Here is a 131,874-nt window from a genome sequence, read left to right as displayed (position 1 = left end):
CAGCCCGAGGCAGAAGCTATCCATGCTTGGGACGGCGACCTTACATACGCACAATTAGATGCCCTATCATCAACTCTAGCTCGCCGTCTTATCGAACTCGGAGTCGGCCCCAACATGATTGTGCCCCTCTGCTTCGAGAAGTCCATGTGGACTCCCGTGGCCGTGATGGGCGTCATGAAGGCCGGAGGATGTTCTGTCCTGCTGGACGGGGGACAACCAGAGCAGCGCTTGCAAACAATTGTGCAGCAGGTCGTACCTAGCGTCATGATTGCCTCGGCCCTGCGCAGGGACGAGCCATCAAGGCTCTGCACGTCCGACGGACTGAAGGTGATAGTCTTGGATCGACAGACTCTGGACGAGCTCGAGGCTGCTGACGTCGCAGTGCCTCTTCCCGTAGTGCCAACTTCTAGCTTGTTGTACCTTGTCTTTACTTCCGGCAGCACTGGACTGCCCAAGGGGGCCCAAGTCACTCACTCCAACTACGCGAGTGCGCTGCACTACCAGGGCAAATTCTTCGGCTACCAGGCCACATCTCGCGTGTACGACTTTGCGTCCTACTCCTTTGATGGCGCTTGGTTCAACATGCTTCATACTCTCGAAGCCGGTGGTTGCGTCTGCATCCCTTTGGACGAGGATCGGCGGAACGACCTGTCCGCCTCGATCAACCACATGGGAGCCAACATGCTCAACCTGAACGCCACGACCCACCGTCTCCTGAACCCGGCGTCACTCCCGGCCGTTAACAATCTCATTTCCTTGGGCGAGCCGATCCGCAAGGAAGATGTCGAGATCTGGACACCTGGAGTCATCAAGCAAGCCTATGGCCCCGCCGAGTGCACCCCCATCTCGACGGCTCTGCGCGGGGAGACCGGTGACCAACCAAATGTCGGCATAGGCAGCGGACTGGGCTCCCTCACTTGGGTTGTAGACCCGGACACCGGCCGATTGATGCCACCGGGAATCACGGGAGAGCTCTGGCTTGAGGGCCCCATCGTCGGCGCCGGGTACCTGAATGAAAAGGAAAAGACGTCAGCTGCTTTCGTCCACGACCCATCATGGCTTGTAAGGGGAGGGGGCGGTGTCCCGGGCCGTCAGGGACGTCTTTACAGAACTGGCGATCTTGTGCGGCAGCTCGATGACGGACCTCTAGTATTTGTCGGACGCAAAGACACACAGGTCAAGATCCGTGGCCAGAGAGTCGAGCTGGAAGACATTGAGCACCACCTCCACCGCGTCATGGCCAGACGGTGCGAGACCGTCACCTTGGTTGCCGAGGTCATCAAGCCGGAAGGCCAGGAGCCCATCCTCGTGGCCTACGTTGCCCTCTCATCCCCTGGCGAGACGTCTCTGGATGATACCCTCGCCTCTTTGGTGGTTGGGGAGCCTAGCAAGGACTTGGCCCGCGCGCTTCCCGCACACCTCGTGCCTACGGCTTACATTCCACTCAAGCAAATCCCGCTCACGATGACAGGCAAGACAGACCGCAAGCGCCTGCGCGAGATGGGAGCCGCGATGACGCGGGATCAGCTGGTCGCTCTACACGAGACTCACTCGGGCATCACCTCGAGGGAACCGTCCACTCCGGAGGAGATGCAACTCAGGGAACTCTGGGCGCGGGTACTCAACCAGACAGAGATATCAAAGATCAGCGCGGAGAGCAACTTCTTTGTCGTTGGCGGCGACTCCATTCAGGCCATGCGCATAGTAGCTCTAGCCCACGAGCACGACATGCGCCTGACTGTGGCCGACATCTTCCAGAGTCCGCGCCTCAGCGACATGGCGAAGCGGGTCGAGATGGTGCAGAAGAAACAGTCGGCGTGCTCGGAGCCACAGCCGTTCACCCTGCTCTCCCAGGATGACCTGGCAGGACAAGAACTCGGTGTTTTCATCAGAGAGACGATTGCGCCGGCCGTCGAGTTCCCGCTCAAGGAAATCCAGGATGTCATGCCGACGACAGCCACCCAGGCCATGTGCGCCGACGCGGCCATGTACGATCCGGCACAGGGGTGCTTCATGATCCACGTAGACGTCCCCGAGCGCGTCTCCCTCGACACGATAGAGGAGTGCTGCCAAAAGGTCTGGGACCACCTCAGCATCCTGGCCGCCGTGTTCGTGACGCCTGGCGAGAGGATGTTGCAGGTGATCCCACGAAAGTCGGCGGCGTCGGTCGAACGACACCAGATTGGTGACGACCAGGACATGGATGGCTTCGCCACGGAAGTCTTTCACGCCGCCCTCCAGCCTGCCATGGTTCCGGGGTCCCTCTACACGCGGTTCTACGTGCTGCACGGTGCGGGTCAGTCAACGCGCTGGGGCCTCCGGCTTTCTCACGCCCATTTCGACCGCACTAGCTTGACGCCCATCCTCGACTGCTTCGCGGCCAGCCTTCAGGGCAAGGCTTTGGCACCCATGGCGCGCTTCTCGGGCTTCATTGACTGCGTGCGCGAGGCAGAGGATAGGATGCTAGCTCACTGGCGCGAGGTGCTTTGTGGTTCGAGGCCTCTCGCGTTGACCCCTACGGGGCAGCCCGCTGAGATTGTGTGTATCAAGCGCGCCATCCAGGCGCCGCCTGCGTTCGATGGCTTCACAGCGGCGAATCTTTACGTCGCGGCATGTGTGCAGGCACTCGCTCAGCTGCGCGATACTGACGACGTGGTGACGACCATGACAGTGTCGGGCCGCTCCACACTTCCGCCCGCGCTGGCCAACGTCGTCGGCCCAACCGTTAACATGGTGCCTCTGCGCGTGCGACTCGATGCTCACAAGACATTTAAAGGCACGCTCGAGGCAACGCGGCAGGCGCAGCTCGACGTGCTCGGCTTCGAGACGAGCACGGTCGCGCCGCTGTTCGAGGCCTGCACGCCCGCAGCGTCGTGGCAGCCCGAGGAACGTCGGTCGACGTACATTCTACAATTTCAGAACCCGGAGCCTTTCACGGTGGATCTGATGGGCGACGGCGAGTGCTGTCAAGAGCTCGGCTGGTTCGGACCGGACAAGGTGTGGGATCACTCGGAGGAGGTGTGGCTCATCGCGCGGCCGGACCCAGAGACTGAGACATGGAACCTATGGTACAGCGCCAACACAGTCAACTTTAGCCTGGAAAGGCTGGAGGAACTTGTCCGGGAGCTGGAAGTGGTCGTTCAAAGGATAATAAAAGACGCGGCGAAATCAGAAGATGGTTCGGAGGGGTAATAAGTTTTGATTCTTTTCATGAAAAAAGTGGATAATATTTTTCGTCAACAGTTCGGGCATTTTATCATTCTCTCGTGGAGTCTTGCGCTAGAACTGGATGTTAACTGTCGTGTTATATAGATTGATGCGTGCTCTTTAATGCAACGAATTGGATTTTAGTACTTCAAGAAGAAAATTGAAAAGAAAAACAACGGAAGATGATTTGCGAACTTGAATCCAAATGTCACTTTGAATTCATGCACGTTTCCTGAGAAGCCGATGATATTATGCTACCGCCTTGAGCTAGCTTGGGAGATTTCTCCTACCAACCTTCTCATTGACGTTCTTCGATTTGCTTAGGGATGGGCCCTCCAATCTAGACATTACATCTCCATAGACAATTTTAACTAAAACAAGCTTATTTGGTTATTTTATGCTCTTGTCTATTCTACATGTCTAAGACGATAGTGTCCGGCATCTCACACCGGCCAGCGCCATCACCTTCTTTCGACAACGTTGCATGTAAGATAAGCTCCAATTACTGCTCCGCGAACTTCAGCATGAATTCCGCAATGTAGCCAAGAAATTGATCTGCAAGGGTCGCGTTCAAGCGGCCATCATTGAAGCAGATGGACAGCCCCGTGGCACCATTCCAGCTGTCCATCCTGACGAGCCTATGCAAGGGGTAGTGGTCAGCATGTCGCCGGCAACAAGCGCAACCCGAATGGTTGGGGCTTTCAAGGACTATGAGGAACACATGTACTCACACGTCGGAGAGATAAGTATCGAGGTGAAACAAGCAGCTTTCCACAACCAGGAGTTTCTCTTCGCCCGCGCCGAATACCTCTCTAGGGATGTACTTGTCCACGATGCCGTCGCTGGCAAAGACCTGTAAGAGAAGCGTGGTGTCAGTATACAAAGATCCGCCATGCTGACGAGAATGGGCTGGAGGACAAGGTACAGACCGGAAAGCTAGTAGGCGGAAACGACGGTGGTGCACTTAATTAGTTACCAGACGCATCAGCCGGTACACCCAGTTATCAAACATTGACATAAAAGGAAAATACGTACGACCCGAGCACGCTCGCGAGAAAATTGCTCTTGGCCTGGTCGACGGCGAGCTGAAACTCATTCCGCAGCCAGTACTCGTAGCCATCCTTGACGTGCATTGCCAGCGCCCCCAGCGTAGCCCGCACGGCGTCGGCATTGCTCTCATCTACGGCCCACTCGCGCAGCGGTGCGAATTCAACTGAGGCACCGGCCTGGCACGAGCCATAGCGCTGCGCCGCTTCGCCGCGGAGGTAACGTCTGCCGTTAACGGGCAGCGGCGAGGCGAGGGCGACGGTGTCCGGGGCGTCGGCGGGGAGAGGCCGGGCACGGAGCAGGGCAAGGACCATGGCGGCGTGGCCGAGGTGAGTGACAGTGTAATCTGGACCAAGATGCTTCTTGATGGCGGCCTTGATAGCAGCGCTCTGCTCGACGGTGAATGTGCGCCATATTGTGCGAGGTGCGCCGGTGTCAGCAGCAACAGGTAGGCCCCAGCTGGACTTTGAGGCATTAGCTGTGGTACTGCAGCGGAGAGAGATGGATGTTGTTTTGAAAGCAAGGGGTTTGAAGGAAGAGACTCACTCCGCTTTTGAGGAGGGCTGCGATGAACTCGTCCCGCGTCTTTTTGTAGTCCTCGCCTAGAGCGCCGACATCAACCTTGCACGCATCAAGAACGGGCACGTTCAGGTTCGCAATCTCGCTACCCCACGCGTACTGCGACGACGCCGTCTCTGCCTTACTGGCACCCAGCTGCTCTCCAAGGCGGCGCAGCAGGTCCCCCACGAAGACACGCGCGCTGATGCTGTCCCAGTGGATGTGATTGAAGACGCCAAGGACGTCCACGCGTGCACCGGCTGCCAGCAACGCCTCCTCGTTTTGCACGTCAGCCACGACCACGAGCGTCACGGGCGAGAGGGACTTGGCGGGATCGATCTGGCGCTGCTTGCCGATCTGGGCCGCGACTTGCAGCCCGGTCCGGGACGTGGACTTTGCGGTAACGGCGGCCCGCGCCCATCGCAAGGCTTCGGCGTCGCACGTCGGAGGGGTGTAGATGATGTGCGGGGGTCCGTACTCGGAGGCCCAGGCGGTGGTGCAAGCGACCTCGGGATGGTAAAACCGGAGATGAACCAGCGCATCCGCGAGATGCCGCGCAAGGCCGGCCAAGGAAAGACCGGCAGCTTCGATACGGAGAGTGGTATTGAGGTAGTTATCATATTGCCCGCGTGAGTTGGGGCCTCGCAAGCCAACCCAAGCTTCGGTGCCGAGTCCAAGGCGCCGTACGGCTCGGGGGTCATCAGGCGACGGGTGCCAGCGAAAGGTAGCAGGATCAAGCTGAGGAATAGGGGGAAGGGACATCGTTTGGAGTAATAAGTGAAGTCTTGGGAGAAAATGCGTTAGATAGAAAGAAAAAAGAAAATCACTTGGCTGATAAGTAAGATGGGCAATCTTGATGATGTTCAGTGAAGTAAGGTAAATCGAATGAATGAATGAGTCAACTTGCCTATTTAACTGCGGTCTGCCAATATCTATACTTGAAGTCATCGCTGGCCTATGGCTTACTGCTGATGTATTCTCATCAACTTCGCAGAAAACCAAATTGTGAGTGCTTTCAATTGCGTCCACGTTGACATGCCGGGGTCAAGTCTGGCTGTCCAACACAACTCTCACGCCCCTCCCCTCCTCTTTCCTAAGTAGGTAGGAATGTCCACTTTGCCTCCACCGCACTTCGGTAGGTCAGGCCAGGATATACTGCATGACTGCATGACTGCATCAGAACGGGGTCCTGATAGTACACGGTGCCGTTCACTGTGAGAATATTCATGGGAATACGCCCCAAGAGGGGTATTTCTAAACGGATCTTCGGACTGCAGAGATCCCTTGCTGTTGCCCATCTCGGAAGAGCGAGATGAATGAGATCCCTGTCACTCGCCGCTTGCATGTACTTGCCTACATAGATCGATCTCGACCACTGTCACCATGACCGTCAACTCCAAGTCGCCTGTTGTGAAGGATTCGCAAAGACAGTATCTGTTACGAATGACGCCAAGATACAGACGATGCCTCCTCGCCAAGCATCTAGGGATATTTTCGTTATTCACCTTGATCACTGCGGTTCCAAGTTCTTCACTTAAATTGTCCCGTTGTCTCTCCTCTCTCCTTAACCAATATTTAAGGTACGCAAACTCGCGGCTCACTTACACACTCTCTTCATCCTATTCCATCCCTCTCCCACCCATAAAATACACTTCATCATGCGGCTGCCCCGACCCCCTTTTGACCCGGAGCTCGCGCCCATTCAAGCTGCCTTTGAGCCGTTCGGCCCCATTACCCCAGAGTTCGTCATCAATCACCATGCGCGCACCGACCGTACCTTGGAAGCCCCACACATTGCCGCCGCGGAAGCCATAGGCGACCGGCCCCTTACGTACGCCGAGCACACGGCCCCCGGCCTCGGCCTGAATGACCCTCCCATCGCGCTCTCCATCTTCACGCCCAACACGGCCCCAGTGGATGATAAGAAGCGGTGGCCCTGCATCTTTTACGCGCACGGCGGTGGTCTTATTTTCCTCCACCGCCTCGTCGGACTCTCGCAGCCGCTGGACTGGGCTGTGGCCGCAGGCGCCGTGCTCATAAGCGTCGAGTACCGCCGCGCGCCGGAGCATCCGCAGCCGGCGGCGTCGGATGACTGCTTCGCGGCACTGAAATGGGTACAGGCATCAGCAGGCGTACTAGGCATTAATGCTGCACGTATCCTGGTGGCCGGGCAGTCGGCAGGCAGCGGGCTGGCGGCCGGGCTCGCGCTGCGGGCGCGCGACGCGGGGCTTAACCCTCCGGTGCACGCGCAGATGCTGCCTTGTCCAATGCTCGACGACCGCTGCAAGTCCATTAGCTGCGCGCAGTTCGATGACGGCGTAGAGCCGTGGGACCGGACTAAGAACGCGGCGGCGTGGGCCATCGCGCTGGGCGAGCGCGCCGGGGCCCGAGCCCGGGCCGGCGACACTGTGAGCTCATACTGGGCGCCTGCGCGGGCCGAGACACTGGTGGGGTTACCACCCGCGTACATTGAAGCGGGGTCCGCCGAGTTCTGCCGTGATGAGGCAGTGGAATTCGCGTCGCGGCTCTGGTCGGCCGGGGTCTCGGCAGACCTGCACGTGTGGGCGGGCGGTTTCCACGGTTTTGACGAGATGGCACCAGATTCGTGGTTGGGACGCCGGGCTATCGCGGCCAAACTGGAGTGGGTGCAGCGAGTGCTGACGGAGTGATATTGTTGAACGGCCGGGTAAACAAGATGTAGCTGCGTTACGTCAGTAGGCGCATTATCTGGTGAGCTGCCATACCCGTGGCCGGGTTGAGAGAAAGAATGTCGCCATGTGCGGTTGCAAGAGCGCATAGAAAAAGAGTAGGACTCGAGGCAGACGTCCTTGATCACAGTGAGACAAAGGGGGGCGTTTACATATTCGTTGCACATCTCCAACCAATTCCTCTAACATTGCACATCGCAAGCGGGCTAACGGTTTTACATTCTCCGCATTGAGAGACCTTGGAAGTTTAGGGGGCTAGAGATGCTTAGTATTTGCGTCTGACTTGTGCTTTGCCCGCAAATAGATAGATTCATACACAGAAGTCCACTCATTGGACACACACGAGTGACAGACCACAGATTATACCAAGCAAGAATCTTTCGATGGGCAATGAGCACAGGTGCTCGCGCAATCTGGCCATCTTCAATGTATGAATGAGCTCAATGAATCTAGCGACCTTCAGAAACAAACACTTTGTCGAATCAACCCTTCAAACAAGCAATGGATCACAATATCACAATGCTGAAGTTGCAAGGCATCGTTCCCGGTTCAAAGTTCTTATTGACATACGATGAGTGCTATTTCAAAGTCCGATGGACGTAGTACAAGCTGTGGTTCTTGCGTTACAGGCAGCTGATAACGGGCTTTGTTGGTAACACTAATCGCAGCGGATCTGTGCGAAGTTGGAGACATGAAATGACTCAGAACATGCATTTCCTTCCCTCTTCCATTCTTATGAACAGAGATATCTTCGTATTCGTGTGCCAGATGCTTGTTGATCCTCGTAGAAAGATCACAGAGGGCAAGTAGCCCAGATCTGTTTCTAGACTTGAGGTGACGACCAATTAGCACTGGTTACGAAATGACCAGATGTGATCATTAAGGAAGCCTGGAACAGTGGGTGCAGAACCGCGCTGCTGCCAGCTGGACCCCCTGCAGTCACGCTCTCTAATATAATGTCAGCAGGTAAGCCATCTAGGTGGAATGACGAAGAGAATTCTCACCGGAAGAAGGTAGTACATCCTCCGTCGCCTCCAACAGAACTTGCTCGATCGCCTTTGCCGTTGAGATTCCCTATGCTTTTCTTGAGCGTCGAGTTCACGGATCTGATAATGGACGCTACTTACAGCAGGCGCCATCGGTATTACGTATCTCCCTATGAGAAGCTCCATTGTAGTTGGCATCATCAAAGAGAACAAATTCTCGGGCGGATGCCAGCGAAGCAAGGAGAGTGACAGCGAATAGAGTGACCTTCATTGCGGGCAAAGAAGCAAGTATAATTCTTGTGAAAGTGACAAAGTTGTTGTTATGGAATAAGAGACTTATGAAGACGGATGAGATGGAGTTGTCAGTAGTGATAATACAGTATTCAGGATAGCCTTTATATACTCTTAAACTTGCATTATAATGAACCTTCTGAAGCTTCTCCGTGTCCTACGGAAAATTGAGTAACGTCCTACGGAGAGGTTCTTCTAAGCCAAGCTTTAGTTTCTTTTCAAAGCTTGGTGCAATGGTACTACGTGTAAGCGCTAGATGTAAGCAGGCCAGCAGGCCGCCAGCTGTGCCTCTGCTAGTAAGCGATCGGCATCTTATTAAACTGAGTAAGCGCGAAATAGAAAAAAGTATCTGTTCCATGCTTATAGCTCATGTCACAGAGACCAAAGATAGAGATGAAGGCGTGGCCGTTGTACCGTCATTTAGTACCCGATGAACACCACATATAGAGAAGTACTGTGGTATACTAAAATCAATGCCCAAAAGACTGGATTCATGGACGAAGGTTTTATAATCAAACTTAGAGCAAGAAGATACGGGCAGAATATGTCACACAAGTCTGGACCTGGATACCTAATGCTGTTTGCATCCGTGATTGAGAATGAATTGTTTGGGGAAAGTGGACTGAAAGCTTCCTTGGTTCTCCGGTGGGATTTAGGACACACCGCTCAAGCCGGCATCTTGATGGATTTAGTTCCTCGAAGCATGTACTAGATTCCTTCTAGCGAAGTACGGATCATCGGTCTTGAGAAACCTTCGACCTCCGAGTCCGTAGGCCGTACGTGGATGCTTCTCACCTCCGTTGGGCACCATCGCTCGTAACACACGTGTAAACTCAGTCTTACATGTTTGCCTTCTGGAAACGAAGCTTGTGAGACCTCTACAGTGAGGCTATGTCCTACTGATTGTATCATCGATTCTTTGTCGTGATTGGTATGCTCGGTTGTACCCTTGCATGTCCCACCTGCCAAGCTTGATCTTCTTCAGGACTAAGCCTGCCGGAACGATAGTAAGAGAGACGTAGGCAATTTCACGTAGCAATCGGCTCTCAGAAATTCTTTCTTCGAGCGTACTAAATCCTATTCGTCTACCTACGTTGCACGCCCTCAAATACGAGATGAGACCCCACAATGAGATGGCAACTCGCAGGCATCATGTGAGCCTCAACGGTCGACGCGGATAAGTTACCTGTTGGCTGCATGGTATCTTTGCCGCTCTGACACATTTTTCCACAGTTTATTAGAAAATGGGGTCTAGCGGAACGGCTGCTCCTTTTCCAGATGACTGTCTTTCTCCCGAATACGAGTACACATCTAGAAACGTCCGGATGGAGGCTCGCCGAACGAATTCTCTTTTCTCACGCTCGGGGATGTTGTTCATAGGAGCTCCGAAAGTCTGCGGATTACGTTATTGTAGAATTGAAGAGCACTGGCACAAAGGATTAAGGGCCCATATCACTCGTCACTTTTAAAGAAGTTACCTACAAATACCCGCCCCGACCACTATTATTGTGCATCAATCATGATGCACCCCGCGATGATAAGTAAAGGGAACATCTGTCCCGAACACTGCCATGATACACGTGATGCCTCGTTACCGTGGACTTAGGGATGCCTAAATTTCCTGGCCTCTTACATAAGGTAGACCGACTTATCATCTCTCCCCGCCCATTAACCAATCTATACTTATGCATAGTCCCCGCTCGCCTAGTACAAGTAAGCTTGGTAAATCTAAGTAGCCGCCTTCAGAAAAAGCACTCTTGCCAATCAACATTTCAAATCCCCAAAGAGTCACTGTGTGCCCCAGATATCTTTGCTTTATCAATAATCGCAGAGATCGAAGCGTCAACTAATCTGGACACGGCTTACGTATAACTTTACCACACTGGTGTAGGATTGGAGTCCAGCCTTATTTGGTTCAAGAGCCCCGTTTGATAACGTAAGATTATTGCTCGGAAAGGGGCGGCTGATCTAAGAAGTATGTGTTTTCTTTTATTTTGTGCATTCTACGGACTTGGGGTTAATCATCAACATCACTCATATTCGCCGAAGCTTAAAATGACGCAGGTACACATCATCTTTCTATCAGGCTACATAATATATTCATGCAAAGCGGAAATAAATCAACAATGGCAAGAGGACTTTGCTAAAATCAAGTCTTGGTACTATTTACTTTTATATACAAATGGCAAGTTTCCACACTTAGAAGTATACACATAAAAGAGCATATCCACATATCTAGAAGCTGTGGTGAGCGCGACGGAAACGCTGCAGACGTTCGAGGCGCTTGACAGAACGCTTGCAACCAGTCGAGCCAGAGCCAGAGCCAGAGCCGGAGCCAGAGCCGGAGCCGGAGCCGGAGCCGGAGCCGGAGCCGGAGCCAGAGCCGGACTCAGAGCCAGAGTTGGTAGCGCTTCCAGCTCCTCCAAGGATCTGGGCGGCAGCGTGCTCGGCAGCAACCATGACAATAGCCTGTGTGTTACCGGTGGGCAAGTCAGGGTGGATGGAGGCATCGACGACATAAAGGTTGTCAGTGCCCCAGACCTTGGTCTTGGTATCAACGACACTGTTTCCGTCGTTGGTGGAGCCCATGACAGCGCTGCCGACAAAGTGGCTACCGGTGGTGTGCTCGGAAATGAGGCTCTCGGCGGTGACGTTGCCGGACAGAGTCAGGGTGCTGTTGGACTTGGAGGCGTACTGGATAAGCTGGTTCATGAAGCTGGTGATAGCCTCCTTGTCCTCAGTAGCGGTAAGGTAGGGTTCGGTGGTGAGCTTGGTGGAGCCGTCGGCAGAAATGCCGAGAGCGCCGACGGAGGTGAGACCGTGGGTAAGGTAGACCTTGACGCGGATGGTGTCGTTGGCAGGAGAGTTGACAGTGCCCTGGACGTATCTCTTGCCACCGTCAGAGCCCTCGACACTGGTCCAGAAGTTCAGGCGCTGTCCAGCCTGGCTCAGAAGTCCGGATCCCTGAGCGAATTGGTCGACGTCGGTCTGGCTAGGGGCGGTGAAGGCAGTGCTGGCCAGGGAGTTGAGAGTGGACTTGGTCTTGAAGTTGACGGTGAAGATGGGGTGGTCCTTGAGGTTCTGGCCGACGGGAAGGTCGATCCATTGGGCCTCAGCGGGGAGGGTGACCTGAGCGGTTCCGTTCTGAACAGTCTGGATCTGCTCCTTGGGACCGATACCGCTGTTGAACAGGATACGAGGGGAAGAGAGAGCACCAGCAGCCAGGATGGCGGCGCCGCCGGACTTCAGGTTGATGATCTGGCGAACGTTGGTAGCAGTCTCAATCTCGACACCAGAGATGGTGGTACCGTTGCGGATGGCACGGATGACCTTGGCGTTAAGCTGCAGCTTGAAGTTGGGCAAAGCCTGGGCAAGGGGCAGGTAGTCACGGACGGGACCGCCGCGCATACCGTTCTCAATCAACCAGGGAGGGTGGGTGAAGACTGCCTGCTTCTTATCGGGCTCGGCAAGAGCATCGACCTCGCTGAAGCCGTTGCCGGCCAGCCACTGGGACATGACATCGTAGGCGCCCTGGTCGTACCGCTTTCCGTCCTTGCTGGCGAGAATAGTTCCCGGGGTTCTCTCGTAGAGCTTGTTGGCAGACTCCTCAACGCTGCTCCACTTCCAGCCCGTGGGCCACTTGTCGTCGAAGTCGTGCGCGGGAGGCTTAACCCACATCATGGCATTGACCATGGTAGAGCCGCCGAGAATGCAGCCAGCCTGGGAAGCGGTGTCCGTGCAGTACTCGTTGGTCTCCTTGGCGGTCGAGAGGTAGTAGCCCATGGCAGGGACATCGTACTGGGTGACAGTGCTGTTCCAGTCGACAGTAGCCTTGCCACCGCTGGACGCCAAAGAAGCTCCTCCGCGCTCAAGGAGAAGGACGCTCTTTCCGGACTCGGCCAGACGCTCGGCAACAATAAGACCAGCGGCACCGCCACCGGCGACGATGTAATCGTAGGTAGTGTTGGAAATCGTGGTGGTGATGTTAGCGGGGACGGACGGGGAAGTTCCGTTGCCAGTGCCGGGAGTGGAGACGGCATCAGAAGCCTTCGCGGCCCAAGTCGCGTAATCAGCGGACTTGGCAGAGGCGAGGTTTGCACCGAAAAGACCAAATCCAGCACCGTGGTAGTTGAGAGCGACGGAAGCGCTCGTGGTGTCGGAGAGGGCAGTGGTCGAGTAAGCCCAGCCAAAGGTGGTGGTATCAGAGGTGCCAGTGAAGGTGGTAGTGTCACCGGTAATGCATCCCTCGCACACAAAGGTGTAAGTGAAGGCAGTGGCGTTGACGGAGGTGCCAGACTCAATAGGCTTGAGAGTGATGCCGGAGTCGGTCACAACGTCGGGGTTCGAGTATCCTGACGCTTTGCGGATGGAAGTCTGGATAGAGTCTCCGTTGGGCCACGCAACAACAAGGAGCTTGTTAGTCATGGGACCGCCCAGAGAGACGGAGGCCCATCCTGCGGTGATGGGAGCAGAGATCTGGCCGATAAAGTCCTTGCCAACAGTCGAAGGCAGGGCGACACCGAACGAGAATCCAGAGGTTTCGGTGTATCTCTGGAAGGTGATGCCAGTTGCGGAGTCGACATATGAGGTTGTCTGCTGGGCTACGGCAGCCGCAGCGAAGAGCCCCGTAGTGAGAAGGGACTTGAACATGGTGGATGATTGCGAGGTTTGATGGCCTAGAAGTGAATGTGTGAACCTGTCGTCGGTATGCGGAAAATGCGTCTGGTGGGAAATGAATGGAACACGAGAGTGTCAAAGAGAGTGTACACCCGTCGCAGATGGGCAAAAGAAAGTGGAAGAGCAACCAGCGCAAATGGGAACAGAAATGAAGTTGTTGGAGAGAAGGGCCAAGAAGAGGAAGACAGTGTTAGAGGAGGTGTGCCAACCATTATATGTCTTGCCTTCAGCAACAACCCATGGCTATGCAAGACCCAAATCGGGACAGACGGCTTCGAGGTGCCATGGCTACCCCCAGTTTCCAGCCCCATTCGGAGGGGGGTCAGCAAAATGCATCTGATGTTGTACGGAGTAGATCCGCATTGCTCCGGCCAAGATTGTGGGAATTGTCGGGACCCGGCAGCGTGGATATAGTGATGTAGGTTAGTATCATCGCCTGACGATGGAGAGAAGAGCCACCGCCATTGACGCCCTTGAGCGAATAGGGGAATGTTCAATAGTAAAACGAGTCATTCGGATAGAAGAGCGAGCCCCGTCGGGTGACGTCCGCTCGGAGGGCCATCCCGGAGCACGATCCAGACCCGGCCGAGCTAGGCAAGCAGTGCCGGTGCTACGGCCCGGGATTAAGTGCCTTCTACGACATGACAGGCTGGGCGATGCGCTTGCAACACATGGCCCCCTGGGATGAACATGGGTCTGCGAGGCTGACCCTCACCCAGCTAGGGGCGTCTAGACTTTTCCCACTCTAATTTTTTTCTCGTCCTCTTCCATCCGTAAGGTCTTCGATGGTCCACGCGCTTGAGTGGATATCGCGGTTGGTTGCTGTACCCCAGATATATTAAAACGGCAGGGTTGTCTGGCTATGCGAAACAGAAAAAACGCGAACGCCGTCCGAAGTTAATAAACGCAACCAAACATCACTGGCGAACATCAGGGCCGCAAGTGGGGGTTCCATCGTCCGAGGTCCAAGAATGACCCAAAAGCAGTCCTCGACTCCTCTTATCCAATTGCACTGCGGTTGTTACAAAGAGATGATAGCAGAAAGGGGGATATGGGGGGGAAAACACTTACCCACCTCCGGCATCCCACTGCCCCAATCAGGGATTCTCTCTTAGTCTCACTTTTGCTCTTTTGGTATTGATCCTTTCTCACGGAGAGGCACCCACGCATTTCAAGGGAGAGGCCGGGAAAATGGTTGGAAATAGACTTGTGTGTTCGTGGGAGTGGGTGCCATGGGCCGCGCGCGCATGATTTGGTCAGCTCAGCCCAACAGTACGGGCTGCTCATTCGCAAAGTGGCTGTCAAGTTGTTCCAAGATTGTTCAACCTGTCAACCGCCAGGCACGCTGGGGCCACCGCCTTTGTGTCTCCTTAATTTCCGATGCTACGTGCTGCGTGCGTCGGCCCCTCACTGCTGACCCCTCCAGGCGGATATGCTGGGTGCCACGAACGGATACATCCAGAAACTGGGATTTCCATCTACCTGGCCAAATGACCCCATCTGGCCCCAGCAGATCTGAAGTCTTGGCTTCCATGCAAAGTCTTGAAGTTCCGCCGCTGTCCGCACGACCAACGAAAGAGGAACACAAGCAATCCAATACAACTGCACCTCCTCATTAAGCACCGCAAGAACACCACCAAATATCACCGACAGATTCAGTACCAAGTTAGAAGTCAGGACATTTTGAAGCCTCAATCAAAAATTCACGACTACTCCAAAGCCGCGCGGCATTTGTCTCGGCGTTGGGCAGTCGCTTTCCTCCCTTACCTAGTATCGCATGCGTACTCAGGGATACTTGTTCACGAATAAGACAACGACACTCTCTGCTACCTAAGATACGCCTAATTCCCATAATGCACCTGACAAGCTTGCCAAAAATATGTGTCTTACCGCCTGCTCACTGCGGCTGTACTGTTAAGGGATGATGTGCCCACTGGCGGTTCCATACTATTCTTGCGTGCTGGCGAAACAGAGAATGCCCCTAATACTGGTCTTCGCCAGTCCCCCTTCAATCCCCAGGGCGATGCAGGGGTGCCAGGTGGAGATGCCGATACTTGTGACGCTGGTCCACGGATACTTTCCGAGAAGGGTCGGCCTCAGCTGAAGCAGCCCGGTTTTTCACAGCAACGGGAACTTCATTCCATTCAACAAAAATTCAATGTTGCTGACTGATTCATGTGAAAAGAAACCTGATTGGAAAGTTCGATTCCGTTCTCCACGGTCGGCAAGCTATCCGTCGCCGAGTCGTATCATGGAACACAGATCTATAGTATCCGTAGAGTATCCGTAGACGACGCAACTCATTCGTCGTCCCACATAACCTTCATGGTAACTGGGAACGGCCAAATCTGGCCCCAATCCTCTTTCAAGTACACAAAGAAACCGCCAGGCCTTGGCACCTTCTTTAATAGTCCCTGGGGCCCCGGCACGCGCCTGACATTCGTCTTCCGGAAGAGCGCTCTGAACATCTCTGTAAGAGCAACCTGGCTTACATCGCGCCCCAGACAAGAGTGCGGGCCAAGGCCGTAATGGATGTATGAATCAATCGGCCTCCGCGGGTTAACCTCCTCTGGGTGAGGGAAGTGGTTCGCATCCTTGGCGGCGGACACCTGCAAGTCATGTCTGTCAGAGGAGAAGTCACACAAGTTGCGGTGGGCGGTACGAATACTCACAAAACTGACAAATATCTTGTCTCCCCTTCTCACAGGCACTTCTCGACCACCATCCTCCACGATGACATCGTCTTGGGCCGCCTCACGGTAAGAACCGAACGTGCCAGCAAGTCGAATGCCCTCCATGGCATAGCCAAGCAACAAAGCATCAGACTCCTTAGTAGTGGGTGCCTTAGCAACGGCATGGATTTGATCGAGGTGTTTCGATCCAGGAGGCGAGAGATAGTAATCAACCGCTTGAGCGAACTAGGGATGGATTAGCACAGTAGCATGAAGGGTTCACCGATGGACCACATACGACTTGAGCTTGATTTGGCACCATCGCTCCCGATGTAGGCAGAATCTGGCTCCAGGCGATATCGTAGGTGCTCAGACCGGCCTTATCGAGACCTTTGATCATGTTGGTTCCGTACAATGCGAGAGGGTCTTGCTTGTCCGCTGAGCCAGTGAAGATCCCACGAAGCCCAGTCTTCGTAGTGATCTTAACGTTCGTCTCAATAAGCTTCCCCAGCGACTGCGCTGCCTCCTTCGCGGCTTGGCGAAGGGGAAAAGACTTGGCTGGGTCGATGTCAAAGAAGATGCAGACAAAGATGACCGCCAAGATCTGATACATCTCCTGCTCAGTGAAGACGCCCTTGGGGTTCTTGTGTGTCTTCAGAGGGAGATTGAACACTCTGGCGGCGAAATGAACGTGGGCGATGTTGCCTACGTCCCGGATGATATCGACGTGTGTTTGACCCGCAAGCTTGTATGACTTCTCGCGAAGTAGTTGTTCCGAAATTTCAGCATAAAACTTCTTGGCATGAGAACTCCAGTCGTCTTGGTAGAGTTGAGCAGCCATGCACTTCTTCTGGCCTGTGTGGAAATCAGTGTCTCCGGAAAGCATGAAGCGACTTCCGCCTTTGCCCATCAAGAAGGACAACCCCTCGTCCCACGTCACCTTGAACCGACTTTGGCTGTCCAAGACGTACTTGGCACCGCCGAAAGACGTGATGTTGGTCCTTGTTGGAATGGGTTTGGGGCGTTCAAAATCAAACTGATCGACTCTTCCCAGGTCCGTGAGAATCTGTTGGTTTTCCGGCGGAATGACCATGGGATAATGGGCATACACAGAATTGCCCTTGAAATGGTTGGGGAAAGCTCTGAGGAACAGCTTATAGAAAACACAGCCATGGTTGACATTCAAGTCATATTCAACCTCCTTGTAACCCCATTGAGTCAGGTGTCGAGGGTTATAGTCAGTGGTGTAGTACCTGTCGCCACGAACCAGACAGACAGCGTCCGAGAGAACGACACGAGAGATGGTGTATGTGGGGGCAATGCCAACACCAGGTGTCAGGGGGGTCTTTGCCTCCTCGGCGACGAGACCAGGGTAGAGTTCAACGTAGTCTGGGTGTTGATAGAGGTTCCTCAGTTGATCCGCAACAGCGGGGTCCGAGTTGATGTCTTCGAAACGTTCATGGGGCTTGAGGCCAAAGTGCTTGCGGAACTCGTTCAGACCAGCGACGTTCCACTTGCGTCCTTGCAAGATGCCCATAATCTCGACAGGCCGCATAACCTGAGGCACATTTCGAGCGCCAAACGCTCCAGCACAGTCTTCAATCGCAGAGCTGATGCAGTCTACAAGGTCGTCATCGTCGAACTTTCCGTCCTCGCCCCTTTCATAATCCGCAAAAGTACGCATGCCAGGGTCATCTGGGATAGACTTCTCGAATTGCCCAAAAACGCAGGCCATTTCCTGAGGGGACATCTGGCCCTTATTGCCTAGGAGCTTGCCGTAGAACTTCTCGATCCACTTGTCGTCCTTATCTGAGATACACGAGTGCCATCGGTAACAAAGGTTGAACTCAGCGGAGTTGACGTTTCCAGTGCCTGCCTCCGCTCCATCGGGTGTCCCGGCATCGATACCAGCCTCCTGTCGGGGGTCGAGTGTCCAAGTCGTGTTGGTGCGGTTCAGATTGACGATGTTTCGTACATAGTCGACCAATGTGATGTTGATATAGAGGCCAGATGTCACAAGTCTCGCAGTTTGGAACAAGTCTTCGTCGTACTTCTTCATAGCCGCAGCTGTCTTCTCCTCGTTGAGATCTTTGCTTGGCGGTGTGAATCTTCCTCCCTCGTTGATAGCAGCCAAGTTCTCGGCCACATGGTTGTGGAATCGGTTGAACATGATCAAGAGGACACAGACTCCGGGTGGCATTCCGATCAGACGCTTATCAGCGAAGCTATCGGCTTTGAGCTTGCCATCTTTGAATGTTCTGATTGAATTTTGCATCTCCTGGTTGCTTCCATACAATGGCGAGAGATCAAGATACGCGGACGTTTTGGACTTCGTCATGTCTTTGAAGTCCGTCCAGAAGAGGTCTACTATTCGTCAGAACACTTACGTCCTCAGAGTCCCCACGAGGAAAGTCTACTAACCATGAATAATAATGGTTGCCCAATACCAAAGAATACTGGAAACGTTGTTGGGGTGTTTCTTGTAGCTCGTGCGCCTCATCACGGCATCGAAGACCAAGCCAGGATCCGGCATAGCGCCCAGGGTGACAATACGAGGCTTGACAGATCTGGCATATGGCCCTCCGGCAGCTCCTAGCCTTGGGAGCATTGGATTCTGTGATTTTTCCCATTAGATCGTGGACATAAGTGTTCAGTGCCAGTCAACTAACATTGTAAGATCCATCGGCTTGACGGTATTTGTATTCATCGCCCATGTAAAGCATCGGAGGATGGTCAAGTGACCCCCAAAGCTCCTCAATGAAAGTGTTTGTCAGTTGCTCTCGTAGGCGAGAGTTGTGTGGGAGCTTGGCGACAATCTGAATTGTCCGTTCCATGATCATGGTCTTGTCATCTTGGATCTTCTCCCTCTTAATCTTGGATTTGATGATCTGAACGAGTGTCTTGAGATCTTCTCTCGCCGTCAGTATCTGCTCATATTTTACGTCAATGGCAACGCTTTTCACGCACCTGCGGCCTGTAGGGCCTTCAGATTCTGAACCATGGTAGGCCGAGCAAGTTCTGAGGGGTAAGTCCCGTCGCCATTTTGCGTGGGCAATGGTCGCTTGGACGCCCGGCGTATATCCGAGAACCCCTTTTTCTTGACATCATGGGAACCATACCGTGGGTCTGCTCGACTTGGGCCAGGATGAGGATTATTCATGCTGGTACCAGTAGTGGTAGGCTTGTATGTATCAGCGCCGGCACTTGAATTGCTTCCGTTCCTGTAGGTCTTCATCTTGCGGTAGGTAATGAACAACAATCGCTGGGAAAGGATATCACAATCGGGAAAACCTTTCCGTAAGGGAACCAAGGAAAGCACACTCAATTATTATACCTTGCGTTTCTACCATGCAGTGTGTGACTGCTCATACTGCCATCTCATATCCATTGCTCGAGCCAATTGGCATTATTACTTTCTCAGCACCGTCGTGGTGGAGAATGAATTATGAGCACAAATACCAGGAGTGATAGGTACCCTGCGATTGTCTTGGACAGTCTCAGATAATGTCTAAGACTATGTTCCACTTGAGCGGCCCCGGGTTGGTAGCGTTATACCTGCGGTAGATCAGTGAAATAAGCAGCTGCAACCGTCCGCGAAAGCTCCGTTCGTGAGACTTTCATACTAGAATACTAGGGCACGATCAGCGTTAGAGAAAGTGATCGACCTGGCTGCCGCCCATTCCCTTACGGCATTTTCCGATGCGCTAGTTTAGCATCGTGAGACGTGCCTTCGGGAACCCTGTGCCGCTACGTGGGCAATCCTTCAACGAAAGCGAGCTGAAGAAACTACCGGGTGCGATGTTATACAACGTCCACGATGATCCGGGTTCGACCTCTCTTTCTCATTTCAGGAAGTTACTGGGGTTTGGGTGCTTTTTGACAGCTGCCTGGGCAACTGCAACTCGTATATCACCTGCGAACGTTTCACGTGTGCTCAACCAGACATGCATGGTGTTCGTATATGCTGTGCAACAGGCATTGTGGCTTCGAACTTTACTGGTATGCAAGCAATTGCAAGTAGTTGCTCATTCGAGGGAGCATCGTTGGACGGATTGGCATGTTAGTGGCGTGCTGACTATCTAGATATGTAATCTTGAGTTCCTTGGCGCAAAATAATGGTGGGAAAATGAACTTTAAAAGAGATTTACGAACGATCGGCTGTGTCTCAGAACTCATATACTTGCAGATCAGGCAATAGTTGTTATGCGTCATCAATATCGAGTCGATCCTATCCTTAGGTGCTTTACCTACTTACATGGACTGTCTTGACTGTCTTGCACGGGATGCCAGAGCAGTTTGTGAGACTTGGCGCACTCATGTCTCGCGCCTTATCGCATACCCACATGTTTTCTCAGGGATTTGGCGACACGTAGGCATGTGCAATTGGGCAATGGGGCGTCTAAGCAGGTCTCGGAACAACCGCGTCCGAAACAAGGGCGTAATTCGTGATTTCACTTTCCGTTTCTGGTGCCATATCTCGAGGACTGCCAAGGTCGAAACATATCTCCCTTTCTATCCACATATGGAAATCGGCTATGTCTCCCTCTACTCCAGGAATCCCCCCTTCGCGCGCCTCAAGTGCTTGTCCGAGCTTACCGTACTTCGTCGTTGTCTCTTCTCTTTTGAGCACGAATGTTAGACCTGTCTCAAGCTGGTCTCATGAGGCGGAAGCTGTGTGACCCTTGGAGACTGCGGCCATTGCCAGACATGGTCAGTTGCATTTTTTTGCTGATTCGCCGACTTGCGAGGTTGAGAGATTTTGACAAAAGTAGGGCTTCTGAATTGCCATACCAATCTACTAATTCGGCATGTTGTCTAGCCGCGTGAGTGAAACAGAGTTGCAAGTTCGGCTTGGTGACGCAGATCATGTCCGAATCATCTGCTTGCACCTCACGCTGGTCGTTAGTCAGAAACAGACAGATTTCCTGGGTGAACATTGCCGTTTAGTCAATACGTAACGGGCTGCAAAATGTCTCAATCTCAGTCGTCGTGCCAAGGTTTCTGTGACATAGATGATTGTATATGACATTTGATATTCGCCAACACTAAGGACAACCTTGATCCAACACCTACAAGGAGCAATAGTCTCTCGTTACGTTTCGGACATAGTCTTCCTTCATCTTGCGTTTTTTTTTTCCCTATTTCACAATGCAGACTTACTTACGCGATCCCTCAAGGAACAGTCGACATCAACCAAACATAGGTGGCCAATGTGCCAACGGAACTTGTAGAGGAGGCCCGCACGGCGGTGGCCGTAGAAAATTAATCCTATGCTTCGACGGTACCGGTAACAAGTTTCGTGGAGATGACAGCGACAGCAATATTCTCAAAATTTTCCGCATGCTCGACAGCAACGCGAATGATCAGTGTGAGATTTTAACATTATTCATACCATCGTCTTTGGGATGACGAGGCTGACAGAGGTTATAGATCACTACTATCAACGTGAGTGCTGCCACCTTTGCAATTGTACTTCATGTCACTAAGAACATGTATTCCTACAGCCGGCATAGGGACATATGTTGTTTCAGAAAATCTAACGCATAATGGTGTCAGAGCCAAATGCAAGTCCTGGTACCAGATGGCCAAGGACTCTGCAGTCGGCTCGTCATTCGACCAGCACGTTGTGGGCGGATACAGATTCTTGATGAGGTACTACTCGCCAGGAGACGATATTTACATGTTTGGCTTCTCTCGAGGTGCCTATGTTGCTAGATTCCTGGCTGAGATGTTGGACTTTGTCGGTCTACTTGCCCATGGCAACGAGGAAATGGTCGCTTTCGCGTGGAGCTCATTCTCCCAATGGCAGTGCAGAAGAACGAACTCAACACCGGAGGGCAAAGAAGACAGAGAGAAGATGTATCAGTTTCTCAAAGGCTTCAGGGAAACATTCTCGCGACCGATAAGACGAATCCGCTTTTTGGGATTGTTCGACACCGTGAACAGCGTGCCGCGCTTCGAAACGGCATGGATGCAGCGTAGCAAGTTCCCGTACACTGCGCGAAGCTCTGCGAAAGTCATCAGGCATGCTGTCAGTATTGATGAACGACGCGCCAAATTTCGCCAAGATCTCATTTATCAAGAGCCCAAGAAGTCTCGGAGGAAAACTGCAGCCAAGCGCCTGATGGAACACCACCACCCCCTGAACGAAAAAGTGCAGGAGTTCCAAGAAAAGTATCGTCCAGGTCGGCGATCAACACTTGCACCTGACGACGCCGTGGCGAAAGAAGACCGTGGTAGGCGCCGAGTGCATCCACAAGAGGAAGACGCAGACCATCCGGCTCCTTTCCGTAGTCGCTCCAGGTCCAGATCTCGGGCAACCGAACGAACAGGCAACGCGTATACGGATCACGATGCCTCTTCCATCAACTCCAAGCCACCCATAGAAGACCTCACCTACGACTCGGATGACGACGAGGCCGACCAGGATGTCGATGAGGTGTGGTTCTCCGGAGGGCACGGTGATATAGGCGGAGGATGGGACGCCGTTTCTGGCCAAAAGAATGCCAGTCACATACCCCTCGTGTGGATGGTGAGAGAAGCCATGCGAGCAGGCTTGACATTTGATCTCGACCAGCTCGAGTACCTCGGCTGTGTTGAATCAGTAGCCGGAGCAGACACGCGAACTGCAAGACAGTCGTCGGCTACCATGCCGAACGAAGCCATCGCAGTCCCGGAAATCCACGTCGATGCGCCTTCCCCCACGATCGACTTCCAGCCCGCATCGCCCACCGCTTCCGCGACAGAAAACGTGGTAAACTCGGACACATCAACGCACACCTGCACGGCCTTGCCATTCAACGTGATGATGCAGTCGGCGCACGAAGCCAAGATACACGACTCGCTTGACTTCACATGTGGCATGCATCGTGCCAGCGTCTTCATGTGGCGGGTGATGGAGTATCTACCCTTTAGAAGACTCGACCTTAGGCCAGACGGCAGTTGGAAACCAATCAGATGGCCACTGCCAAGGGGAGAAGTCCGGGACGTTCCGGACAAAGTCAGAATCCATGGAAGCGTGTTACGACGGATGGAACGCGACGAGAAGTACAGGCCTGGAAACTTGATTGTGGGTGGAGGTGGCAGAGGTTGTCGAGTAGCGCCGAAAGAGTACGGAATTGGGCACTGGAAGTGTGTCAAAGGCAGCGGTGATATCATTGACGAAATTTGGGAACGAGAGTGGGAGACTGAGCAAAAGCATCATTGAAAATTGTAATTGTGCAAAGGTCGAAGTTGGGATCTCCAGAAGAGAAGTAAAGAGGAAAAGAAATACACGCTGGATCAACACTTGTAGCGCCCAAGACTCCTGCTCGAAGTGCATTTGGGGGGACCTGTTTGACAGTCACGCCAGACATTTGGAAAAGTCATTCGGTCCAAGAGCGACCTTGTTGCAATGAGATCGACTGCTTGACCTCAGTCTGTTGAGCACATCGACGAAGTGCCTCAAGCCCAGGCGAGAAGGATACAGTAAGCAGTGACAGAAAGACAGAGAAGTGAACTACATGACTGGTCTGTTCTTCGCAAAACTTGTCGTTGCAGTCTGGCAGGGTTGCGGAGTGAACACAAAACACACACCTTTTGGTTTGTGTTCCTGGCTTCGTTTGGGCCGGGCCGGGCCGGACGTGGCGGGGTAGAGTTAGCCCGCTCGGAATGCTTGCGCGAGGCCTTTTCGATACTGATTAGCAAGCAAGACAAGTCGACTCGGTCGGGTTCGAAAACATGCTCAACGTTATTCTGCTTAGTGGCCGGTCGTCTTCCCTGCTGAACCTGGATCTGACTGCTGGTCTAAGATTGTCATGGTGCTGCCGGGAATAGGCTCCCTTTAGAGTTCCACATCCCGTTGATCCACCCTCACATAACACTCACACGCACACTATTTTTGTGGTGGCTTTACGAGACTTGAGTGCTTCTTTTGATAAGCACGCCATAGCATAGCTTTATGACGAATGTCGAATCCATCTCTTGCATTTGCAGAGTGCGAGGTGTCTTCGTCCATTTAAGCTTCTGGGGCCGCTGTCTGCATCCAAGTCCCGATTGGTTCTTGTCTCATTTAATATTAGATCTGCCATCTGAGGCTCGTGAAGTAATTGTATGTCCCATATTTTGAAGTGTATCTCTACATCGGTCTTTTCATTCCTTTACTGAACATGTCTAGTGGACTGGAATCCTTTCACCTTGATGGATTCTGTCCTACCAGACTGCAGCCGTTTGGATTTCTAAGCATCGACTCCCAGTGCCACTAGAACCAAGGATCTGCAACAGCTCGGATGCAACTAGCCCCGAGGCACATGCACAAGGACGGGAATGCCAGTGGCTCTCTTCTTCGGCCCCCGCAGCCCGCTGCCGCGACTCGGGCTGGGTGAGGCAAGCCTGACCAAGTGAGACGAGGAGGAGGCATTTGTCAGCGGGCGCTCCGTTTCTGGGCCCCGCCGCCCTTTCTGCGCTGTTCGCTATGGCATTTCTCTGGCCCGAGTTCCGAAGCAAGGTAGCACCTCTCGGCTTGGGTATCCGTATAGAGACCGGCCTTGTAAGTCGTTCACCACTCACGATGGGGGGCAGGCCATCAGCTAACTTTGCCTATCAAGCGGAAGACCGAGAGACAAGCCCCGGCATGGGCCGCGCGAGTGCCCACGCACAAACGCAAGGGGCCGCAAATGGGCCAGGGTTTCAATAGCATTATACGAGGGCTGCAGAGTGAGATCGGTATGTGAGTGAGCATGACGGTTGCTGTGTTGAGTTCCCCAGTACTACAACACTCCAAATCGCCCCGGCGCATTAGTCAAGCAGACCCGCTCGTCGAACTGGACAGAAACGCCCGATCACCAGCTACCTGCACCAGGCCAGGGGCTTTGGGATCAGCTCCAAACGCTTCATGCTTCCACCGCTCTTTCGTGGGACTGCTTTCTGCTGTCAAGCGGGTAGCTTGCTGAGGACATATAAAGCTTCTGGCCCCTCACAGACCTAGTGGCATTCTTGCACGTCTTGAAGAACCACAAACACAGCCCTTTTCCAACCGTCAACATTACCATTCATCCACCAACAACCGCAAACATGGCCTACACTCTGTACGACGCCTCCGTCCCCCTCCTCCTTGCGGGTCTCAACTCGCTCCTCAACATCATCACCAAGGCCGAGGAGTACGCCAAGGAAAAGTCCATTGACGCCAAGGAGATTCTCGACTGGAAGCTGGCGGACGACATGCTGCCCTTCAGCTTCCAGTTCTTCGTCGCGGCCGACTGCGCCATCAAGATCGTCGCCCGCGTCCAGGGCACCGAGCCCGAGGCCCTGGGCAGGGAGTTTGCCAGCCTTGACGACCTGCGCCAGCGCGTCGAGCACACCATCTCCATCGTCAAGGCCGCCGACCCCAAGACATTCGAGGCTCGCACCGATGCCCTCGTACCCCTTGGACTCGGCTTCGGCAAGGGCGAGGTGCAGATCAAGGCCCGCGATTACCTTGTCGCCTACGGAATGCCCAACTTCTTCTTCCACATCTCCACAGCCTACGGCATCCTCCGCGCCAAGGGCGTTCAGATCGGCAAGGGCGACTACCTTACCCCCTTTGCGGCTCCTATCACGCAGCAGCAGTAAGGCGCGATTATGCCCCATTGATGAGTTTGGAAGGCTGGATGACAGGAGGATCGGACAATGATGAGGCGAGAGAAACATGTTGAGTTGCCACGAGATGGCGTTCAAGGGACTCTGGAATCAGGCATATCATGGGTAAACAAAAGTTGATGAATTGAACGAGCTTGATGACTATTCTTGACACATTGATACGTTACATGTGTAATCATTGTCTGGTGAATTTGATGAGCTTAATGTCAATTCACCTTTGGTACAGTGACTTGAGTTTAATGAACCCCTCATTTCCATGGCGAAGGACATTTGTGCTCGTTAGGTAAGGTGGCCGTTCACCAATTAAAATCCCCAATTCGAGCTTGCCAGTACCCCGCCCCCACCATCGCTCGTCTCAGCGGGTCTGCAATCTTTTTCGACCCCTCCACGACGCGACCGGCTCTCATCTTCTCGCCCACTCATCTGGTGTCTTGTCTCACCTTACCCAGGCCTCACTTACACTACTAGTCTCTCTCACTCTCACTGACGCTGTCACTCTCTTTCAAACGCCCGCCATCTTACCTCATTCCGACACCTTGTATGTGTCTCCTTTGCCGCCGTCAACTCACACCATTGATTACTGTGATATAACCTCATCATCTTCCGGATGTCTGTACCACTTGGCACCGCAGGTATGGCAGAAGTCAGAGAAGCTGAGGCTCTGGCCACCCCCGAACTCTGGAATCAGCGTTATACCAAGTCGGATGGCTCACATCCGACCCACGAATGGCTTCGCACATTCGAAGCCCTCGAGCCGTTCTTTGAGAAGCATCTTTTTTCCCAGCGTCGCCCTGACACCTCCCCGCGTATCATGCACCTCGGATCTGGGGATAGCGTATGGATCTTGTGCCCCTCGCCTCCAAGTTCACTTTACTTTCTCGCACTTGTTGTCACTGCCTCACTCTCTCACCCCGGCGTTCGTATTTGTTTCGTCTTGATCAGTCATAACATACATTCGTCTTGCCTCTGGCTCAAAGTAATGACTCACCATTTCCACTATAGACCATCCCCGCCGACCTCTCGGCACGCGGTTATAAGAACCAGCTCTGCCTGGACTTCTCCACTGTCGTCATCGATCTCATGAGACAGCAACACGCCGAATTAGGCGGCATCGAGTGGAAATGGGCCGACATCCGCGACATGCCTGACGCCGCGCCGACTGCCTCTGTCGACGTCGCTTTTGACAAGAGCACCCTCGACGCCATGATCCACGGGAGTCCGTGGTCGCCTCCAGACGACGTTCGTGAGAATGCGGCCAAGTACCTCGGCGAGGTCCACCGCGCCCTCAAGGACGACGGGGTGTTTCTGTGCATCACCTACAGACAGCCTCATTTCATGCGGCCGCTGCTGAATGCCGACAATCTTTGGGACATGGACATGGATATCCTTTCTGGCGGGGAGAGTGTGTTCGACTACTATGGTTTCATACTTAAGAGAAGAAAAAATAGGAACGAGGCATAGGTAGGTCTAGAGGAAAGATATCGAACGTAAAAGTTTGTGTGTGATTCAAGTGATATATCGAAATGTTTGCTCACTTCTTGTCATCAGCGTAACTATTGAGCCAAGACTTGCACCAAATCAGGTACCCCTTTCCCTTAGGTTTTCAAAACCCCAGGACTTCGTTTGCTCTCTGAATCAGATCCCTCTCTCCATGACCATCTCCAGCGCCGATCAACTTTTCCAATCCCATCGCCCTCCTCGCTTCCACCCCCTGGATGGCGTCCTCTCCAGGCCTCCCCACGTGCTCGCTCTCTCCCTTTCCTCCGGGGAAATCGGGCCCTGGCAGCCCTTCAAGAAACGCCTCCCTCTGCCTCGCCAAGTACCCGACATTCAGATCCGTGGCCGGACACACAGGAATGTACATGACACTCGAGTCGCTCTGTCCCTGGTGAACCTTATCGACGGCGTGAATCTGGTCCGCGTGCCAAACGACAAAGTCCCCGGGCTTGATGCGCGGAATATGAACCATTGTTCCGTCAAGCTCCAAATGCGGGTGCAGAGCCTCACTAAGCTCCTGTCCGTGTCCCGGCGTCGCTCCCTGTAGCTCGCTACTCATCGCCTCGCCGCCCGTAAACGCCCAGTTCTCCTCTCGCAAGAACTCCTCCCCTCCTCCCGCGACGCTCCCGCTGCCACTCGCAGTGAGTTCTGTGCGGGGCTGGAAGAACGGCCGGAGGAGAAAGTAAGCGGTCGAGAGCTGCACCAGCGGATTCACCAACAGAGTCCCCTCCCTCGGCCCACAGGAGCTCAGGCTCAGCCAGCCCTGGAACATGCGGAACATGCTGCATGCGCCGGCACCGTTGTACAAGTCTTGTACGGCGTCGACGCGGGCGCTGACGTCCCACGGGTCGTACTTCTCCCACTCGCCTCGGAAGACGGCATCATAGGTCCCCGCCTTGCCGTATCCTTCGCGTTCCCATCTCTCTACAGACCCGCCGTCAATGTGTGGGCCGAGGGCGAACGTTGCGTCACCGGGCTGACGGATGCGAAGACGGTCGGCGTAGGTCAGAGGTTGCAGCGAGATGGCGGCCGAGGGTGACTTGTTCCAGAGGGAGCCCATGAGGGTCGACTGGACTTTGAGCATATTGGGATGCGAGCGGGCTTTGAGTTGCGGGTGAGACCAGTAGAGCTCGTAGACTTGAGGGTTATCCGCAGGGAAAGCTTTTGTGCGGAGTTGGTCAGTTATGTATTCATTTGCAGAAAAGTAGACATGGCCGTAGATAGCTTACCTTTTGTGGACGGGTTCTTCCTGACATACTCCTCAACCTCCTCTTTGTACCCTCTAGCCTCCTTCTCATCAACGACGCCACGAATTACAGCGGCGCCACGCTTGCGAATATCGCCCTTTAACCTCTCAATATCACCCTCCAAGTCCTTAAACTCAACGCTCGGGATGATGGCGGGTCCCTTTTCCCGGATCACTTGGTTCTCCTCCCGCAAAGCACGCAGAAGCCGGCCCCAGGACGCGACGACAGCGTCCTCGTGATCCGCGATGAGATCCCCCTTAAGCACACGGAAGCGATCCGGGAGTGCTTCACGGGCGGTGCCCGAAAGAGAGACGAAGACGGAAGAGATGTCGCCTTCCTTTTTTGGCGCTGCGGCGCCCATCATGACTGTTCGGCATTGTGATGATGGGAGTGATGGGAGGCGAAGAAGGGTGTGTGTCCGAACCCGAGAGAGGCTGTGGATGCGGAACATTTTGGTAGTTTGTTAATGATGTAGATGTAGAGGCTTTTTCTCAAGACGAGTCTTGAATTAGAGTCTTTTTGAATATGAAAGAACCAAGGAAGCGAATCTCATGTGGTGAAGTCGTCTAGGGCGAGAGAGGAAGTTAGAGTGTTGTAAATGAAATGCACTCTCACTTTACAACATTGACCAAGTGTGCTACTCGTCAAATGTTGACTCCGTCGACCTCGCCAATGATGATGCACTCGAGAATCATCAACAGAAGCAGGTCCGATTGACCTCTTATACCAGATGAGAAGGGCCCATTGCCAACGGCCTCTTCGTAGCATCGTACTCGACGTGGTCGGCCTTCCGAAATTGGTAATGCCGCAAGACCAAGTTCATAAATCAAGAGAAAGACCGTGTAATTAGCTTGCATTCCCATCCGTAAATCACACCCCGGATCCCCCGCGTTCGAGGCGGACATCCATAACGAGCAAGATCAATGCGGAGCCCCGCTCTGCCCCGCTCCAGTCAGTCTTGAGGTGCATAATGACATGCATCGTCCCGTTGTGCTCTCCGCGTGTGTCCGAGTTCGCAATCGCAGCCAGTAGGCATTCTTCAATTACGGGACGGACACCTGAAGGCTGAGCTAAGGTGGGTGGCTAGACTTGCAAGTGAAGGCGGAGGGAACCCCGCAAACAGTGCGGGACTGGGGCGGAGAGTCGGAGGAGCCCCACGGTAAATGGCAAGTCCGAAGCCGCAGGCCCGACATACACGAGAAGCCAAACATTGGCCTCTGTTGAACTCTTCTTCGGGATCTTTTTGCAGTTTGTTAGTCAGACCGTCAGCCACACAACACATTACAACTAGGCACGATACAATATAGATGACACAAGGGTGTTCTGTAAGGCAAGGCTGACAAACAACGCCAGACAGAGAGGCTTTGGTATTAGACTGTTGTACCCAAAAGGCGGCCTGTCCGCAAAACTCCTCCAGATCCCCAGCAAAGGCCGTTCGTCGCTGAAATTACAGATGCTGAGAAGAATGGAAATACAAAACAAAGGAAATGTTGGCCCACACATTCCGGCTCTGCTGTTGGTACAAGAGTTTGAGCGAATACAAATGAAACCTCCGCAACGCAATCCCAGCCAACTCTACTTTTTCAGCTGTCCCCCAACTGTCCGTTGGCTCTGCGTATGCGGTTCACCTCCGTCCTTAAATCACGGTTTTCCGTCTCGAGTCCACCCAGCCGCTGTCTTGCCGCATTACGATCCTGCGAGCGGCCTTCGCGCTCAGCCTTTAGCTTATTCTCGAGGTCGCGAAGCTTGAAGATCCAGCGATTGTCTGCTGGGTCTCTCTCCGCCAACGTGGCTTCAAATGGGTTGTGATTAGTTGACCCAGGCGTCGTCACCGTATGGCTGGAAACGCTGCGCGTCATCGTCGATGTTCTCTCGCCCTTGCGAGGCTTCCTCTCTCGCTCTCGAGGACCCGTGGGAATGGACGGCGACGGACTTCCACTGCCGGGCTCAGTGATAACCGCGCTGGGATCATTGGTTGCTGAATAGGCAGCCCGACTCCTGACGTCCTGAGCGGTTCGCAGTGTCGCATTCTCGACCTTGAGTTGGCGATAGGCGTCCTCGAGGCGCTCCATTCTAGCCTGCTCATAGGATCCGAGGGATCCCGATGCTATGCTGTTGCGTACAATCGTCTCCAGCCGCTCGAGTTTCTTAGTTCGGATCTCGAGGTTGTTCTCGAGGCTCTGATACTCGCGCCACAAGTCTCGTTCCACGCCTTTAACGCGGGACGAGAACCCACCCACCATGGTCTCGATCATTTTGATAGCGCCCAGCAAGTTTTTGCTGAAGCCGGGCAGCATAGTAGCCACAGCCTCCAGGGAAGGCAGCGCGCGCCCATTGATGAGACTATTATCGTGCGCCCAGTCAGTGCCACAAAGGGCCGAGAGTCGGGTCCACAGTACAAGCAGCAAGTTGTTGCGCTCAGTGAGCTGGTCTCGGAACGTCGCCTCGAGATGCGAAATCTTCTTCTTGTCTTGGGTCCGCGAAGATTCAAGCTCCGAGATGCGTAGGTCCTGTGTGCTGACAGTTCTCGACACGTGCAAGTGTGTCTTCTGAAACGTCTCGAACTGGTTCTTCGTCGTCCGATGCGCCTGCCTCTCTTTTTCGAGCTCTCCCCCAAGTTTGCGAGACTCCAAGCCGTGAGACTCAAGCAAGGCGTCGCGCTGCTTAATAATACGATCCTTCTCAACGAGCGAGGCTTTGGTGGTGTCCAGCTCGCGAACGGTGTTCTCCAACTCGCGCTGAAGCTTTGCAATCGACTATGCTTGTTAGTACCTGTGTCTCTGATGGCGTTTGCTGGCTAGCTTACCTTGAGAAGGCTGGATCGTGTCCCGTTAAGATCACCCAGTGCCTCTCTAAGATTATTCTCCAACTCCATGAGCCGCTCTTTCCATTCGGTTGCCTCAACTTCGCGTGAGGTGAGACTCTTACGCAACCTCCGGGCTTCGTCTTTGGCAGCCGACATCTCACGGTTGAGCTCGTTGACAAACTGCGTTACCTCTTCCTTCTCCTGATTGGAGACCATCTCGTGTTGGCGGCGCTCGGTAACAAGACGCTGCTCCAGCTCCTTGATCCTGTCGCGTTCGTCGCGCAAACTCTGCTCGGTATTAGCGAGAGCTGCCTCGAGGTCGCCGATGCGGATCTTGTCGCCTTCCTGCTCCTCGCGCAAGAAGGCAATCTCGCCCTGGCTGGATTCTTGTTGTACGCTGAGCCGCTGCGCCTTGTCGTTGGACTCGAGCAGCTTAGATTCGAGCTCCTCTGACTCCTTGTTGGCTTCTGCGAGTTCTTGCTCTAGTTGCTTGATTCTGCCAATCTTGGCTGCTTGTTCGTCCTCCAATCCCAGTAGCGCTTCGCTCATCTTGCGCATTTCCTCCTGCAAGGCATCGAAGTTTTCTGTGCGGTCATTGAGCTCAAACTGCAGCCTTTGTATCTCGTCGTTTCGCTGGTCGGCCTCGCCCTCCAATGCATCGATTTCCTCCTGGGCTTCTTTCCGCAGCGATTCAAATTCCGTCTCCATATCCGCCTGCTCCCTGAGTGCTTCGTCCCTCTCGGCCTGCAAAGCCACGAGATCGTTCATGGCATTGTCGAGATCTTCCTGGAGTGTGACGGCGATTTCCTCAGCTTGGCTCTTGCCTTCGACTGCTGTCTCAAAGTCTGCCATGCATCCTTCGAGCTCCCGTTGGAGCTCTTGGTTCTGTAACTTGATCTCGCTAATCTTGTCGCGCGTTTCGGCGAGTTTGTTCTCCAATTCCTCACGCTCCAGCTCATCAATCTCTGTCATTTGTGTCCTACTGGCGCTGACCCTTGACATCGACCGGTGGTGGGCGCCGGCGCGAGATGCCGAACGCTCAAGGAGGGAGTCCACCGTGGATGGTGCCGGTCCTCCTCGCCGCTGCGCCATTTTCAGATCCTCAATCTCCTGGTATAACCGCTCCTTTTCACGGTTCCTCGACGTGAGCATGGATGTCTGCGCTCCAACCTCGCGCCTCAACTCGGCGTTTTCGTGTCGTAGTTGCTCACTTTCTCTCCTGAGTTCATCCACCAACGTACTTGCCGCACTAAACCCACCATTCGTTTCAAGATCACCGGATAGACCGGACACAGGGCGACTTGGAGAGACTTGTCTGTGCTTCTTGGTGATGTTGTAGATGTTGGTGGTGTGGTGCATGCCACCGTGGCCGCCACTGGCTTCCTGTTTCATGCGGAAGATCTCGTCACGCAGCTTACGGTTATCCTCGTCAGACTGCTCGCGGCGAGCCGTCTCCTGCTCGAGAAGGTCCTTCCATACATCGGCCTCTTCCTGGCTGCCAAGATTGCCGCTCGTCCTCTCGCCTAGTGACCTGACCACCTCGCTGAGCTTGCGCTTTTCTGCCTCCTTTGACATATTATCGTTCCGAAGCCTCTCAATCTCAGTGATGTATTCTTCGACGCGCTCACGCAAGTATGTCAACTCCTCCTCGCGTTCCTGAGCATCCAAGTTGGAGGAGCTGTCGTTTGACGATCCGCCACTCTTTGCTGTTCCGGGGCGATCCTGATCGTCTTTCAACTGCTTCTCCAACTCCTTGACCCGCCTTCGCAAGGCCTTGTTATCACGCTGGATGACGGCAAGGCTCGTCTTGAGTTCCACGTTTTCCGAGATCATCTCCTTAACACCCTCTTCGGATAGCTTGTCAAGGCGATCGCTGAGGAACATGACCTTCAGCTTGAGGTCAAAGTTCTCTTTGGACAGACGCTCAATGGTGCTGCTCTGCTCCTTGAGTGTCAGATTCTTGCCCGACCTCGTGGAGGCGCCAAGCGGCATGTCTGAGGGCTTGCGGGGCGTCACAAAGCCGCTCTTGGTCCTGTACTCCATGGCCAACGACTCAGGGACCTGCACATTCCTAACATGCCGGGCGATGACAGTATCGGTGGGCGCAGTTAGATTCTCCTTGGAAGGTTTCGGGGTAGCTAGGAGATCTTCGTTTCGGGCTGATCGGCGCGGCGAGAACCGGTTGTCGTCCTCTTCAAGTGTCTCGAGTTGACTAGGTAGCGATTCGGGCTCGTCCAAGCCCGAGGCCATGCTGCCGATGCTCACGGAGCGCGACAGAATGCTGCTTAGACTGCGGGGTAAGCTCAGGGTCCCGGCTGCACCTCCAGATTGTAGGGCGAAATCGGCGCCAAGATTCGCAGTGCCTTCGCTCTCAAGTTCATCGTGGGTATCGGGGTTGGTGATGAAAGAGGAGACGGAGGATCGCTGGCTGGCGCCCCGGCTACGCAGATACTTTGGCCGCGTGCCGTAGCGGAGGGAATGACCAGGTGTACTGCCGGCATCCACCGAGCCCCCTTGAAGGCTGCCATCGGAGCGCTTGCTTCGGAGGGTCGTTGACACAGATTCGGCAGCAGATTCTGCACGAGATAGAGATTGTTCATCCTCGGTGTCGTCAGCCGGAGCGGTTCCCCCCGATTGCTTGTCGGTCCGATTGCTGGCGCTGGAAAGGGCCCTGGAAATTGTTCGCGCGGCGGCGGCGGCGGCGGGCGAGGAAGACATATTTTCCAGGGCAGATGTTGTATTGGAGACGTCGGCAGAGGCCGAGTCTTGCGGTCGCAGTTCGGGGAGGTCGTGGATGGCCAAGTCTTCCTCAGGGGTCGCATCGAATCTCGGCCTTGGACTGGGGCTGGGACTCGCAGGGGGTTGTCTGGCTGGGGCAGGGGATCTCGAAGAAGCGGCCGCGCCATCGAAGAGGTAAGTGTCGTCGGTGCCCTCGTGGGTTATTGTGGGGATCGGGGATACACGAGAGACGAAGCTTGATTCAACGTCCTGGAGATGTGCGCGAACAGCAGACTCAGCCAAAGAATCGCCATGGTAGGAGTCGTCAAAGGTAGGGCCCTCCACAAAGCTGGTGTCCGGTACGGCGGAGGTCTGGGGTCGCGGTGGAGGGAGCATAGATTCGTTTTGGGGTCCAGTATTGGTACGGGAGCTGGACGGGGTACTGCGACCTAGTTCGTGGTTGTGAGGTTGTTCGTCAGGAGGGGGTTTGGTCGGCGTATGTTGCGACTCGTCAACGGTAGCGCTTCCTGAATGATTCAACCGTGATGTGTCATCATCACCATCGTCGTCAACCCGGCGGGCAGTAGTAGGACGGGAGTCGTCATGATGATTAGGGCGGCTCGAAGGCCGAGTCTCATCACGTTCCATGGTTGGAATTGGCTATGCAATTGGGGAGATGCATTCGGCTGGCTGAGGACGTGGATTTTTCTTTGTCTCGCCCGTCGTTGGTCCTCGAGGGAATGATTGGCGGTTTCGGGAGGGGGCTCGAGCCGGGGGATGGTGGGCGCTGAAAAGGCGTTTCGAAGGAGACGATGCGCCGGTGATCAATGATCGGTGAGGGATGAGAGAAGTAACGACCTGGAGGAAATAGAATTCGATTGAGCTAAGAAGTGTCAGAGTTTCCCCCTCCTTGTCAGTCGTGAGTCTGTGGTGGCATCGGGATGGAGCAACAGCAACAATAGCGAAGTCAACGTGTCGCACAGAACATGTGCGTTGGCAGGAGATGGGCGTCGAGGATTGGATGCGGACGCGCACGCGCATGCAGGACGCCGATGTACCTTACCTTACTTATCATGAAGGAAAGCACGTACCTAAGTATTTGGTGGTGTTCCTTCCACCCTTTCCCCAAGGTATCGTAACCACCACCAACAAGGATGCACCAGCAAAAATTTCTACCCTACGTGCTTCCTCGTAAACACGAAGTTTTGCAACGATGAACGTATTGTGTGATGCTGCAAGACTTGATGGGCTGTACCTAGATGCACGCTGGGAAGATACAGAATCCTAGAGTTGCTTCTCAATCGAAGCTAGACGTGCACCTCCAAAGGGGATGCTAAGAAACGAGTGAAGGACGGACTGTTGATCCGCGAAAATGAATACAAACAAAAACATGGGCAAACTGGATGGTACCTAGGCACGTACCTTGCCTAGGTAGGTGCTCAGAGAGACCTTATCAGCTGGGCACCCACCAGCAGATTACAGTCCCGGTCCACCTCAATTGGGGGTCGGGTGCCTCAGATGCTGCTGTCCGGGCCCCCTACCTTAGGTACCTGACAGCGTATGGTCAGCGTTCTCATCCCGCCATGCCCGCCATGCCGGCCCGCTCCATGCCTTATGTAAGGTCACCAGTAAATGCTTACCTAAGGTGACGTTAAGGTCTAGACCACCTCCGAATGCCATCAATGACTGTTCCCAGCCACGGCTACCAAGGCTCGACCTAAGGTATCTAGACTTGAGCGGTTTCATTCGGTGTTGCCATGGGTCGTGAATACATTTCCCTCATCGGCCAATTTCTGCGGAATCCAACTGACCACTGTGACATTGAGGGATGTCAAATAATCATGAGATAGGATAGGAATCCGCCCCAGGCCATTTTCCAATTAAGTAACTTTCCTCAGTGCAGTCATTAATCGGCTTGTCCACCGCTTCCGTTGCAACCGAGCTGTAGGACTAACAAGTGGCACGTTGACTAGCGACCGTGATGTGACAAACTCTTCGAACCTGCGGGTGTGGCCCAACATCACATTTCATCAGTAACATATGTCACAGGGTCAGGTCTACTTCAAACTGTTTGCACAATAGCGTAAAAGCGTGTTGATAATTTGAATTCATTAAAAGCTATATGGCAGATGTGATATCATAGCCGTAATCATCCCATTGTCGTGAAAAAGTCGTTACTAGAACGTGTGTTGTACATCTAGTTGGAAATCTTGGAGTTGACCTTCTTGCCGGTCACCTTCTCATAGATTCCGCGACCAGCATCGGTAATCTTCTCGTCGGTGCTGGGAGAAAAGTCGTGACCAGCCTTCTTGGAGCCAGCGTCGAAGACTGCAAGTGTGTTAGAGAAAGCCAAACGATTATGAAATTCAGCAGTGTCTAGACTTACTCTTATCGACAGGATCCTGCTTCTGCTGGCCGGGGGCAGCGGCAGTGTTGCTGGAGCTTCCCGAGGCGAGGTTCTTGAGCTTGTCCATGTTGATGGTTCTAGTGTGTGGTGTACGTGGGATTGAAGATTATTTGAGTCGTGGTAGTCGTCCGTTGGAGAGAATAGCGTTGTATGAGTGGCTTGTTGGTGGATGTGAAAGTGATTCAGATCGAGGAGCACTGAGAGGAATGCTTGGGCATTTTATACATCTAGTCTCCTTCCATCAGGTCAGCCAACGGAACCTTTCCCATCCTGTTCTTCACCTTCCATCAGGCTTGGGAGGCAACCAGGGCGGCATGAGGGGAGGTACCTTGGAGTGGAAGGACCCCTCCCCCGCTTTCCACCATTAGCGTCAGACATTCCCAGTTCTCACCCGCGTCCCCGTGGGTCCAATGACCTAATCCATACCCTCGCCCCCAAGTTGGCAGAACAGATGCCCAGTTCCAATTCCCATTTCTGACCGAGTCTATCTAAACAAAGTAAGATAGCTAACTGCCTACCTACGTCATTCGCCGGCAGTTCCAAAGGTAAGACTGTAAGGTACCGCGACCTTATGCACTCCCTACACGTCGTCCAAGAGAAACCGGATGTTGAGTCTGCTCATCTAGGCACCTTATCGCAATCTGTAGTCGTCTTTCCCCCGTCAGTTAACCCAGTCGGAATGCCAAGCAGGTTCAGGGTCCTCGCCCGTTGGCTGTTCCTGCCATCATGGCTTGTTTTCTCCCGAGAGAATGCCAGCCCTGGATGCTTGGCAGGCTGAAAATCGAGTCCATCTCTCGAGCTAAGGTACCCTTACCTGGCTGACATTTCAAAGATACCTACCCGGCTGAACGGCAACCCAGTGCACGGTGTCCGGAGGGGGGGAGCCAGACACTCGCGATACCTTATGATCCATGTTTCTGTAATTCCTGCAAGCACTCGGCTGCAGCACTCAAGATTCAATCCGAACCTCTGTGTGACTGTGTGCGTGTTCTAGCCGACTGGTTACGTCATATCAGATCAACCGGGGCGCCTGGGCCTCGATTCGCCAACAAGAGCCGCTCCCGTCAAAGGTACGAGGGTACCTATGCAAGCAAGCTTTCTACCTACCTACCTGACCTGTAGACTGTGGTACCCACGTTCTTCTTGCGACAGAATCATCATGTGACGACGATCCCAGTGACGAAATGCAGTTGATCCTAAACAATGCTGGTCTCGGACTACGGGGACCGGACTACGTGCAGGTATGTACCTGACTACTTGGCTTCCGTTGACAAATGCAGACGGAAAACACGTATACCATACAAGATCGCTCCATGGGTGAATTGCGTCAAATTTGGTCTAAAAGCGGACCGCGCTTTGGGGGAGAGTGCAGCCAGGTTACGATGCGACGAAGAATGTCATTGCCATAATGCTATTCCATCAAAGTTGCGAACCTTGCCTTGCCTTGCCGGACTTGCTTGCGCTATCTTGTTTGCCTATCCAAACTTGCCAACTTCTCATTGTTGGACCTCTTAATTATGTACCTGGCATTCTATCTTTACTCATCATCGCACGCCTTCGGTACGCAATCATGCCGTCCATTCATAAAACAATAGCTTATGCGAAACCTCCGTCCAAAATCCCCAAACGCCTATATGTGCATTGCCCGGAATCAAGCAAGACAGCCATTAGCCCCCTTGCGATAACATTGACTATTAAATCCATCAGATCATACTCGTAAATTCGTCCCCAGTCGCTCAACGGGCGATGTGTTCATGCCGGCCGATAGGCCTGTCAAAGCTAGACACCGTTGATGTCTCCGTAAGTATGTCGATTTGTGTCGGACTATGACGGAAGATATCATTGCAGGAAACCGGTGCCGAGGACGTCGACGATATTCCTCACGCAATAGAACACAGTCAAAGTATGTACGTTACGCCATGAGTCTCCATCATCGACACTACGCAGCAACCTTTGTCATGCGAGAATGAGGATTCCGGGACAATCGTTCCTCAGCCCAACTCCATCACGAGCTGGCAAACACTTGGTAGGCCATGACCATAATCCAAAGCAGGAAAATGGCGCCAACAAGCGCAAACGAAAACACCGCCTGCCATGCCTGGCCTACGTCACGAACTCGAATATTAGCATTTTGCCCGTTTACAGCATCTCACTTCGAAATCTGAAAAGACAAAAAAATAGACATCACGCCAAGGAAAGAGCGAGGAGGGAAAAGGAGAGGAGAGAACGCACATATACTCCTCTGTTCCAGCCAAGCGAGGGTATCCAGACTCTGCCCCGTCGGGCTCCGGTTAAACACGGCGAGGTTACACGTGCTCGAGACGGACCCGTCGGGACCCCAGAGCTGAATGCTCACGACAACAAGGCCGACGAACCATAGTATGAAGAGGATGAAGGCTCCGATCATGACAATGGCCGGGAGAAGACGACGCTGGAAGACCAGCCAGAGGAGGAGGCCGATGAAGAGGATGACAAGGCATGCCACAGTAATGTAGTAGGGAAAGTACCTACGCGCGGAAGAAAGAGGGTTCATCATGTTAGCATTGGCTTCGTCTCGTGTCTGTTGGCTGGGAACCCTCGTCTTTTCGCGCATTCGTTGAAGCGCGGTATGCCATATGTCCAGGCGCATACAGCAACATGACGGAATGCGAGGGCGAGGTAGAGAGTGCACTATGAATCACGCACCAGGGTATAGGCAGAAGCAGTTGCTGCTGCGTCTCGATAAAGGATGCAAAAACACCGATGATGAGGCAGGCGGCCACAAGCATGATGAGGATCCAGAGGTTAAGCTGAATACCGGGCCATTGGTAGCGGTGGACGCGCTCAACAACGCGCCTCTCGTAGAGGGAGCTGCCCGTCAATGTCGACGCCACCATTGTGCCTATATGCGCTACTCGCAGCTCGGTTTAATGATGATGGGCTGGTGATGGCCGGGTATGATCGCGTCGCCTAGGTATTCCGACTGTCGCAGAGATTAGGAATGAAGCGTGGGGAGGTGTCTCTAATATCGGTATTTTAATCGATCGTGCTCGATGCTCTCGGTCTCCTGACGTATTTGGGTCCTCGCTGAGATGAGCGGCGGGGGCGAGTAGCGCAATGGGCAACGTTGGGTATCGATTTTTGGGTTCTGTTGATTCGGCGAGGCTGGGCAGGATGCTATCGCCAATGCGCGCGCGGCAATCGCGTCGATTATTCTGCGTCGAGCGGGAAGGTGGGCTCGGTTCGTCTCGTCGGGTGCCAAAGAGTTCGTCTTATCAGAGGGGCAGGGACCGTAGCAGGAACGGCTTTTTGAGCGCCTCGCAATCAGGTAGAACTTGGCCTGACTCCTGCACAGTACCCAAGGCAAGGTAAGGTATGCGTGGTTGCGACGGATCGAATGGATGGTGTGGGTTGCCCTGGCGTTGGCGCCGCGGCTGTTTTGGAGGGTGCCACGTCAAACCAAAGTAAGTCGTATTTGCGCCGTAGTTAGGTACCTTACGGTTAGATGGGGGAAAATATGTGCCGCGATTTGAGAAGTCTTCTATGATATGTATATATGTTGTAGATTTGAAAAGTGTGACTGGGCGAGCCAGCTTCCTTCTCTCATCTGCGAATAGGGCATAGGTACCTTGCCTTAGTTAAGGTACACCGTACATGATGAATTGATCTCTCCTTCCACTTGGAAATGGCGATGGCTGGGTGAATGGAAGGCATCCTGACTACGTCCTTTCCTTTGCCTTAGGTAAGCTCGTAAGGTACCGACACATCCCGTCGGTGAGCAGGAAAGTGGGGTCCTCCGAGCCCGCATTGGACCTGCTGTCACTGCCAGCCACCCATGACCCCGGTTTCCGAGGCTCAAAGACTCCAATATGCACCCGAACCGCCTCACGACTTCATCATTCTCACATGAATTTATGCCCGATTAAACATTGTTTTGCTGTTTGAGACCTTGGAATCGAGCCACCGGGGCGCGCTGCATGCTACAGGCGTTGGTCAATAGCTATGTGCGGAACGCTGTTGGCCTTACCGACCTGGGTGTGCTTCCCAGGATCAATTATGACAATAAAAGATGGGCTCAAAAATCTAGTATTCATTGGTATCTGTCTACCTCAACCCTGTGACTGACTCCGAATAAGTCTCCCTGGCTACTTATTCTGTCTTCTATTGCGCTACGCGCCAAATGCACTTTGCCTCCGTGTGTTCCGTTTACTAAGTCTTGCACGTGTTCCCGCAACCATCGATAGGCAGCCCTCGCCATTCTCCATCTGCAACCAAGCGCCTCTCAGCAGTCGAGAAATCGTTCATCTTTGTATCGCTCCCTTCTACACCACTACGCACGCTCAAGCTAAGCAACTTAGAGCAATGACTCTCCCAGAGCGCAACGCACAAGCGAGCAGCCAGCTCTTACTGTCTCGGACGCTGCGCCCTCCTGCTCGGCCGCAAGGGACGGGTTCACCTCCACCAGGTCCAGCGCGACAAGGCTGCCAGTCTCGTGCACACACTCGCAGATGTAGTCACCTTCTCTCAGCGTAAGACCGCCGCGGACCGGGGTGCCCGTTGACGGCGCCCACATCGGGTCTAGAGCGTCAACGTCGAATGACAAGTGAATCGGGGTATCGTTGCCAATGTGCGCCAGCGCCATCTCCATGACGCGTCCGATACCATATCTGTAAGAAGCCGATGTCAGTTACAACGGTTAGAAGTTTATCGTGGTCACCCATGCGGAAAGAAAGAGCAAGGGGAGGGAGGGGACCTACCTGTCAATGTCAAACATGCTGAAAGCCTTGATGCCATTCTCGCGCAGGATTCTCTTCTCACCGGCATCCACGTCACGCAGACCAATATATACCAGCTTCTTGATACTCAGCATGTGCTCATCCTTGAGCCAGCCAAAGTACTCGGGTCTAGACTCCTTGGCCAAGCCTGTGACGAAAGCCACCGGCATGCCGTGGACGTTACCGCTGTCGCTCGTCTCGGGGGTGTTGATGTCGGCGTGCGCATCGACCCAGATGACGGCAATCTCGCGGCCGAGTCTCTCGCGGGTGGCCTTGGCAGAGCCGGCAATGGTGCCAATGGCAATGCTGTGGTCGCCGCCGAGGGTCAGGGTCAGGCGGCCGAGGCGCGACTGCTGGTAGACCTGGTCGGCGATGCGCTCCGTCACGGAGGACACGGCCTTGGGGTTCTTCATGTTGCGGAAGGGAGGGTCGTCTGCGGGTACGAGGTCGGTGTAGAGGTGCACCTCATCGTCGCCGTGGAGCTTGTAGCCCAGCTCATCGCGGAGCTGGGTGAGCAGGCCGGACTCGATGAGGGCCTTGGGGGCGGCGTCGACGCCTTTCTTGCACTGCAGGCGGGCGTGTGTCAGATTTCTGTGTTGCCTTGGGAGGGTAGGCTGCTGGCGATGCTTACCTGTCCGCCAGAGAAGCCAACAGCAACAACGCCGAGGTCCTCGGGGTTGCTGAGGAACTTGGACGTGACCATTGATGTGTTCTGGACCATGGTTGCGATGCGCCGCAGGTGCGAACTTTGTGATGGCGGGGGGTGGGAGAAATCTGGTGGTAGGTGAGAGTTGACGATGGTGGCGCTGACTTTGGTTCAGACAAGATATGTGAGGGCGATCAAGATAAGGAAGAGATGTACGTGAAGAAGAAGAAGAAGAGAAGGAGGAAGAGAAGGAGGAGAGGTCAAGAGGAGGGTAGAAGCTGGGGAGTATTATATGTATAGAGTCTTGAATCAGCAGAAGACGGGCGATCAAGGTATGTTTGAAGCCTTTCCGTCACCGGCGACACCAAGGGCTCCGGGCCACGAAGTACCTTGCTCCGTACAGCCATCATCCATGACCGTGGCCGCCTCAGTCATGGGATGGCTAGCGCGCCTAGGGCTGATGGGAAAGGAAGCATTCGGGCGCATTCCTGGCCAAGGGGGGAACGAGGACGAGGACGAGGACGGGGGTGGATTGTGGAAAAGACAGAAGAGTATTACTGTGTAGAAGGTGGGACGGACGGGTGGTGTCGAAGCAAGTGACGCTACCGGACACAATGGAAAGGTGAGGAATGGAAGGAAGCAAGACACCTCTTTCCTGAAGACCGGCGACGGCGACGGCGACGGCGACGGCAATGACACCAGCGCGTGTTCCAGGCTGCGGACCCCTGAACCTCCCTTGGGCCCCTCCACGAAGTTGACGGTCCACCCCCGAACATCCCCACCACGGGTAGACCTGCACTTAGGGGAACATCAGTGGATCCCCGGACACTTATGGGGCCCACGGTCGGCGGCGTAGCGCCGCAAGGGAAGGGAACCAGAGGACCGCTGAGGCAGACCCCCGCCGCGTATCGCTGGGGCCCGCTGGACCACCGCTGGAGCACCTGCACTTAGGGGTCTGGCGCGCCCGGAGGTGTGCCACTTAACGGCAGGTGACCCGGCGGAAAAACGCGCGAGGCATTATTTAAAGAGGCCCGTCGCCCACGTCCGCTGTCCACTTCACCAATATCACCGCCTCCGGGACTTGGTGATGTTCCCTAATGGCAGGGCGACGCGAAGGCGCATGACAATCTCACACCCGACACTCACACAACCAAGAAACCACGGACGGAAGCTCGGCCTTTTCGGAATACGGGAGAGAGAGAAAAGAAAAAGAGTTTTTCATTACTTTCTCTGTTCTTTTTTTGTTGAGAAAGAGGGGGTGATGCGGACCACTACCACCACCCTTTCCAAGGCATCGCAATCCAAGGTACTGCAGCCATTTCCTCGCCATTATGTTCTCTTTTCTCCTACCTGGCTTTACCTTACCTGTATCACCTACTACCTTTTCTCAGATCAAGGTAAGGTATGTTCAATACTACTAAAAGACAGTCAGGTGTCGATTTTCCGAGGTTCGCACCTGTCTTGCCTTATCGATTGGTCTTGTCCACTTATCAGAGAAACCACGGCCATTTCTTATCTGGCCGTGAAGTGTCCTCCCGAGTCTGATACACCCGGAATACATTCAATTACGTACAATGTGTGCTAGGCCCGAGGTCACAATTGTGCTACTGCGGTTTGAGGCCCTCCCCTCCTGTTACGAGTCACCCACCAGGCCAGGGCAGCAGGGCCATGCCCATCACAGACCCGCACCGCTGCTGCATCTCGATTCCCATCTCACACTGAAAAGGCTCTGCGACTCGTGCCCGGGCCGGCATCCCTCGACTTCCATCTTCTCACCTCAGATTATCGTCCCCAATTTGACTACCTTGTCTTTTTGTCTTTTTTCACACTTCTTGTTATCAATCAGTTCCAGGGGTGGCCGCATGACGTCCTTCCATCATCCATTCCCCGGGGCCTAGCCCGCCCGCCCGCCGGCCAGTTCAATTTACCCCGTCCACAATTCCCAGATATACACATCCTTCTGGAGACTAGAAATGGGTTCAACTATCGACAAGCCAAGCACGCTGACGCCGTCACCCGTTAGCTCCCGCGCTTGAGTAGGTAGCACAAGAACTCTCATCTGCTCGTCTCCATTGTCTCTCCCGATTATACCCCTCACCTGCCCAAGGCCTCGAAGCAAGGACGCTCCCTGGCTTTACGTAAAAGAGGCGTATTCTCTCGTCTCGAAATTGCCTTATCATCGCGTAATCGCCTGCACCCTAAACGAATACCACAGGCGGGTTGGACTTGATTATGACTCGTAGCCGTGTCTCCAATCCTCCCGCCATGTGTCTCGTGAAAGTGATCAAATGACTTTATTCTGCTGTACACGGACCCGTTGGTTCAGCTGCCGACAACTGAAGGATAAGATTCAAGATAGTATTACTCCATACCGACGGTCCCTTACCTCGTGCGGCTCGCCTACGAACGGCAACAGGCGGCAGACGTCGTCTCCGGTCTACGGGATTGCCTTCCGAAGACCAAGCCATTCCTTTTTCACGCCATGTAGAACTTGATCGGAACCTACCTCCGACACTTTCACAACATCCAATGCCACCCTCACATTCACGTGCACATGGCACTTTGATGCGCCGCTAGACATGGCAGTGGTATAATACGTACTAGTCGCCATGCAGCATACATGACTTATGATCTATCAATACCTAGAATGATGCCGATTTCATGCTTCCTCATTCGTCCGTAGACGAAGGTCTTAAAACAACCAAAAAGCTCACAAGTAGGGGTCCTTGCGAGATACACCAAAAACTCCCCGAGGAGACGGACCAAAACACTGTAATAGAGATGAAATAACGCCATGCCCTTTTTGAGTTCCCATATCCCGCGGTGTGGTATCCATGCGACGAACAACAATCCTCTCTGCCTCCTCACGCTCTCTCAACTGGATGTCTGCTCCGCCAGCAAGTCATGCACCCAGCCCATCCTCTCTCTTCTCTCGTCCGTCACACGCGCGTACTCGAGAAGCAACCGCAAAGTGTAAATCTGCATGTCTTCCTTGCGCAGTGCCTTCTCGGCCCACGCCTTGCCCGCCATGGCAATCTTCTCCGCCTCGGCGTCATGGCCCGGTCTCTCGTCACCGTATCCCAAAAAGTATTCCATAATGCCGTAATATTCATTGTACCGCGTGTCCATCGGCACAAAATGCTTCCATGCCACGAGACGGCTGTCGTGCCATTCTCGCCATAGCGTCGACTTGATGGGGAGACTTGTGCTGCCCAGGAACGCGAGGTACCGGCCCGAAAAGCTGTTGCCGTCAACGTCGGGCAAGTACTTATTGTCGTACATCTCGGAGAGCATGACGCCCTCAGTGATGTTGAAGTAGGGGCTCGTGTAGTTGCACGTTCCGGCCTTGCCCTCGGGCTCGCACATGAGATCCGTGAAACCAACATTGGCCCACGACTTGATCCAGTCGCCCAGCCCACCTACCGCCTGCGCTGCGATGTTGTACATCTTGTCAGGCAGGGAAAAGTTGATTGGATCCATCGTGCCGTCTTCGGCGCCCGTGACCTTGGTCGCGTTGTTCATGGCCACGAACCGGTGGCGCTGGAACCCTTGCCAGTTATCCACGCGGTTGCGCCCACCCGTTGCGACGCCGCGCCAGAGCACCGCGTCCTTCTTCCTATTCCAGCGGCCCCCATGGTACCCACCGCCACTGAACCGTTCTTCCTCTGTCCAGTACATGGCCGCAGGAAGGAGAATCTCGTTGTTGACGGCCAGCTTGGAACCGCCAAACATTGGGAACAGCACAGGCGTGGCAGCTGTGCTGAGAGGTTCGATGAAAATGCCATTGAGGCCTTGTAAGTCGGGTTGGTGACAGATATGGGTCGAGAGGGTGTAGTTGGAGACGAAACCGTCGCGCATATGCGGCTTGGCATATTTTGTCGAGACTGCGGGCGCATGATCAAAGGTCCTTTGCGTCTTTGCCAGTCGAGCAGGGCTGTCGGGGGGGCACCCACGGCGGGCAATGAGCCAGTACTGTTCTGCAGACGGATGTTAGTATTCGGTTGTTTTTCGTCCCATGAAAAGGGGTAAGTAGATGGGGGTAGACGAGAAGCTGGCAGGGCACATACTCGTGACTTTATCCCAGTGCTTGCTCTTCACCTTGACGTTGCGGTCGAGCTCCTTTTTGTTACTAGGCAGGGCCTGGAATGTGTTCATGACCTTTTTAGGCTCCGGCATCCCTTCCGTCAGGGCAGCGTCCCTCAAATGCTGCTCCATATCCTCAAACGGCACCACCATGCGCGGCTCATCCATCGGGTTCAGGGCAATGTCCATGTCGGGTAGCAGGTGCTCAATTGTCTTGAGCATGTTGGTCCAATGGATGGTCCAGAACCAGTCGCTAATACGGGTGGCTCGTCCCTTACGCACCTTGATCACCATCTCCCATTCAGCTGCCTCTTTTCGGATGCGCGATGGCTCGAGGCCCCAGAACGGTTTGAGATCGTGGTAGATCTGGTCGAAAAAGTCCTCCACAATGACAGCTTTGCGGTCCTGGGCGAATTGAAACCATGCGTCAAAGCCCGGCGGAGGGTGGCGACCACGTCGCTCGCGGTATGCCTTGGCCGCGGCTGGCAGCGTCTTGGTCTCCTTCTCCAACAACTTGTCAAACGTTTCGTCGGCCTCTTTGATCAAGGCATCTATGGGATGCCCTTTTGACGGATCGATGCCGCCTTCGACCTTGGCATCTCCTGCTGAGGGAGGTTTGGCTGCCGATGATGCTTGATCGGCTTTCGGAGGTATCGGTGTCGTCTCGGCTTGAGCGGTCGGCTTTGTGGCATCCTCAACTCTTGCCGGAGCCACCGGGTCTGGTGTTTGCGGGGGCTGTTTTGGCTTCTCTGGTTGAAGCTGTGTCAGAGGTTCTCTTGGGTATCGCGGGTCGAAGTAGTAGAATAGAGCCACGAAAAAGATGACGGCGGCGGCGTAGCGGAGGAAGCTCGAAGGCCGCCGGGGCGGAAATGATGGTGGAATGAGCTTCACCATGGTGTAGAGAGGTCGCGGGGTCGTGGGAAGGAGTAGTGAGGTAGGATATCGTCGCAAGTCGGTCCCCGGGGGGTGGACAATGGACTCGAGTGGAAGGATGGTTCGAATATCGGATAAAGGAGGCCTGGCGGCCGGCTCAGCCAGGCCAGTTCAACAGACGAGCGGCAGCGCAAGACCGCGATCGAAAGAGGGTAAAGGGGGGCTCGACGCGCGGAGAGCAGGAGCTTGGTTGTTGGCCGGTCGGATGCTGCAGTCGAAAATCGCGAGACTCGATTCGAGGTGGTGGTCGGGGATTCGAAGGGCCCAACGGTGCCAAGCTCTATGGATAGTTCGAACACGAGAGATTACAAGGAAGAAGAAAGCCGACCGAGTTCAACGGGATTGATTCGAGGGAAGAAGTAAGGTAAGGAGTGACGGAAGAAGAAGCAAAAGAAGAAGTGCTCAAGGGGGAAGACGGGCGGCTGGTTAGAACAGTGCCATTGAAGGGGGATTGAAGGACGAGAAGGTCGGGATTGGACGTCGGAACAGGGAAGAGGCGGCTTCGTGCGCAGGACTGGTTCGGGGGGGAACCTCAGTGCCAACGGACGATGACGAGAAGTTGTTGCTGTATTCAAAGGCAAACTGGACCAAGAGACGGGGACAACGGGTGTTTGTTCGGATAGGGATGCGGGAGTGCGTAGAGTACGGCAGATGGGAAGGCGCAGTGACAGCAAAGTGAGATGGGCGACAACGTGGAGATGCTGATCTGAGGTATGGGGCAAGGTAGCAGCTACCTATGATGTCTGAGGCAGGTGGATGGATGGATGGATGGGCGGTGTTACGGAGTATCCGTTCTGCGCATGTGGATTGTGGATGGAGGTGTGGATATCCGTGAAGTTGGATGGGACGGGATGGGATGGGATGAGACGGTCGGGATACGGGCTGACGGGAAAGATGAGAGATCCAGGTCAATCGGAGGAAGCTGGAGAAGCTGATGGTTGTTGGGAGAAGACTGGAAGATTCCGATGGGGGCGGTAGGTGTGTGCTCGAACGGGGGCTGCAGATGCTCGATGCAGGTCCGAATGTAGATGCTGATGATGATGATGATGAATATTGTGGTCAATGGTGATGATGTACAGGTACTGCGTAGTGTAGATGCTGCCGAGCGCTTGGGCTGCGGGATTGTGGACCGTGGGCTGTGCGGGTGGGGGAACTTGGAAGAAGGTGACGCCCAGACAAGTTTCAAGTAAGCATGGGAGATCCCAAGGTTTGGACAGGACAGACAGCACTCTGGAGTCTGGACTCTGGACGGAGTGAAGGCAGGTAATGTATGTGTTGTTTGGTTTTACGGAGTATTGTCTTTTCATTTCTTTTTCTTGAATGCGCTTGCTTTCACTACCTTAGGTAGGTACCTTATTGTGTCTCGCTGCCGTCCAGACTCCAGAGTCGTGGTCTTTGGTACTTTCCTCTAGTGTACCTCAGTAGAATGGTGGCAGGCAGCGGATTGAGCCACTTTAGTCTTTCGGTTCCCCGGCAGTTGACGTGGGCTTCTTTGCTTTCTCCTCATAGACAGTTTCAGAGGTTAAATAACACGCAGTTTGTGCAAATAGCAGAAGTTCTGACCTACCTAGGTAGTTGTCGCAACGACGAGTATTGGTACTACTATTACGACCTGACTAGATTGACGGGTCTAGGTAAGGTGCCTTACTTTAGCCTGTGCCTTAGTGGAAGTGAAAACGGCGAAAAGGGGGCGCCATCCAGGAACCGTTCTGTGTGTCGCGACGACATGTTTGGCGACCAATAAATAGGGGTCTAGGTACTTCACCCTCATGAATAGCTACATGTTCGAATCTACCTTGTGTATGAATACCTACCTGAGCTAAGTATGGACTACTTTCACTTGCTTACCTACCTACCACGAGTATTGAATACGTACCTACCGTAAGGTACACTACGTACCCAAGTGCATCGCCTTAAGGTAAGCTCTCTATAACAACATGCACGAAGACTATGTCGGGGTCTCTGGGCGTCACTTGAAGAAGCACAGCAAAAACCGTTGCTGTGCTTTCCAGCGAAAACATGAAACATTTGGACAAAGAACCATCACTCTGTCGCCAAGGTCCAGGGGTAGGGGGTTGCGGGAAGGATTTGTTCGGAATACCCAGTAGAGTAGCACAACTAAGAAGTACTTTGGCTTTTCGCCATCAACGCCAAGTCAAAGCTACAGCATGTCTCATCTCAATCGAGAACAAGTGCGCCTGTATCTGAAGCCACGAGACCTCTCCCAGCTTCGGCGCGCGCGCCAACCTCTGCTAGCCCAAGGGGCAACGTGCTGCCCGGCGTTCGGTATTGGTGCTAAGCTCCTGAGCTAGCGCTTCTTCTAGCGCTTAGACTGACAGGCAGGGGGGCCGACGATCCAGCATTTACACAGCATGCACTCCTGCTGTGCGTTTCAACTCCTGAGCACATCGGCCCTCACATACTACGTATACGCAGTACAGTGAGTGTGGTACGGATATTTGTCTCTTCTCCAATGCATTGTCCTAACGAATCTGTCTTCAATGCGGATGCCTATGAGTCTGCACTCTGGACAGATGGTAAGGACACGTATCGGTACGGAGTAGTCTGCTCATATATCTTCGAATGAGCATTCGTCCACTTTTGAAATTGTCCATCATCACACGTCCACCACCTCACGTCATCTCATAGACGGCCCTTTGGCTGTAGCTGTCGCTATTGACAACCCTAGAGTGAGGACGCAGTTGGATCATGATGGACGGATGGCAATGAGAGATGAGAGATGAGAGGTGAGAAACGAGAAATGGGGAATGGGCGGCCATCTTGTCCCACTGCCACCCCAATTGAGATGTAACAAACAGCCGAAACTCCACCTTTCATCCCCAGTCCTAGCTCTTCATTGATTAGTTCATCACCTGAAATTCTGAGTATTCGTCAGTGAAGTGTCTTTTCTTTGTCATCTTACCGTTGTACTACGTATGAGATGACGAGAAACCGAGTGCGGGTATTCCCCATCCCCTCAAAACCCCACGTGGGATCAATTTGCAACGTTTAGAAGACACGCGTGTCAGTCTGTATGTGCTATAGTACGACCAGTGACCACTTCCATCCCATGTTGCTCATCTGCCCATCCGCGAATCATGAACCGAAAGCAAACCAACATAAAATAAAATGCACGGCGGACGCGTATACTCAAAATAAGACATACCCAGGAAGTTGTGAGCATAGCCTCCTGCAACTTCTGAAGAACCTGCTCAGTCCACTTTGCAATCACACTCTAGCAGACGGGCACACCATTCCCCATATATTTGCGCAAGCCTTCATCAAACTGTCTGCTCGTCATTCCCAGTCCCAGACATCGCTCTCAGAAGACTCGGAGCCGTGCTTTCACTCTCCAAAGTTTGAACAAGCTCATCCCCGTCCAGTGCTGTCCAGTGTCGTCATGGTCCATCTATCTAGCCCTCAACCTCTATTCACCCGCGACGCGGCTTACGCAGCCCCCACACTCCCTCATCGCGGCTCACCATGCATCCCTTGCACTTCTTCCCGAAAGCTGTTCTGGGTGTTTCGCGACCCTGGACCCCTGACATTGACGAGCACTGTTGATTTTGAATGCTTCGACCGGTTCCAGACGCATCAAAGCAAATGGGCAATGTGCTTCACATATACCGTTCCCAAACGATGACTGCGGACGAATCTTGTCATAACCTTGGTCATGTCACGGAGCGAATGCAGCTCTAGGCCAGCTACGAGTCTTTGACTACGCAAACGCATTCATGGGTCAGGAGCTGGGCGTTGATGAAAGGCTTTCTGAGAGCTGGCAATTCTCTCCATCAACCGTCAACGTGTGATCGGGAACCAACCTGCCAGGTTACTCCGCATCATATCTATATTGCTTTGTTGTAAATTTAAACTACATACATTATGATAGTACATTAAAATACCAGATGGATGTAGCCTACGATATACATGATACAGGATACAGAGGGGTTTAGTACATAATTATACATGTTTAGTGAATCATGAGTGCTGCCCGCGGCCCCCGCAAGACCCCTGGCAGCATGAGATGCCTGCTTTCTTTCATAAAGGCTCTTACGCCAATGCCGCATCCGCCGACATGCTGCTACCGCCGGCGTTGTGATCATCATCGGAGGGCTCAACGTCGTCCGCCAATCGCCCAATCATCTCCTCGTACGTTGGGTGGAATGGCCACGCCATGAAGGCCTCCATCAGCTCCATCCACTGCTTCTCGCTCAGCACTCTAGAACAGAGCTCCGCGTGCCCCGTTCCAGTCAGTCCGCCCTGATCCGGGTCCCGCAGGCTGGGGCAGTGCGGCAAGATGCCCTCCGCCGCCCCGGGCCAGATGCGCTCCAAAGACTTGCTGACGGGCTCCAGGCCCTGCGCCAGCATGGAACTCCGGAACAATTCAAACATGTCGCCCGCTCGCGAGGTGCCTGGCCCGGACTGCCGGAGGAGCGGATACATCGCCTTGGGCTGGATGTCCAATAGACAACACTCGACGTTGGGGAAGAACTCGTCGGGATTGACGGCGAGCGGCTCGTAGGGTCGCCTGTCCCAAAGCATCACCGGCGGGTCTTGGCGAAAGATGTGCAAGTTGTCCCGGATGACGCGGAAGTCGATGAGGAAGTTCTTCCCCATTGACGAGACCTTGGCCTCCCACGCCTGTTCGCGCTCGCTCAGCTCCGCGTCCGGGACGGCCTTGGTCGCACGCAGTCGGCTGAGCTCGTACATCTCTGCTAAGAGGGCCGTGTTGCTCTCGGCGTCTTCCTCTTGTGTTTTAAGTGTGTGCCGCAAGAATTTCAGGCGCTTGAAAGACTTTGATGTATTCGACGTATCCATCGTGCCGGCCGCCAACTCGTCTTCGAGTTCCTTCAGCTCCGCCACGTAGGGCCGGCTGAGATGCGGCGTTTGCACGCCTGCGTGGCGCCCAGGGCCGATGGCTCCTTGTTCAGCCTGCGCTGTAGAGTCCAGCTTTCGTCCCTCTGGCATCTCCAGCCCATTCTTTTCCATCCTTTCTAGTGTGTCCCTTGTGCTGTCGATATCAATCCATCGATCGCGAACGTGCCAGACGTCTCTCTTGGAGTCCGAATTCGAATGCGCCTCCGTGCCGGCCACTACGCCGAGCCACTCGCACGCAAACTCGGCCTCAATCGCCGACTTGCGCCGCCCCTGAATGTTCCTTGCTAGGAATGAGCGCTGATCGTCGTTGTTGGCCCACACCAGCATGCGCACGAGGCCGTACTTTTGAAAAAGTGTGCCGGTGCGGATACTGCTGATGAGTTGAAAGAGCACCATTGAGGCGACGCTATCGAAGTTGCGGTAACGTTTCTTGGGGAAGAAGGAGAGGTTCGCCGTCACGAGGAGGGTGTCGTTGCGCGTAGGCTCAATGTCAGGGCCCCTTGGCTGAGGGACCTGGTTCTGGATGTGGCCGAGCACTTCGTTCAGCTCGTTCCACAGGATTCCGGACTGTGGTATCAGTTGTGTATTTTGGTTTTCGAGTAGAGGCTCGAGGAAGGGTCGGTAAACATCCTCGTCGGGTTCCATGAGGATATGGGTGCGCGGCTGGAGGACCTCGGAGAGCTTGCGACTCCAGACGCCGGCGCCCGGGTTGATGTCGACCAAGTCGCAGCCAACATGTCTTTCGAGTGTAGGACCTATGTATTTGAGGATATCATCTGGTGGAAATCTCAGTTAGCGTCTTGGTCTGTAATGCGACTGAGTACGGGCATTACGAACGCACCGCATAGCTTCTCATCCACGACATTGACACGCGACTTGTCGCCCTTTGCCTTTTTCTTCGGCTTGACTTTTTTTGCGTCAGCACTGCCTTTTTCCGCCTTCTTGGAACGTGATGGCATCGACCAAAGTCCCGTTTCGGCCAACCTTGACGCTGTCGGGGTTGTCTCCTTCAGGACGGTTGAGGCGATCGTGGCTTTGGTTGCGACAGCACGTCTACCGGATGTCTGCGCTAAACATTGTGAGGGAGGACGTCGTGCCCATGTGCGACGTAAGCAAAGCAGCATTTGGGTATACTAAAGGAAACTTGTGGTGCGAGACGTGCATTTGGGGGGCTTCAAGAGGAACTCGCGAGCGTCACAATTCAGACAGCAAATATTCTGCCGACGATTACCGCCAGCTTCGGGTGCGCCTGGCTTATCGATAAGCACTCCACTCAGTTCCGTGGTGGGGCCGAGAACCCAAGTTCTTCGGCTCCGCACCTGCGGATGAAAGATCTGAACACATGGAATGTCCTGACTTGAAGAAGTCATATTTGATCTAGAAACCGTAGACCCTAAAGCTAGCTTGCATTCAAATTTGAGGCATTTTCTCTAATACCATGCAAGCAACAGATGTAGCTTCGCTCAAGCCAGTCAACTCCAAGAAAATCTGATCAACCTCGCATGCCCCTCAGCTTGGCCGGAGAACATGGTGTTTGAGTGAGCCTCTGAAGAAGGACTGGGGACCAACCTCATGAGGATTGACATTTCGATTCAGCAAACATCCGTCCTTTAACTATTGGTCCGTAACTTATCACGTGCTCTGGTGTGCTATGGCGGAGAGAGATCATTGGGACGATTACCTAGCTACTGGGCTTCCTGGTTCTCAACCTTTCTCTACACTTGGCGGCCCTATGTGTGTGGTGTGTCAAACTCCAGCCGCGACTTGCAAGGGTCACTGAGCAGAGTGGTTGGTCAATTCTCGAGAACTTCCTTTTGCGAGTCGTGCAAAAACTTCCAAAGAGCCAGCGAATAGCGTGTCAGAGCTGAAGGGCCAGAAAAGACTAGCTTGAGACTAGCCGTGCAGCTAGCATGATGCAAGGCATCAGCGGAGAGCAAGATTCTAGACCAACCTGCCGGGTCGGAGCTTCCGGGGACCTTTCATGAGATGCGACGGGAGTCTGAGATCTTACTTGGTATACACGTACGGAAGCTGATCGTCCGAATGATTCGTGAACCACAGAGGCGATCTTGAATCGCCTCAGTGCATTGCCAAAGATGCTTAAGGATGCAATGGTGCGACATGCAACCCTCCAAAAGACGTCTTCATCACGCTAATAAGTGCAAGGCAACAGTGAAAGATGATCTTACGGGATCGCTACGATATCGTGGTCTCGCCGAGAATATCATCACCAGTCAGCGATCTGACAGATCAAGAATCAATGACAGCCTCTCGGCTGAAATGCATGATGAAAAGCCTTGTTAGCTCACTCAACAATCTGTCCCAGCGTGTTTATGATTTATGACTAGCATCTCCAGTGTAGTCTCTCTTTCATAGAACTGCTGTCATTTTCTTCTAGTTTCTCGAGACCTTGTTTCACTTCGAAGTCCGAGACGAGATGGCATCAAACACTCGATGTCGAGCTTGTGATGCACGCAGCTTCCCTAGTATCGACTAGTCCCCGTCGGGAGGCTTGGTCACTCAAATAACTGTGGTGGCCAATGATCACTGACATCCTGTGGGGCGACCGAGGATTACTATCCCAAAGTTTGGGACAGTATTTCTTTTTCAATGTGAATAGCATCCTTGCATTGATTCACCAAGGCCTGGCCCCCTACGCGAACATGATCCAAGAGTTCGCTCGGTTGCCTCAGAGCATGTTGCCGGATGGCGTCTTCTGGATTCTTTGTTTTTGAGCTTCGGCCGTGACGTGTGATGGGGCAGTGGAAGCGAAGCTGTTTCTTTTCCCCGGAAAGACTTGACATCTTCATCGGAAGCGGAAAATCTGCCTTTTTAATCTAAGATGAGCCCCAACAGTGAAAACCATTGGCGTGAAAGTTTCCGGTCTGCCATTTTGTTTTCTCCAGCGTCCTCACGTATCTCCGCACAATGAGCTCGAAGATTCTGGCAGGCCTTTCCGGGCGAAATGTCTCTTCTACGGCGCCATTCGTGATTGACGTTTCAAAAGACCCGGCGCCTAGGGTCGTCGCTTCGATATGGGCCATGATTTCAGTATCGACGGTCTTCCTCTTCTGTCGTGTTTACTGCAAGAAAATCAGATCCCGTGGCTTGTGGACAGATGACTATCTCTTAGTGGCGTCTTGGGTAAGAGGCTTGTTCAACCGTTGGAGGAGCTTTCATTGCTGACGATCAATCCCTGGAGATATTCCTGCTAGTCTCGACGTCTCTCACCACAGAGCTTATGAGACTCGGGTTCGGAAAGTCCTTAGATTTCTCAGCCCATATTTTCACTCTCTCGTCTGTCAACGTCGTCATGAACAAGGTCGCCCTGGCCCTCAGCAAAACGTCCTTCGCGGTCACAATGTTGCGCATTGCGTCTGGGAAACTGAAGGTTTTTATTTGGTTCTTGATCATATCCATGAACGCAGTCTTGGCAACGAGCGCTGTTGTCGCATGGAAAGCTGCCTGCGACAGACCGTCGGACTCTTATGAAGCTGTCCTACCCGGATCCTGCTGGCGAGTGGAGGATTCGGTCATTATGCACATGGTGTCGAATGGTGAGTAACAGATGGATTGAGCTGGAGATTTGCAAACAGCAAGTTGACGTATGAGTTTAGCATACTCGGCACTGGTTGACTTCATCTTGTCTTTGCTCCCATGGCCGATGATATGGAAACTAGCCTTGAAGCGTCATGAAAAGATTGGTGTTGCTGTGGCTATGAGCCTTGGGGTCATTGCAGGGTTAGTCGGGGTGATCAAGGTCATCAAGATTGTGACTATTGCCGAGGGCGCAGATATCCCCTGTAAGCATCAAAGTATTGTCATGCTCTTTGGCTCTCTCTAATTATTTTACAGATCGCCTATCTCTGCTCTTCATATGGGGACAAGCCGAGATCAACGTCACAATCGTTGCGTCATCTATCCCTGTTCTACGAGTACTTTTCACGGAGATGTACGCAACGACGAGATCGGATGAGAGAAATGGATACTTGAAGTCGGATGGACAGAGTGCCTTCCCAACAGAAATTGGCATGAACACTCTAGAGGAGGGAAGAAAGATAGAAGAAGAGACGAACCGGAATGTTTTGCTCGCCATGGGGCCATCGACGGCTACCAACTCCGCCATGAGAGTTCGCGAGACTGAGATTGGATACAACGCAATGGACGAGATAACGCAGGGAACACAGAGACACACATTGAGGAACTCTGAAAGCTATGAGGGAATTGAGCTAGCGAAAGCCCTGAGGTGACAAGGAGAAACTTGTTGATCGAGATATCCAAGAGTTATTGAGCAATAGACTCGGAAAGTACATGCAATTATACCCATTCCGCCTTCATTCGTCGATATTTAGCCTATCTATGATCCAGGGCCGATGTCTAAGCGCAAAAGTCTTGAATCGCCGTCTCCATCACCGATGTCACTTCCCGAATGCTCGCTACGCTTACCCATTCCTCCTTACCATGGATCCCAAAGCTTTTGGGGCCATAAACGACCGATGAGATACCTACCTCGTTCAACAACGCAGCGTCGCACCAAAAAGAACATGCAACAGGCTCTTGCGCCTCACCCAGACACTTCGAGGTAGCAGAGACGAAGGTCTTGATGAACTCATCGTCCGGGCTCTGCCCAAGCGGAGGTCGGGAGAAGGTCATTCGAGGAGCAGCATATTTGAAATCCTGATTGGACTCGGCGATGCTACTCAAGATGTGTTCAATGTCTTCAAGGATACTCTGCGTAGTCTGTGCCGGAATGGTTCGAAACTCAACGGTCAAAGTGCAGCGTTCCGGGTAGCTGGAAGGTTCTTCGCCGCCCTGAATGAGGCCGGCATGTAAAGATGCCTTTCCTAGCCGAGAATCGGAGGGAAGTGCCTTTGAGTACTCAAGGAGTGCCGTTTGCACGGCACCTGCGAGCAAGATGGCATCCACACCATCTTCGGGTCTAGATCCATGGGCCGCAACGCCGAGGATATCAATCTCAACCCAAATGAATCCCTTATGAGCGATCGCCATCTCCTGATTGGTAGGTTCCGGTATGATGGCGGCATCTGCTCTCCATCCAGCCCTGATGACCTCTTCAGTGCCTATGGAGAAGTTCTCCTCGTCGGCGACTGCGGCGAGAATAACATCGCCCCGTAGAGGAGAGTGTGATGTAGAGCTGCATCGAGCCATCGACGCCATGGCAGCTGCTAAGCCAGCTTTCATGTCCGCGCTTCCACGACCATAGATTCGTCCTCCGCCCTCCCCCTTCAGTTCTCCACTCAGAGGATCCAGGTCTGGCGAGTAACTCGAAAGACTGACGGTGTCAACATGCCCATTGAGCATGATGGACTTTCCTCCTCCTGTTCCGCGGAGTACACCGACCACGGAAGGGCGGCCTTGCCTCTCTTCCAGCCAGTGCGCTTCAAAGTTGCGATGTTGCAACCACGCGGAAATGTAGTGGGCAATCTCGCCCTCGCCGGCACCTGAAGCCTTGGATAAGTCCGGGTTGGAAGAGTCGATTGACGTGAGGATCTGCGTCAACGTGACGGGGTCATCCGTGGACACGTCCAACGGGATCTTGTAGTTTCGTGGGCCTTCTGTGTTCAGTAATACCACGACGGCATCTTTGGAAAGACAGTCTGACCGTGGGCTTACTTGGGCAAGCCGTCGGAGCGCCGCGATGGTGGCACCACCACACGGCCCGCTCTTTACCCCCTTCGTCTGGAGATACTTCACGGCCTCATGGGCTTCAAAGTCCGACACTGTGGCGCTGGCATCAATGCCAGCACGAAGATCATCAAACGCCGTCAGAGAGACAGTGCCGCAGTTGAGCCCTTCCATGATGGTTCTCGAGGTATGAACCGTCACTGGTTTACCGGCCGTCAGACTCGTCCAGAGACAAGGAGCGGTATCGGGTTCGACTGATAAGACTGCGCAATCTCGTCCATCAGACTTGCAGTGAGACACGACGGCATGCGCTAGAGATCCAACGCCAACCGGGGTCACCATTAGACTCGGCGTCAGCCCGTGGTCGGCTACTTGCTGCTCGGCCTCGCGAACGAGGGTGGAGTAGCCCTCGACGATCCAAGCAGGAATCTGCTCGTACCCCGCGAAGGCATTGTCCTGGATCAGGAGTCCGCCCTTGACTGACTTTGACGCTTGCCAAGCCTCCAAGACAGCGTCGTCATAGTGGGAATTGCTCACGATGACTTTGGCGCCCTCGGAAGCGATATTGGTGACCGCCTCGTTATCAACACTGCTCGGAACGTAGATGTGCGCAGGGATGCCTAGAATTTTGGCCATGGCCGCAACGGCTCTGCCATGATTGCCCTCCGTAGCTGCGTAGAGGGAGAGATTGTTCGTTTGGGCGGCCTTTGCGACTTCGTTGAGTGGTGTGTCGGCGGGCAAGTGCAGCTCAGTTGTGATGGCGCGGTACGTTCCCCATGATGCACCCAGAATCTTGAAGGATGGTAGTCCTAGTCTGTTGCTCTCGTCTTTTATATAGACTGCTTTCACGCCTAGTTCTTGTGCGATCTCCTCGAGAGAAACGAGAGGGGTTCTGGCGAAGGCGGGCAGCTGCTGGTGGAATGCCTGTGCGAGAGATGCATCAGAGACAGGCTTGATCGGCCCCGTCTTGTGATTGATGTATACGTTTCTGCGTGTGGTCGTCATGGTTGAGTACTATGATCCTGTCTTGATGCTACAACTTTGCTTGAACTGACGCGGAGAATGGCGAGACCAATGGAAGGGAAATTGTCGTTCCTTGTGCTACATTTTGTATACGAGCGCTTGTTGGATGTATTGGGTAGCAACACAGACTGATCACCATTACTACATAGCCATACTCGAACTCGAGGAGGTGTTGGAAGCATCGTTGAAGCGCGAATGTGGACTCCGTGAATTGTCAAGATGAGGGGCCGGAGAGTGGGGACGTCTGTCGGCGAAGGGCGCATAAGGCGCGGGCTACGCCGAATAAGTGTTTACCGATCAATTCGCGATTGCTGCTTAATAAACAATTCCGTCTCGACTAGGTCTTAGAACCAGCAAGTGACTCATATATCGCTCACCAGCTTCACTATTTAGACAGCCCGTATGTACATGGGCCCGTTCTATCTGTCATTGAAGCCTTGTTGGCATACTTCATTTGTGTCTTCCGTCTTAGCGATCCGCCCTTGAACGACACATCGATGGAGCTCCCCTACACCACCGTCGACGTCTTTACGGACAAGCCCTTTGAAGGCAACCCTCTAGCCATTGTCACGATCCCGGCCTCGACTGACCTGACACAAGAGCAGAAGCAGGCCATTGCCAGAGAGTTCAACTACTCGGAGACGACGTTTGTGCACGAAGTCGACGACCCCGCATCCACGGAGCGCCGCTTCGATATCTTCACACCGACCGCGGAGCTTCCCTTTGCAGGCCACCCCACCGTCGGCACGGCCATCTTTCTCAAGTCCCGCGGCGTCAAGAAGCTGATTGCGAAGGCCGGGCCCATTGAGATCGAAGAGACGGGGGCCGAGTCCGTACGGGCCGCCATCCCGCACAACACCCATCTTCACCAGAAGCGGCTGAAAGACCTCGGGCCCGGGCCCTACAGCAATGCGACGGCAGAACTTGCCGCTGCAGAGGCCGAAGCGCCTGTTTTTAGCATTGTAAACGGCATGACGTTTGCTCTTATTGAGCTGCCCTCGCTGGCATCGTTGGCGTGGGCCAAGATTGGGCCCATGGAGTTTCGGCAGCAGGAGCTTCTGGACGAAGGGTGGCGCAAGACGTTTATTTCGCGATACTACTTTGTGCGGCTTGGAGCTGAGACGATTGACGGGCGTGTCGTGCACAAGATCAGAACCCGTTTGATCGAGCCTGATCTGGAGGATCCTGCAACGGGCAGCGCTGCCTGCGCTCTCTCGAGCTACCTGAGTTTGCACGAGCTGTCTGAAGATTCCCTCAGCTTCGAGATCACGCAAGGAGTCGAGATGGGTCGAAAGAGCAACATTTACGTTGACGCGAAGCTTGGACGTGGCGAGAACGGTGCACGAAAGCTGGAGACGCTGCACCTTGGAGGCAAGGCCACAAAGGTCATGAGTGGCACCATCTTTTTGAAGTCATGAACAGTTGGAGTGACATACACAAGACGGCCATCAGCGTTTATGAACAATGTATATGAATTTTTACAAGAAGTGCAGCCGGTATCTGTCTCACACAGATAACCCGACTGTGATCCCTTTACCTCAAAGGTTGATGTTCAAGCCGAGAGTGTTGTTGAACGTGACGGTACCCCAGTAAGGCTCCTGGCCGGCATTTCCCACATTGACGTAGGTGCTCTCGGAGAAGACGCCCTGCTTGGAGAGCGCGAGGAGCCAGTCCTTGATGTCTCCCTCAAAGGAGCCCTTCTCCAGGTCGCCGTACTGGGTGGGAGCAAGCAGCGAGGACACGGTGATGCCGGTATCGGTGTTCTTGCCCTGGTACAGCTTCCACCCGTCCTTGCCAAAGAGCCCGTCAATCGTAGCCGTCGGGCCCTCGGCCCAGCCAATGGGCACCTGTCCGCCTTCCCAGCGGAGCCAGAGCATGAGCTCCTGGGCGTTGCTGGACGTGCTGTCGCCTTTGGTGTCGGAGGTCATGAAGTCGTAGACGACGTTGCCTTTGTTGGTTGGGTTAGTACAGGCGAGTACCGCTAGGTTGAACGTGATGCAAGGTAGAAACCCTACTTACCCTTGTAGGCCGAAGAGTTCGAGACAGTCCAGCTGTAGGTGCTGGGGATGCTCTGGATGTCACTGAGCTTGGTCTCGAGGTTCTGGGTCAGGCCGATGAAGGAGTATCCCTTGACGACGTCCTTTTGGTACGTGGGATCGATGTCCCAGATGCTGCTCCATTGGATCCGTTGCGCATCGCCGGACCCGGAAGTGCCGTAGTAGCCGGTGCAGGCCGATCCCTTGATGGCCTGGTAGGCGTAGTTCATCGAGTAGACGATCCACGGGGTGCCCATGAGGACCTCGTAGTCGTTGGGGGCACCGCAGAAGGTCTTTTCGGCGACCGCGGCGGACACGAAGGCGGCCGGAGCCAGGTAGCGAGAGAAATGCATCGTTGCTGATTGAGTTTGCTGGGATTGAGATGCTGTAGAGACTGTATAAAGCAACCCGCCAGTGGTGCGAAAAAAGAATGACAGTAGAAGTTGGAATGAAGATTGGAATAGGATCACATTTGGGCCATATGGAGTACAGGCTACTATTATCTATAAACTACATGCATACGTTCTGCGTGACAAAACGGAGTCTTGCCTCCTCCCCCTTGCCGAGAAGTTTTGATGAGATTTCGTGGAGAAAGCAGGGGCATCTAATTAAGCAGAGAAAGCAGACCATAACGCTGTTGTAAATACCGGACTATATTGCACTTGGTTAATCTGAAACCGCCCGCCGATTGCAACACCCCGGCCCGGACGGGAAATAATTACACGAACTGGGCCCCCATCAAAAGGCGGAACGGCAGTGTACATCGCCTAGTAAACTCACTAGAGTAGACGCAGCTTCATGTTGAAAGCAATACCCGCATCTGTACACTTTGATGTGACAAGCAGTGTCAATTTCAGCCTGCGAACCCGAAGATATCGGATTGTGCCACAGTGGGCCTTGTAGGTGTTCATTTGTTCTCCGCTTGATTGTGGGGCGTCAGCTGCGGGTTCTAGACTTTTGGGCAGGGGAATAACGCCGGGAAACAAATCAATTCATAGGTTTCCTTGAGCGGTGGGAGACAAATGTCGCTGGCTGGAAGGTATCCCGGTTGTGCTCATTTCGATCATGTTGACCGACCGCCTCGGGTGAGTAAGCAGGTTTCCTCGCATTCGACCCGCCATAGTGTGTTGGAGCACCTAGGAAACGCAATCATGTACGGCATGGTTCAGCTCGATAGCACCTGGGCAGAATCCGGCTCAGGCGGACATTTGCGAGAGGCGAACCTCAGGGCGGTGGAGGCGGCAGAATCCCTTGTATCGTGTCAATTTGCATTCTCCCGCCTGTCGGAGGATGAAAGCGAGGGTTGTTTGTTAGGTCTAAACAGCGTCCGACAAGCATGACTAGTGAGAAAAGTGAAGCTATTCGCAAGTTGTTTGTGCACCTACCGATCCTGCTGTCTCGTTCCTCACCGTCTCGTTACCAATTACTCTCCCCTCACTGTTCCACTTTGTTAGTGACAACCTAATGAGTTATTTTAGAATTAGTAAGCTAGAAGAAACAAAATCTTCTGGAAAATGGATACAAGTGGGCACAGACCCAGCCAAGTCCAGGTGGTGAGAGCTGCGGGCTTCTAAATCAGTGGACGCGGGAGAAATAACACGACGCCCGTCCAACGCATACATGATCCAATCGTTGGGTTCTCATGCCACTCTGAATGCCATTTTGGTGGGTTGGCCATCGGGGGACAGATCAAATGGCCGCCGTATGCCACTGCCAACTGGTTAAGCTGCACCCGGGGATACTGGCTTGCATCTGGCAATTGGCGTGAATGCCGAGCGGCTCCGGGGCAAAAAGCGGAATAGCGGCGGAAAGTCAATGGACACGGCCAGGGGGGTTATAGCTCCTAAGCTGGGGTGTCGACGGTTCAAAACGTTCGAGTCAGTGGAATCCAGAGCGAAAGAAGGTCGCATTGCCGGACCCGATATGACGGTATAAGTGGACATTGCGTCATGTCGACGCTCTTCGAAGCTTCGGAGCTTCGAAAACCCCACGATTGCTTTGAAATCTTTTTCTGGGATCGATGATACATAAAGACTAAGTTTGCGAAGCAAGACCCTGACATCTTTTGTTGAAGAATCTAAAAGGTTATTCGGACAATATCGCCCTAGACTGATCATCACACATACAAACACTCATCATGGCACCAACATCAACCAACGCCTGGTCCATCACCGGCATCGGCAAGGACAGCAGCAACTGGGACACCCTCGAGCTCAAGAAGGATGTGCCTCTACCACAGCTGGGCGACTACGACGTCCTCGTGCAAATCGAAGCCGTCTCTCTAAACTTCCGCGACTTGGCTATCCCCAAGGTAAGTTCACTTATGCCACTTGTGCCTGGTGCCCGAGTTACCTCTGGTCGACCGAGACACGCCGGACCACCCCCGCTAACGCCGCTCCTTTGCACCTAGGGCCTCTACCCCTTCCCCGTCAGCTTCCCCCGCGTCCCGGCCTCTGACGGCGCCGGCCGCGTCGTCTCCGTCGGCCCCAAGGTCACGCAGGTCAAGGAGGGCGACAACATCGCCACGCTCTTCAACCAGCACCACCAATCCAACCCCATCACCCCTCTCGCTGTCAAATCCGGCCTCGGCGGCGCCCTCGACGGCACCCTCCGCCAGTACGCCGTCTTCCCCGAGCACGGCGTTGTCAAATCCCCCAAGACACTCTCGTCCGTGGAGGCCGCCACGCTCCCCTGTGCGCCGCTGACGGCGTGGAACGCGCTGTACGGCCTGCAGTCCAAGGCGCTCAAGCCGGGTGACTACGTGCTGACGCAGGGTACCGGCGGCGTGAGTCTGTCGGCGATCCAGTTCGCCGTCGCGGCGGGTGCGACGGTCATCGCGACGACGTCGTCGGCGGCAAAGGGCGAGCAGCTCAAGAAGCTGGGAGCGCACCACGTCATCAACTACAAGGAGACGCCCAACTGGGGCGAGGTGGCCAAGTCGCTGACGCCCGAGAGCGTGGGCGTCGACCACATCATCGAGGTGGGCGGTCCTGGTACGGTTGCGCAGTCGCTCAAGGCGGTCAAGTTGGAGGGCGTGATATCCATCATCGGGTTCTTGTCGCACGGGGACAAGCCCGAGGGGGAGCAGCCGACGCTGCTGGACGCGCTGGCCAACATCTGCACGATTCGCGGGTTATTTGTGGGCTCGAAGCAGCAGTTTGAGGAGATGAACCAGGCGATTGACGCCAACAAGATCAAGCCTGTTGTCGATCAGAAGATTTTTGGCTTCGAGGAGGTTAAGGAGGCGTACCAGTACCAGTGGGATCAGAAGCACTTTGGCAAGGTTGTCATCAAGATTTGAGGTTGCCTCGGAGTAGAATGCGCCAGACAGCGTAGTATAATGCAGTCATGATCACCATGTTATTTAATTACTGTGGAAATGAAATGGTGAAAACTTCTTTTCATTGCTATTATAGTACGATGGTCCACCAAGGATGGTTGATGATGTTCAAGGCAATACACCACACCTGCCGTCACCATACCAAGTGCAAGCGGAAGACACTTCTTCCTAAGAACGAAGAATGTTGTAATCGCTCAATGACTGACGACCTCCCAAACCAACCCCAAAACTCCATGCCCAATATGTTTGATGATTCCATTCTCTAGCCGCCCCCGCAATCACTCCCGCTCAGAAGCGTCTTCGATGCGACGATCAATCTTTTCCGTCCCATCGCTCTTGACAGCGCGTCCCTCTGGCAGGGCGCGTCCCGCAGAATCGTACTCGCGGCGCTCGAGGTAGACTGGCTCACCCGTCTTGTAGGAAGCAGTCCGGACGGTGGTGCCCGAGGGACTCCGCTCTGTCTTGCGGGCCCAGCGCTTCTCCTCCGTCTTGCCGTTGTGGCTGATTGAGGAGGAGAAGGAGATGGAGGATGTGAAGGAGAAGGGCATCTTGGTTGTTTTTTTAACTTTGGTTGTCGATCCTCTCGGTGAGCTCTGTATGTCTGGTTGTGGTTTCTTTCTTCTTTTCAAAGTTGATGTGTGGTGGATGGGAAGAATTACAGGAAATGGTTACCAGCTGCCAAGGTTCAACAAGAGGTGATTATGTAGGTATCATGTACTTTACCCTACCAGCCTACTAGCAAGTGCACCTTCCTGACACCGAAATCTGGAAACAATGTCAAACGTCAAAATGCTTGCCGTACATGTCTGGTCAGTGGCCTGATGTCGACCACTTTGGGCACTTACATCATTGCTCCGCACAAACCATACCGACGTCATCACAATGCATCCCACCTTGCTTAGTCAGTATGCATAAATACTACAGTGCACAATTCAACTGATGGGTTTATCCAATGTACTTTACTAAGCATTGCATATTTCAATACTACAGCAAACTCTCCATTGATTGACCAATGAGGGAGGGAGTGCACAGAGTTGACAGCAATTGTTGGGCTCTCATCTGTACGCGCCTATCATGTTACACAGGCCATGAGAGAAATGTTTCCATAATACTTAGTAGAGGAAGGCACATTGCGATATGAGGAGAGACGGGCGATGAACAAGTAACCAGGACATTGATGGTCAACGGACTAAGGTAGTAAGATATCATAAAATTCATCAAGTAGACTTGATTCGAAGAGATCATATTCACGGCACATTGTCATGTATGCAACTGACTCTTCACCTTGAACCTCGTCACAACAGCAGCATGATCCGAAGTCCACTCATTGCCCCCGTGCCCCGGCTCCGGCGCCGGTTCCCCCACCACAACCTCCTCCGAGCCGAGAACCTCCAACTTCCCGCCCCGGAAATACACAAAATCAATCCTATCCATCGGCTCCGGCCTTCCCTCATTCTCCAAGAAGATGGGCGACCACGTAACCCCCGGCCTCGCCCCCGGGTCCGGCCACACAACCCGATACGAATCAACCAACCCGGCATCCGTCGGCGCAACAGACGTAGGCCACGGCATGTCCCCTTGACCGCAATGCATCCCACTCGTGGCACCAACCCAATCCAGATGCGAAGGCGCGTTGAAGTCACCCACCAACACTACCGGCACCGCCTCCGCCTTCGCCAACTGCCCCGCCATGGCTCGGACAACAGACTCGATTTGCGGCGTCCTCTTGGACTCCGTCTCCCGCGCCAGCACCTCCTCTACCGTCATGTTGTTGAAGCAGAAATCGTAGGGTCCGTACGGGTCATATCCCAGATGCACATTCCACAACACAACCTCTTCCTCGACATCCAGCACGACCCTCACGGACGCAGCATACGTCCCGCCCTCGTGTGCAGCAGCGTCCTTGAGCGGATACTTGCTCAGGAACCCAACATCGCCGCCCTGCCACGAATACCACCCCAACGCATCCCCCAGCCGCGCAGCATGGCCTCCCGTGCTCTCCTGCACAGCGACGACATCCACGCCGCTCGAGGACAGGAACCGCACCTGTTTAGCGTGGTAATCGGAGACCTGCGTCCCGCCGTGCCACAGGTTGAACGACATGATGGACACCTCATCCACGAGCGGTGTGCCGACGGAGCGGACGGGGATCTTGGCGTCCAACCGCGCAGATGATCCATTCGCCGCCGCCGTTGCTGCGATGACCACTTCGATCGTGACTTGAGCCGGCCCCGCGACGTCAGGCGTGCCGGATAGGACGCCCGCCTCCGATACCTGGACCCATTCGCTCCCCTCGACTCTACGAAAGCTCACGGCCGCGCTCCCGCCACCGCTCCTCAACCCATCAACCCGCGCCTCGTACCCGTCTCCGATACGCGCGTTCCTCAGCGTAATCTCATGAACAAGAAATCCGATTGGCTCAGAAGCATACGGCACCCTCACGTCCACTGGCGCCGCAAGCCACGCATACCCGTCTCTGGCAAGGAAGTAGGCGCGGTAGTCTCCAGGGATCAATCCGCCGTTCTCAATCTCGAGCGTCCCGTTTGATTCGGGCGCATACCCCCAGACCAGCGACGGCTCTACAAACGTCTGGTTATCGGGTCCGCCGCCGGAGGCGCGGTAGATGCCGATCCAATTCTTCGCGTCGGCGTCTGATGTGGAGTAGGAGAACGTGAAGACTGGGTCGTCGGGCAGGAAAGCTAGGCTACCGGTTTGGCGGGTCGTTGGGATGGCGAGCGCTGGTGTTGGAGATTGCGCTACGAGGAGCGCGGAGAGAATACGTGAAATCGACGCTGTGAAGCGCATCTTGGCAGATTCTCAGACGGATGGTTCGAAAAGAACAATTCCATTGTCCTCAGTTAATGTGAAATCCGGCAGAATGCGTCACCTTTATTCAGTAAGTAGGTAATAGCTTGAACGTACATCAAAGCCAATCCTGTAAGTCAGTCAGTGATGTAAAAGTTGTCAGCTTCAGCGGGGCAACCAATCCTTTCGTCGCACTGTACCACGGTAAGTAGTTACCTACTTGGTTTGCACACGGAAGGATTTCGACCCTCGGGAATCCAGTATCCTTGGCATGGCACTGAGGCCAAATGCAGGGCTGATCTGCGTAAGGAACGGAAATAGTCTCGCCCGGTCAGTCTCGGGTTTGGTAATGCTAACAGGGGCTTAAATCGGTGCCTGGTGACTTGCAGCAGCAGACTGAGACAAATTTCCCACGAGGTGCAAAGACAGTTTTGTAAATGATTTGATTCGTTACTAACATAGGTATTACCACGGTATCATCATCTACAACATGCGTACTGGTCTCACTCACCCGCTCCAAGGTACGCACTCACTTTTTTCCATGAGCTGACAATTTAATTATCTCTCGCTTACTTCTTCTCCAACTCCGCCCTCTCCTTCTCCACGTCAATATCAACATCGCCAACTTCGGTATGGTGATCATCATCGCTGGAGCCGAGGTACTCCCCGAAGACTCTCTGTTCAATGTCCATATCTTTCCAAGCGACACCGAGCTTCTTGCTGTTGCGGATCCTAAAGAAGACGCGCTTGCCCCATTTCCAGGATTCGACACCGGCAAAGAAAAGTCCTGCGGCAATGAACACAATGCCCCATTCCCAACTAATGCCCTTGTGCTTGAACACGACCGTGTTGATGACGGGGATATAAAGCAGAGGAAACAGGGTGACGAAACCGATAATAATGGCCCAGAAAAGGAACCTATTCCGCCAAATATCAATCATCCACTGAGTAAAATACTTCTTGGATCCCGGTTGCATGCGGAAGAATGACCGGCGCATGTCAACCATCTCCCAGGCCAGGAACAAGGCAAACCATGTAAGGCAAGCAAAAGTTGTAGCACGGGCGCGGAAGACTGTGTCGCAAGAGTCATTGTAGCTCTCGTTGCAGCTCTCTCCAAGATCACCAGTCCCGAAACCGTAGACAACCAGAGAGAAGCTTGAGAGGCAAAGGGCGGTAATCCAGAGACCGTAGAATACCATGTCGACAAGGAACTCCATGGTGAAAATGCCCGTCTTGAGAGACTGAGGAGGACGACGCATGATGTCTGGGACGGCACGCTCGAAGCCAAGTCCCATATCAGGCATACCAGATGTTGCCATGATGATCCAGACAATTTCAACCGGAGCAAGCGGGAAGACCGACAACCCACGTGCATCCTTGAAAGTGAGACCAACCAGCAATGTTCCAGCTTGGGCAATGTTCTCAGCAAGGACGTGCAGCACGAATTTTTGAATGTTGTCAAAGATACGACGGCCCTCTTCGATAGCGGCGACGATGGAAGCGAAATTGTCGTCAGTCAGGACGATATCGGATGCATCCTTGGCCACGTCTGAACCCGATTGGCCCATAGCAATGCCAACATCGGCACGGCGGAGGGACGGAGAGTCATTCACGCCGTCACCCGTCTATCCCAAATTAGAGTTCAATTATACAAATGTCGGAAGGGGATAATGTTTTACCATGGCACAGAATTTCTTGCGGCGGTGAAGAGCCTCAATCATTCGAACTTTGGTGCTGGGGGCGCATCTCGCAATGACGAGCGGCAAAACGGGAAGCTTGTCAACCTCATCATCACTCAAGGCATCGAACGACGAAGCCGTCATGACCATGGCATCTGCAACGTTCCTTGCGACACGCTCCATGCGAGTGGGCAAGATGCCAACCTCAATGGCAATAGCCTTTGCCGTCTCAGGGTGATCACCGGTGAGCATGTGGACCGAGATTCCGGCCTCGTGGCACTGTCGAACAGCAGGAGCGGACTCAGGACGCGGAGGATCGTAGAGTCCCACGAGACCACGGAAGACCAGGTCGCATTCAACCGAAGCACGCTCAACCTCATCACCCTTGCTTGGTGTGCCCTCATAAGGCTTGCTCGCAAGTGCGAGGACGCGCAACCCAAGTCCCGCCAAAGCCTCCATGTTGCGAAGTATCTCCTCTCGGAACTCGGTAGTGATGTCGACCAATTCGCCGTCGTCTTTGGGGGCGTACGTTGTGCAGATCTGAATCACTCTTTCGACGGCACCCTTGGTATAGGCGAAATACTCGTTCGTGGCGTTGTGCTTCATGATGACGGACATACGCTTCACATCAGAGTCGAATGGAAGCTCGGCAATCTCGCTCCACTCGGGCGTGTCACTTCCACTGACAAACTTAAGGCGATTCATGTCGAACCGGGAAGCAAAGACCTGGATGGCAATTTCGGTGGGATCGCCGCGGGCATGCCACTGATCATCTTTCTTGTTGATAGTGGCGAGATTGGCCAACGACGCCACATAAAGGAACGCAGAGAGAGCCGACTTGCTGTTTTGCAACAGCTGGTCGGCTTTCATGATGGTACCACAAGCATCACCTCCCTTTTTGAAGTTGAGGTGTCTAGGAGACCGCTCGTCGTAGCGAACATCACCAGTGGTGGGGTCCATTGGCGACGATGTGTTTTCGACGGTGTACGTTCCCATGGCAGGCAACCAAGCACCACGGGCCAGCATTTTGCCCTGCGTCAGGGTGCCGGTCTTGTCGGAGCAAATGTCCGTAACTGCACCAAGAGCCTCGAGGGACTTGAGGTTGCGCACAATGACATTACGCTTGACCATGCGCTTGGTTCCAGCCGCCATAGTGATGGTGAGCACGACAACGAGACTGGCCGGGATCATGGATAGACCCGTGGCAACTGCGTAGATGATGACCTCCTGGCTAGCCTCGAATTTGTTGGCGCCGAGAACAATAATGGCACAAACGATGGCAATGCCGAACAAGAGCATGGCGAGCTTGGAGAGTTTCTGTTGCAAGGGGGTGCCAACATTGACACCAAGGAAACGTCCAATGGCATCCGTCAAAGTCAGGGTGTAGGCCTCGAGGTATCGGTGAGGCTTCGCCTTGCCGTTGGGCTTGCGCTTAACCTCGCGGACCTTGGAATCCTTCTTGCGGAGGGCAGAGGCAATGGCTCCGATTTCAGTGTACACGCCTGTTGCGAAGACAATGCCTTTGGCGCGACCCTTTGTGACATTGGACGAACTGTATGCGACGTTGAGGCGGTCTCCGGGGCCGGTGTTATCGGGGAAAGTGGCGTCTTCGTTCTTTCGCACGGGGAGGGATTCGCCAGTCAACAGAGCCTCGTCGGTCTCGAAGTTGACCGCCTCGATCAGCCTGTAGCATCATCAGTTGCTCTGCTTGGTCTTCACGTTGCTGTTGATGGCATAGGATACCTAACGTCTGCGGGGATCGTGTCTCCCGTCTTAATTTCAACGAGATCACCAGGGACGATTTCGCCCGAGGGCACAACCATGGATTCGCCGTCACGAACGATGTTGGCGGTGGGAGAACTAAGAGAACGGAGGGAATCCATTGTCTTCTCGGCGGAATACTCCTGGAAGAAACCAACGATGACGTTGAGCAAGATAACGAAAGTAATGACACCGCCCTCGATGTACGAGCCAATGCCGAAACTAACGGCCATGGCAAGGATCAGGACCTAGGCACGGGTCAGCAAAGGGCGGATTTGGAGTGAAGATGGGAGAGGAGCTCACCATGGTCATGGCATTGGCAATCTGAGCGATGATGATCTTGATGGGCTGAACGCCCTCGGCTTCGCCCAAGTCATTGTGACCGAATTCGTCGAGACGGGACTTTGCGTCTTGGGCTGAGAGGCCATTGAGGGTGTTGGCACGAAGCTCCTCGGCCAGCTGCTGGTATGACAAGGCATGAGCCGGGTGAGAGAGCGGTTTGTTGGATTGACCCGAGACATGATTCTCATCGGGCTTTGCGGCCTTTGGATTCCCCATGCCAGGCAAAGGGAAACAGAGTGCGGGAGCTCAAATAGGTGATGTGGGTGGGAGATTAGAGTTGATGCAAGAGAGAATGAAACTCTTGCCAGTGAGAGTGACAGAAAGATGAGAGGGGTTGGCAAGGGGGTTTTGAGATGGGACGGGTCGGACAAACTGGCAATGACGTGTAGTCTTGTTAACACAATGGATCAGTGTGAAAGATGTTCTTGAAGTCGGACAAGGTGCGATACAGCGTCAGGCAGATATCTGGATGGTGTAGCGAATTCAGCAAGGACTGGTCAAAGTAGCAACACAGAGGCAGGTTGTCAATTGAGGTGTCATTGGATGGCTTGCAGCGTTCGTTGTTGGAGGGAAAGAGACATCAAGAGGCAAAGACAGGTTGGGGGGCATCGGTCTGCCTTTTGAGGGCCAGAAGGGAAGGCGAAAGGCGGCATCGCCAAGAACAATTGGAATTGATTGATTGCGGCAACGGCAAGAACGGTACGTTCGGTACCTCAGTTGGTGACTTCCAATGGTACCCGTGTCGTGGCAGTTGAGAAACAATGGAACAAGGAAAGACTGAAGAGGGGCAGAGGTACGCGGACAGACCATGGATGAAAGGCAGGCACTGAAAGGTACCTTCCATTGGATAGGCATTCGTACACTAATACTGGAAACGCCGAGATGGTGACGGTGACAGGATTTTTTTCTGCAAAGATTTTCTTACTGGTGCAGAAGTTGGCGAGTGTATCCATCCACCAAGCATTAGAACATGCTTGGCCTTCTTGGCCGACCTTGGCGGAGGCGGGCCCTCGTGCTGTGTGCAGCATTATCTGGGGATACACCGGCTTTTTGTGGTCGTGTATTCTCTGGCAGGGAATGTCATTGTCGCACGCTTTCAGATAGGTACGTGGGAAAGTGTACGATTGAAACGATTACGTCAGATGCCAAGTCCGCTCGAATTTGTAGGGAAAGCACGGCGGGAACTTGGGGCCATTGAGCCTGTGTGGGGTATCAAATAGGCAGGTGCTGGTGACGGTGCGAAGGGAGGAAAGAAACAGAAACACGCTGAACAGGAGCGGAGGCGGGCGGGCGGCCGTTGGGAGGGGCAGGTGCGACCCCCGGGGAAGAAGGCACGGAAAGCAACGACTGTGGGAGGAGGGGGGCCGCCTTCCCTCCGTGCCTCCTTGAATCTTCTCCCTGTCCAGTCGTGGTTGGGGCGCAGCCGGCGATGACGCCGATGGCGCCGATGGTGCCTCTTGGAAAACCCTCCAACAGGTCTGGGCAGCATCGGTCTACAGACTAAAAGTTGCGGATACTCACGGTTCTGGAAGCCTTCTATTCCATGCAAGTGGTTCGCTTTGGAATCATAATTCAAACGGTCTCCTCCCCTGTATACCACCGAGGTCGTGTCCGCGGCGGATATTCCATACTATCAACGTCCATCAGCATACCCAGAATTCCTCCACAGTTCCACAGTCTGGGGCTCTCGGGAGTCTTGGCTACCAGGACATGTGTGCCAGCCACCGATTCTAAGTGGACATTGCCGCCCAGCCAAGTTTGCTTCATCAATCCATCCAGCCATCTTCTTCCGCGGTCGCACAACATCAGCATGGACCCTCCTCGTCGCACAAAAGTATCTGCCTAGGCTACCTTACTAAGGTTCCTCACCGTACAGGCAACGTATAAACCATCATTACGGCACACCCGAGACACCACAAAATCACCCTTATCGTAACGTTGGGGACAGCCAAGATTCCTCCAAGCCAACCCCGAGAGTTTCACAGACAGACCGCCCATCCTCCACCAGCTAATGAGCCCGAGTCATTCCGACTTGGCGACCCAGACCTGCTGCACCACCCCAGTCAAAGCTAGGAAATGCGGTAGTGACTGAAGACCTTCACAGCCTCAGTGATGCACGACATAAGACTGCCGTTTCTTCCAGTTTCCCAACCAAGTATCAAGCTCGTGTGATCACCTTCTGCGTCCAGTGATGCCCGACGGATGCACCCCCGCGTTCGGATATGTGGATCCGTCTTCCAAAGTTATTGGCACGGTCCCTCCGTGGCCCGCTCCGGAAATATCGTTGAAACCGAGCTGCCTGCCATTAAACATTAGTCCTCAGTACCTCAGGTAGCAATAAGTCTCTCAACTGGTCAAACTACTCACTAAGGTGAAATGCCTAGTAGGCAATCTCAACCCCAATGAAATCTTGGGATCCTCCCCCGCAACGGCTCCCCAAAGGCGAATCACAGAAACCACAAGGTAAGAAAGGATCTGAGTCTCTCAGCGAATTGGTATCATCGACGCAACGTTTCCAGCGTCAGCATCGAGACATACCCGCCATGCCAAGTTCCCACCCCTGCTCTTTATGCTGTAAATAGGTACTTGATTCAAATCCACCTTCGACGGTGACTCTCGTGACGAAGCGTTACTGGCAAGAGTGCTGCTCGTATCGGAAGCGTTGATGAGTGACTGCTTCAGGATCCTGGTCAGAAGAGATAGAAGTTGAAGCGTTCCGCCCATCATCCACATCCTTCAAATTCGACACTCTGAAAATTGTTCGGGTTGAAGGATATTCGTTGTCTGAAAATATGGATAACTCCACGCGATAAATTGAATAGCTTCTCAGTTCGTCAATTATGTTGATGCAGGGGACTAGAGTGTGCATTACACGTCCAGGATCAGTGGAAGACTCCATCGTTCCAATCCTTCGGTCTCTATCTGTTTCGAGCTTACTATCACTTTGTTAATGGTGGAGTTGGCGATAGTAAAGGCTATCTTCTGACATCTCCACCGAACACGATCTTGCTGAAATAATCTAGTTCGTGTCAGTTTCACCTCAAGTCACTGGGAGGAATATATGGGCTTCGTGCAGATTCTTGAGTCACCAGAAGTGCGGGAGAACCAAGAACGTATGTTAACGGTCTGCTACATGACTTATTTGTGGAGTCATGTAGGCATATGTTCAACAGCGCCGTAGAGATTCAATCATTCAAGATCCAGGATTAAACGGAGTTGACCTCTTTCTCTGTGCTCGTACTATACAGATGACTACTTCAGCTTGGTACTACTATGCTTTGGAATTTTTCAAGCAATGTTGTGAATCTTACAAGAAAGAGGTGATTCTTTGACCGCACGTGATAGCGTCACAACATTGAAGATGACGGGTTGGCACACAATCCCATTTGCCTGCTCTCATGAGACAGCGGTGTTTTATCTCAGGGTGCGCGCATTCTGTGATGTTGCTCATTGGGTCATTTTGATGCTGCTTTCTTTGCGTAGGTCAAGCATACTGATGCCTACTTTCCTATTATTCTCTCTTACACATGGTACATCCGTTTAGACTTACAGATATTCTTCAAAATACAAGATTGTTTGAGTCTTCTTAATCGATCGAATATATAAGTGAATACCTAATGGAGGGAAATGTTCGATCACGTGTATGAGCAGTGAGTCTTATTGCGAATCTGCGATTCCAGCATATCCTCCAGCCAGCACGATAATGTGACATCGTTGACTCCTCTTGCACGCGATCAGCGCTGGGGTTTACAGATATGAGCTGCAACATATCGGCATGCAGTGGACCTTCAAATGAACATCTACGCAGGGAGGGTTTCGATTAGACAGGCGCGTAAGGACGACGAACGGTTTTGAGTTCAGCACGTGAATTCATAAACATTTGCGACAGGAACGCGGCTTGCTTCGTATTATCAGCCGCCGCCCCACGCGTTGGTTTTCTTCTTCTTGGAGTAAGACCCTCAAGTACACCAAGAACAATCACGGGACCAAAGTCTCCGCGGGGGTTGGAGATTATTCCGTGGTGCGCTTGGAGTCCAATGGATGGGGCTCCTTGGCAACGTGAGAACACACGGAAAATAAGAAGTTGACTAAATCCACGTATCTTGCCAACTACCGGCAGACACCCATGCTCTAGTCTATAAGAGAGCCAATGGGAAATTTTCCACGTAGTTTGCACCTATCAAAGCTCCGTCTGCCGGACCCAGGGCTGAAGGTAGCATGCCTAGGCAGGGCAGAGAGACAGCCCAGGTAGCCAAGATGACCTCGTTTGGGCTCTACGAATTAAAAGATAAATAAGGCCCAGCTGCGGCTTGAACTCGTCTCTGTTGAAAGTAGGAACCTACAAAGTCGGCCTCTTCTAACTTTGGAGATTCGTCTTGGCAACCGGAGTTCCACCAGACCTCTCAAGCAACTGCACGAACTAAGAGAATCGACAGCAGCTTCGCAACTCACAATGGCGCCAACATGGAAGGGTCTGCTCGGTGGCCTCCTAGCCGTCCTATCAGCCATCCCGAACGTCTCCGCAGCGTACCCGAATCCGGGTGCCGTCTCCGGCAGCGTCAACGTCCACGACCCGTCCGTCCTCAAGACGTCAAGCGGCACATACCTCATGGCCCACACGGGAACCAACATCGCTCTCAAGACGTCTACCGACCGCACCGTATGGCGTGATGCCGGTGCCGCCTTCCCCAACGGCGCCTCGTGGACAACCGCCTACACGGGCGGAGACACCAACCTCTGGGCCCCAGACATCTCCTACCGCAACGGGCAGTACTACATGTACTACTCAGCGTCCACTTTCGGCTCCCAAAAGTCCGCCATCTTCCTCGCCACGAGCTCCACCGGCGCCTCCGGCTCGTGGACGAACCAGGGTCTCGTTATTGAATCCTCGAGCTCCGTCGACTACAACGCCATCGACCCCAACCTCATCGTCGACGCCAGCGGCAACTGGTGGCTATCCTTTGGCTCCTTCTGGACAGGCATCAAGATGATCTCCATCAACCCCAGCACTGGCAAGCGCTCCGGCACGAACCTCGTCTCCCTCGCCCGCCGCACCGTCAACGATGGCGCCATCGAGGCGCCCTTTATCACGCGCCGCGGGAGTTACTACTACCTGTGGGTGTCGTTCGACTTCTGCTGCAAGGGCGCCTCGAGCACCTACCGCACCATGGTCGGTCGGTCTACCAGCGTGACAGGCCCTTTCACTGATCGCAATGGAGTGAGCATGTTGAACGGCGGTGGTACTGAGGTGATGGCTACTCACGGCTCCATCTATGGTCCCGGTCACCCTTCTGTGTTTACGGACGCTGATGCCGATGTGTTTGTGTACCATTACTACAACAGTGCCAATGCTGCACTGTTGGGCATCAACCTTATTCGGTGGGAGTCGGACTGGCCCGTTATCTATTGATTGATCCTCTCTTTTCACAGTGGAAGCTCCTCCAACCGAGAATCTCTTGTTGCTAAATCAGTACACTTATTCTTACCCGTGCTCCTCTGGGGTCTTTATGTTTTCTCAGAGTGATGCTTGAATTATATAAGTTTCCCATATCTAGTGGCCCCGATCTGCAGTTCTTGGTTGAGCTAATCTTCGAAGAGTCCCTGTGAACTTGGCCTCTGGACAATGTTATGACTTGTAGACAACTCGTCAGTACGCGATTCAAACGAAGCTAGCCAAAGCAACACTCAACTCGAGTAACAGTAGCGGTAGCAAACTATATGTCTGTCACAGGGTTTCCATGGGTGGCTCATCGAAGTTAGTACTGTGGAGTATTTGACCAAATATTGGAAACAACAGCTCGGTATCTTGAATAACATTACATTAACCTCATCCTTGTCACGGATTATGGTCCACAGACATGGGCATATGCAGCACATCGAAAGTGGCTCGAACAACCTAAAGTATCTAGAACGAAGAAAGAAGAGCAGTCTATATACCAAGGGGATATACGATCTAGGTGAGACAGCACTTAGCAGAGCGATTTACGAGTGCAGATATTATTCTTGTTCTGTGACCATCCTTGACAGCTCAGATGGAAAGCTCGCCTCCAGGAAACTCATAACCGCGAAAACGATGATCCTTCAAGAAAACCAAGGGATTTTCGTCTCGAAGACCTCTAATTCAATCACCCAGCTAAAGTCCCTTAGCTGTATTGTTAATATGCTTTCAAAATTCATTTCGAGCGAATAGTATTCTCCAAAATTTGATCTCATTGTTGAACATACAGCAATAAACACCAGTCATCGGATATAGGTGAAGATTATGTCTCTTACCATATCAGAGCGTGAAACTCTCAGAGACACATGAACACAAAGATGTCTATTGCCTCATAAATCACACATAAGCAGTGTTTTTGAGAAGGCGGGCTATGTAATAAGATTTGGGAACCAATCGGGACTGCGATTTGCGGCCTTAAGGCTGACAAGCATGTGACATCGTGGCGCCCCAAAACTACCTCTATGATGACGACCCCCATGTCCCCAAATTGACACTAAACTCATTTCGAGATGGCAATGCAATGCTACAAGGAAAATTCTTTGTCGAAGGCAGTGATTTAACCCCCACAATGCCAGTAATATTCTTACACTTCACCGTAAGGGAAGCGCACCCGAATAGGCCACTTGAAATGCCGTTTGCGTTATCTGGATGCATGGCGTAAGCATCAACAACAGGGGGTTGGTATTATGTGTGAGATTAGGAGCTTAAGAGTTCAGAGGTACAGAGGGCGAGAGGATGCCTGCTACGACTCAACGAGGTGATATGTACCGGTATTGGATCCATCCGTACGGATACTCTTACTCGCCTCGCCCGTCATCCATGCTAGCGTCATTGCCTTCCGCTCCCAACATCAAATGTCGCTAAACGCTCAAGTACGAAGACTACTAACCAATGACCAATTTTTTTTGCTCCAGCTCGACAGGTCGTTCCTGCGCCCACTTGGCGCATCCAGGCGATTGGCAAGTCAATACGAAGGACCTGTTACAAGTCGCTTTGAAGCCTTGCGATTGCCAATATCGCATACCAGCAAGCTTTGACATATGGGCGACCAGAGCCAGCCAGTACCGACCTTGTTTCTTCACCAACATCGAGTTACCTTAGTCAAGGACGTAGTGAGGTACTCTTCATGTCAGAGCCTACAGACCATCACACTAATTCATTTGACAAACAACTTCAAATCTCCCAAGCCTTAAAAAGACAAGCACGAAATCAGGACAGAACAGATGTCTGCTTGCGTACTCGTACAGACAGTTTTTGTACACAACTGTCAGTCTGCCCACTTGGGAAGCGGTGGGGGAGGGAAATGTGGGAGGGTTGTGGGGGAAGTTTAGTGAAAACGTGCAGCTGCAGTAACACACATCCTGGGCTCGCTTGCGTGAGTATCCGCCCTCGCTTCGCCGGCCAAGGTCGCTTAGCCAGAATGTCAAGGAGAGAACGCTCAAGCTACGCTACGAAGGGGGGCATGGGCACGGCTGCATGGGTGTTGTCCTGCACGCGCGATCCTTGGACCCCTCGGCTTGAGGTTGCATGCCACTCCTGCGGATGTATGCACTTGACCCAACGTCCACTGAACCGCTCGTCTAGGAAAAAGTTCATGTCATCCTCTCTATTTCCTTCGTGGCGTCTGTCATCCTCTACCCATCCGATGGCGTTTCTTCTTCGTTTACCCTTTGTCTCGTTCGACTTCCAACCCGAAGCCGTCTCTCTCTACTCCGTACGCCTCGCGGCTTGATTTGTAGGTCCTGCTAGGCAATCTAATCCCTCTAATATCAGCCACATAGATTTTTGGAGGAAAAGACGTTGGAGCGTCTCTGCACGGTTCACCGCTGTCGACTTGGTTGCGTCCTTAAGAGTGAGACTCTAGCAAGGCCCAAAAGATCTATCATCAGCTTGTCGCAGTGACACAAATCTGATCAGAAGCGGTCTTCCGCTTCCGCAGCCAGTGTCAGCCGGCATGCGCTCGCGGTGACCGTATTTCGGGCATCGTCTTACTCGTCGCGGTTGAGTCGCCAACAATCATGTCTTCGACATCAAATCCGACATCCAACGACGACGGAGCAATCGTGCTTCAAATGGACAACTTTGACCGCCAAAGCTCCATCGAGAAATCGGCCCCTGCACATGTCCCGGAGCAACCTGACGCGGCGCGCTTCTCGCTCTCTGGCGCCGGTCATATCTCCCTCGACGACGTCGAAGCAGTTGATGTCCAGATTCGCAATTTAGCTGTCACCGTCGACACCTCGCCTTCGTGGTGGGACCCTGCAACCTACCCCGAGCTGGCAAAGTCAAAATTCAACCCTGACCCAAGCTCAAAAAATCTGATTTACCACGTTAACGCTTGCCTGCAACCGGGCACACTGACAGCCATCATTGGCGGTAGCGGTTCCGGGAAGACAACGCTACTAAATACGCTATCGGAACGCATGATCAGTGCGCGACTTGCCCAGAGCGGACATATCACCTTCAATGGCAATGAGGGCGTTCACAATGCGCGGCACGCCTATGTCATGCAAAAGGATATTCTTCTGCCCTCGCTGACTGTGCGCGAGACGCTGCAATACTCCGCCGACCTGAGGTTGCCGCCTCCGACGACTGCCGAAGAGCGCGCTCGCATCGTGGAGGAGGTTATTCTTGAACTCGGTCTCAAGGAATGTTCCAACACAAGGATAGGAGATAGACAGCACCGGGGATGTTCTGGGGGCGAGAAGCGGAGAGTCAGCATTGGAGTCCAATTGCTAGCCAACCCGTCGGTTCTCTTTCTCGATGAGCCGACGACTGGCTTAGATGCGACGAGTGCTTTCCAACTGATGCGCACGCTGAAGAAGCTGGCCACCAAGGGGCGAAACATTATCACCACTATCCATCAACCTCGGTCGGAAATTTGGGATCTCTTCGACAACCTCATCATTCTCACCAAGGGAAGTCCGGTTTTCTCGGGCCCTGCAAAGAACTGCGTGCCATTCTTCGAGGGTCTGGGTTTCAAGCTGCCCCCTTTTGTGAACCCTGCGGAATTCGTCATCGACATCGCTGCCATCGATAATCGCACGCCCGAACTAGAGCAGGAGACAACAGAACGGGTCAGTCAGCTGAAGCAAGCATGGATTCACGAAAGCAAAACAATTTTTGCGCCAACAGACAAGGCGATTGAGAGCACATCGAGTGGGAAAAGTCCGACCTCCAAGACCAACAAACACGCATCATACACCCGACAACTACGAGTTCTAACCAACAGAACGTTCAAAGTCACATACCGTGATCCGATGGGAATGCTGGCATCAACGACAGAAGCGATCCTCATGGCCCTTGTAACGGGTTACATCTTCTACAACCTACCTAGAGACCTCTCGGGCATCCGCTCCCGCCAAGGCGCCCTGTACACTGCTGCAGGCCTTCAGGGATACTTGACTCTCATGTTCGAGGTCTACCGACTCACCGTCGACATCCCAACCTACGATCGCGAGCACAGCGAGTCGTGCGTTGACGCGATCCCATTCCTGTTCTCTCGTCGCTTAGCTCGACTGTTCACCGAAGATCTGCCCGTGCCGTTCCTGTTCTCCATCATCTTCTACTTCATGGGCGGTTTTGAACGAGATGCCAGCCAGTTCTTTATCTTCTTCGCCATCACGGTGCTGAATCACTATATTTCTGTCACTTGCGCAATCACATGTGTCACGGCGTCGAGGAACTTTCCCGGGGCGAGTCTGATTGCCAACATGGTGTTTACGCTGCAAAGCATGGCTTGCGGCATGTTCATCCAAGCGAACTCGATTCCGGTGTATGTGCGATGGCTCAAATGGATCACATACTCGGTAGGTCCAAACAAAAGAGCTTACGGCATGACCATGCTAACGTTGCCCAGTTCTACACTTTTGGCGCCTATTGTGGTAACGAGTTTGAGGGTTCGTTTTACGACTGCCCGGTTGATGGCGGGGCCTCGAACCCAGAATGCGTGCAGTACACTGGACGATTCATTATGGAGTCTCTCGGGTTTCCGCAGAATTGGATATGGAGGCCCATTGTCGTGCTTGTTGCGTTTATCATCTTCTTCTGCATCTTATCGGCCATCGGACTCCAGTACATTAAGCAAGAGATGACTATTGCTCGTGCTAGAGTCTCAGACACTGATTTATCAGCCGGCAAGGAGAAGATGAAGACGCATTCCATCTCCGAGATTCGCACCATTGACGTAGGGCTGGATGACTTTGCTCTAGCCTTGGACAAGAGGGCAGCTTCGGGCAAGAAGCTTCCAACCAAGACGATCCTCAATCCAGTGAGCACAACGTTCGAGGCAGGAAAACTCAACGTCATTATGGGCCCCTCGGGAAGTGGCAAGACGTCTCTTCTCAATGCCATGTCTTTGCGACTTCCCAGCAGCCTCAGTACGCGCTATAGGCTGTCGGGAAAGCTCACCTTCAACAACGCACAACCTTCCAACTCGGTCATTCGCTCGGTGTGTTCGTATGTATGCCAGGATGACGACGCCCTCCTGCCGTCCCTCACGGTACGAGAGACGCTCCGGTTCTCTGCGGGGCTACGTCTACCAGCCCACATGAGCAGCGACGAGAAATCCAAGCGTGCAGAGGAGATTTTGCTGAAAATGGGTCTCAAGGACTGCGCGGACAACCTCGTTGGCAACGAGCTCGTCAAGGGCATATCGGGAGGCGAAAAGCGACGAGTCACCATTGCCGTACAGCTACTCAGCGACCCGCTCGTGCTACTACTGGACGAGCCGACGAGCGGGCTGGACGCCTTCACGGCTAGCTCCATCATGGAGGTCCTGCAAGGTCTCGCCAACGAGGGCCGTACGCTGATCCTGACGATTCATCAGGCGCGATCTGACTTGTTCAAGCACTTTGGAAACGTTTTACTGCTGGCCCGTGGAGGTTCGCCCGCGTATGCCGGATCGGCGACGGAGATGCTACCCTATTTTCAGCGTCAGGGGTTCACCTGTCCTGCTCACACCAACCCGGCCGACTTTGCGCTGGACCTCGTCACGATCAATCTCCAACAAGAGACAAGAGAGGCCGAGAGCAGGGAAATGGTTGAGGCTCTGATCAGCGCATGGCAAAGACATGCAAGGATGCCTGTAGTCAAGACAACGGGAGAGCTACCCAGCATCAACGAGAGCCAGGAACATGAAGCAATCACCCGCTCCTCAACTGGGCCGACCAACGTTGGACACTCTCGAAAAGCCTTGGCTTTCAACAAGGCGAATCTCGCAACTCCAGCCGAGCTAGGCGCTCTCGTCCGCAAACGCGCCACCTTCTTCGTAGCCTTCCCCCTCCTCGTCCACCGCGGCCTCATCAACTTCCGCCGCCAACCGCCGCTCCTACTTGCGCGCATCATGCAGGTCGTGGGCCTAGGCATCGTCCTCGCCCTCTTCTTCGCGCCGCTCAAGAACGACTACTACTCTGTGCAAAACCGCATGGGCTTCGTGCAGGAGATTGGCGCCTTTTACTTTGTGGGCATGCTGCAAAACGTGGCCGTCTACCCCGCCGAGCGCGACGTGTTTTACCGCGAGGACGACGACGGGGTGTACAGCGTCGAGGCGTTCCTGGCGGCGTACTCTGTGCTCGAGTTCCCCTTTGAGGTCATCAGCTGCCTCATCTTTGGCGTGCTCGCAGATCTAGCGGTAGGATTCCCGCGGACGGTGACGATGTACTTCGTCTGCGTATTTTCGTGCTTTGGCGTCGTCTCGTGCGGCGAGTCGGTGGGTATCATGTTCAACACGCTCTTCAACCACACGGGGTTCGCCGTGAACCTCACGTCGGTGATTTTGTCAGTTGCCAACACGATGGCGGGTGTTCTCTCCATCGATATGCCAGAGCTGTTCAAGATCTTCAACTACCTGTCGCCGATCAGATACGGGACGCGGGCTCTGGCGCCGTATAGCCTGAGGTCGGTCACGTTCACGTGCGACGACGGGCAGAGGCTGCCGGATGGACGATGTCCAGTGGAGACGGGCGAGGACGTGCTCGAATTGTACAAGTTCAACGTGGATCCGAACGTCAACATCGCGGCATTGGCTGGGTGTGTGATCGTGTATCGGCTGGTTGCGTGGGCTCTGTTGAGAGCTGCGCGGACGCGAATGGAGGGGCTGAAGAAGGGGAAATGAACGTTTTGCATAGATACCACCAGTCTTTACGTCTACAATGATTGATTTGCTGAAGAACGTTACCTTCGGCTAGGCGATGCCGTTGCTATACCCTTATCCGCAATGCCATACAGTTTGGTGAGGTTCGATCCAGCCTTTGGTGAGGTTCGATCCAGCATTCGAGTCCCACATAACAACCCAATTCGAATGATAAAGCTCCGATACAGGGGGCCGCAACGAATAGAAGCTATCCTGAATTCAGCCAAACAGCCGAGCAGAGCTTGACCTCCAGCTTTATCGAATAGCCGAGGAGAAGCTGCAAGGAAGGCGATCCCACTGCCCGGTCAGCAACATCCCGGCCGGGTGGTGTGTGAAGCCAGCCGATTGAAGCCGCCGAGGTCCCAATCCGGAAGCTGCACAACGCTTTTGAGCCCCGCATGAGGAGTTGAAGATTCGAAGACTTGGAGATGGGTGGGCAGGAATCCCGATATCGTTATCAACCCAAGGTCAGGTATCCGCACCGTCATGCCGTCCATCGTCAGTTGCGATAACGGCGCCGAAGGATCGGAGTTCGAGGAGCTTTTTGAGCGCCCTTTCGGATGAAACGGCGGGGAAATCGGGGGAGACCAGCGATTGACACGCTGTGCATTCATTCGTCTCATTTGTCATACTCATGGGGTAGCACACCACCGATGGACCCCGTCGCGTCTTCTTCCATGACTTCACCTCTTCATTCTCAACCTCACTCTCATCTTCACTTTCAATTCTCACTCCCTCACATCGACTCCTCACACCCCCCGCATCCAAAGTTCTGCACATAAGCGAGCAGCAAAGAGGATTGGCACATCACACAGCATTGTCTCAATTGAGTGTTCACACTGCCCTTGATAGTCGCCATGTCGGAGAAGCTCCCCCTCGCGCACCCGGCGCCCGAGCTCACAGCTCCGGAACCACGCCGCCGCCGAACCGCATGGTGGTCTCTCATCCCCGCTGCCCTCCTCCTCGCCTACCTTCACAAGCCGTCCGCCTCGGTCGTCCCGTTCCTCGGCCACCACCGCAACGCTTCCCCCGCCGCCAACGCATGCCGCCAGGTCGACCCTCTCTTCCCAACTCAGAACTCGTCTGGCCTCACTCAGCTGGACTCATACCTCGACAGCCCCAAATTCCGCAACGAGACCGTCGCCCGTCTCTCGGGTGCCGTCCAGATTCCCACCGAGTCCTTTGACAACTACGGCCCTGTCGGCGCCGACGACCGCTGGGACAAGCTTCTCCCCTTCTCCGCCTATCTCGCAAAGACCTTCCCCAAGGTCCACGACACGCTCCGTCTCGAGCGTGTAAACACCCACGGCCTGCTCTACACATGGAAGGGCTCCGATGACAGCCTCAAGCCCACCGTCCTCATGGCCCACCAGGACACCGTCCCCGTAGCGCCCACCACCATCGACAGCTGGACGCACCCGCCCTGGAGCGGTGCCTACGACGGGACCTACGTCTGGGGCCGCGGCGCCATGGACTGCAAGAATTCCCTCATTGGCATCCTCGAGTCCGTCGAGCTGCTGATTGACGCCGGCTTCTCCCCCAAACGCACCGTAGTCCTGTCCTTTGGCTTCGATGAGGAGGTTTCCGGCGAGCGCGGCGCGGGACACCTCGCACCGTTCCTGCTGGAGCGCTACGGCAAGGACGGCGCCGCCATCATCGTCGACGAGGGATCCGGTTTCGACTCTCAATGGGGCCAGACGTTTGCCATCCCCGGCACGGCCGAGAAGGGCTACATTGACGTCGAGGTCATTGTCCGCACCCCCGGCGGTCACAGCTCCATCCCGCCCGAGCACACCGGCATCGGCATCCTCTCCGAGCTCATCACGCACATCGAGGCGAACCTCTACGCCCCCGAGCTCATCTCTGGAAACCCGTACCTCGAGAAGCTCCAATGTGGCGCTTCGTACGCGCCAGATTTCCCCGATAACCTGCGCAGACTGCTCCGCAGCAAGCAGATGTGCAAGAAGAAGACGGACCGTCTAGCAAAGGAGGCCGCCAAGGCCGGGCCGCAGGTCAAGTACCTCTTTACCACCTCCGTGGCGACCGACATCATCGAGGGCGGCGTCAAGATCAACGCCCTCCCGGAGCGCGTCCGTGCCGTCGTCAATCACCGCGTCAACGTCGGCGACAAGACGTCCAGCGTGCAGGAGAAGCTTGCCGCCATCGTACGCCCCGTCGCGGAGAAGTATAACCTCACCCTCCACGCTTTCGACGACGAGGCCGAGACGCCGTCGAGCATCACGCTCAAGGGCAACGATAAAGTGCTCGAGCCCGCGCCCGTGACACCGACGTCGGTGGAGGGCGTTACGCCGTATGGAATCCTGTCAGGCACCACACGTGCCCTGTACGGTGAGGAGATTGTTGTCTCGCCGGGTATCATGACGGGCAACACGGATACGCGGTACTACTGGGACCTCACCCAGCATATCTTCCGCTTCCTTCCTGGATATGACCCCGAGAGCGATGAGTGGGCGGGTGTTCATACCGTTGATGAGAAGACGAGCGTCAAGGGTCACGTTAACCTCGTCAAGTGGTACACCATCTTTTTGAGAAACATTGACGAGGCCGATTTTGCTTAACTTTGTTACACGATTCTTTCTCGGGTGGAAGGAACGGCAAAGGTGAATCTGGCATGAAATTCGCAGCCACAATAGTCACGAGAATTGCAGTTGTTGAAAGATGTATGAAGAATATGAAATTGTCAATAACATCACAGTATGCCTCACGTGCTGGACTCGTGGCATTTCCTTCACCGTGACGCAATGAATCGTCAATTATGAATAGATGATCACAGGCCCATCGAGTATTCGAGAGAGGGTGCGTTTGATGGGGCGGTGAGAGATCCTAATAGGCACCAGGAGTGCACTTATTCCCCCAAGGAAGCACCGTCCGTTGTAGACGACGGCCGAACGGTATAATTGTGCCTTTAACACTCTATCCTTAGAGTGCCTAGATGGGCAGCCTTGAGTGGCAAGCAGTACCAAAGTGACGCCATAGCGGGCAGCTTCCCTTTTTGAACATTTCATCTACTAGTAATTTTGGTAACGGAGCCATGCAACTTTGGGATCCATCTATCCTCATGACACTCACTCCCTAATACCTACTACTTCCTACCTACCTCACCTATCTATCTGGGTCTCGAGATCGAGAGGTCGCGAGTTCGAGCCAACTTCTGTGTTCAGATTTTTTCTCCATCTCTTGCTTATATTCAATATTTCCATATACCTGTATCAATTGCTTGGAACGAGTCGGAGCCTTGAGACAGATACTCTTGACACTCGTTCGCCTAATGAAGATTTGTGTACAGCCTCGACCCCTATATACCGACGAGAAAATAACACCGCTATTAATGGTCCCGTAACTTCTGCACAAACCATGACTCATGAAATGTCTGACATGATTAATTGCGTGAAGTCCATTTCAATGCTCGTGATGGGACTCGGGCCATATACTCAATACAATATCAAGACGCAAGACTCATTCTGGCATGGACTAACCCTAAGTTATTTCGCTATCCAGATTGCCTACTCCGTCCTCAGTCCATATCCACTTGCATTATGCATACAGAAAGTACAAATACCACAGCAGAAACTGTGTACACGTATCTTGATCTACAAGGCACATAGTTCTGTTTGGGGCAGCTGAATACTCGTTCATAAGCCTCTCGATTGACCTTCAATTTCATTTCATAGTCAAATATCTCATCGTCCTCCTGTGTGTGAGTGTCTTTCATACAAGTCAAATCACGTCGTAATTCCGGGACTGAACACACGACTAGATTTACTCACACACACGATGCATACCCAGATTGCACCCTAGAAGACATATCTCTGCAAAATGATCCCGAGCTCTCTACGATTCGAGGTGACGATTGTTTCTTGCATACATGTTCATGATCTCGAAACCCAGCCAAATCCTGCTCGCGTACCTTAGCGTTTCTCGCTCCCTTGGCTCATCAGAAAGTGAGTTGAAGCTATTCGCAGAGAAGACTGATGAATTCTCTAGAATCTCGACAGATTCCTGTCTGACTACAGGTTGGATAGTATTCTCAGAGACATCTCCAAAACAAGGTCTCTATCAATCTGGTGTTCATTTCATGCGTTGGGGTGCGTGATGTCATAATCGGCGAAATGACCAAGACGGAGTGCAATTTACATTTGGGGGGACAAAATGTGACTAGAACATTTAGCAAGACGTCAAACGCCAGTCCATTGTTCATCGCGTTGAGAGATCTCTCTCTATAGTGCTGCTTTTCACGTCGGGCTCTTCGGGCCTCTATCCCCAGGGGGTTTTGTACAAACTCACAATAACATTACCTAGGATATTGGCGTCTACATCAAGAGAAAAGACATCAATTTGACCTCTATCAAATGAGCAGATTTACAATCCAGGATGGATGGTACGTCGAATATAGGCAGTATGGATAATCATGAAGATAGGATGCTGCAGTAGTACCCGACTACTCTCGGGCTGTTGATTTCATGCCATGTAGTGGAAGCGACATATCAATCACATAACCCCGGCTCCTTTGACACACTTTGGGCCAACACAGAACGGCAACTGATCTGATAGTTGGGTAAGGCTTCCCACCTTTGCTAAATGAATAGCAGTCAGAGTCTGGGCATAGCCGCATAGCCTGAGGAAGGAGAATTTGTTGAGACGCTGTCCCGAACCACGATATAATCAAAAAAAAAAAAAAAAAAACATTCAAGACAATAAAGCATTGCCCGACGGTGTATTCTTTGATCGAAGACAAAAAAACGCGCCGAGCTCATACTTTGGATACTTTTGTCTGTGCATCCAAAACCCACACTTGGCAAGATCCGAGCAAAGACAATCTTTCAGATTACTGTCTCGAGTTTCTTTTTTTTTTTTTTTTTTTTTTTTTTTGGCGCCTGCAACGAGGCATGCCCGTGACCTCAGGTAACGTTACGAGTCTTACACGAGAACGAGAATCATGGATGCATACTCGAGATATCAAATCACCAAAATTCGCCTCTCCCAAAGGGGAAATAAGATTTCGAGAGTTTGTCTAGCCATCCGAACCGCGTATCAGGCGCCAAAAAAAAAAAAAATTGGACTGCTTCAGCTCGAACCATTTAACTCTGATGAACCATGTGTCTCAAGCACTCGAAAAGACGCTGGTACTGCACCGCCCCCTGATTTACTCTGAAGGGCAAGCGACACCTACATCCTTGAGCAAGCACACCTCTATGTTTAGGCAAATAAGCAAGATATCCCATACACTGGTCTGGACAGATAACCCCCCCAGTGATCACCAGTCTCTGGGTCTCACATGTCGGACCTCGGACTAGCTAGCATCCTGTAAAACCGGGAACCTGGAGGGAGAGGGAGCGCTTGATCATGGGCTGGCATCTGCTTGGTCGTGTGGTTGTCTAGTAAAGCCAATGGATTGTGCCTCTGGCTCTCCGTCGCTGCTTGATCGTCTGTGATCCGTTGATTAGTTTCGTCCCGCTAATGGGAGAGACATTGCTAGTGGAAAGTGACATGATGAATGGAACGCCTGGAATGGCGCGCTGAAGAACTGGTTCATCTGCAGGGGTGGCACTGGGTGGTTCCATTCAATACATTGGTATCAGGCATCGTTCATCGTCCTGTGAGGTCAGTCGACCAAAAGATTTGAAAAGCGAGAAGCTGGTGGGTACCGAGATGTCGGTCATCCCGATTAGATCCTGTAGACTGCGGGAGATCTCCGTATGCTGCGAGATTCAGACGGGGCGAGGTGAGATATCTGGGCAGAAATCCACTTCGGAAACGAGGACTTCCAGCCACTCCTCTCGAAGAATGTTTCTGCATGTCACTAAAGGCAAATAGACTGGTAATGATGACGGGCAGCGATGCGGTGAGGCCAGGTTTCGAACCAAATTTAGGCGCCTGGGAACTGGCGGATGACTAGTTTGCGTAGACACCACCCTCTTGAACGAGCTAGATCTGACCTAGGCAAGGTTAGTGGCGACGAGGCGTGCTCGGGCTTGTCTGTCTCTGCCCAAAGGTGGAACTCTGGAGAAACAAATATGAGGCCCTCACCGCACTTCTCTGGACGTTTCAATGGCAAAAGAATGGCCGAAAACCGTGTTGCGGCCCAGAGTACAGTGATTCGGAGCGTAGTTGGAGGTTCATGTCGTGACGGTTGGTGAGCTATGGCGGGGTAAACGTGGTCGAGGCGCTGTCAAATGCAAGGAACTCCCCTTCCCCGAAGAGCTGGAATCGGCATGTTCCCTACAATGCGTCGACGTGTTTGGGTTTCCGGGTCTAGGCTGCTTGGACGTTGGACACCGCCTTTTGCCGCTGGGTCAGTCCTGTAAAAGATGTCGGCCGCCAGAAACACCTTTTAGTTCTGGACAAACAAGTAGCCCTGCGTCTGTTTCTTTATGTCCGAGGAAAGGGCACTAGTCGTCGATCTAACAAGGCTGTGCGATGTAGGTCGAACACTGGAATGCGAGCAGTCGAGCGTTGATGGAGGTGGTTGGCCAGCATGCAATCGATTGCATTCTATAGGGGGCCAGCTGACTTCAAAGCTATCCCTGTTTTCTTGCGCCTTACGACTGTGAATCGCCTCTGACGCGGTCTGGATGCTGGCGGAGTGGGAAATAGAAAGAAACAAGATTCCATTGTCCAGGGATGGCTGTTTACTTAGCGATGATCATGCAAGAGCTGGAGCCTTGCCTAGGCGGTCGGGATGCGAATGTGCGGTTTTGCTGCCTGTAGGATGTCTTTCAGCGCCAGCTGGAGAAGAAGGCTGGTTCGCGCCAAACAGAAGTTTGCTACTCTGTGTGTTTGGGCCTGGCTCGAGGTTGGTTTCAATCTCGGTCTTAACGGCAGCTCGCGAGCCCTAACAAGATAGATCGGACGGTCTTGCCGCTAGATTGGCATCTGTCGCCCCGACGGAACGCTTGCCCAGGAACGTGGTGCGCGCGATCTGGCGGTGTGATGTCGCATCCGAACTTTGAGGCACTGGCCGTCTTGAGATCCCTTTCGCTCCCGCAAGCGCATCGCCCCCAGTCGTGTGGGTAAAATGAACCACTGCGCAAGCACGCAAGCCATGTGTATCCGTTCGGGCACTGGATGCGCGGGAGAGGGTTGATGACGAGCAGCAGAACAGCATAGCTGACGCGGTGCATGAGAGGTCTGGAGACATGGACATGCTGGCACGCAGGCATATAGCTTGTTGGCCGCAAAACGCTTCGAGCGTGGGGCCGTGGTCAATCTCCCGCAACTTGTTGACTTGGTCCTGTCACTGCTACCAGTATCAGCCTGCATTGTAGCGTGTTCAGTTGATATTCAGAGCGGACACGCTTTGATCCAATGATCTGGTAATTACTTCAGGCTTGAGTAGCAACAACCTGGAGCCCGACGGGGGTAAGTGAAGCAATCGTCAAGGACTCTCTCTGTCTCTGATGAATCATCCACTTGGTGGCCCCCCTTGCGAAAATCCCCGAGTCTGCAGCGGACATCTCTCTGCAGCGGCATGGATGGTCTCAGGTTGCTCTCCAACGAGGACCCCTTTCGGTTGAGGATGGAGACGCACGAAGGGCCAGCGGACGAACCAGAGAAAGATGCCTGCCGGGCATCAAGGACACAGAAGCAACAAGCCCCCCCACAGCCTTAGTGCCATTACCACAGCCGCCAAGGGCAAGGAAGGTGAATCGCAAAACGAGTCGAATGCGCACCAATGAGTGGAGGGTTGCGGCTGGCGGTCGGAGGGTGTGGTGAAAAGTATTGCCATGTATCTTTTTCGCTGTTCCTTTTCCCCCGCTACTGACAATTTTAGCTAGATCGACTTCTCCCCCCCATTTCGACAGGCATGGACAAGGAATGGTGCTGTTGGCCATGGATCTAGGGTTGAAGTGAGTTAAAGTAGTGCCCCGTCGAAGACAAGAGTACTGTGTATGAGAAGTCGAGAAGTAAGTTCTTCGCCTGAGTCTGGCCACGGTAGGAATGAGAGCCGATTATCAGAGAGCTGTCCTTGAGGTTTGTGCAGCCATTTTCGCAGCCCGAGGGGCCCTGCGGAGTATGTAAGTGTAAAAGAGACCGGTCATGGAGCATGAAGACGCAGATGACAGGCAGGTAGGTAGGTAACTATGTGGGTGGATTAGCTGCAAAATAAATAGCCCCTCGCCGAGTCGCCGCATCATCTGCGCCCACATAGGCCCTGCAGGAAGGCCTTGAATTATCCGTATCGTTGCTCAGGTACCACCGGAGAGGGGGGAGATCACAGTATCGAGATTCCTTGAGCAACCAGTAACCATGATCCATACTCCATACCCAGCGTACGGATACATGTGTCCATCCACACTGACACGGTAAGTATGTACTGCGGTAAGGTGGTGACTCGAGGCCCCGAAGGTGGTGGTGGTGGACAAGCGGGTAGAGAAGGTCGACTGGCATCGGTTGCGCACTGATGATGATCCAATGTCGGTGGAGACCAGCCGTCGACGGCACGCACCGTCTCGAAAGTCAAAAGGCGACGGGAGGTAGCCAGATCCGACAACGGGCCAAGCCTCGCGCTCGGGCGGCACCCTTCTCCGCCTTTGTCGTTGTCGCTTTATTTGCTCCTCTATTGTCGTCTCAAGTTAAACGGGGTCGACTGTCGCAGAGTCTCGCAACGCTCAAGTGATGAAAGAAACTCGGCGATGTTCGGATAGTGATCGGCTGCCCTCTGCCAGTGCCCAGGACCAGCGCCGTTGATGCCGTTAGGCTGACTTGGTCTCGTCCGCACGGAGGTTGTCGTACTCGCATGTATGTGATATGTGACGATAAGCTGGGGTTGGTTAAGCAGCAAAGGGTCGAAGCGTAACTAGGTGCAGTATCATTGCGAGCATCCTATGAAAGCTTGCTCGGAAAGGACATGGCCCGCGCCAGTGGCGAGACAATAGACTGTTGACTGGGTTGGCCTGGTGGTCGTCTGGGTCAGCCTCGGCCAACCAGGGACCCCATGGCTCTGGAGTACCGAGTTAGGAAATCCGAGACATGCCTCTATCAGATTACCCAGTATGACCGGCCGGGAAAAAGACCAAGTCGACCTCCTGGAGCGAGTTTAGCCGGAGCTAAGACAGTGTGTAAGTGCATACTGTATTCGTACGCATGTCTTAGCCACTCGTCTCGTTTGTGATGACATGACTACTCGATTCGTCTGGTTGCTTAGAGTAGTGTCGCGACTTGATAACTACACGTGCGGAGGGGAAAAAAAAGTCATCGGAGTCTTGAGTGTGCAGCGGCGACGACAGGAGGGGGTGTTTAGCCAGTCCGCTCTTCCAAAGGTAATGGGAGCACAGGTGATGCTGACTTTGTTGAGCCGTGTGGCCCTCTCAATGGCCAAGAAACATGGCATCGCAGAGCGGCCAACTTTGTTAGAGATTTTTCCGACGCAGGCCCCGAGGAATAGAGCGAAGGGGTGCATTGCGATGAGATGCAACCACGAGGCCTGAGTCGTCAAACAGGGTATGTGGGTAGGATTGAGATGCACCAATGGCTTCGAACCTTGTGCTGCCTTACCCCGGCACGGATATTTAGTTGATCGATAGCGGATGCGAGACAGCCAGGGCATGAGCATCGTCGGCTTGGAATGTCGCGGCCCTCCTGAAGCTAGCCGTCGAAGTAATTCAGTGGTGTTTTACGTGCTATTGCACGAAATCCTCTATCGCCCGAGACATGATGGACTCCTGAGCAGCATGCGGATACTGAGGAATAGGACATGGGCAGAGGTATGGCTCGCTTTGCTGTGTCTAGGCAGGCAGGCGAACCACGTTTCCAGCTGAAGCGGACGACTTAGCAGAGCCGAGTCTAGTTCGAAACTTGGAATATCTGTGCTTTGGCATAGATCATCGGTCCAGACTCCAGAGTAGTCGTATGGGATTCCGACTTGTCCGATCATGGCCAATCCAAAAGACAAAGGTTCGGGGGCCCCAAAGTCCCCTGTCCCATGTGCCGGGCGTGGGGGCAGGCTCGCATTGCACCGGCAGATGGTCGCTAACACTCCATCAGCATCAGAGCCGTGACGGACGGAACACGAGAGAAGGTCAAACCTTGGAAAAGCGATACCCATGTGGCCTCTCTGTTTGGGTTCGAGATGGGTATCTTCTTCTCGCATTTGACGTTGGTGGTAGTGGGCATCGTATAGGGAGTTTGACGAGAGTGTGAGTGTCGTGCTGTGGCCTCTATCGTCAATGTGTGCAGACTCGGGTCAATATACTACATAGACACGAGGTCTCTGTACGCAGTAGGTGTTCACTCTGCGTATGCGTATCCGTAGACTGTTGCACCAATGGAAGTCTCGGTCAACCGCCGATGGATGGGGCTGGGCCACGGCAACAGGACTGTACGGAGTAATGTCGTCTTCTCGTCCGGCCATGAGAGCTCGGAGTATCCAGCACAAAATGCGGAGTTTTCTCCGGCGAGACCCATCCACGTACCGACAGTGTAAGGTATTGCCGTCCCATCTTACCTACCTACCTTACCTCAGGTACCTTACGGATACCTACTTTAAGGCAGCTATTGGAGGAGGTCAAGAGGTCAGGATCACGAGGATGGGTAAAGCTGCCTTACGTAATGCCAATTTGCAAGTTAACACGAATTTGCCTCAGGTACCTTTCAAAATTGCTTGACCTGCCTTGGGAGGAAGCTCTTTCCTCGAACTACCTTATGAAGAAAGGCATGGATCTCGTAAGGTAGGAAGGCACCAAGTTGCGTACGGTCAGGTTGAGCTTGGAGGAAGGAGGGATCCTGACTGAGGAGTGGGAACACGGGCGGCAAGGCACAGCCATGTCTGCTTCGTGGACCGCCCACCTCAGTGTGCACAGACAACCGGGAAACGACTACGACTAGAGGGGCCCGGTGACCAGTGATGGCAGGATGGCAGACGGGAAGAATAGGAAGGGACGCACGGAATACCAGGGACCTCTTACCTTTCTTACTTTAACCTCAATGGAAGTAGTGGAAGGCACAAAGGCAAGGCACCGGGGCCTTACTACCTTACTTACTCCTGTAGGTAGTTGCATCAGATATCGTCCCTTCCTGCCTTGCCCCATACCTTCCATACATACATAGGTACCGTAGGTTGTACTTCATACAAACACTCCAGCACGGCAAGTGGTGGAGGATGTACTCTGGGGCGTGGGAAAGTCCGGGTCGACCTCACCTCACCGCACCTCACCTCACCTCATGCAGAGAACACAGCCAGACAAACCTGAGGCTGCATTTTGCTTTTCTTTGCAATTGCCCGAGGAATTGCAGTTTTACCTTGGAAGTGCGGCAGACTTTCACTTTCATTGACTCTCTTTTCATTCCGAAGCATCGACATCAAACCGTGCTGCAATCCTCAACTCCTACTCGGCACCCCACGGGCACTTACACCATCTGCAGACGAGAGACCTCTGGGAGACGCATGGATTGGTCCCAGGCCCCCCCCCCCCCATCATCAACTGTCAGGGTCGTGCCCACTACATGCCAGGCCCTGCAAGATTGGACTCTGAAGTTTGAACGCACCGGGAGAGCCACTAACAGTCAAAGTAACAGGCTAACATCGCCCTAGATCATCGCTCTAATTAAACATGGAGTCTACGGATACTTCCAGTTTCCACCGATATGTCGACATCCTCCCTCTGTTTCAATATCCAGGCTCTCACCCTCTACTCCGTACGCATATTTCGTACACTACCGATAGACTCCAACCTCCGTGCGGCCTTCCCCCCGTGCCCCAGTGCCTCCGTACCTCCGAACCCTGGCGGCCCGCTGTCATTCGATGAGGTGCCGACCTTCTAAGTTCTCCATCCTTTTTCCGCCGGCAATAGACCACCAACTAGGCGAGACGCCGGCCAAGACTGCTCACCAATACCATGTCTCTGTCACCACTCGATCCTCACGAATATACACAAGACAATACGCAGCAAATCCACCCCGGCAAGCCCTGCCACAAGGTACCCATATCCTGAACCTGAGCCCGAACCCCAGTCTTGTAGCCGACGAACGGCCACATTCAAGACAACGACGACGACGGCCGCGAACGCAAAGAGTCCTCGGAAAAAGAAACAAGACGACCGGCAGCATCAAAGCAGCACCAATCTGATCATGTTGAAGCCCCGGCCCCGAAGCTAGAGCCCACCTTCAACGCAGCCCGGCCCAGCGCGCCGCATCTGCATTGCAGCTTGCTTGCAGTGACAGGGCGCCATGGCACCAACCAGAACAATGCAACAAGACTTCTGCCACTCCCGACAAGTTTCAATCTGAGGCGAATTCCCCCCGCCCCCCTCCGGCTCCTACATTCTCAGCCAGCTAGGTATACCATACCTACTCCGGACTGCGTACATACATTGGGATACTCCGTGCGCTTCTCCTTCACATCGCCATGCATCGTGAGCTTTCATGGCCCATTACTGGTCTTCCAAACAGCTCCAGACCCTACGGCGTCCCTAGTCCTAACATCCTTTCTCTTTGGGCGGCGAGTTGTCCCTGCCCAAAAGCCTCCCATACCAGAGCTGAGCTGCGAAGCTGAGGCGCTTTCGACGCCCCGCCTGGACTACATTATCTCTTAGACCGCCGTGGTTGGCCCACGACCACGCAATGGATCGAGGTACATGCCATGGCAGTCGAGATGGCGCTGTGTTCCCCGGCTCTTTGCGGCTCGCCTTGCCTTCCTTCACAGCGCGCCACTTCAGCGGACAGGACCACAGACTCTTCATGTCTGTGATCCTGACTGGATCTCCAGGCTCCATGCCATCCATCATGATCCTCACAGACTCCGACACACCATGCCATGGATGCCACTCACCCACGGCCCCACCCCCACCCACAAATGGCTCCACGCACAGCACCGGCCAGTCACGCCGCACATCGCTCACCAGCTGTTTGCTGATTCGCTAATCGACGATAGACTACTCCGCCCCGTCTCTTCACCTTGACAGTTGACTCTGATCAGAGCCCGTCTTCTTTCCAAATCCAGCCGCCTGCATATGCAGTGACAGGCCTTAGAAGCATGACCTTCGGTCTCACAGTCCACCATGATATCATGGTACATAGACTTCTCCTACGCTTCGCTGCTCTAACGCTCATGGACAAGTACCGACCAACGCTGGCTCAATTCGCTTTGTGCCCGAAATGGAGCAAACCACCGTGATCCCATCTCTTCCCTGGGCTCTCGTCTCGTTGGGTCCTGACTCCTGCACGACTAATACATACGCATGGCTCACCATAGGACAAGGTTGGAGGTGCCCTTATTACTCTTAGCCTCTCACACAGTACCTATAGTCTTGACTCTTGAGTCTTCACTGCTGGAACCCCCCGATGTCCATCTCCGAGTTCCTCTCCATCTCCCCACTCTTCTTGACACAACGCGACGCGATCCCAAGCAATGATGCACCCTCCTTGTCAGGTTTGTCTCGCATCGTCCCGGTCAGTTTTCTTCACCTTCATGGCGGCTGTCGGCCGATTGCCATGTCTTCGTTCCGCCTGCGGAACCAGTCCAAGGCGCAGCAGGAATACGGATAGATCCATTGCGATTTCAAAAACCGGCCACTTAGCTGGCCTGAACTTGTCGACTCATGAGTCGTGCGAATTGACGATCGACTATCGGTCGCCGGTCCCCTCTTGGTCTCGTCATGTTCAATATTGACCGGCCCGCAGAACGACAAGCGGGTTGTCGTCTCTCACTCTTCACTCTTGTTAGTGTAGGAATGGCTGCTTTTCTTGCTCACTTCGTCTCAAGCAGTCGAGGTGGAGTCTCCGCGATACAACATGGCCGCGCATGACTTGAGCCCAAGGACTCAGGGAGTCGGCGCACAGTCCAGCTTTCTCACCAAGCCAACCTCTGGTCAATGCCAGAAGAAAATCTACGACGACGAATCACAACTCTTGACACCATCGTGGGGTGGTGTCGTGCGGGTAGCGACTTGTAGTACTTGAGGGTACCTTGCTGTCACTGGCAAGGGTGGTCGGTCGTATTGCGCTAGCAACGACCAGGGCTGATGGAGGAGTCAGGAGGGGCCCGGCGAGATGTGGGAGCGGCGGACAGGACGTTGGCGAGAGAGAGACTGAGAAAGGCACCCATTCTCTCTCTCTTTCTTTCTCTCCTCGTCTCTCTGTCTTACGTCGTCTGTTCACGCGTACTCACTCTCCTCTCTGGTGCTTCTCGACGAAAGTGAGCACCGGTCCGTATAATTAGTACTGCACCACTGCATCGTAGGTGGAGGAGGGAGATGCTGCCAAGGGTGCCCCGAAATCCACTTGTCATCCACCGTCGACAAGAGCCAAGCTGACAGCGATTCGGTTCGTGTCTTTCTACATACACAGGATTCCATACGGAGTACCCTCGTCGATACACGGTGACTACCGGGCTCTTTAATTAGCATGGCCTTCCTGACGGCACTGACGGCACAGATAGGGACTGCCCTGGGGGCGGAGGAGCAAGGAAGCTGGCAGCAGAGAGAGCATCAAGACCCCGGCTGTCGTCTTGGCACAAGTCGGTGCGACGTGAGACCTCACCACCACTTCGCTGCTCACCTCACATCCCACACCGTCCTTATCCGCCCGTGTTCGCCCATGTTCACCCATCCATGGTGTGGGTACTATGTATTCGTACGGAGGCTACTGGCAGGCAGGCAGACAGACAGTCTTGTTTCCCATACTCCGTATGAAGTATCCGTACCCCCATCCCATGGGCCATTCATTTTCGCACCTTGCTTGAGGGGAGCTACCCAATGTGCTAGGGGACCTTAGTGCGTATGGGAGAAACATCGATTCTCTGCATGTCTTCCCTCATTCACCTCGAGACCCTGTCGCCGTCCCGACTTCCCACCCACTAGCAGCGCAGCTATCTGCAGATATGTATATGCATATCCCGCCCCTCGAAGCGGCTGGCCCCATATCCTGTCGTCCAACGACCCTCTTTCCTTTCCCACTTCGTCTCGACGACAAGCTGGTTCCCAAATAAGACCCAGCGATCATCTCTCCACCCCATCTCAGCCCCTCCATTCCACGTCGGCTTTCCCAGTGATCAGCCTTTCCCTTCTTCTTGAGCGGACCGCAACGGTCTTGATCTTCAGAAGACTCTTGCCCGCTTCCCTGTCTCATCCATCTCGACATTGGTCACTCGTCCTCGAGGGAGATATCATTTGACTGCCGTCCTTTCCATTCCTTTCCTCCCCGCTCGACCTCACACACCGTTCGACATCCTATAGCTTTCACTAGACTCGACGATTGATCGACAACCCAGGCTGTCCAGATCCTATCCTGTCGCCACCGCATCACACCTCCGACGAATCGCTATAACAACAACTGGCCACCAGAATCTCGCTGATTTTGGCATGGTCTCGCTAGTGACGAGCCATGGATTCTACTTCTCTCTCAATGGTATCGGACGAAGGGGACCTCTCGTGGTCGGACAACCACAGTAACTCTTCAGACGACAACATGCAAGACGACATGCTGCTTCCACACCCACCAACCTCCCAAACGGCAACGGCCTGGATGGCCTCGGCCAGCATTCCTCACTCTTTCTCCGGGCAGCCGTCTCCCGTCAGCGCCGCCATGGATATTCCCCATCTCGAGCCGTCCAGCGACCCGACAATGGTACACTCCGCATCCTCGTCCTGCACCGATTCCTGGAGCACTGGCCACGCCGAGACGTGCGATGGAGACGATGCTGACAACGACATTGTATGGGAACAGGAATCGGACGACGCTTTCGCCATCATACCCAAAATTGAACCCATGGACGACGATGATCTAAAGCTGGGCGATGTCAAGGAGGCTCCATTAGCGCAAACAGAAACCACCTTGGTATCGGCCACAAACTCACTGAAGCAGAAGCGACCCCGAGGAAGACCCCGCAAGCATCCTGTAGCATCCATCATCAACCAGAGTAAGGTGACCAAGGGTCGATCCAAGACGGGCTGCATTACCTGTCGGAGACGGAAGAAGAAGTGTGACGAGGCGAAGCCGAGATGTGAGTGTCACTGCCGTATGACTGCTTGGGACTTTCTCCTGACATGTAAGCAGGTATGAATTGCGAGAAGAATGCTGTCGTCTGCGAGGGCTATCATGAGAAAAAGCTTTGGAGAAGCGGCAAAGAAAAGGCAACCATTGGTAAGTGCTCGCTTATGAACCCGGCAAATATGTTGGTGGTCTAACCCGGAAGAAGATCACGTTGGGGATGAGGAGTCGCTCGTTTTCACCATGCAACCTCTGTTCAACGGCGTCGACACGATCGAGGACAAGATATTTTGGAGACACTACGGCGTCCATCTCAGCAACGTTCTGACTGTTGAGGGAGAAGCCAAGAATGCTTTTAAGGACATTATTCTTCCTTTGGCAAACCTTCACCAGGGCGTGATGCACTCGATTCTGGCCATGAGTAGCAAACACATTGACTTTGATACACCGTACGGCGCCAAGTTACTCGAGAGAAATCCGACAACCAGCCTGGAGGCGCTACAGGCCCGGTCAGCGTACCACGAGGAACAAGCGATGAAGACTCTGTACGCCGATATGAACCGTTCGACGGATGAGGACATTGACGACCGCGAAACAATCTTGTCGGCTCGCTACGCCCAGATCCTTTGCCTCCTCGTCACCACACTGATTGAAGGTGAACCTCATGGAGCGCATCGTGTTCACCTGAGCGGGTACAAGCAGTTGATCCAAGAGAGCCCTCCAGAGGATTCCGTCTTCCTGGCCTTCATAACCGAATTCTTCCAGTATCACATCTACGCAGACGAGCTCCTTTGGCATCCCGCACCCAACCGCCCACGCTTAGCTTCCGAAGATTGGAGCCCTCTGGTTCCATTGGACTCACCTCGTCTTCTGGGTGTTGCTGATGGCTTGTTTCAACACCTTTGCCAAATAACCACCATCCGAAACGTCATTCGGGACAACATATACAGACGCGCCGAGACTGTCGTAACATATCACGTTCTGTACCGGGCGCAAGAGATACAAGAGGCAATTGAGCAGTGGATGCCTCTTTGGCCACCAGGCGACAGCCGTCACAGGGTCGGGCTGGTTTACAAACACATGATGTTCCTGCATCTCTTCCGCACAATCTACCCCCCTACCTCTCCAGAGAGACGGCCTTCTGTCTACTCTATAGCAACATCTGTCGCCACCTCAACCTCGTCGTCTTCCTCCCGCCGGCATTCGCAAATTTCCAGGCCGTCGACAGCGACGAGCTGCGCCTCGTCTCCCGGCCTAAGACCCAGCATGGGTTCCGGGTTCCCCTCTTCGATGCAGCTCAAACGGGAGCCAAACTCCCGAGGACCGTCCAGGACGAGCTCGATGCATGAGTCCGATGCCGGGTCCTCTAGCTGCGCTGTGATTGATGAACAACGCCCGGCCTCTCCACCGCCGGTTCGCCGCCCGCAACAGCATGATAATCGCATCACTGCTGCGGTGGACGAGTCCCTGTCGATCATGGAGGGCTTCAAGCCATCAGACCCAGCCCTCACCCTTTTGCTGATGCCGAGTCTCGTCATTGGTACTACGTGCTTCGACCCCACGCAGCAAGAGCGACTTCGAGGCATCATCCGGTCGGTCCGGGGCTACACTGGTCTTCGCAACTGCGATAGAGTCCTCGAAGTCCTGGAAGAAGTCTGGCACCTCATGGAGTGTGGCGAATGGATTGCTGTCTGGGACTGGCAGGGCGTTGCCAGACGCCTCGGGCTTGATTTCTTGTGCACCTGAACCAGCCAGTTCACGGCGGATGGCGCCATCCATCCGCGCTGTTCTTGTACTCGCCAGAAGCTCTTCTCACTGTCTTCTTTATTGCCTTCATCCCGGTATACCCGCGCGTTGTATTCTTTATTCTCTCTTCCTTTGTCTCTCACTCACATCTACTCTTTTTCTCCTCGGGTCGGCACTACTTGTGGTCGGAGTTACTGGGTGAAGCATGTCATGGGGGCGACATCATGTACAGGGGCCACTTGCATTCCGGCTTCGCACGACGCCATGGGATGGGAATGGGCAACGAGAGGGGGGAGCGATTGGTGAACCTTGGCATCCTAGACAACAAGACGGGATGGCAGTCGGGAGATTGCTAGCTTGTCATCGCGTTGATTCTTTTTTTTCTGCTCTCCGCACGGCGGCGTTTCTTTTTTCTGTGTACTTTGGAGGGTAGAGGGTTGGCTGCCAGTTTTTTTTCTTCCTTTCCTTTTTTTTCATAGTTTTTTCTTCTCTCTTGTGGTTTCGTTTTGGCTTTTGGGTTAATGGGACGGACAAGGAACTGTCTGGATCTGGGCGGCTCGGACTCTGTTCCGATTTGAAATTTATCGCAACATCTGTTATGCTCGTTCAACCGGCTTCCCCCGGAATTTGGCTCTGGGGGAAGTCGGAGGCGATGCATGCAAGTACTATATAGGCCAGTATTATCATGGCACTGGAGGATTTGGATGCGACACAATACAATCTGCGCTGGTTGCGCCTCTCCTCACTTTTTGCAATTGCCTCTCGCCTCGTATTGTGTCCTTTGCCTGTTGCCAACCTTACGGTACACCGAGATATGGTATTGCGTTGATTAGACGCATGAGATGGAGTGATGTACTGCACCGGCGCCATCTGCTGCCCCCCTCGGACGACTCTTAATGATCCGACATTCGCATCCGAAGCGTGGCCGTGGGTGCATGTTCGGACAAAAACGATGGGTTGTGCAGTGAAGATCCCTATTTGCCGACACGGCCGTGAGAGCCGAATTATCTCACCCACTCACCCCAGGCCCCATCCCTTTGCTCTGCAGTTGCGGACGGAGTACTCTGTACTTTTCAGTGTACCTTGAGTGGTAAGTAGAAGAGAGATAAAGAAAGGGTGCGTGTGTGTGTTCAGATACAACCGACGCTGATCATCGCATCTGGAACCACCTCAGTCTACAATCTAGTTACTCACTGGTCCGTCTCTCGAGTCTCGACTCTCTCTCTCCAGCGGCTTCGAGGACGGACATTGTTCTCCCGTTGGATGGGAGCCGCCGGTCGATGAGATGGATCATGGACGAGAAGGACCGGGGTGTCGGGGTTCAGCTTCAGGGTCAGGGTCGAGGTGTGTAGTGGGGGGCGCCCGGGGTGTACGCGACTACGTCTGGATATGGGATAGTTGAGTTGGAGTCGCTGTGAGATGCTGCAGGGAAATGGAGTTGCTGCTGCACAACTGAGGGCCAAGAAAGTTTCCATCTTTTGTCCTTCTTGCGGAGTACTCTCGCCTTCATTGTACGTCTCAGTCTCTCACTCGCGAGACTCTAGGGTGAGGAGATAAACTCGCGACGGCTTGCAGAGACCCCTCTTCCTCCAGGTAGGCGGCAGGCCTCCGAACGCTCTCTTCCTCAAATAGGTACCGTTCTTCCTTCTCCCTGTTGATGGCAATCACTGGGGCACGCCGCACTGGCACGGTGCAGTTGGAGCTACGAGCGAGCCGACGGGGGGGAATCGATGGCGCGCAATCTACGGGACCAGGCCAGGGAAGCTTGGAGAGCCTAGAGGAGCGTTGTCACGTTGGAGAGATTTGGGGGCCCTTGCACTAATTCCCGTTTGTTCTTGGCCCAGGGTATCTATCTGGGTGCGATGTATCTGTACGTCCGAGGCATGGACGGGGGGTTCTTTTGACCATGCAAGATATCATTGATTGCTTTTTTTTTTCGTTTTGGTATACTACCTCCGGAGTAGATTGATCTCGACCGCTGATTCTTTTTGGTCGACCTACCTTACCCACTGCTACCGTGCCCGGCAATTCGTTGTGCTCCGAATGGACAAAGTGCTCAAGGAGGACAAACATCTCGTCTCCGTCGGATACTCGGGCGGGAATGGCTGCCGTGGTGCGTTGCTTGTCCCAGTTCATCCTCACCTTCTGCTGCAGCGTGTATCCGTTCGGATATCGGATGATTGGTGGTATTGCTGGTGGTGGTCCGCTAGAGACAGCGAAAGAAAGTGGTGCGACCGTTGGGAAAGCGGAGAGGCTCTCCGCATTTCATTTTGACCCCCTCCAGAACCCCCGGGAAGTCTCTGAGGAGATTCGAGAGGGTGCTCATCGGAGGAGGAGGAGGATGAACTTGGTGGGAGTATTGAGGGGAAGGAGGTGAGAGCAAACACCGCTGCATAGAAAAGGCCGGGTATGTCGCTGAATTTACCGTGCCACCGTCCACGTCGCACAGAACCGTCGGCCGGTGTTTGAAGGGTATCCCCCGGGACGGCGCTTCGGGAAGGTCGGCGGCGCGCTGCGGGAGAGAAATGGCGCGGGGGTGCGATGGTGGTTGGTTCAGTGGTAACTAGTACGTGCTTTCATCTTCAAGGATTTGCGTTTTTGCTTTTTCCATTTCTTTCCTCCGCATCGCCTCATCTACGGTACCTTAACCCAGTCTCCTTTCTTTTCCTCTACACTTGCAGAGTCTGAGGGTACTATCCCAACGTCTCGAATCCGAGACATGCAGAAACAAATTGGGCCAACGAGATGCGGTAGGTAGTAAGTAAGTATTCGCGCCCAGTGACGACGCCTAGCGAGGTGTGCCTTGAGATTCGACAAGGGACAGGCCTGGTCAAACCGTCAAAGTCGTGATGTCGTCGAACATGGGGGGTGTCTCCACTCCTAGCGGCGTTATCGATGGGCTGTTCATTGCTACTTGAAGTACTTTTTCGCGAGATTGAGCTGGAGCAGCGGTGCATACTACACCGTACAGAGCCCCGAAGGGTGCCGAGCCACGATGGTAACGAACGAACGATTGGTATCCACGGAATAGCAGAGTTTGGGCGTGCATTTCAGCAAGGGTAGGTTTACATTGATAGCTGCAAAAGTCATGGGATACAAAAGAAATCTTTCGAGCTGCTGCAATCTACAGTGCAATCGACCATCGTACAGGGGACAGGCGCAACATGTCGCCATGTCCCTCTACTCTCCCCGAGCCAGAGAGCCCAGGATCTATCCGCAAACGTGCTCTATCTTATAGGTTGAGGTCGTCGCATTCCCAGCCACGCATTATTATGGTTGTGAACGCGCATGTCGCATTTGGATGGGCCACACATCCAGCTCATAGGCTGGCCCATGCGATAGACAACACGTAGCTCGCAAGCCGGTGTCATCCTGTTCGTCTTTTCAGGCTTCATCCCATATCGGCCGAGTCTATCGACCCAGTTGCATAATCGATCGGGGCCAGCTCTTTGTCCGATCTAAGGGTCGCCCTTGGAGTTGATAGGTCGTGGTGGGCCATGGGATGGGACAATCAGATCTGAGCTCGCGTCACACTGTCCCATCACCGTCACTCGGTCTCGTCTTGTAAGGTAGCTCGGCTCTTGGATGTGGCAGCCTCGATGGTGGGCTCCGTAACGCCGTCGGACTGTTGGCGACCTGACCATACCAGTCTCAGACCCAGATGTACATGCCTCAATCTTCGCCCTCAATAAGCTTGACGGTAACGCCGCTCTTGCCGTCGCGAGCAATCTGGTACTTGCCACCGAGGACAAGGTCCTTGGCAACAAGCTCGCGCGTACGGCCGAGGGACTCAATGTCACCGATACGCTGGATCGTAGCCTCCAGATGATCCCGGAAGCCCTTCTCGGCGCAGATCTCTTGGAACGCGCGGTGCATCGGCACAGATGAGGCGCGGACCTCAGCGTTGGCCGCGATACTAAACAGGTTGAGTCGGTCCATGTCACGTATGAAGTCGGCACGCGTCATGATCTGCTGCGCCTTGTGCATCGGGAACCTGGGCAGTACGTGGCCCTTTTCGTCGTCGTACAGCTCCATGTCTTCTTCCTCATCAACGAGGGCTTGAGCGAGGACCATGGCACCGGCCTGTCATGTGTTGTCAGTCAAGTCTGTCCACTAGGATTTCCCACACCAGGTTGCGACAATGCGTAAAGGGGGGATTGTTACGTACAGCCCACTTCTGCTGGTCCATCACGTCGTCGTCCATCTCGGCGCCGAGAATCCAGCACTGGTTGAGAAACCATGTCTTCTCAACCTCGCAGATGGATTTGCACGTAGCAATCATATCTCTGCTCTTCGCAACGCGGTTCAAAAACGACAGTCGGCCACCAACGAGGTCATATACCTCCTCAAGTCTCGTTGGGCTCAACTTTTCGTTGAAGTATTTCATGCGGTACTTTGCGAGAGCTGCGATAGCTTGGCGTTTGGGCAGGTCGCGCACCGACATGATTTCCATACGCGTAGCTAGCTGTTTGAATCGCTCGTATACCCAGTAATCATCCGTGTTGAAGACCATTGTCACGAGGTTGGACGCCGCCCACTGTTCGGCACGTTGCTGAAGAAGTTCAATCAGATCCTTGCCATCGTCGTCGTCGCGAATCAGGTGCATTTGGTTAATGATGACCACCAGGGGCTTCTTTCGCGTTTCACGGTTGACCAGAGCGACTTTTTCGAGCTTATTAAGGGCACGTTCGATATCGAGCAGAGCTGTCGTGTCGCGAGGACCGCGTTCGCTGAAGTATCCGCCAATGTAATCCTCGTGAAACTCAAAGTCAAGGGCCTTGCCGAGGCGTATGCGCACAATCTCCAAATCTGCGTGAGCCTCAAACATGGCCACGCCTTCTCCGTCGATTTTACGCATGGCCTCGATCAGCATGCTGCTCTTGCCGGTCCCCTTCTCGCCCATGAGCAGGAAATAGTGCCCAGCCTCTGACCCGTCAATGATTCTGTCGACGCGTGCCTGCTCTGGCCGCTGCACCCATCGATCGTCGGCCTCAGCGGAGGTTTGCGGCACTTCCTTCCCAATAGCGGCCAGCTCAAGAACGGGGTCGCCAGGCGTGAAGGCGCGGGTCATCTTCTTCAGGACAATACGCTTGTACGTCTTGTGGTAAGCATAGCCTGCCACTGCGAAGCCGACAGCAAGGACGAGAATGGAGGCGAACGATGTCGCGGCGGACTCGAGCATCTTCTTGGGGAGACTATCACCGCCATCGTGGGCTCTAGTGGCGACAGGTTCTGACTTTGAGCTTGATTGTGGTTGATCTACGCTGAAGGTCAGCTCTTATTCAATGTGCAATGAAGATGTTCACTTGAGATTCCTGTTCGTGGGCCGGCAACGCAAATTCGTTCTTCTAGGACATGCATAGGTGACAGTGGTTTACAGGCAAGATGTGACAGCAACCGGTTCGCAGCCTGATTCGCTGTGGAAACCAGTCGAGATCTGACCTGCAGCATCTTGGCCTGCAGGATCGGGTCCTCGGCCACACAGAGACGTGGCATCCCTGTCCAACCCATCCAGAGGAAACGGGAATCTGGTGCCCAGCCTCGCGCAGCCGTACCCTACTTGGCCTCTTGCAGGTGCCGCATCACATCCATCTCGCCAACATCGTACGAAGGATGAAGCTGCCACAGGGGAGAGTGGAACAGTCCACCGACGACAAGAAAGGATGGGGGAACTTGAAAAGGTATACACGAAGAAATGAGAACGTACGCGCACCAACTCACCGGATCTTGCTGGCGGGTGTGTGGAGAAGCAGGCGGCGGCTGTCTTGATGTTGACCGCCGATGAAGGTGGTGGTGCCAATGCCGGTGCCGTCCTTGCCGGTGCTGACAGCGGCCCCCAAGGACCGCGGCGGCAGCCACGCGTTCCAACCCACCGGGTCGGAGGGGGGCGCAAGTGCGACAGCATTCGCTGCCCACCCTTGCTCGCCAAAGTCATTGCTATACTACGCAGTACGTGATGAGCATCTGCAGGGCCTGCTGCGGCTCGATTCCGATGGCGACGGGTCGGTGAGAAGTCCTCGCCGAGTGAGAGAGCGTCTCGGAGTGGAGGAGGGAAAGGCCGGCCGGCAGGTCCTGGCGGGCAGTAAATGTAGTGTAGAGAATTAAGCAAGGCACAGCGGAGAGTGCGAGATTTTGTGTTTATGGAACAGACAACAGGGAAATTAAAGAGAGAAAGAAAAGAACAGGACAAAGAGTCAGTGTCGGTCAAGCCACAGGGGAAAAAAAACAGGAAACACAACACGTCGGTGCTACGAAAGGAGAGGACTCCGAGAGCTCCTGCTACATCTTTGGCCTTTCTTGGCATGGTTCTTGACCTTCTTTCCTTGGCATTGGCCCCTGCCCAGCTGAGGGACGAACCCAACTGTGGCACCAGCTTCAAATCACGTGATAGAATCTTCTCAGGTGTGGCTGGCGCCTTATGAACACCGCCTTAAGTAAGCAAAAGCTCAGGTGGCCCCACAAATCAAGTTCCGGATGTCGCTGTGGAGCCAAGTATCGCGACGACGAACCGTTGGCGAAGCTGCATCAGATTGTTGTCTGCTGAGGCAAGACATGGACTAGTTGTTTATACCAAGTCAAGCCTTATCTGTGGATCTTATGATATATTACATCGGGTATCTGATGAGATCAAGATATCACATCATATCTTTCTCTCCATCCTGTAGTCTACCTCGCCCGGCTGATGTACGGATACATGCTCACAAATCAATGGATACTACTATCCGAGTACCAATCCCATCATTAGGTTTATTCATTCAGGCGCGTGAGATAAGAGCCAGGCTCCCAAAAGCCGAATGAATCAAGTTCATCACAGCTTGAACTTCTTGTTTTCTCTTCAGCTAGGTTCATTTATTTTCTATTCTATTGACTAGTCGATTTCCACGTCCAGTGTAAGATTCCGTGGTCTCTCAACTTCCTCCACGATATGATACTACCTACTAGTATAAAATCAAGCTCAAAGCATACACTCAATATTACCGTATCTAGTCAAGATAGATATGACATCACCCTGGAGACAAATTAATACTTTGGGAGCTCAAAGCGTACCTGTTGCATTGTTCTGTGTGGTCAGTTAAGCAGGTTTGTCTTTCTGTAGACAATCCACTCCGGTTTTCACATCGCCATTGTCAACAAAACAATTCTCTCACCGAGCATCTTAAACACCTGAGGCAGACCTGTGTATTGACTTCACCATCGTCCCTTCCCTCTCACCTTCTCTCCTTTGCCCGACGCGCCTGCCCATCACACGCTTCACTGTTTATTTTCCCCTCCCACAATTTTACTGTCCATTCTGGCTTCTCCAACTACCGCAAACCTCACGCTTCTCATTCCCTCTCATTCATCGTCTCATACACCAGTAACATCATCTCTTGCTCCTCCACCCCTCGCATCAGATACTATCCTTCTACGGGCTTCAGCACTACTCCGCGATTGGCCATATTGGAGGCATTGGACAGGCAGCTTTTTTTTTGTTGCTAAGACAGAGAGAGTGTGTCACCGCATCTCTGTATTCAACCATATTCTCGACCACTAACTGATCTTGGTGCAGATTCTCCCTGCTCGACCAAAGTTTTGGGGCTTGGACAACCAGAATCCTGCTTGGATCACACTATCCTCTATCGGCTTCATTGTACCAGCTTTCCGACTTGCTTCGCTGCTTCTGTCCAACCCATCACTTATCTTACACAAAGCTCCTCCATTTGCCAGCTGTGCTCCAGCCTCCAGCCCAACAATGGCTCCAAAACCAAAGAAAAGCAAGAGCTCGCAGCTTTTGCGTTATCGATCAGATTCTGCTCACTCACTTGCACACACTGCGACCACTACTCGCCAGACTCCTCCCTCTACTCAGTTACAGCCTCGTTCATCGACTCCAGTAATCAATGAAGCTAATCGATCCAATCCGCTCTCGAGGCTCTTTCGACGTAACCGAACCAACACTTCACTCAACACCGCTCACCAGCTAGCCGTGGAGGGACCCCCTTCCAAAACCGAGGGCAACTCACCAGGACCGACTCCGGCTCCAGCTCCACCTCCGCCTCTTCCCACTCCCCTTCTGGCGGGATGCCCAGGCCGCGAGATCACAGGCGCAAAGACCAACGGCCGCGAATGGGCTTGCGACTTAGATGAGCCTCCTGTCTTGGGCTATTCTGAAGAACTGTCCAAGACTGACTTTGAAGAACACCCGCTGGCCCATTATATGAAGCTGGAAAAGGGATGGGAGAAACACCAGCTTGCCATGTACGGCCTCATTCTGCCAGCCAAGGTCGAGAACGGCACTCCTATCTATACTTGGGAAAGCGACTCTGAAGACGAAGAGGACATGGACAAGGCATTGGTGGTTTCGAAGGAGAAAGGACAACACGCTAAGCCTTCCGCCCAAGTGGAGCGACTAAGAACGCCCTCGAACATCCTTCACAAAGTCAAGTCTTTCGCAAACTTCATTGCCACATCTGATGCAGAGAAGGATGTTCCCGAGCTCCCAACGCTCAAAGAACTTCTCGACCATTTCGGCTTACCCCCCGGAACCTCAAGCGACACGGCGCCTCGGAGCTTTCTTCGTACGACCCGGTCAAGCAGCTCTCTGCGCTCAAAGACACCCACTAGACCTGTTCCCAATGCTACTCAGTTACGCAGCAAGCGAAGCACAGGAATCGAAAGATCCCAGATATCCAATCCCATTGCCCCTGAGGAGATGAGACGGGTTGGATCTGACTTCAGCCAGGCGGTGGCTCGACGCGGCAGAAACGTTCCGGGAGGCGAGCGAGATTCACTCTACGCGTCATCTTTGCGAAGCCCATCAAACTTGATCTCCCCGTCACTTTCGACGAGTGTTCCGCTCTATCTACTTCAGCCTCAACACCCTACCGTCTACTTTGGGCAGAACGAGGCCCCTCCCGAGTTTCGACATGCCTCGCCTCGTCTAGCTCCCATGGAGTATACTCGACAATACTACATTGCCAAAGCCAAGGCAGAGGGGGAAGGAGTCGACTGCACCATCCGCAAGCCTGCCTCTGTCTGGGCTTGGACAGAAGACTTCAAGGAGTTCCTTTTGCTTCCGCAACTTCCCGCAGGTCTTGAGAGAAACTTCTTGCCGGACAATGGCAAAGACTGCAAGTTTTCCAAGATGGGTCGGTTTTCCAAGAACAAAGATGTTGGCAAAAGAAGCTCCTTCGTTCCTCTTCCTTTGAACCTTGGCCCTTCTACTCCACTCATGCCTGCCCACTTCCACAGCGACTCATACTCTTTCATTGGCTCAGACCACAAGCATCGCTCATCTAGTGATGGGTTCTCTCTTGGTCGTACCGCAGCGGCCAGATATGAGAGTCTGGTGCAGTCAACAATGCTGCTGCTGGATGACCCGTCCGTCCCCCTGGTTGAAGAAGATAAGGATTGCTTCGTTGGTGTTTGCCTCAATACCAACAGTGCGACGAAGTCCCTCTTCCGCCCCAGAATGATTCAAGCATCTCCTCTGGACAGAGCTTCTATCACTGCACTGCCCCTGCGCTTCGCTTCCCACCGAGCTTCCAGTGAATCTCAGCCCACAGATGCCCTCATGGCTATCCTTCCTCCTCCTTGCAAGGCGGAACAGTTCCCCGCTGAGAATCATCGTCGCGTCAGCAATATCACGAAGGCTGCATCGAATGAAGTAGCTCCGCCCGATGCCTCTCTGCGGAGATCCATTGCACCGATGTCATTGTCCACAACTAGTGTTGAGAGAAGCTTACCTGCACGTCGTGTACAAAGTGGAATGACAGAAGCGTCTCCGCCGTGCTATGGTTCTGCAACTGCTTATGAAAGATATCGCCAGCAGTTCACACTAACAGCCACGGGCTACAGGGACGAAAACAATGTATCACCCCTCGGTTTTGAGCATTTACATGAAATGCCTTTTGATGGAAACGTGTCCCCTTTGAGCAGCTCTCCGGCATCTGCACAGACTGAGGTCTTTGCGCCAATGGTCACGCGGAGACAGGAGACTCAACAGACTTTGGACGACGCTCTGACACCAGTGGTTGAAGATGAGACATTTCTCCAAAGCATCTCAGATGATGCCGCTGAAATTGCAGACACATCTTCCATTTACTCGCAGGATAGTGCTGTCACAGCAGTTCACCATCCTTTGACTGGATGTCGCCCTTCTTCTACGGACTTAATGTTGCTGGCGCCTACGACCAGTGAGCTTGAGAATGGAGAGGGTTTGACCCCGCGCCAACCAGAGAACCTTCCTTCCCATGTCGCTCACTCTCAGGAAAGAGCTTCACGACGCTCACCCGTCCTTGAAGCCATCTCATACGTCCCAAGTTCAGAGACTGCCCAGTCTTATGTCGCTCATGAGGAAACTCATGATAATGCTGATCACAGATACTCGGAAGCTCCATCCAGTACCATCAGCAACTTCTCATCGCAAGCGACTGGATCTGCTGTGGACCGTCACGATCGCTACTCGGCTGCTTCTCATGTGAGTATAGCCACATCTGTCTCGACATCCGCCTCTTTTCGTCTTCCCATTCAGGGCACTCCGGCCAGCCTGGAAACCGACTATGCCAAGGCCAGCAGCAAGTATGCACGCAATGTGGCCACTGAGGCTTCGGCTCCGGAAGCTTCTTCAAGAATCTCCAGCATACGGGCCCAGGATTCTCTCCCGCTCTCCCGGAGCTCTGTCACCAGAAACCCATCGTCGCCCCCTCGCATTCATTCCTCAGTTACCTCAGCCGATACTGCCGCGTACTACCGCCAGAAGCGCCTTCCCAAACGACCCGAGCCGGCACAAAAAGACCCTGTCACCGAGGCCATTGAGTCTTCTCGCAATTCGGAGCTTCCATCTCTCCACATCAGAAGACGCAGGGCTGTCCCGAGCCTTCCTCAAATTTCGGCATCTCAGGCATACCCGAAGCCGCTGAGGCTCAGCACGATGAAGAGCCCCAGTCCAGCTCCTACGGCGTCAAGCGCCGACCGCGCAGCTTCCGCTGCAAGCACTGGAACGGTCGCTCGGTCAACTTCGAGACTCATCACGGATATCGGAAACGAGTTGAACCGCGAGATGGAAGAGGTCTTGTCGCCTCGCTCCGCTGCCATGGCTGACCGCCCGCTGACACCGAAGAAGGAAGTCGACGTTGAGACGCCTACTCGTCGCCCTCGCCAAGTCCAGTCGATGAAGTCCATTCCTTTCAATGCGCCTCCGCTCCCGGCGCCGAACAAGCCACTTCCTTCTATCCCGAAGCCCAAGACACCGAAGCCCAAGCCGAAGACTGAGGCTCTTGACTCTGCCTTCATCGACGTGGACTTTGGTCCTGGTCCTGCCAAGTCCTACGTCCCCGCCCGCCCGCCGCCACCCATTCCGGTCTGGAAGCCGATTGACACCACTTCGCCGTCTGCTTTCGACACGACTTTCGACCCTTATGTCACTCGAGCCGACTTCTCTATCAAGAGAGACCGCACAGTTCGTCCCGCGGCGTCCATGGCGGCGATGTCTCCTCGTCCTAGTAAGTTCATTTACTGTCTTAATATCAAAGTCCATGCTGACAACAGCCCGCAGCACCTTTGGTTGACCAGCGCCAGCAGCGCGTCATTCAGCCGACAACCTCGGCTTATGCTCAAGGACCCGCCAACGCCCCTTCCCGATTCTTGGGTAAGATGGCGTCGATGGCCGAGCTCAAGAACGGCAGAAGAGACACGATCTCGAGCCGTTCTACTGATAGCGACGACGCCGTGGGAATGAGAACTTTCCTTAGCGAGGATAGTGCTGCTTCTTCCGCGTCCTCGTCGACCAGAGACAAGGTCCCATCGGGCTCGAAGCGGAAGTTCTTGAGTAACTTGTTCAAGAGAAACCGCAAGGACGGCGAGAATTAAGTGTCTAGTATGGAGAGAACGCGAGGATTTGAGGATAGCAAGGTCTGAAAGGGGATGTTCGTAGACTAAGCTGTGTGATATGTATCTGTACAACTACGACGGGAGATGATGGCCTGGGAATGGGGGATATGTATAATGAATTGGCAAGTCAAGTGCTCACTAAAAGACGTGCGACTTGACGCAGGGCAGAAATCATCAATGTGTTATTTAACGTCCTCGGTCTTCCTCTGTCATTGTATACGCCTCTACACGGCAAATGTAGGAAGAATGAGCTCTCTTGTGATACCTACGTGGGGTCTTGTTCATACGCCCAAGAATGTTGACAAAGTCTCTGTCTATGCTGGCAACCTCGTCGGAGGCGGTTCGGTAGCATAGGAAGGACTTTCTTCTTCAGCGTCGACACTGACAAGGATCTCTCATTCCCGCGCAAACATGCTAGGAGGAATGCGAGTAGAACATTCCGTGATATTGAAAGGGGACCAACTTGTTGCGGGGTTCCATGACAAGGCGAGCTACACGTAGTCAGTGGGGAGTTCTCTCAGAAACTTGGGGCTGGCCATCGATTCTGGTAATAGTGAGAAGGGAATAAATAACAACCTGCATAAGAATGTCGCACTAGAGGTTGCGCAAGAAAGTACAGGTAACGAGCCGACTTCACCATCCCTGATGTTAAGGGTGAGGCAAGCCGTTTTGGGTCAGCCGTTGGAGCGGTCCAGGAGTCTCGGCAGGGAATTATGTCATTCGGGCCCGGCATCCAGGTCATGGGGATGGATCCTTCCGATCGCTCTGTCCGGGCCGGTAGGTGGAGAATCCCCTGGCGGAACCCTGAGGGGATCCTTGGCTGCTGTAACGCCTTAGGGCGAGTACGGATACCCAGCTTCAAGACTCGTATTGGTAAACTTTTTCAGAGTTGTCTTTCATGTCGCCAACGTCTTATCGTCGCTAACGGCGAAAACGAAAACGAAGAGGCATTGAGTTGACCACCCCACGTGGCCGCGACGCAGTCCAACGTCTTCTCCCAAGCTACCACCGACGTTGCGTGGACTGACGACGTGGCGGACCACGCAAAGTCGACGCGGCTGGAACACTTTTGCTGCGCAACTAGAGTATATATAGCCCAGTCCCCGAGATTGTTGAATTCCACACAGTCACATTGTTTTCGCTTTTTGTTGTTGCGCTCTGTGGCACCAAACAAGTGGGCAAAGAGGCCGATGGAATGTTACTTGCGGGTGTTGTGCAGACCCGGGTCGCCGGAACGGGAACTGAGCCATCACTAATTCCTCATCCAGTCGCCTGTGCTAAATTTGAATCCCAGCGCGCAGCCTCCGTGAAAATGTCACCTACCTCCATATGGCCATTTCGCTATTATCCGGGGACCGGTGGGATGATTTGGAGAAAGCGAAAGAGAGAAAAGAGAGGCAGGGAAGCTCCCTGTGGCTAGTATAATTGGACCACCCGAAAGGACTGGAGATCTGCCATTGCAATTAAAGGCTATTTTCAACACGGCAAAGGCTATTATAGTAAAACCACTTAATCGTCGACACCAGGCACAGAGGGGTTCTCACGAAGGGAAGTTTGCCGCTTCGCGCCTCTTTTTTTTCCCCTTTGGAATGCGCGCGCAACCCGAGACAATAGAGTGGCGGCTCAAATTACGCAGCACGCAGTCTCCATACAGACATGTTGTTTTCTCTGCACCGGAGCTTACGTTGAATCTCCGACGGCAGGTTTCCCTCCTTTGCTGACCTGACTTGCGGCGGCGAATGCGAACCCCCAAATTGGAGGAAAAAAGTCTCCAAAAAACAAACTTCTTTGATGCGAAATTTCCCACCACCGCACGGGCGATTGGAGATGCGCCAATGTTTGCCAAGGGGGAGAGCGAGAAACGGGAGGCCCGGACTGCGAGCCTCCGTGCCGGACGGAAACTGAATAAGTTGGGCAGATGTCCCCATGCCGGGCGTGTCACACACAGGTAGGCGCTTTGCTTGAATGCTCTTCTCTTTCAAAGTGTTTACTTCTTCTCATTCATTCGTTCAGTCATTCATTCCTTTCGCCAGACACTCATTCTAAATCGTAACTACCTAACCCACAGACACTCATTGTAGAAATACACACACAAAACCGCGCCAGTTTGGATAAGGCAACAATAACCAAAAAACGAAGAAGACACAATGAAGTTCTCTCTCCCCCTCCTCCTAGCCCCCCTCGCCGTCCTCGGCCTCCCCACCGCCGACGACAACACGGCCTCTCACTCTCACTCTCACGCCGCCCGAGGCCACCACGCCGCCGCCCACCTCCTCACCCGCCAATCCCCCACCAGCATCGACAAGCTCTTCAAGGCAAAGGGCAAGCTCTACATTGGCGTCTCGGGCGACAATGGCATCATGCAGCAGGGCAAGACCGCCGCCGTCATCCAGCAGAATTTCGGGCAAGTGACGCCCGAGTACTCGATGAAGTGGGACGCCACCGAGCCGACGCGGGGCAACTTTGATTTCACCAACTCGGACTTCCTCGTCAACTTTGCGCAAAAGAATGGGAAGAGCATCAGAGGGCACACGTTGCTCTGGCACCAGGCGCTGCCGGCGTGGGTGTCTGCTATCAAGGATAAGGCGACCATGACCAAGGTGATTGAGACGCACGTCAAGACGATTGTGGGGAAGTACAAGGGCAAGATCAGGTCGTGGGTATGTTTTTGCCTTACAGTGAAACGGATCCCCTCCGTTTTCCTATCTCATGATTCGAAGGAATGCTGACAAGGCAAAGGACGTCGTAAACGAAGCCTTCAACGACAACGGCACAATCCGCAGCACGGCCTTCTCCAACGTCCTCGGCGAGGCCTACATCGGCGTCGCCTTCCGCGCCGCGCGCCTCGCGGATCCCGCGGCGAAGCTGTACATCAATGACTACAACCTTGACAACGCCGGCTGGGGCAAGGTCACGGCCATGGTGAACAAGGTGAACCAGTGGATCGGGCAGGGTATCCCCATTGACGGTATTGGTGAGTTGATCTCTTGTTACCTCCACCCCCTCAGCCCCATGGAGAAGCAGATAAAGATGCTCAAAGATGGAAGAGGATACATGAGAGATGGGAAATCAAATTATCGAGATGAAAACGAGGGCTGACTAACACCACCACCACACAGGCTCCCAAGCCCACCTGGCAGCAAACATGTCGGGGAACATCCAAGCCGCCCTCGAAGCCCTCGCCCGCTCCCGCGCCTCCGAGATCGCCATCACCGAGCTCGACATCCCCGGCGCGCCCCCCAATGACTACGCCACCGTCGTCGGCGCCTGCCTCAACGTGCCCAAGTGCAAGGGCGTCACCGTCTGGGGCGTCAGCGACAAGCAGTCGTGGATGGCCACCGCCAAGCCCCTGCTCTTTGACGAGAACTGGAACCCCAAGCCTGCGTATAACGCCATTGTTGCCAAGTTGCGCAAGTGAGGCAGCTGAGATGGAGAAGATGGACGGGACGGGGATTGAGTTCAACTGTGACTTTGGCATCGCATACAATGAACACTTTTTGAACCTGATACATAAGACGGGATCGGGCTTGTCAGATACTTGCGAGGCGTCGTGGAGCTGCGCTCCGTTACGCTCAGCCTTCTTCTCATCTGTTGAACCAACTTGACTTGGTTTCATTGATATCCTAGCATCTGGTACTCATTGGTTAAGGCCGGTAAGACGGAAAGGAGGCAGACATACATTGGCTCTCAGCCCTCGCCCTTTAGACCTAGAAGAGGGCAAGCCACAGAGACATAACTTCAATGCATAAACAACTTCTTGACATCGTTCAATGAGTATGACAAGGACATGTGAAGTACATGTCCATAATACCTAAACTTTCTCACGACCATTCAACCGAGTAAGCGAATCAATCCTCTTGCGTCAGATCAGTAATGTAGACATGTATCACTTGTGTGCACCAAAGTCTTTTGAATGTTGATCAATTAAATAATTCTCATTCCTCATGAACGAATTCTTTTAAGAATACAAGATGCCACCCAACGCCGTCGCAATGAATTTTGTATGATACAGGTCTTTTCTCTCTGGCCCAGGAAGCCAAGGGGAACAGAATGTAATGTGTATGTTTGCGGTGTTTCCAATGCACAAGACATTTCAAACACCAAAGCAATCAATGCGCTTAGGCAGTGGCATTGACCTTCTCCTCCTCACTGGCGGACTCGTGGTGGTGCTTGTGCTCCTCGCCGCGCCACTTCGCAGAGGTGATGGGGTTGACGTGCTGGACGTACATGGTGTCAATCTCCTCAAGGGTGCGGTCCTTGGACTCGATGACGAAGAGGAAGACAATGACAGCCAGGGCAGCACAGCAGCCAGCGAACACGAGACCGTAGAGGTAGTCAATGGCATCGGTGATGTAGCGGGTGAAGAAGGACATGAGGCTGAGAAAGAGTTAGTTGGATGTTTCGCGCGGTTGAAAGTCAGGGGTACATACAAGTTCCAGAGCCAGTTAGAGGCGGTGGCAAGAGCCATGGCGGGAGCACGGTAGCGAGCAGGGTACAGCTCAGCGACGACAGCCCAGACAAGAGGGCCCCAGGTCGTAGCGAAACCGGCAATGAAGAGGCAAGAGAAGGCAACGAGAACGGCGCCGGCCTGGGGGGTGTTGGAGGGGGTGACAGTGTCGAGGGCGAAATGACCGACAAAAGCGTAGACGAAGAAGCACATCATCATCCACAGAGCACCGACAATGAGAGCAATGCGGCGACCGGACTTCTTGACGACAACCAGACCGCCAAAGGTGCAAGCGACGTTGACGGATCCGAGAATGAGCTGGGTGACGTAGCTGTCGCTGAGACCGGTAGCGGAGAAGACGGTGGTTCCGAAGTAGAAGAAGAAGTTGGCGCCGGTGAGCTGCTGACCGGCCTGAAGCACAATTCCGAGAATGGTACGGTAGAACATACGGGGGCCGGTGAAGATCTCCCAGATGCTGGTGTCGGCGCCAGCAGACTCCTCGGCGACCTTGGCGCGGATCTCATCGATCTGGAGGTTGACAGAGGCGGCGTTGGGCTCAACTCCGGCAAGCTTGGCGATGTTGCGGCGAGCCTCGTCCTCGCGACCCTGGCGGAAGGCGTAACGGGGAGACTCGGGAAGGAGGAGGATACCGGCACCGAGAATGAGGGCCCAGGCGAAGCCGAGACCGTTGGGGATGCGCCAGGAGGCAGAGCCGGCCTTGTTGTGGGTCGCGAAGTTGACAATCTCGGCGAGCCAGATGCCGAGAGTGATGAAGAGCTGGTAGGTGGAGACAATGACACCGCGGATGATGGCGGGGCAAGACTCGGACTGGTACATGGGAACGACGACGGAGAGGGCACCGATACCGACGCCGTTAACGAGGCGGCCAATGGCGAACTGGTACCACTTGGTGGTAGAGGAGATCTCGATGATGATACCAATGCAGGAGAAGAAGGCGAAGAGCGAGATGGTCATGCGACGGCCGAGAGTGTCGGCGAGCTTGCCGGCAGTGAGAGCACCGACGAGACAGCCGATACACAAGAGACCGACGATGGTACCCTGGCGAGCAGCGCTGAAGACGTAGGTGCCATCCTGGGGCTCACCGAAGCGCTGCATAAAGTCTTCCATCAGGAAGAAACCGGAAATCTGACCACTGTGAGGAACAAAGGGTCAGCAAACGGAATGGCCGGCGAGACATGTAGGTCTCAGATGGAGGAGGGCGGGGCGGAGAGGTGGCCCCCCCCCCCCGGGGGTGAAGTAAGACATACCTGACATAACCGAACATGAAACCACCGATACTGGCAACGAGACCGAGGAAAGCAGCGGCGAAGGTAATCTTCTGCTCAGCCGTGATATCGGAGCTGGAATCCGAGGTGGGAGCGTCGGCTTCCGTCCGATCCTTATGCTCTACGCCCTTGCCACCGAGCTTGGGGAACTGCATGATGGGCGATGCTGACGATGTGCGTTGATTTGGGGATGGATATGTGGGGGTGGGTTTGGTGTTCTCGATCCAGGGGAGGATGTAGAGGCGGGAGGAATAAGTCTGTTGGTTCCGAGGGTGATGATGTCTCTGGGTGAGAACGAGATTGTTGGTGTTGTTGGTGTTGTTGAGTGTTTGCTTCAAGAAGGAGGAGGAGGGAGGAAGGAAGGAAGGAAGGAAGGAAGGTATTATACCTGCCTTGAGCGGTTGAAGTGTGGAGAGGACAAGGTAGTTGAGATAAAACTCTGATTAGTCTGGAGAAGTGTGGGATGGGAAGGAGGAAAGGGGGCCAGGAGTAGACGATGGGGGAAGGAGAGGATTCTTTTTGTATTAGAGGAAAGAGGTCAGGAGACGAGCAGGTCCTTCCACAATTCCATTAGGTACGGAGTAGTCTGGGTTGACTGGGAAGGTACGACGGGACTGGGGACTGCCCGGGGATTGGGTCTCGCGACCACGGCTCCGGGTTGAGACGTACCTACTTTCCGGTTCGTACCTTTCTCACTTTACCTTACTTCCTACCCAAGTTACTTACTTTACCTAGTACTTACTAAGGTGAAGTAAGGTACCTTGCATGGCATGGCATGGCGGAAAGCACGACGGAAGGCGCGAAGAAGGGAAGGATGGAAGCAAGCAAGGAAGGAATGAGCAGATGCTCACCCCGTTCTCACCCATTGGGAACCCATTTCACTCCCCGTATATCCCCGTATGCCTCCGCATGCGTTTCCACACTTTGACTGATGGAAAGGTGCTTTTCATGCCTCATGATCACGTCTCTGACCAAGCAGGGCAGCCGGGGTGGGCATGGGCATCTTGGTTTGCTTGCTAAACAACGAAAAATCAAAACGAAAGGAAAGGAAGAAAACGATACCCACATTGCTGGTACTGGCTAACCCACACTCCCACACACTCCCACAGTCCACAACAACATGCATCAAACGGACAAGTCGGGGGCCCGTGGGCGAACCAAGAAAAGTGCGGGCAGCAACGTACGTGTGTGGGCTGGACTGTGGGATAATGGCGGGTGAAGGCCGGGTGAAGAAAGACGTGGTGGTGGTGGTTCTAGCCCAGATCTCGCGGGCGGAGAGTCGCGAACGAGAATACCGTGACCGTGGTGACATGTCGGACCAGGGTGACTTTGAAAATTGAAGGTTGTGGTCGTAGTGAGAGGGCCTGGGAGGAACCTCTGGAACCTCTTGGGACGGTGGGACCGCCGCTGATGGGCCGGATGGCCATAGCTCTCGCCGTGTCGCGAGCCTCACGAGTGACGTTGGTGGTACATTGCGCCGAGTACCTCCGGCCGATGCAGCTGAGGTTTAAGCAACCACCGTGGCACCGTTCAGCACCCGGCACCGTCAAGGAAATGGATGATGGATCTGGTGTGCACGGTGTACTAGGTACGGTAGGCAAGGGAAGGGGTGTGTCCCATGAGCTGATAATTGACGTCGAGTCTCATTGCAATTATTCGGTCCAATGCTCGGCCACTAAGAGGAGTCGGCCTAAAGATGAGGCTCCCCGGTGTGAGCGAGCACTGAGCACTGAGCAGTACGCAAAGCGGTGGTCAAGCAACAGGGACCGCAGACCAGACTCTCAAAAAGGCCGAGACGACGGCGTGTGCGGCAGGGTCACCACAATTATTCGACGTGATAGCTGGAACTCGCCGAATGGATCTGGCTTCCCTGGTCCAGGATCTGTATCTATTCGTGCTTGCAGGAAGAGGCAGGGCGACAAATCCAGAAAGCAGTCAAGGCCCAGATTGGACGGGCCACAATTACACTAATCGGACCCTTTATCCTTGGCGTGCTGCTGGAATCTGTCTAGTGCGGAATAGCACGAGATGATCCGCCCGCTGTCCAGGTCGTTTGGTCGTTACCTTATGGTCCAGCGTGGTGGAGATCCCGAAGCCTCCGATTGACGTCAGGGTCAGGATGCACCGATGCAGGTCCCGTCCTGTATGCTGCCACCATACCACCGTGCCACCGCACCACGGAATTGTGAAAGGCACCTAACCTTGATCATCTACTGCGTATGTGCCATGCCATGGAGGGACGGGAGTCTGATTGATTGATTGATTGATTGATTGATTGAATGACAGTGACGATGGCCTGGCGGCTGGCCTTGCTTGGTCTACGGTCTACCTAGTTACATTGTAGCATTGCTAGCATCGCTAACAGGATATGCTGCACGGCTGACTGATGGACTGACAAACTCAAAGCTTAACGTGCAGGTTTGTCATACACAAGTACGGGAGAGAGAGTCAGGTTCCCTGCCCTCTGATTGAACCATTCCGTTTCTTCGAGAAAAGATCGCTGGAGCCCTGGAGCCATAACACTCTCACATCATAACATCAGACGATACAGCTGTTCGTCCACGTATGCGTAGACGCGGAAAGAAACCGACCTGGTAAACAGGGACATGCATAGTAATGAAGACAAGATGAAGAGGGAAAAAAGAGAAGAGAACCACTGAGGGGGAAAAAAAAAAAAAAAAAAAAAAAAAAGAGGGAATCCATATTTGGGGCCCAAGACTCAAGTACCGTGCCGTCGCCGCATCTTTCTTCCCAGGTACGTACCTTACTTTGCGGTAAGGGAGATCTCCACCGCACGGGCGGCATCTGCCATCTGGCATGCCATGGCCTGTCACTGGGATTCTGGGAATATCATGGATTTTGTCGTTTTTCAAGAGTTGCACCGCGCATACTCCGAATAGGTATCATCACTCCACAGACCTGGATTTACCAAGACATGCAAACTTTGGCCATACCATCGAATCATTCCATCATGAAAACACCCCGAGCTACGCATCACATCGTCTGGTCAAGACTTCATTCCCCGGACCGACAGCTGCACCACGTACCCTACTAAACCACGAGACTCTCATCCGTCACCACAATGGCACAAAGGACTGCAAAGACTGCGAAAAAACCATAACGCAGCCGCATGGCATCGCATGGCATCTTGGCCCACGCAAGGTCCGAATAGACAGTGACCCCTGTACCCCTGCCCCATCCACCTTGCCCTTTCTCTTCCCAGTTCATAGGTACTCTTCTTCTTGTTTTCCAACTGGCATTTACTGCGTAGAAAAAATGTTATCTCCTTCCCTGTCCGCTGACGGGACCCCCACCCCCTGAACCCTGTTGGTCCTCTTCGGCCCGGCAAGCAGATGCCGCCGCAACACGCCCCTACTAGGCTGCCTTAGCTCGCAGATACGCCCGGACACCTTGTATCCGTATCTGTCCCTCGCTCTGTGGCTTGCTCCCGTTGCTCTTTAGCGCGCCCGGTTCCTGATAACCGCTGACCGTCTACTAGGTATGCATACCGTTGGCGCCACTGTTGGCCAACGTTCAACGGGGGCAGAGCCTCGGAGGATGAGAGAGGAAGTTGGAGCGAGAGAGACTCGTGACTGCTCGAATAGAAGTACGAGTAGCATGAGAGCTATTGAGGGCTACGGATGCGGCTCACAGCTCGACAAGCCTCGTCCCTTGAGCCAGATCATTATACAACCCACCTAGAACCTCAACGGACCCGTTCACCGTTCCGGCATCCCCTTGGTCTGGTCCACGACGGGGAGTCGTGGAGTCTACCTTCTACCGAGAGAAATAAGAGAACCAGAAAAGCACCGAGACTCGGCCACGACTCCACGATTACCGCGAGAGCACGCCGAGTATTGCTATTGAGACCCATCCTAAGCCAACTACGAAGCTATGCGAAACAGCGACGAAATGTGCTGCCGGTCAAATGCCAACCACTACCTACTGCGTACACGGCCTGGGCATTGATGATATGTGGGAACTCCTCGAGGCCCGGAGGCCCAGAGTGAGGGAAAAGGGGGGGAGCATGATGGAGTACTGTGGTAAGAGTCTTCTCGTCTCTTTTACACGCGAGAGGAAAAGGGCCGACAAGTGAGGAACTCGCAACGACACGAGACCATGGAAATTTGCTTCACGATTGAATGAGAAGTGGGCATGAGGAGCTACGGAGTGGTGAAAGAGGATATTCTACAGAAATTTGAGCACGACGTCAACATCACGGAAGCAAATGAGTTACTACTGGTTGTGAAACTCATGATGGATGAGTTTTAAGAATCTATCGTGAAGGGCCTCACCAGCTAATCTAGCAAGGTCAAGCCACCTCACCCAAAGGGTTACCTCAAGGACTGTGGTTCAGGCTCAAACTTCACCACGTTGCCACGTAAATGATAAACACTCCATGGAAGCTGTGGCTCAAATTGGATCTCAAGGCACTAACTCGGATCTTTTCTGAGAAAAGGTGGCCCATTGCGCGCGCAAATTCTCGCCTCACCTCGGCCGTACGCCTTGAATGCGGATCTGCCCAGGGGGAGGGGGTGTGCCGTGTGAGACTATGAGTGTCTTTCATCGCGGCGGACCCCTCCGCCCCATCAACTATCCGTAAAACTACCATAAGGACCCGAAGTGCGGCCACGCCGCTGCGGTCGGTCCCTGAGGGACCCCGCTTTTCCTCCGGTGGTCTGATCGGATGTTTTCCGTGAGCTCGACGTTCAACTTTTGCAGGTTCTCACACGGTAGCTGAAGGTGAAGTCGAAGGTTGAAGCTCGTCTTTCCCGTTTTGTGCTTTCCGCCCTCAGCCTCTCAAGTATTTCGTACCTCTTCCCCTGATCAATTACCGTCTACCTGTTGCGAACGAGACCATCCGTCACGCGGATTTCCTCGGATTTGGGTGTTCAATGACAATCGCCATGCTTGATGCTGCTATCGCCGACGCCGATACTAATACCAGTGCTTTCCCAACTGCAAAAGCCACCTGTAACACTCTTCCATACGTATTGCCTCCCCGAAACGCCCGGGATGATCGCCTCCAGATGTTTCTTCGATCTCTCGGCGTTTGCTGATCTACCTCCTTCCAGGTCAAGGTGTTTGTACGTTCTGGCTCGGCCAAAATTCGACACCGATCCGACAAGCACCGTTTGCAGACTCCCGTCGCGCGCCGATTTGCTCCGCGACGGAACAATGACGCCACAACTTTTTTTTTTGTGTAGAAAGAGGATTCCGCACGCGCGCGTCGCGCGGAACTTGCTCCGGAGTACCGCTTATGTGAAGCCATCGTGACAATGACATCTGGCAACGCGCGAGGGGGAAAGAAAAAAAACACTCCACACGGGACGGCCGTGATACAGAAACGCATGCAGTGCCTGTCTTTTGACACCCCATTCTTCTTTCCCCAGATATCGGAAGATTCACACACGTTGAATCATTCTAGAAATTCTATGCGTCGCCTCCCCCGGATGACGTCGCGTCTTGGGCTCCGGGTGCGTGGGTGTCACACTCTTTTTGTTGTCCCACTGCCCCGAAACTCGCCATTTGAGTAGGTGCACGACTCTGTCATCACAGCTTCATCGGGTTCTCCAGTACACGTGTATGCCGTACAGCGCTGCAAAAGCAAGCGTGAGATTCTGTCATTCCCCGGTTGACACGCACGTACTCCGTATATGGGGAACAAGGTCCTCTCCCATCCCGCTGGGTTCCCCTGTTTTCGGGCGAGAACCGATACCCTTCATTCCGCGAGTTTACCTTATCGACCGTGCTTCCCAAGAAAGCCTGATGCTGTCACGATAACAAGGTGGATAGGCGCACTTTGTCTACAGACACCTCGTCCCTCGCCACGGAACGTCACAGCCCTACGGTGGCGGCGACAGCGGCACCGACAAAAAAAAAAAAAAGGTGGACAGATCCGTGATGTCCGGAGATAAACCCGGCCTTCTGCTGATGGCCGCCCATCGCCTAGGCGCGAAATGAATTCCCTGTTGCGAGATAGCTGCGGTAGCTGATTCATGAGTAGTCGTCCCATGACGACATTCCACCCAGGCCGAGGAACAAACAGGCATGAGTGAAAAAAAAAATTCAAACCTCGTTATCGTTTGGGTGGCTCGACTGGCCACCAAACGAGTCATGACCAATGACGTAAATTCCTCACGACAAGCTACTCAACTGACGATTCTGTAAAGTACAACGGAACGTGGGAATTTGACAACTGAGAAAAAAATGGCTTCAACACAACTTGTTTAAGACCATTCGATGATGATGGAGTTTGCAGCTACTAAGCTATGTATAATTCCCATCCTTGAACAATCGATATCCACTCCGAAAAACAACCCTCGTAACACATGCTATGTGACCTGATCTAGACCTGCTTTGCCCATGCTGCGACCTGCCCGTGCTTGTGGCCCAGAACACTGACCGCCCTGATACCATTTTGTGCGGCACTGTGGCCACTAGACCTTATCCATCAATAACTTTTTCCCAAGTCCAGATCGTACCTCAGCCTCGCGGGGTATCATTACGCACACCACACTACTCCCATGACTTGAGAAGCTGTGAAACTTGTACTACATACTGATTCCACATCAATTACAGCGTGAAATCGCGGCCTAAGCTGCCCGCTAGGTGGCTCAGTCTCTTAGTCTGTTTGCTTTCTTCCGACCCTTAGACCCCGTGGGAGCTGTCGAGGGCGGGGCGGGAGCCGGTGACATGTCTTCGTCGTTTTCGTCGCTGACTGGTGCCGGCAAGCCTGGCGGCTCGGGGCCTCCAGTCTTCCTGGCCCAATCGCCCACCCGCCTGTCCGCTTTTCTGCTCTTAACAGATGCGGGTGCTGTGGAAGGCGGGACGCGAATCGGTGGCATATCTTCATCGACATCGCTGTTCTGCACCGACTCCGGTTGCAGTGATGCCGCTGTTCGAAGTCTGATCCCGGAAGAGATACGCCTCTTGGCCTTTTCTCTCTTCTCTTTGAGGCGGTCGGGGATCTTCTCGGCCGCATATTGTGCGGCAACTGGCTCTGGTGAACTACCATCATTCTCCATAGAACGTTGTCTAGAGGAAGTGCCGCCAGAAAGCCTGACGCGTTTCTTAGCCGGGCTGGGTCTGGCGTCTTCCGCCTCGACGGGGAGAAGTCTGGAAAGGCCGGCAGGTTGGAGAGATGGAGACGCAGAGAGAGCATTCGATGTAGAATCCGTCAAGAGTCGATTCGATTGGGCTGATGACTGCCGTGTAGACGGAGAATCACCTTCTGTCAGCCGGGTCTCGTCTTCCTCGTCGGCTTCAGAGATGGCGTCGTCATCACCTTCGTTGTTGTTCTCGTCGTTGGAAGCGTCGTCGCTATCAACCACAAGTTCAGCGCTGCGTGGCTCATTTTTCAGGCTCTTTCGACGACTGGTTTTCTTGGGAGGATCAACAACAGCCATCTCGGTCTCGGTATCATAGTCGGTATCCCCTCCGCCGAGAATTTTGGCACCCCGGGGGGCGCTGGCCTTGGCATCCTCCAGCAACCAACGAGCGCAGTCTCTAACTGACTTTTCCTTTTGATCTGGGACACGCTGCCTTAGACGATACCATAACAAATGGAGAGTCTTCTTAGGCCACTTCCTGCGGAATTCCAAGTCGGCAAGCTTCGTCCACTGAATCAATCGATCGCGACCGGCGCCTCCTGCCAGAATAGCCCGAACCATTTTGTGTTTATCTTCGGGCGGCATTTCTTGGATCTGCTTGCGGGCCTTTTCCAAAGTCCAGGTGACCTTGGAAGCGGGACGCGAAGACCTCAGAACTTCGCTGGGCGTAAGTTCCACGTTGAGGGTCTTGAACTTTCTCATGCACTGCAGGCGAGTGCGCTTGCGGCCCATAAGCTCACTGATCGTCTGCCAGTTGATCATGGGTTCGTAAGGCTGTTGAATCTTCGAAGGTGACCGGTCCGTCCGTCTAAGCAAGGTGATGACGTGCTGGACCAATTCCTTTTCTTCCTCTTCGGTCCAATAATTGCGGCCTTCCGTGCGGCCACAGATGACATAGTTCCGGTAACGGTCGCGAACATCCTTCTCATGGCGACCCAACTCTTCCGCAATCTTGATCCAGCAATTGCCATGTTTGGCGTACAGCATCGCTAGCTTAACATCCTCCTTGGCAGTCCATCCTCCGCCGCGGGCTTTGAAGTTGTGGAAGTTCTGGCGAGCAACATCGATAGTTTTCTGGCGGCGCCGATCAGGAAGAGCGGCACAAATGTAATTCCACAGGTGGAGAAATTTATCGCTGTCATATGGGATAGCCGTTTTGGATAGCTTACTACGCTGCTTCATCTGGATGAGATTGTTCATCTCCTCTTGTGACAGGTCGTTCTCTTCTCGATATTTCTCGACAACTTCTCTGAGCTTGCGCATCTCTTCATGGGAGAATTGGCCGGTGATGAACTCGGGTGGTCCCTGAGGTGCCCCCTTGGGCTGTGCAGCCTTCTTTGGCGTTTTCGCCTTTGCAGGCTTGGGAGTGGCGGTTGCGGGAGCGCGAGAAGCGGCTGTCTGTTTGGGTTTCTTGAGCTTCATCTGAGGCTTTGCGGTCTTAATTGATGTTGGCTTCTTGACTGGAACCTCTTCAGTTTCGGCCTCCTGATCCTCGTCGTCCTCTTGGATCTCAGGAGCCGCACTTTTTTCCACCTCGAGATACTCTGGTGTCTCTTGAACCGATGTTGACTTTTCGAAGAAATCGGGCTTTGAGCGCTGCTTCTTGGATGCCGTGGAGCGGGTAGACTTCTGAGCAGAACTAGGCAAGTTGCCGACATCAAAGGGCTGTTCTTCGTCTGGCTGGGCATTGCGACGTCGAGTAGCTCGAGGCGTCATGGCGTTCTTCTCGGCAGCTGCATCCTTCTTGGAATAAGTGGTGAGCTTTTTAGCTGAGCCTCGGAGTGCATCGCGGAAAGTTTTGATTGGCAGTTGAGGGGTTGGGAGGGCCTCCTCCATGTCTTCGCTATGTGTACTTGTCGGGCTTTCTCTCGGGGCTTGAGATGACGGGGGGAGACCATCGGACAGGGATCCGTGACCAGACTGTGCGTCGTCGTCATCCTCGGCGAGTGGTCCTGGCGACGAGGGCTGGTTCGCAGTTTCGTCCAAACCCATGTCTTGGTCACTATCAACGCTGTCCCGATCGAATGTGTCATCTTCAGGTTGTCCGACGATTGGCGAGGTCCGCTGAGCAGCCTCCGCCGAATCCTCCTCCTCTGAGGCGGTCGCCACGTCCTCCTCCATTGCGTCGTCCGTGGACTCCACGGCCTTTGCCGTATCATGTGGTTGAGCTGCAGCCTCTTTGGCAAGACTCTGTCTCAAGAGGGAAATCTGAGATCCCCGTGACATGCTCCTGCGCCTCTGCGCCGCAACACTGGGTGAAGACGCCGGTCCATTCTGGCCATCGTCGGACTCGTTGTCATCTGGACTCGGCAACACAGGTGTGCCGGAAGGTTGTGTGAAGAACGGCCCGGGGACGCCGAGGAGTTGCGACTGCTGTGACTCGTATTTGATCTCGAGGGGATCGGCCTCGGAGGCAGGGCTGTGAACGATAGGTTGGGCGATGCTGGTGTCCTCGGGCGACTCAGGCACAACATCCTCGGGCTCGGCGTCCTCCATGTCGACATCTTCGAGAGAACGACGCGTCTTCTTCTTCTTCTTCTTCCTCTTTTTCCGGTCCGACGAGTGCGACGCGCCTAGCGCACTTGGATCATCCGGTTCCCGCTTGCGCTTTCTGATCACCTGAGGTGAAGAGGAAACATCGTCGTCGGCCACAATTGCGTCGCTGGAAGGTCCAATTTGGCCACTGAAGATGGAAGATGAGGGGCCTGCATCCGAGTGTTCTGGGTCTGTTGCCTTGCTCTTGCCCTTCTTGCTGCGATCCTTCTTGTCCTTCTTGGACTTTTTGGACTTGCGTTTCTTCACGCTATGGTCCTCGTCGGAAGGATACGCGGTATCCGCAGCACCTCCTCCGTCGTTCGCTTGGGTCGAGAAAGGGACCATGGAGGAGAACGGGTCGACATAGTCGTTAAATGCGTCGAGACCGGTCTCGTCCTCGTCCGCCATTCTGCCCAACAGTCTATCGTCAATTCCGTCGGGATACTCGGCCGGCGCAGTTGAAGCGAATATCCGATCTTCGCTGTCGTCGCGGGCTGGTCTGGTAGGTCCAGGTGAAGAGTTCTTGGTGGGCGTGTATCGATTGAAGATTCTCGAGATGGAGTTGAACATGGTGAAATTTCCACCAGGGCGACCGGCGGCGCGGGGACGCAGAATAATTGGGAAGGGACGACTGGCGGGAGGGGCCGAGAAGGGTCGTCGCAAGGAAAGTGCGCTGGGGAGCTTCCCTCTAGGAGAAGGTGCTTGCTCCTTCCAGGTCGGTGCCTTCCGCGGCCAAGATAAGGTCGCGTACGAGGTGCCGTTGACGAAGTAAAAAAAAACGCGAGTGGAAGGTGGGACCCACAATTGCGGTAGGATGGCGGCGATGTGGGAGGAAGGAACACGGTCCACTGACCAGAAGCTTGGGCCGCCCCCGTCTCGCTCCCGCCTTTGGTGCCCTCGTACCTTCAGGGTCGGTACCAGTAAGGTAAGGTAAGGTACTCAAGGTTGCATCATCACGAATCGAAGGTATTTAAGGATTGACGCAATTGCAGAATTTCAACCCCGCGGCTTTCTCAGCTTCCATTCCATTGTCTTTAAATACAAAGACTGGGGTTACACAGCGCGCGAGTTGAAGACGCAGAACGATTTACACATGTCATTTCTTCCATGACAAGCTACCTGGAAGTTGCCCATTTTCTTGGTCATTTTTCAAGTCGCTCCTGCGCTCAATGCGATCAGACCTGTTCAATCACCAATTGGGATTGGGATGATGTCTCACTACACGCTCATGACACTCACCCCAACCCTCGCAGTTAAGATCTGGTATAATATTTCAGACCTCATTCCTTTCTATATCACGAGGAGCGACGATTAGTTGACGTTTATTTTCCATCATCAATTTGTCCTAATTCAGATCTCATTAAATCATCATCCGGCTAATGCTCCCGTCACGATCTATTTTCTCTCTTATACTTTCTCATCCGACTCTTCATATGTATCCTCTTTCCTCATCCATCGCGCAGCTCATCTATGCCGTCCGCTTCTCCGTAATAGCCTCACCAACCGGACTCTCACCCACAAATCCAAGATTCTTTCCTCCAAATTCAAACACCTTGCGGCCTCTAACCCACGTCTCCTTCACCCGACCAGCAAACTCATGGCCCTCCCACGGTGAGCAGCGGTTCTTCCACCGCATATCCCCAGACCTGAGTGTCCAGGCGTCCGCGTCGTCAAACACGCAGACATCAGCATCCATACCAACCTTGAGCGCGCCCTTGCGGTGCGAAAGGCCAACCTGCTTCGCCGTAGACTGGCTGCAGAACTGCACAATATCGATAATCGACGGCGCCGCCCCCTCGCCCTCGGCAGCGATGCGCGCCACCGCTTCGGAGTAGACGATGGGCAGACCCAGACCCACGGATGAAATGCCGCCCCACGCGGCGAAGAAGTCGCCCCGCGAGCTCGCGTCCGCCACGGCGACCGCCGCGTCCTCCAACGTCTTCTCCGCGAGGATCTTGTCCATGCTCTCGCCCGGGATCGTCATGTCGATACCGGAATCCGAGTGGTGCATGTTGGGGGAGTGGCTTTCGGGCGGGGTGCGAGTCTCGAGGTGGCTCGGGAGGAGCTTCAGCTGCGGCGTACACGGCGAGTGGTCCGAGACGATGGTCTTGATGCATGAGTCCTTTGCCACGAGCTCCTCCCAGAGGCCGTCGCGGTTGGATCGCTCACGGATGGGAGGGCAGCACTTGTGGCGGGTGTCGCCGTCGGCAATGTCCTCCGATGCGAAGCCAAGGTAGTGGAAGCATGTCTCGGCCGTGATATTGATGCCCTTTGCTCTGGCTTCCCTGAGTAGGGGAATGGCTTGTGTAGCTGAGAGGTGGACAATGTGGAGGTGGAGGTCCGGCGCGAGGTGGGCTAGGGACAGGATCTCCTCGACGGCGTACGTCTCGAACGAAGGCGGGCGGGACTCGAGGAAGGTCTTGTATGAGTTGAGCTCGCCGGTGGGAGCCAGCGGCGGCTCGGACTGCTGGACCGCGTCGCCTACCGAGTCGGAGATGGGTGGGATCATCTCGGCGTGGAACATGAGCGTCGTGGATGTGCCGTTGAGCTTTTCCATGGCGAGGGCCACGTCTTGCGATGAGACTGCTGGGAATTCATCAACCTAGTTGGGAGGCACGTTGTCAGCTCAAATTCTCTCGAAGGGCGAATCCGCCAGCACCGTCACGATGCGGGATACTACTCACTCCAGATTCGATCAAGAACCCCTTGAAGCCTCTGACACCAGCCTCAACAAGCGGCAGCAGATCATCAGCATTTCCGGGAATCACGCCGCCATAGAAACCAACATCGACCCAGCACTGTCCTTTACTCGCAGCAAGCTTCTCCTTGAACCCAGCCACCGTCGTGGTGGGCGGAATGGCGTTGAGAGGCATGTCGACGACCGTCGTCACACCGCCAGAGGCAGCGGCCCGCGTACCGGTCCAGAACCCCTCCCATTCCGTGCGGCCGGGCTCGTTAAGGTGAACATGGGCATCTACGAGACCGGGCAGCAGGAGCTTTGAGCCGTAGTTGATGTATTCGGTGGAGGCCGGGAAGGAGGTCTTTGGCAGGACTGCCGGGACGATATTGACGATCTTTCCGGTGGCGGGCGAGACTGTTATCGTTGCGGGTGTGAGGACGAGATTATCTTGTTCAAAGGTGAGAACAGCCCGCGTCGAGACGAGGACCACGAGGGGTGTGGTGGTGTCTTGAGAGGCCGTCATGATGAAGAGTGATGGAGGGGTTGTTTGTGATAAGCTTATCTTGGAAGCTTGGGGAGGTCCGATAAGGGAAATGCCGCGGTATCTGAAGAGCTCTCCCCGCGGTGGACGTTCTTGGATAGCTTGCTGTTGCGTCTGGAGAAGAGCGAAGCTTATCTTGATCGCGGGGTGGCGGGGTGATGAGAGAGATAAGATATGGCCGGTGTGGCTTTCAAGGGTTTGAAGGTATGTAAGATGTTTGGGTAGTCTTTTATGAGGACCAACTAAACACTCAAGTAAAAGTGAGTGGTTTTGTGAAGTGGTGTGAATTACTATGAGTCCCAAGAAAGGCGATGTGGTGATAATTCAAGGAGAATTTGAGTAGAGAAAAGAAGAGAGAAGAGAAGAAGGGGAAAAAGAAGAAGAGCAATTCCCCCGTCCGAATCTCACTCAGAGGAAAGCCGTTCGTGGCTCGATCCACGGCCCACCCCGAAAGTCCAGACGTGATTAGGACGGGTCCCCTTCCATTCGTTCTTCTGGGCTTCCATTTCCAGTCGTTCTCTCCGATAAGATAACGTTCTCTGAGGTGACAGGAAGAACATCTGACAAAGGGGAAACACGGGTGTTCAAGGGACCAGCCACTGAGCCAATCCCAACGAGGAAAAGACCCTCCCGTCAGTCTTCAGAGTACAAAGCTTCATTGAGTACTCCGTAGCTTAGCCCTCTCCCACCGCCATCTCCTTCTCCTTCTCCTTCGGGCCCCGGTGCCGGGGCTCGTCTACCTCGTCATCGACCTTCTTCAAGTCGACCAAAGCCCGCTCACTTCAAGGCTCAACCTGCGCTCCAATAGTGACCATTGAACCCCGTGCCGCCGGCCTCTGCTTTCTGCAACTGGGGTTCGTGTCCGTCGTGTGGGGTGCGTTATCGAAACCCATTTCCAACTGGGCCACTTTGCTGAAAGGGACCCTACCTATCGACAATCTCAACGCGACCCCGGGGAACCCTGAAAGAACTCGAAAGTCTTCCCTTGTCGTTATCAGCCGCAGCTGATTGGTTGGGTGTGTCGTCGGACACAGCCGTTTCCCGATCCAGAACGCCTTAGTCATCCCGGGTTGAGCGAATGGGGAAAAGCATGTGTTGCTTTAAATGCCTCCTGAGTCTTTGATAATCCACCACAAAGTACAAAGAAAGCCCATCACCGTCCTGACTCTTCATCGGCCATTCTCGGAAAAATCGGAGGCTTATTTTCTATGTCTCAAA

The 131,874-nt window shown here is 53.8% G+C and overlaps 41 protein-coding genes across 41 annotated transcripts in view; 17 read left to right on the top strand and 24 right to left on the bottom strand.

Annotated features, from left to right (window-relative positions):
• BDZ83DRAFT_580982 (uncharacterized protein) overlaps positions 1–3,192 on the top strand; it is a gene marked incomplete at both ends in the record, with an annotated part of 6,597 nt that extends 3,405 nt beyond the window's left edge. Inside the window, one exon of the mRNA XM_060505407.1 lies at positions 1–3,192. This exon is cut by the window's left edge and continues 518 nt beyond it. Within this exon, the coding sequence (XP_060363438.1) occupies positions 1–3,192 (3,192 nt within the window).
• A 403-nt stretch (positions 3,193–3,595) lies between these two features.
• On the bottom strand, positions 3,596–5,854 carry BDZ83DRAFT_626533 (15-O-acetyltransferase Tri3-domain-containing protein). The gene is made up of 6 exons (XM_060508572.1): positions 5,720–5,854; positions 4,801–5,596; positions 4,243–4,718; positions 4,137–4,170; positions 3,939–4,060; positions 3,596–3,845 (listed from the first exon to the last, which is right to left on the bottom strand). The coding sequence occupies exons 1-6, from the start codon at positions 5,758–5,760 to the stop codon at positions 3,710–3,712; spliced, it is 1,605 nt and encodes a 534-aa protein (XP_060363437.1). The 5' UTR covers positions 5,761–5,854; the 3' UTR covers positions 3,596–3,709.
• Positions 5,855–6,227: 373 nt separating this feature from the next.
• BDZ83DRAFT_626526 (Alpha/Beta hydrolase protein) lies at positions 6,228–7,895 on the top strand. Its single transcript, XM_060508571.1, has one exon. It carries the CDS (start codon positions 6,471–6,473, stop codon positions 7,479–7,481), a length of 1,011 nt encoding a protein of 336 aa, XP_060363436.1. The 5' UTR covers positions 6,228–6,470; the 3' UTR covers positions 7,482–7,895.
• A 167-nt stretch (positions 7,896–8,062) lies between these two features.
• Positions 8,063–8,949, bottom strand: BDZ83DRAFT_626525 (uncharacterized protein). Its single transcript, XM_060508570.1, has 3 exons — positions 8,648–8,949; positions 8,525–8,594; positions 8,063–8,468 (listed from the first exon to the last, which is right to left on the bottom strand). Exons 1-3 carry the CDS (start codon positions 8,775–8,777, stop codon positions 8,366–8,368), a joined length of 303 nt encoding a protein of 100 aa, XP_060363435.1. The 5' UTR covers positions 8,778–8,949; the 3' UTR covers positions 8,063–8,365.
• A 1,863-nt stretch (positions 8,950–10,812) lies between these two features.
• Positions 10,813–11,144, top strand: BDZ83DRAFT_626524 (uncharacterized protein). The gene has a single exon (XM_060508569.1). The coding sequence runs from the start codon at positions 10,853–10,855 to the stop codon at positions 11,012–11,014; it is 162 nt and encodes a 53-aa protein (XP_060363434.1). The 5' UTR covers positions 10,813–10,852; the 3' UTR covers positions 11,015–11,144.
• BDZ83DRAFT_731970 (GMC oxidoreductase) lies at positions 10,813–13,644 on the bottom strand. The gene has a single exon (XM_060512885.1). The coding sequence runs from the start codon at positions 13,445–13,447 to the stop codon at positions 11,033–11,035; it is 2,415 nt and encodes an 804-aa protein (XP_060363433.1). The 5' UTR covers positions 13,448–13,644; the 3' UTR covers positions 10,813–11,032.
• A 2,130-nt stretch (positions 13,645–15,774) lies between these two features.
• BDZ83DRAFT_720751 (linoleate diol synthase) lies at positions 15,775–19,306 on the bottom strand (the record flags this gene model as incomplete). The annotated part of the gene is made up of 6 exons (XM_060512297.1): positions 15,775–16,083; positions 16,147–16,392; positions 16,445–18,510; positions 18,568–18,760; positions 18,816–19,054; positions 19,114–19,306. 6 exons carry the CDS (start codon positions 19,304–19,306, stop codon positions 15,775–15,777), a joined length of 3,246 nt encoding a protein of 1,081 aa, XP_060363432.1.
• A 1,988-nt stretch (positions 19,307–21,294) lies between these two features.
• Positions 21,295–23,353, top strand: BDZ83DRAFT_581042 (uncharacterized protein; the record flags this gene model as incomplete). Its single annotated transcript, XM_060505416.1, has 2 exons — positions 21,295–21,514; positions 21,651–23,353. The coding sequence occupies 2 exons, from the start codon at positions 21,295–21,297 to the stop codon at positions 23,351–23,353; spliced, it is 1,923 nt and encodes a 640-aa protein (XP_060363431.1).
• A 1,844-nt stretch (positions 23,354–25,197) lies between these two features.
• BDZ83DRAFT_581001 (uncharacterized protein) lies at positions 25,198–25,734 on the top strand (the record flags this gene model as incomplete). The annotated part of the gene is made up of 1 exon (XM_060505410.1): positions 25,198–25,734. The coding sequence occupies one exon, from the start codon at positions 25,198–25,200 to the stop codon at positions 25,732–25,734; it is 537 nt and encodes a 178-aa protein (XP_060363430.1).
• Positions 25,735–26,165: 431 nt separating this feature from the next.
• Positions 26,166–27,239, top strand: BDZ83DRAFT_626511 (S-adenosyl-L-methionine-dependent methyltransferase). The gene is made up of 2 exons (XM_060508568.1): positions 26,166–26,596; positions 26,764–27,239. Exons 1-2 carry the CDS (start codon positions 26,369–26,371, stop codon positions 27,220–27,222), a joined length of 687 nt encoding a protein of 228 aa, XP_060363429.1. The 5' UTR covers positions 26,166–26,368; the 3' UTR covers positions 27,223–27,239.
• A 4-nt stretch (positions 27,240–27,243) lies between these two features.
• Positions 27,244–29,311, bottom strand: BDZ83DRAFT_626510 (uncharacterized protein). The gene is made up of 2 exons (XM_060508567.1): positions 28,488–29,311; positions 27,244–28,419 (listed from the first exon to the last, which is right to left on the bottom strand). Exons 1-2 carry the CDS (start codon positions 28,954–28,956, stop codon positions 27,365–27,367), a joined length of 1,524 nt encoding a protein of 507 aa, XP_060363428.1. The 5' UTR covers positions 28,957–29,311; the 3' UTR covers positions 27,244–27,364.
• BDZ83DRAFT_391518 (uncharacterized protein) lies at positions 29,014–29,311 on the bottom strand. The gene has a single exon (XM_060502792.1). It carries the CDS (start codon positions 29,271–29,273, stop codon positions 29,055–29,057), a length of 219 nt encoding a protein of 72 aa, XP_060363427.1. The 5' UTR covers positions 29,274–29,311; the 3' UTR covers positions 29,014–29,054.
• A 777-nt stretch (positions 29,312–30,088) lies between these two features.
• BDZ83DRAFT_581039 (microtubule associated protein) lies at positions 30,089–34,677 on the bottom strand (the record flags this gene model as incomplete). The annotated part of the gene is made up of 2 exons (XM_060505415.1): positions 30,089–31,261; positions 31,312–34,677. The coding sequence occupies 2 exons, from the start codon at positions 34,675–34,677 to the stop codon at positions 30,089–30,091; spliced, it is 4,539 nt and encodes a 1,512-aa protein (XP_060363426.1).
• Positions 34,678–36,226: 1,549 nt separating this feature from the next.
• On the bottom strand, positions 36,227–36,503 carry BDZ83DRAFT_753587 (uncharacterized protein; the record flags this gene model as incomplete). Its single annotated transcript, XM_060514366.1, has 2 exons — positions 36,227–36,357; positions 36,416–36,503. 2 exons carry the CDS (start codon positions 36,501–36,503, stop codon positions 36,227–36,229), a joined length of 219 nt encoding a protein of 72 aa, XP_060363425.1.
• Positions 36,504–38,196: 1,693 nt separating this feature from the next.
• Positions 38,197–39,422, bottom strand: BDZ83DRAFT_391379 (uncharacterized protein). Its single transcript, XM_060502790.1, has 3 exons — positions 39,122–39,422; positions 38,669–38,943; positions 38,197–38,539 (listed from the first exon to the last, which is right to left on the bottom strand). Exons 1-3 carry the CDS (start codon positions 39,310–39,312, stop codon positions 38,442–38,444), a joined length of 564 nt encoding a protein of 187 aa, XP_060363424.1. The 5' UTR covers positions 39,313–39,422; the 3' UTR covers positions 38,197–38,441.
• A 1,059-nt stretch (positions 39,423–40,481) lies between these two features.
• BDZ83DRAFT_391429 (arginase) lies at positions 40,482–42,019 on the bottom strand. Its single transcript, XM_060502791.1, has 3 exons — positions 41,822–42,019; positions 41,173–41,756; positions 40,482–41,082 (listed from the first exon to the last, which is right to left on the bottom strand). Exons 1-3 carry the CDS (start codon positions 41,909–41,911, stop codon positions 40,770–40,772), a joined length of 987 nt encoding a protein of 328 aa, XP_060363423.1. The 5' UTR covers positions 41,912–42,019; the 3' UTR covers positions 40,482–40,769.
• Positions 42,020–44,710: 2,691 nt separating this feature from the next.
• Positions 44,711–46,813, bottom strand: BDZ83DRAFT_653146 (capsular associated protein; the record flags this gene model as incomplete). Its single annotated transcript, XM_060510596.1, has 2 exons — positions 44,711–45,813; positions 45,904–46,813. 2 exons carry the CDS (start codon positions 46,811–46,813, stop codon positions 44,711–44,713), a joined length of 2,013 nt encoding a protein of 670 aa, XP_060363422.1.
• Positions 46,814–49,270: 2,457 nt separating this feature from the next.
• BDZ83DRAFT_731961 (uncharacterized protein) lies at positions 49,271–50,693 on the top strand. The gene is made up of 2 exons (XM_060512884.1): positions 49,271–49,389; positions 50,092–50,693. The coding sequence occupies exons 1-2, from the start codon at positions 49,326–49,328 to the stop codon at positions 50,493–50,495; spliced, it is 468 nt and encodes a 155-aa protein (XP_060363421.1). The 5' UTR covers positions 49,271–49,325; the 3' UTR covers positions 50,496–50,693.
• Position 50,694: 1 nt separating this feature from the next.
• Positions 50,695–52,946, bottom strand: BDZ83DRAFT_626491 (uncharacterized protein). Its single transcript, XM_060508566.1, has 2 exons — positions 52,572–52,946; positions 50,695–52,506 (listed from the first exon to the last, which is right to left on the bottom strand). Exons 1-2 carry the CDS (start codon positions 52,852–52,854, stop codon positions 50,903–50,905), a joined length of 1,887 nt encoding a protein of 628 aa, XP_060363420.1. The 5' UTR covers positions 52,855–52,946; the 3' UTR covers positions 50,695–50,902.
• Positions 52,947–54,658: 1,712 nt separating this feature from the next.
• On the top strand, positions 54,659–55,980 carry BDZ83DRAFT_720742 (uncharacterized protein; the record flags this gene model as incomplete). The annotated part of the gene is made up of 4 exons (XM_060512296.1): positions 54,659–54,874; positions 54,933–55,287; positions 55,348–55,533; positions 55,586–55,980. The coding sequence occupies 4 exons, from the start codon at positions 54,659–54,661 to the stop codon at positions 55,978–55,980; spliced, it is 1,152 nt and encodes a 383-aa protein (XP_060363419.1).
• BDZ83DRAFT_626485 (diaminopropionate ammonia-lyase) lies at positions 55,955–58,623 on the bottom strand. Its single transcript, XM_060508565.1, has one exon. The coding sequence runs from the start codon at positions 58,379–58,381 to the stop codon at positions 56,108–56,110; it is 2,274 nt and encodes a 757-aa protein (XP_060363418.1). The 5' UTR covers positions 58,382–58,623; the 3' UTR covers positions 55,955–56,107.
• Positions 58,624–58,664: 41 nt separating this feature from the next.
• BDZ83DRAFT_391328 (phenazine biosynthesis-like protein) lies at positions 58,665–60,070 on the top strand. The gene has a single exon (XM_060502789.1). It carries the CDS (start codon positions 58,897–58,899, stop codon positions 59,815–59,817), a length of 921 nt encoding a protein of 306 aa, XP_060363417.1. The 5' UTR covers positions 58,665–58,896; the 3' UTR covers positions 59,818–60,070.
• BDZ83DRAFT_580953 (concanavalin A-like lectin/glucanase domain-containing protein) lies at positions 59,938–60,788 on the bottom strand (the record flags this gene model as incomplete). The annotated part of the gene is made up of 2 exons (XM_060505401.1): positions 59,938–60,347; positions 60,419–60,788. The coding sequence occupies 2 exons, from the start codon at positions 60,786–60,788 to the stop codon at positions 59,938–59,940; spliced, it is 780 nt and encodes a 259-aa protein (XP_060363416.1).
• A 1,211-nt stretch (positions 60,789–61,999) lies between these two features.
• Positions 62,000–62,866, bottom strand: BDZ83DRAFT_626481 (uncharacterized protein). The gene has a single exon (XM_060508564.1). The coding sequence runs from the start codon at positions 62,550–62,552 to the stop codon at positions 62,157–62,159; it is 396 nt and encodes a 131-aa protein (XP_060363415.1). The 5' UTR covers positions 62,553–62,866; the 3' UTR covers positions 62,000–62,156.
• BDZ83DRAFT_581058 (zinc-binding dehydrogenase) lies at positions 62,573–63,736 on the top strand (the record flags this gene model as incomplete). The annotated part of the gene is made up of 2 exons (XM_060505418.1): positions 62,573–62,746; positions 62,846–63,736. 2 exons carry the CDS (start codon positions 62,573–62,575, stop codon positions 63,734–63,736), a joined length of 1,065 nt encoding a protein of 354 aa, XP_060363414.1.
• An 84-nt stretch (positions 63,737–63,820) lies between these two features.
• Positions 63,821–64,594, bottom strand: BDZ83DRAFT_626479 (uncharacterized protein). The gene has a single exon (XM_060508563.1). The coding sequence runs from the start codon at positions 64,321–64,323 to the stop codon at positions 64,054–64,056; it is 270 nt and encodes an 89-aa protein (XP_060363413.1). The 5' UTR covers positions 64,324–64,594; the 3' UTR covers positions 63,821–64,053.
• Positions 64,595–65,001: 407 nt separating this feature from the next.
• BDZ83DRAFT_626478 (endonuclease/exonuclease/phosphatase family) lies at positions 65,002–66,992 on the bottom strand. The gene has a single exon (XM_060508562.1). It carries the CDS (start codon positions 66,578–66,580, stop codon positions 65,036–65,038), a length of 1,545 nt encoding a protein of 514 aa, XP_060363412.1. The 5' UTR covers positions 66,581–66,992; the 3' UTR covers positions 65,002–65,035.
• Positions 66,993–67,149: 157 nt separating this feature from the next.
• Positions 67,150–70,578, bottom strand: BDZ83DRAFT_581080 (potassium/sodium efflux P-type ATPase; the record flags this gene model as incomplete). The annotated part of the gene is made up of 4 exons (XM_060505421.1): positions 67,150–68,205; positions 68,260–69,943; positions 70,003–70,268; positions 70,324–70,578. The coding sequence occupies 4 exons, from the start codon at positions 70,576–70,578 to the stop codon at positions 67,150–67,152; spliced, it is 3,261 nt and encodes a 1,086-aa protein (XP_060363411.1).
• A 4,237-nt stretch (positions 70,579–74,815) lies between these two features.
• BDZ83DRAFT_581047 (family 43 glycosyl hydrolase) lies at positions 74,816–75,772 on the top strand (the record flags this gene model as incomplete). Its single annotated transcript, XM_060505417.1, has 1 exon — positions 74,816–75,772. The coding sequence occupies one exon, from the start codon at positions 74,816–74,818 to the stop codon at positions 75,770–75,772; it is 957 nt and encodes a 318-aa protein (XP_060363410.1).
• A 2,606-nt stretch (positions 75,773–78,378) lies between these two features.
• On the top strand, positions 78,379–82,475 carry BDZ83DRAFT_753574 (ABC transporter; the record flags this gene model as incomplete). The annotated part of the gene is made up of 2 exons (XM_060514365.1): positions 78,379–80,169; positions 80,220–82,475. The coding sequence occupies 2 exons, from the start codon at positions 78,379–78,381 to the stop codon at positions 82,473–82,475; spliced, it is 4,047 nt and encodes a 1,348-aa protein (XP_060363409.1).
• An 875-nt stretch (positions 82,476–83,350) lies between these two features.
• BDZ83DRAFT_580973 (uncharacterized protein) lies at positions 83,351–85,072 on the top strand (the record flags this gene model as incomplete). The annotated part of the gene is made up of 1 exon (XM_060505404.1): positions 83,351–85,072. The coding sequence occupies one exon, from the start codon at positions 83,351–83,353 to the stop codon at positions 85,070–85,072; it is 1,722 nt and encodes a 573-aa protein (XP_060363408.1).
• Positions 85,073–92,151: 7,079 nt separating this feature from the next.
• BDZ83DRAFT_653135 (uncharacterized protein) lies at positions 92,152–93,899 on the bottom strand (the record flags this gene model as incomplete). Its single annotated transcript, XM_060510595.1, has 4 exons — positions 92,152–92,671; positions 92,967–93,054; positions 93,494–93,495; positions 93,865–93,899. 4 exons carry the CDS (start codon positions 93,897–93,899, stop codon positions 92,152–92,154), a joined length of 645 nt encoding a protein of 214 aa, XP_060363407.1.
• A 4,017-nt stretch (positions 93,900–97,916) lies between these two features.
• BDZ83DRAFT_580974 (fungal-specific transcription factor domain-containing protein) lies at positions 97,917–100,184 on the top strand (the record flags this gene model as incomplete). The annotated part of the gene is made up of 3 exons (XM_060505405.1): positions 97,917–98,451; positions 98,505–98,591; positions 98,644–100,184. 3 exons carry the CDS (start codon positions 97,917–97,919, stop codon positions 100,182–100,184), a joined length of 2,163 nt encoding a protein of 720 aa, XP_060363406.1.
• Positions 100,185–103,856: 3,672 nt separating this feature from the next.
• Positions 103,857–105,366, bottom strand: BDZ83DRAFT_580971 (uncharacterized protein; the record flags this gene model as incomplete). The annotated part of the gene is made up of 2 exons (XM_060505403.1): positions 103,857–104,267; positions 104,353–105,366. The coding sequence occupies 2 exons, from the start codon at positions 105,364–105,366 to the stop codon at positions 103,857–103,859; spliced, it is 1,425 nt and encodes a 474-aa protein (XP_060363405.1).
• A 2,289-nt stretch (positions 105,367–107,655) lies between these two features.
• Positions 107,656–112,034, top strand: BDZ83DRAFT_781494 (uncharacterized protein; the record flags this gene model as incomplete). The annotated part of the gene is made up of 3 exons (XM_060515551.1): positions 107,656–109,606; positions 110,009–111,682; positions 111,721–112,034. Exons 1-3 carry the CDS (start codon positions 107,917–107,919, stop codon positions 112,032–112,034), a joined length of 3,678 nt encoding a protein of 1,225 aa, XP_060363404.1. The 5' UTR covers positions 107,656–107,916.
• Positions 112,035–114,202: 2,168 nt separating this feature from the next.
• BDZ83DRAFT_581028 (family 10 glycosyl hydrolase) lies at positions 114,203–115,473 on the top strand (the record flags this gene model as incomplete). The annotated part of the gene is made up of 3 exons (XM_060505414.1): positions 114,203–114,715; positions 114,795–115,029; positions 115,175–115,473. 3 exons carry the CDS (start codon positions 114,203–114,205, stop codon positions 115,471–115,473), a joined length of 1,047 nt encoding a protein of 348 aa, XP_060363403.1.
• Positions 115,474–116,173: 700 nt separating this feature from the next.
• Positions 116,174–117,943, bottom strand: BDZ83DRAFT_580981 (general substrate transporter; the record flags this gene model as incomplete). The annotated part of the gene is made up of 3 exons (XM_060505406.1): positions 116,174–116,432; positions 116,486–117,655; positions 117,771–117,943. 3 exons carry the CDS (start codon positions 117,941–117,943, stop codon positions 116,174–116,176), a joined length of 1,602 nt encoding a protein of 533 aa, XP_060363402.1.
• Positions 117,944–120,495: 2,552 nt separating this feature from the next.
• BDZ83DRAFT_626432 (uncharacterized protein) lies at positions 120,496–122,192 on the top strand. The gene has a single exon (XM_060508561.1). The coding sequence runs from the start codon at positions 120,606–120,608 to the stop codon at positions 121,107–121,109; it is 504 nt and encodes a 167-aa protein (XP_060363401.1). The 5' UTR covers positions 120,496–120,605; the 3' UTR covers positions 121,110–122,192.
• A 361-nt stretch (positions 122,193–122,553) lies between these two features.
• BDZ83DRAFT_390688 (uncharacterized protein) lies at positions 122,554–123,335 on the bottom strand. The gene has a single exon (XM_060502788.1). It carries the CDS (start codon positions 123,139–123,141, stop codon positions 122,653–122,655), a length of 489 nt encoding a protein of 162 aa, XP_060363400.1. The 5' UTR covers positions 123,142–123,335; the 3' UTR covers positions 122,554–122,652.
• A 1,070-nt stretch (positions 123,336–124,405) lies between these two features.
• BDZ83DRAFT_581021 (uncharacterized protein) lies at positions 124,406–126,736 on the bottom strand (the record flags this gene model as incomplete). Its single annotated transcript, XM_060505413.1, has 1 exon — positions 124,406–126,736. The coding sequence occupies one exon, from the start codon at positions 126,734–126,736 to the stop codon at positions 124,406–124,408; it is 2,331 nt and encodes a 776-aa protein (XP_060363399.1).
• A 2,167-nt stretch (positions 126,737–128,903) lies between these two features.
• BDZ83DRAFT_653128 (uncharacterized protein) lies at positions 128,904–130,638 on the bottom strand (the record flags this gene model as incomplete). The annotated part of the gene is made up of 2 exons (XM_060510594.1): positions 128,904–130,037; positions 130,120–130,638. 2 exons carry the CDS (start codon positions 130,636–130,638, stop codon positions 128,904–128,906), a joined length of 1,653 nt encoding a protein of 550 aa, XP_060363398.1.
• Between the last annotated feature and the right edge of the window lie 1,236 nt (positions 130,639–131,874).

The sequence above is a fragment of the Colletotrichum acutatum genome, assembly GCF_030867785.1.
Source record: "Colletotrichum acutatum strain CBS 112980 chromosome Unknown BDZ83scaffold_66, whole genome shotgun sequence".
NCBI lineage: Eukaryota > Fungi > Ascomycota > Sordariomycetes > Glomerellales > Glomerellaceae > Colletotrichum > Colletotrichum acutatum.
The sequence above is the reverse complement of the archived record's forward strand: the minus strand, read 5'-3'. Positions and strand labels throughout refer to the sequence as shown.

Bases quoted from the DNA above. Each gene is read 5' to 3' on its own strand.
- BDZ83DRAFT_391379 (XM_060502790.1), bottom strand. From the start codon at position 39,312: ATGGTGGCGTCGACATTGACGGGCAGCTCCCTCTACGAGAGGCGCGTT. The intron at 38,944-39,121 runs GTGCGTGATTCA...TTCCGCGCGTAG, and splicing joins CTGCTTCTGCCTATACCCTG to GTACTTTCCCTACTACATTA. The intron at 38,540-38,668 runs GTGCGTTCTCTC...TTCGTGACGTAG, and splicing joins GCTGGAACAGAGGAGTATAT to GCCAGGCATGGCAGGCGGTG.
- BDZ83DRAFT_626533 (XM_060508572.1), bottom strand. From the start codon at position 5,760: ATGACTTCAAGTATAGATATTGGCAGACCGCAGTTAAATAG. The intron at 4,719-4,800 runs GTGAGTCTCTTC...AATGCCTCAAAG, and splicing joins CAGCCCTCCTCAAAAGCGGA to TCCAGCTGGGGCCTACCTGT. The intron at 4,171-4,242 runs GTACGTATTTTC...TAACTAATTAAG, and splicing joins CTCGCGAGCGTGCTCGGGTC to TGCACCACCGTCGTTTCCGC.
- BDZ83DRAFT_626511 (XM_060508568.1), top strand. From the start codon at position 26,369: ATGTCTGTACCACTTGGCACCGCAGGTATGGCAGAAGTCAGAGAAGCT. The intron at 26,597-26,763 runs GTATGGATCTTG...TTTCCACTATAG, and splicing joins ACCTCGGATCTGGGGATAGC to ACCATCCCCGCCGACCTCTC.
- BDZ83DRAFT_626524 (XM_060508569.1), top strand. From the start codon at position 10,853: ATGACGCAGGTACACATCATCTTTCTATCAGGCTACATAATATATTCA.
- BDZ83DRAFT_626491 (XM_060508566.1), bottom strand. From the start codon at position 52,854: ATGCTGCTTTGCTTACGTCGCACATGGGCACGACGTCCTCCCTCACAA. The intron at 52,507-52,571 runs GTGCGTTCGTAA...GATTTCCACCAG, and splicing joins CGTGGATGAGAAGCTATGCG to ATGATATCCTCAAATACATA.
- BDZ83DRAFT_626478 (XM_060508562.1), bottom strand. From the start codon at position 66,580: ATGCGCTTCACAGCGTCGATTTCACGTATTCTCTCCGCGCTCCTCGTA.
- BDZ83DRAFT_731970 (XM_060512885.1), bottom strand. From the start codon at position 13,447: ATGTTCAAGTCCCTTCTCACTACGGGGCTCTTCGCTGCGGCTGCCGTA.
- BDZ83DRAFT_626525 (XM_060508570.1), bottom strand. From the start codon at position 8,777: ATGAAGGTCACTCTATTCGCTGTCACTCTCCTTGCTTCGCTGGCATCC. The intron at 8,595-8,647 runs GTAAGTAGCGTC...AGAAAAGCATAG, and splicing joins TAATACCGATGGCGCCTGCT to GGAATCTCAACGGCAAAGGC. The intron at 8,469-8,524 runs GTGAGAATTCTC...ACATTATATTAG, and splicing joins GGATGTACTACCTTCTTCCG to AGAGCGTGACTGCAGGGGGT.
- BDZ83DRAFT_391429 (XM_060502791.1), bottom strand. From the start codon at position 41,911: ATGGTCCAGAACACATCAATGGTCACGTCCAAGTTCCTCAGCAACCCC. The intron at 41,757-41,821 runs GTAAGCATCGCC...GCCCGCCTGCAG, and splicing joins TTGGCTTCTCTGGCGGACAG to TGCAAGAAAGGCGTCGACGC. The intron at 41,083-41,172 runs GTAGGTCCCCTC...GGCTTCTTACAG, and splicing joins AGCATGTTTGACATTGACAG to ATATGGTATCGGACGCGTCA.
- BDZ83DRAFT_731961 (XM_060512884.1), top strand. From the start codon at position 49,326: ATGCATTGTCCTAACGAATCTGTCTTCAATGCGGATGCCTATGAGTCT. The intron at 49,390-50,091 runs GTAAGGACACGT...ATCACACTCTAG, and splicing joins GTCTGCACTCTGGACAGATG to CAGACGGGCACACCATTCCC.
- BDZ83DRAFT_390688 (XM_060502788.1), bottom strand. From the start codon at position 123,141: ATGCGTTTCTGTATCACGGCCGTCCCGTGTGGAGTGTTTTTTTTCTTT.
- BDZ83DRAFT_626481 (XM_060508564.1), bottom strand. From the start codon at position 62,552: ATGATCAGTCTAGGGCGATATTGTCCGAATAACCTTTTAGATTCTTCA.
- BDZ83DRAFT_391328 (XM_060502789.1), top strand. From the start codon at position 58,897: ATGGAGCTCCCCTACACCACCGTCGACGTCTTTACGGACAAGCCCTTT.
- BDZ83DRAFT_626432 (XM_060508561.1), top strand. From the start codon at position 120,606: ATGCCATGGCCTGTCACTGGGATTCTGGGAATATCATGGATTTTGTCG.
- BDZ83DRAFT_626479 (XM_060508563.1), bottom strand. From the start codon at position 64,323: ATGCCCTTCTCCTTCACATCCTCCATCTCCTTCTCCTCCTCAATCAGC.
- BDZ83DRAFT_626510 (XM_060508567.1), bottom strand. From the start codon at position 28,956: ATGTTCCGCATCCACAGCCTCTCTCGGGTTCGGACACACACCCTTCTT. The intron at 28,420-28,487 runs GTAAGCTATCTA...TCCGCACAAAAG, and splicing joins GAAGAACCCGTCCACAAAAG to CTTTCCCTGCGGATAACCCT.
- BDZ83DRAFT_626526 (XM_060508571.1), top strand. From the start codon at position 6,471: ATGCGGCTGCCCCGACCCCCTTTTGACCCGGAGCTCGCGCCCATTCAA.
- BDZ83DRAFT_626485 (XM_060508565.1), bottom strand. From the start codon at position 58,381: ATGACGACCACACGCAGAAACGTATACATCAATCACAAGACGGGGCCG.
- BDZ83DRAFT_391518 (XM_060502792.1), bottom strand. From the start codon at position 29,273: ATGCTACGAAGAGGCCGTTGGCAATGGGCCCTTCTCATCTGGTATAAG.